Source organism: Capra hircus, chromosome 11 (assembly GCF_001704415.2).
Source record: "Capra hircus breed San Clemente chromosome 11, ASM170441v1, whole genome shotgun sequence".
Lineage (NCBI taxonomy): Eukaryota > Metazoa > Chordata > Mammalia > Artiodactyla > Bovidae > Capra > Capra hircus.
In genome coordinates, this window is record NC_030818.1 from 35154900 (window position 1) to 35299078 (window position 144179).

At 37.8% G+C, this 144179-nt stretch overlaps 1 pseudogene; it reads left to right on the top strand.

Moving 5' to 3' along the window:
* LOC102174752 lies at window positions 4171-105532 on the top strand (annotated as a pseudogene).

Genomic DNA, 144179 nt, shown 5'->3' on the forward strand with positions numbered 1-144179 from the left:
TAACATTCAACTTTAATTATAGCACAGATCCCACCTTGTGCTGAAACTATGGTTAGTCTCAAGATGATACCAGCAAGTCCTTGTAGCAGCAGCTGATTGTAGAGCTTCATCTCTTCTTCTTTAAGATGCTCTTGGTTTCACGGGGACCCTTCTGTGTAGTCCACTCAGAGTCCTCTGGGTCTGCATGGTATGCTCCCTTCACCCTCGTGTGGTGGATCTAAGGAGTGACACCTGCATCTTTAACTGCCATAGGGGTGGTTAGAACAACAGCATATGGACCCTTCCAATGTGTGGCCAAGGAGTCGTGTTTCCAGTCTTTGACCCACACCTAATCACCAGGCACAAATTCGTGAATCTGCTCCCCAAGGGGGAACAGCATCCTTTTTTGTACAAACTTAGTTAACCGATTTATTACCTTACCCAGTTGTTCCATCTGCTGTGAAATCTCATCCCCCAATACCTGAGACAAATGTGTTGGTAAATACTATGACCAGTAAATAATGATAGTGTCGGCCGGGTTTTATCTCAGTAAAGTCCACTTCTAAATGTTTAAAGGGTAGAGTGCCTTTTAACTGTATTCCTGGAGGTTTCTGTTTATGTCCAGGGGCAGCATTGACCTGTGAGCAAGCAGAACATTTCCAGGATTCCATTCGACATAAGCAGGAAAGTCATGAATTAAGAAATATTCTCAAATTAATTTTTTCATTTTGTCATGTCCCAAGTGAGTTGCCTGGTGAACCTGAGATACCAGTGTGGGGGCTAATGCCTTGGGTACAAGTATAACCTGCCATCTGGCAGTTCCCACCAACCTTGTTCATTTTTGGTGGCCCTTTCTGCTTCAGCCAGCTGGTCTTGGGCCAGGGTATACTGTAGGAGAGTCAAAGTTAACTCAGGCATTTTTGAGAGTACAAGGGTTCTGATAGATCTCCCACCAGCAGCCCCAAATTTCTCAGCCACGTGTTTTGCAGCTTTATCTGCTAATCAGTTTCCCCGTGCTTGTGGGGTGTCTTCCTTTTGGTCACCCCTTTTGGTGATCCTTTCAGTGATGCAGCACTGCTACCTTTTCAGGTTCCCATACAGTATCTAATAGAGCCAAGATTTCTTTGTTTTTAATGTCCTTTCCATTGGCTGTCAGAGGACATCTCTTTACATAAAGCCCAATGTACATGGTGTTGGAGAAGACTCTTGAGAGTCCCTTGGACTGCAAGGAGATCCAACCAGTCCATCCTAAAGGAGATCAGTCCTGGGTGTTCATTGGAAGGACTGATGCTGAAGCTGAAACTCCAATACTTTGGCTACCTCATGTGAAGAGTTGACTCTTTGGAAAAGACCCTGATGCTGGGAGGGATTGGGGGCAGGAGAAGAAGGGGACGACAGGGGATGAGATGGCTGGATGGCATCACTGACTTGATGGACGTGAGTTTGAGTGAACTCCTGGAGTTGGTGATGGAGAGGGAGGCCTGGAGTGCTATGATTCATGGGGTCGCAAAGAGTTGGACACAACTGAGCGACTGAACTAAACTGAACATGTACAGTAGCAAACACATACCTGGAGTCCGTGTAAATGTTTGTCTTTTTACCTTTTGACAGCTGGAGGGCCCGGATTAGAGCATATAGTTTGGCCCATTGAGCAGACGAGTGTGATGGCAGAGAGCTAGCCTCAACGATTTTTTTTTCTGTGACTACTGCATATCCCAACAGTCATTATCCTTATCTCATCAGGCTGGTGCCATTGGTGTACAGGACCCAATCTGGGTCTGGGACTGGCTGGTCTTCAAGTCAGGTCTGCTGGCATAAACTTCTTCTAGGATTTCCTTGCAATCATGTGAGGACCCACCTTCCCCCACAGGAAGGAGAATGGCTGGATTCAGGGCCTGACAAGGCTCAATAGTAACATGGGGGTTCTCATGTAACAGTCCCTGGTATTGAGTAATCTGGGATGTCGACAGCCATTTATGGGGGTCCCCTTGCAGGAAAGTGTTGAGCTCATACGGGGCTTTTATGATCAAACCTTGTTCCAAAGTCAGGTTGGTTACCTCCTGGACCAGTAAGGCAACTGCAGCAACTGCCCATAAGCATCCTAGCCACCCAGTGGCAACATTGTCCCGCTCTTTTGAGAGATAAACCACGGGTCTGTCCCATGTCCCCATAGCCTGGGACAACACTCCCATAGCCACCTTGTCCTTTTCAGTCATGTAAAGATTAAACAGCTTAGCGGGGTCTGACAGGCCCAAGGTGAGTGTTGACATAATTATACCGGGTTTAAGTTCTATTACCACTAGGACTTGTTGCTTTGCAAGCCCTGCTGGGGTGGATTACTCTCCTTCCTGGGGTGGGGGTGGGGGTGGGGGTTGTCTTCTGCCCAGACCTCAGGGAATTGTTGAGTTAACTCACTCTCTCAACTTTTAACCTGTCCGGTTTCCTTCTGGGAGATCGTGCAACCTCCATTCATCTTGAGGGATTATCAAGAGGGAGAGTAAATAGGTGGTTGGGCCAACTCAAAGGGTAGGTCTTTCATGGGGGGGAAAGGTCACTTGTGGCCCCAGTTTAGACAGTAAGTCTCTTCCCAACAAAGTACTGGACATTCAGAGGTGTATAAAAATTCATGAGTCACTTGGCATCACCTCATTTGACATTTTCAGGGTAGGCTTGAGACACAAATGCTGCATTTATCACCATCTGAGATCCAATGGCCTCTGGATCTAGTGGCCTCTGGATTATTGGTATAAAGTCTATAGGCCTCACACAGTCTCATAGAACTCAGAGGGTGATTCAATTTCTCTTTGAATCACTTCGGAGGGTTTTGCCATATTCATAGCTTTTCAGGCCCCCCTCTTGAGGCCTTGTAAAATAGCCACCGAATGTCTCTCCAGGTGGCCCCTTTCTTCCTCTGTGTTATAGCCCCAAATTGGGCCTCTCATCGGGGAGGGGGGGGCTAGTTCTGCCCACTGATGTCGGTTTGTGGTACCCTCAGGTACCATTTCATTCAACCATTTTCTGGCCTCAGTTAGGATCCTGTGTCTTTCCTCAGTGCTGAAAAGGGAGACTAGTAGTTGGATTATGTCATCCCAGGTAGTGCAATGGGCTCAAAAAATAGTCTCCATTAGCCTAATCATGGCTTGTGGCTCTCCCGTGCTATGGTGGACTGTGTCTCTGCCAGTTTAATATATCTGTGGAGGAAAATGGCTGGTAATAATAGGCTACAGGGGACTGATGATAGTGCCCACATGTGTCCTGAACCGGAGGCTGTAGTAGCTCTCTGAGGGGCATCTGTAGTGGGGTTCTTTCCCCCTGTTCCTTGGCAGAGCACAGCCTCTGTCTACCTGTGTTTTCTTAATGGAGCAGAGCGCAGCCTCTGTCTACCAGTGTGTTCTTAATGGTGGATACAATCTAGGAGGTCTGGCTGAGGTGGAATCCTGGTGGCACTGACCAGAGGTCTCCACCGCTGGGATCGGAGCTGCCCAGATGGTGGCTCTATGATCCCTGGGAGAGCTGGCAGAAGAGGAGCGGCTTCTGCAGGAATTCCACCTGGCCCTGGATAGGGCATTAAGGTGGCTCAAGTGGAGCACTGGGTAGTGGGTGCATCATCATCCAGTATGGGGCAGGGGGCAGGTCATCCCCATCCAAATCCTGTAGAATTTCTTTTTTATCATCAGTCAATTTTTGTGCCATTAATGTTTTTCCCTTTCCCTTCTGGATACAGAGCCTCATCCAAGGAGGAGTGTCTTGAGCTAACCCTTGCCATGAGTCAATATATGGATATTGATCTGGGTGTCCTGGCTCTCCTGTGATTACTGCATTGACTGCTTCCACTATTTTTAAGTTTGTGGTGTCCTCTGGTGGCCATCTTACTCCCTCAGGGGGCTATTCGACCTTACAGGGTATGTGGAGGTGGTTAGGCGTCATCTTCACCCCATAGTCTCCTCGAAATCCCTTTTTAAAATTTTTCATCAAGCACTCCAATAGTTGCCTTAGATTCATTTCCTCCCCTTAGACCTTCTACTTTTTGTTCCGTCTATGAAGTTCTTGGTAGCTTATGTACTTCTGATATTTCCACTCAGTGAAACACTTAAGTTCTCATTCTGCCTCCTTCCTACTTGGGGTGAGAAGAACCTTACCTGACAAATCCCAGGAGAAGGGGGATGGGTGTGTCTTTACCTACCAGTCGGCATGGCCAAACCAGAACACAACGTGGTCCAAGACTATTTCTTCTTAACTTTTAAAGTCCATTCTGCCTTGGTGTGCTTGATTGGGTGTGGATGAAAACACAGATGGATTAAATATCCCATGTCCCAGGCCGTCTCTGGAAAAGCCAGTTCGTACTCACTTACGTAACCCTCTCCTTCTAGGCTGACATTTTTGAGGGGGTCAAGAATTTCACAGCAAATGGGACACCTCCTCGGGAGGGCAGAATACAAGCACATAAAGACCAAGTTTCTCCCCTCAAACCCCTCTCACAATCACCTCTCACAATTTACCTCAGGAGGACGCAGACATCACCTCCTTTGTAACATAATGGTCAGTGTGTTCTCCATTCCCTCCCAGGGGGTTGATCAGGCTCCCTCTTCCACCCTGCTGGGAGCTCATGAATGCTCCTTACCTGAGCACTCAACTCCCCTGCTGCCATCCACTACCCACTAACATGAAAGATCCAGGCATCAAGGAAAGGAATCTTTCCAGAAGGGCGAGGCGCCTTCTCCCATCTAGAAGATCTGAGCCATGAGGCCTTGGAGTAGCCCCAAATGGGACTTGTCTCCCAAAGTGAGGCGTTTCCTGGCCATTGCACCAAATGTTGTAGCCAAAGGCTCCAGGAAACAAACTCACTCAGAAGGACAGTGTGGATAGTAAAGTGCAGTTTATTACACTGGTGGGTCCAAGACAGAGTTTCCTCTTTAGTCAGGGACCCCGACCGACTTTTTGTGAAAATCTTATATACTTTAAGTGCACTGCTCAAGCCCACATCCCCAAATTCCTTAAACCTAGCCTGGAAAGTGTTAAAGGGAGATACAATCAGGTTACAGCCATGATTCATAATCAGAAGGGTCAGCTAACCAGCTGTTGTACATTATACATTATAGCCTACATCAATGAGTGCCATAAGGATTACCAAAGTGATTGACTACATAGAGGATTATTACATTCTTCTTGGTGACAGGAAATCTTGTTATGGAATCTGGTGTTTATCAGTCTGGGAGGCCAATTTGGCCATAGGTATGTTATCCCCACGGCTACCAGACACATAGTCCAAAGCTCACTGAAAGCACAAGATGGAGTTTCCTTCCCTTTCCAGATGGAGTCAGCTCAGCCTGTTCCTTTTCTCCCTCCTGGGGACTTGTTTTCTTCTGTAATATGGTTGTAGTAGGACTACAGGTCCAGGGGTAGCTATGTAACTCTTAGGTAGGCAACCCTAGTCAAACTTTTGTTTATGTGAAGTCTCATTTCATCTCTAGTAAAATAAAAAAGGGCAGCTGGTTCTCAAATGTATTCTAATATTCTGTAATATGTAATATGCATGTCTGTCTAGATGAATTGATTTCAGTACTAAAAACATTGCAGAGTTTAGGGCAACTGCCTTCACCTAACAAACTGACTCTGTACTGAGTACAAAACTTTGTTCTAGGCATTGCAGATATGGTGGTACATAAAAGGATGAGATCGCTAATCTCACGGAGGTGACATTCTGGTGGGGGTGGTGGGAGGGGAGAGATAAGGACAAAAATATGAATACATATTGTATAAGTTAGTTATTGACTGTAGAAGCTAACAGCAGCAAGCAGAGCAGAAAACTTTAGTTAAGGTCAGTGAAAAGGCCTGGCAGAGGAAGAGCCATTTAACATGAGATCAAAAGGATAAGAATTAGCTAAAGGAGGTGGTTTTCAAGCAGAAGCAGTTAAGTGCATAGTCTTAAAGGTTTAAATGTGCCTGGCATGTCTGGGAAACAGAAAGAATCCGTGCCCTCAGCTGCAGTGATCCAGGGAGGTGGGGTATGAAAAGCAAATGAGGAGGCAGGCAGAAAATGCATCACAGGCAAGGAGGCACATCTGGGCTGCAGTAAGGACTTAGGCTGTTATTCTAAGAGCAGTGGGAGGCAATAGTCTGGAGATTTTCAGCATGGCAGGAATATGCTTAGGTTTAGCTTTTGTAAAGATCACTCTGGCTTTTCTGTAGAGAATGCCTTCCTTGAGTTTTTCTGTTAAACAACTTTGGGCCCAATCACCTACAGAGATCTTAGGAAAATACCTCTTATAGTTATTGCTTCAAACCTTGACTTGACACAGAAAGAGAGGATTGAGTAAATTCTGCAAAAACCTAACATAGGAAGAAGAGTCAGTAAAAAGCCAATTGTATGGTATTTTGTGTGTGTGTCTGTGTTTAAGCAATTTTCTCTCTCAGAATATCTTTCTTTTTTTTTTCCCCCTAAAGAGAGGAAAGAGAGAGACTCAATAATTTTAGCAAAATCAAGGAGTATCTTCAGCTCAGTTTTGGTTTCTGAAATGGGTTGAGAAGTACCAAACTCTATCAGTGTCTTTCAGTGCAATAGGTCAGCATGAGACTTTCTGCAATTTAAAAGCACCCTGGGTCCCATACCCTGAGCTTCAGTTTCGTAATTGAAGCTTCCCCAGGGCCTGAATTGTTAAGGGACTCCTTCACCTGTGGCAGTGGCCCCAGTGCAATTAGGGTCACTCAGCAGAAGAGAATGTACACACACACACACACAGACACACACACACACACAGACACACACACACACATGCATACATACACAGCTAGTTGGTTTTTATCTACCAGATTTTTCATATCAAGCCAAATTTTGACTCAGCCAAGCTAGCCCACCACTTCCACTTTCCTGGATTCTACTAATTTCCACTACAATTTCTTCTAGGCACCCTGCAGAGATGGAGTTTTATTCCCTCATCTAGCCTGAAGATAGATAGTTTCTGCTATATTTTAGATATATTCAGATCCCTTTTGCTTCTAAGTGTTACACAAATATGAAAAGTGCTAGAAACAGCTGTTCATTGGATACTTCTAAACTTATGAAAAGACTCAGTAGACATGACATCTGATCAGCAAAATTTCTCCTCGCCGTTTCATTGCATCTGGCAATTGATAATCACTCCTATTTTAATATTATTTAATCTCAAGCTTACAACATTGTATCACAGGTGAATTGGTAAAGTTTCAAATCTTCACATTTCACAGATTTTAGAACTTGGAGATTTAAATGAATTTCCAAGGCTACAGATAAGTATTTTAGAGCCCAGGCCCCCTGTGGTTAGAACTGGGCTCTCGTGACTACATTCTGCAAAAACAAACCTGCTTCTAAATTGGTTTTTATTCTCATCTAGAGGTTGAAAGTGCCGGAGACTTAGGAAAATGATTATTTATCTTACATTCTGACAGCATGTTTCTGCCATTCTTGTGATTTACTATGGAATGGAGAAAACATTGCCAACCGAGCATGTCAAAGCCATATCTCATTATACATTCCATTTGCTCTTCAGAGCATGGCTGTTAGTGTATATGTACATATGCAGTTTCTATTGTAGCAATAAAATAAAATAAGACAACTTGGCTCTTTAACCTAGTGAAGGCCTTTAAATGTATGCAGCTTCTGGGGTAAATCAAACGCTTCCCTGGATATTTGGATTATAGACATTCTTTGGACGGCAGGATCCTCAGACTTCTACAAGGAAATAAACACAAAATAAGGAATGGTTTCTTACTGATGCTTTATTCTCACTGTCTCTCTAGAGCCCCAGATTCATCTGATGTCTGTCTTCACAACTGGATTATATCTCGATTTCTAGAGAGGCTTTCTCCATTCAGATGCCAAAAAGAATACCACTAGGAGTATTTTGTCCAACCTGTGCGTTTTGCAAGTGCAGTGAGAGGGTGAGTTTTCTCTTTATCTTTTAAAATTTTACTTCATCAATCATTCTTGTTTGGCAAAGCATTCTCCTCTTAATACAGGAGGCTTCTTGAGATCAATATTTCAGATTAGAAAATGATAGAAATTAAGGTGGTTGAGTCAAAAAATAATCTGTTCTGGAGTCAGATGTCAGCTACTGATTATGAAGATAAAAGCATATTGGATCTATTTATGGGCAGTTCTTCTGGATATTTGGTGTGTTCAGAGGTAAAGGGATGGAGAGCAAAATCTGCTGTCACTGTGGCTTCACTTTATTCTCAGTACCTGCTACAGTTGCTTCTAGGCACCCTGCAGAGACGGAGTTTTATTTCCTTACCTAGCCTGAAGATAGATCATTTCTATTATATTTCAGATGTATTCAGATTCCTTTTAATTCTAACTGTTTCACAAATATTAAAAATGTTAAAAAAACATTTGTTCATTGGATGCTTCTAAACTTATGAAATGAATCAGTAGACATAACATCTGATCAGCCAAATTTCTACTCACAATTTTATTGCATCTGGCAATTGATAATTACTATTTTAATATTATTTGATACATATTAAATAATATTTATTATTTAATGTATTACTACTATTTAACATTAAATACTATTTAATACTATTTTGATATTATAAACAAACAATTCAGCATACAATGTTGCTTTGTGATTCAGCATACAATGTTGCTTTGCCTTTCACTGTTTTATTGCTTTGCTATTTGAGCATATTATGCATTAGCTCTTCAGCAGGGAAATTTAGAGTGTTATTCTATTTATTTGAAGAGTCATATAATTATGAATTGATTTACTAGCCATTGTAATGCTACAAATGATAATTAATTTATTTGCATAATATGTAGTTCCATAGAAGTTCAATTGTAATAAAGCATTTGCTAAATGTACCATGACAATAGTGTTTCCAGAGAGAGTGAGAGTCTGAGGCTGAAATCTCTTTAGTCTGTCAGTATGTGGTCGTCATCATGGGCAATCCCTTCATTTCAAGATGGAAGGGAGGTTTCATTAGTCCATGGTTTACTCATCTGCATTTTTTTTTATTCTAAAATGTGATAATCAGTATCTTTCAAGCATGCTAAAAAATCATATGAAATTGATAATATTGATTCAGTTAATAGTCAAAATCCTTTGAGTCAAGTCTGGGATAGAGATACATAATTACTTTCAATTTTGCCTGAACAATGAGCTAGCAGGGTCCAGGTCTGGACCTTGTACCCATGTCAGCTTCCATAGTTTGATGGGCTCCTTCCCTCAGTTAGTATATGGAGGAATGGAAAATGGAAGACTGCAAGTCCTTATTGTTTGAAAATACAGATTAGCACTGGGAGAAGGTCCCAGCTGCCAGTTCCAGCTTCCCAGACAGTAGCTCTAAGCAGGTGACATAAAAAGACAGACTGTCTTGGACCAAAGTGTTCTGAGTATTCCTCCACTAAAAATAATGCTTTTTCGCACTTGCCTATGAAAAAGGAAGAATCCCTCTTCTGGTTTATAGGTGCATCTAGCATATCCAGCTGAGTACCTTGGCCCCAGTTTGCCTCTCTGGGAAGGAGGAAACATGCAGAACCAGTGTGCTTCTGCTTTACTAACAGAATCTTGTTAGTTTTTCCTTTCCAAAAAAAGTCTATTTCTCCAAACATACCATGTAACAGAGTGGACTGTGTGCTGAACTGTGATGAAAAACAGACTGTGACACAGATAGGAATTATTTTACACAATAGTTGTCAACTCTACTTATAGGAAAATTTATTGTATTTATTGTTTGTCTCTACCTAAAAGCTCCATGTGGGCAGGAATCATTTCACTGTGCTTCATAAGTATGGTATGTTGTCTATTTTCATTCATCTCAAAATATTTTCTAATTTTCCTAGTGATTTTCTCTTTGATCCATCAGTTATTTAGGAGTGTAATGTTTAATTTTCACATATGTGTGACCTGTCCACATTTCCCTTTGCTATTGATTTCTAATTATTTTTTACATTTTGGTCAGAGAGCATACTTTGTACCTCAGTTCTTTCAAATATTTTAAGATTTGTTTCATGAGATTGTATAGGGTCTTCTTTGAAAATGTTTCACGTGCATTTGAGAATATATGTTCTGCTACTGTATGGAGTATTGTGTAGACATCTATTGAGTCTAGCCAGCTTATAGTGTTGTTCAAGTTATTGTTCCTCTGGATAGGTGTTCCGATCACTATTGGAAATGAAATGCTAACATTACCAACTACCAATGCTGTATTATCTTTTCTTTAAAATGCTGCCATATATTGCCCCATGTATTTTGAAGCTCTGGTGTTAGGTCCATATATGTTTACTACTGTTATGTCTTCTTGATGGAGTGACACTTTTATTATTAGGAAATATTTTTCTTTTTCTCTATAAGCAGTGTTTTCCTTAAACCCTATGTTGTCTGAAATGAACACAGCCACTCCAGATCTCTGTGTTTATTGTTTATTTGGCATATAAGTTCCATTCATTTACAGTTAGATCATTTTTAATTCATTCTTCTAATCTCCGCCTCTTAATTGGAGCATTTTAATTTGTTTCAATTTAAATTACTTATTGATAATTATGATTTAACATCTTTCATTTTGCTATTTGTTGTTTGCAGGTGTTATGGATTGTTGTCTCCACACTCCTCTATTAATGCCTTGATTTGTACTAAAGAGGTGATTTTAGTGCATCATTTTAACTGCTCTGTTTTGCATTACTATAGTATTTTTAAAAAATTTGTGATTACTCAAAAGATTATGATTAATATTTAATGTATGATAAAGTACACTAAAAAAGACAATATATCTATTTTTTGTTTATAATCTTTCCTCCTGTCTGATTTAGAAGGCAACTACATAAAGCAATAACATTTGGTAACAATCTCTGTTGATAAACACACAATTTATATAAATGCAATTTATGACAGTAGCAGTATAAAGGAAAGAGAGATCAGAGCTGTTTAGGAGCTTGGTATGATTGCACAATTACACCTTCAGAACTCCAGCAGGAAGGTTATAGCTTCCTTACCTTTTACTTCCTATTTGCACACAGCCTCAAGGTTAGTCTATTTGAGAGTTTAGGCCCTTCCTTGGTCTTTCCAGGGCATATACACAGCCCATATATGCAAGGACTTCTAGATTCCTAAGCATGTATCAAAGTTTTTTAATGCACCTTATGGACATCTAAATTTCTAGGTAATTCTGTTATTTTCATTGATTTTATGGGAAACAGGTTTTCAGAGATCTTTACCCCACCATTCCTGCTGATATTCTCTGACATTCACTGCTTTAACCTTTTACTAAATGATTGTGCCACGTAATTGCTTAGGCAAATAGCAAATTTCTCTTCCCTCCCCGACCCCCCACTGAATGACAAAATTACTGGAATGACTATTTCTTATAATTCAACTAAGATATGCTACATCTTGACATCTAAGCTCAAAATAAATGATGGTTTAGTATACACAGGCTTTTATAGACATATTCCTGTAACTGGAAAGTAGAAACTACCTTCTGGTTAAAGTTCCTTCATATGCCCATTTATTCCAGTAGATTGCTTAAAGCTCAGAGTCTTTAATCCCATTTATTATAAGAACAAATTTGTGCACATAATGACCCTGCATTTGACTTATGGCTGCTTCATATCTTTCCCTTAAAGAAAATTTCTCATGTGTAGGAAATGCTCTGACTCTGAGTAGTTGAATTCCAGGGGCATCTGCTCAGATTTAGTTACTCTCTGCAAATGAGATTTTTCCAGTTAAATCCTCATTGTCCTTAGGAAAGACTCCATCAGTCTCTTAGCACATAACTCCCCTATTCAATGAGTTGGAAATGAATTTAAAATGTACTTTCATTCTGTATTTTCATTAAACACAGTGTTATGATGTTACCTTAATGATAATTTAGCCTGATCTGTATTCTAGAAATAATATTGTTATAGCAGAAAACTGACAAAACTGATGTTGCTTAATTTGCTTTGACTTGTCACCGTTAGTTTTATTTTGTGATGAGTGACTATGCCATGGGAATTTTAAAGTTGGACTTTATTCTCATAGCAGTAAATCTTTGTAAAGTATGTGGGATGTAGGTAATTTCCTCTGACAGAGAAGCTGGGGGACACTTGAAAATATGTAATTAAAGCGGCACCCTTAATACTAGCATATGTTCTATATTGTAGTAGAAACTGAGAAATGGATTCGTTACTGATGAAAGACCTCATCATCCTTCTGAAGGAGGAAACAGAACAGGCTCTGTCTTGAAAGCAGGACTCCATCTTGGGCTGGACTAGGGACTTTGAGCTATATGTCCGGCATCTATGGAAATGACATACCAACTGGAAAACCAGGCCCCCAGAAGGAAGAGCCTCAGGGCTCTCCTTCCCTAAAAGAATACCCTAAACATCTGTGTAACTGAATAGAATCATACATTCTATTATGCTTATTGGGGTATGACCACAGGCCTATTGATAGTTGTCCACTGTTAACTACCTAGGCTTAAGGCATATGAATCAAGGGTTAACTTTGATTGTGTCTTTCCTTTACTTTGTTCAGACTCATTTCAGGGAATTTGGGGAAGTGGGTTTGGGCACATATACTTAGGGTATATAAGGTTTTCACAAAAACTGGTTGAGGTCCTTGGCTTAGAGGAGACTCTGCCTTGGGCCTTCTGGTGTAATAAACTGCACTCCACTATCTGCATTGTTTCGCTAAGCGAGTTTGTTTCCCGGAACAACACTTCTATAGATGGTAAAAGGCCTATATTTACTATATGGCTACAATTACCCTACTTCTGTTTGATAACATAGTAAGCATAGGAATAAACTTGGAGCAGCATAGAATGGAGATTAACAGTAGGGTGACCATATATCATTGTTTGCTTTGTGTGTTGTGTGTTAGTCACTTGTTCAAGTTCGACTCTTTGCAACCCCATGGACTATAGCTCACCAGGCTCCTCTGTCCATGGAAGTCTCCAGGTGAGAATACTGGAGTGGGTTGCCATTTCCTTCTCCATTGTTTGCTTTGGATCATCTTAATTTACATCTATGTTCCCATTTTAATTATTAGCAGGGTCCCTTTCAACTCTCAAAATTATCTCAATTTGGATGTTAAATGATTACATAGCTAGCCTAGTTAAAAACACAGTCTCCAAAACTGGTTTTTGTAGATACAAATCCACGTTCTTTTATTTCCCGCCTGTGTGAAATGTAATCTAGGTTTTCTATCCCTCAGTTTTCTAATCAATAAAATGGGAATGGCAATAGCATCTGCCTAGCAGGGTTGTGAAAATTAAATGTCTGTAAGGCTCTTGGAACAGTACCTGGCACTCAGCATATGCCCTGTATCAAATATAGATCTCTTGTACCACATGCAATAAATGTAATATGTAAACCACATTCACTAAAAAGGTTTCTATTGCCCCATGGTACAAGTTAACTTCAAATTAATCCTTTAAGGGAGAATAAAGACAGAGAAGAAAACAGCACCAGCAAAATGTTATAAAATATAATGAATTAAGTTAGTAAGAAAAGCAGGATGTACTATCATGAGCAGTATTGAACTCTATCTCCCCCTCCAGGACAGAAACACTTTATATTACAAATCAAAGCAATATTCCATTATCTTTGTCATTAATTCACAAGTTTACATCTTTCTTGATCTGGGGCTATCACAGGCCACTCCAAATTTGCTGTAGTACTATCTGAAAACCTTAGGAAATGAACAGCACTGTTTCTTTACTTGAAAACCTCTGAAGTTGAGAATTGTGCCTTCTGGTCCCTAAAGTATGCAATTTGCATCTCTAATGATTATAGTAACACCACTGTACTTAAAGCTTCCCCCTTGGGGTAAATGTAAATCTCTATCTATTTCACCCCTTGCTTGGAGCTGTTCATTTCAATAGAAAATACAAAAACAGCCTTTTACCTAAAGACCACCACCTAAAACACACACACTTAGAATAGCAAACACAGGATCTGGAGGAAGGTAATACAAGTCTTATTGCCTTGCCCAAACATGGGTGAAAACAGTACTAAATTGAACTTTTTATTATCCTGTGTTGAAGAGATTTTTCCTTACTCATATATTCTGTTCACATTCTAAGGATGCAGAAGTGCCTGCAACAAGGCTTCAGTAACTTCTCTCTCTAATACATCAGTGCCAGTCAAGAATATGGCAGCAGACAACAGCAAAACCGGTTCTGAATTGCAAACTGACAATATGATTTTGCCCTGTAGAAGTAAAAAGGGAACTCGATATTCTCATTAAAGATATATCTTACAGACTCACGGAGTGAGAGGAAATTTTTAGGTAGATAGAGCTATAATTCAATAATTTACCTTAATTAAAAATTCATACAAGATACAGACATTAGTGCTAGCTAAAGAGAAACAGAGGTAGAATTGTAACAGCAAATGGTTTGATTTTATTCCCTTATCTGTTCTACTTAAGCATTCCTTAATTCCTTTTGTCAATAAGATTTAAATGTGGTGCAAAATGTAGAAGTTTCTCTTCTTTTTCTTCTTCAAGAGTTCAGAGGAACCTAGCTACCCAACAGTAGTGATGTCTGTGTGCTTAGTTGCTCAGTCATGTCCAACTCTTTGTGACCCCATGTACTGTAGCCCGCTAGGCTCCTCTGTTCATGGGGATTCCCAAGGCAAGACTACTGGAGTGGGTTGCCATGCCCTCATCCAGGGAATCTTCCCAACCCAGGTCTCCCGCAGTTCAGGCGAATTCTTTACCAACTAAGGCACCAGGGAAGCCCAAGAATACTGGAGTGGGTACCCTATCCCTTCTCCAGGGGAACTTTCTGATCCAGCAATCAAAACAGGATCTCCACCATTGCGGGCAGATTCTTTACCAACTGAGCTACCACGGAAGTCCCAACAGTAGTGAAGAAGGCTACAAATGGCCTCACCATCCACTGTGTATGGTGGATGGGATGTGAGTCTTACCCTTTGGGTAAATGGTGTCACAGAAACTTTGTTTTGAGATTTTGTCATTTTTTAGGCTGCATAGAGTCCTGGGTTCCACTCTGTACTTTGTAGTGAAAGCAACAGTGACCAGAGCAAGTGAGCCAAGGAATCTGTGTACTAAGGAGTGTTGTGTAATAAAGGTGTCTAGCATACTGCTTCCTAAACTAACTGCTATTTGAAGAGAAGGACACTATTTCAAACAGAAGCAATTATCTTGCATGGCTCTGAGAGTTCCTGTGGAAGGCATTAAGAGAACAGTCTGTGAATTAAAGATATCTGCTAGATGTCTTGTGATAGCTATGGGCACTGGGCAAATAGGGAGCTCTATAAATATGAACAACTTTAATTATCCCTTATCAGATAATAGTGTCTTTATTTTTTCCACCAATGAACTGGTTGCTTGAGCTATTTACATTATGCAATAGGCCATGGCATTAATTTTACTTTGGAAAAGCAGATCTAATAGAGACAGTGAGGAAAAGAATTTGGAAAAAAAATGAGTGTGTGTGTATATGTGTACATATGTGTACATATGTGCATATGTATACATATACACACATATATACATATACACACATACATATATGTATATATATACACACAATTGTATAGACAATGTTGTAATCTTATAGAAATAGTTCTCGTTTCTATTCTCACTTTGAGACTGTCAAAGAAGTAATGTATTATAAATGACCCTTAGATTTAGGATGTCCAGTTTCATATCCCATACCTACCTTTAACAGCTGTGTGATCTCAGGCAAGTTACTTAACATCTCTGTATTTCAGTGTCCTTACCTATAAAATGTGAACAACCCCAACTACACAGAAGTGTGAGTGCTAATAATTGTACGTATTACAATATATTATACATGTTAAACACTTAGAAAAGTACCAGGAACATTATAAAATCTCCAGAATTTTAGCTTTTAATATTGTGACCAAGCTGTTTATAGAATATACATGAATATGCCTTGACTAAGACCTGTTGGTATGTACAAGTAGGTCACAATACTCCAATGTCAACGTTTCAAGTTCCCTACTCCATATATCAGCAAGGTCAATATTTCCCAGTGATTTTTGCACTAGAGAATACAGAGTCAGTGGCATGTGTGAATGTGAAGTCATTCTTTCAGGGTGAAGGATAGTAGTCAGACTCTTTGTGGGGTTCTACTCTCTGAGCCCAAGCCTATTGCCTCAGCCCATCCCTGCCTCCTTTCTTAAACTCCTAACCCCAGTCTCTTTACCCAGTTTCCTAAGAGTGAGCATCTCTTGACCAGTTCTGTCTAAGAGCATTCTGAGAGCTTAGCTGTTGAATCCTAGTGACACAGTTCTCTATTACAGGGCTCTTCTTCCCAGAGACCACATACTAATAGCAAGTTGATTTTAGTCCATAATGTTCCGAAACGTCCCCTCTTCCCTCTGAGTAGCTGTGCACTGATGATCTGTCTGGGCCACTCTACCACATTTTTTCCCCTTCACTTCAGTCCAAGGAAGTCTTGTATATTTTCTTTTAGCCCAGTGTCCTCGGGCATCTTTTAGTCCAAACTAGTCAGTGCATCTTTGAAAAACACTTAGGAACCATGTTCAGACTCTTTCCAACTGATCTCCTAGGATCCTTGATGTCAGCTTCAGTATCCCTTAATATTTCACGTTATTAGGAAATAGCCTGAAGAGCCTAGCGATTAGGGAAGTAGTCTGCCCATACTACACAATATGTTTTTAAGTAGTTGCCTAACTCCACTTAATAATCCCACCTTTGGTCCAACTCAAATATTTTGTATAAATGAAGTAAAAGTAATGTGTTCGATGTACAAATAAAGAAACAATAGCATGCTCCATGAGTTGCTTACGTAGCAAACTCATAGCTTACATCTGTATATTTTCTGTGGTATCCAACATGGCCAAACAGAAAGGCTAGAGCCAGTGGTCCCATGGCCAAACATAGTTGGTGCATTCATGCAGCATAGAGAGAAGGAAGGAAGCCAGCAGTAAGCACCCCACTCCAATGGACAGTCAGAGCAAAACTGGAAGGGAAGACCTTGAGGAGGACTAATGAGGAAGAAATGATAAATCTGAGAAGCAGCAGCTACCAGAAACTGTGGAAAATCGGTTCCTATCCCTTTCTATCAGTAGAGACACCTGTGTGTAGTCCTGTAACAGAAACACTAAATGTACAATGCAAGACAAAGGCATGTTTGTGTGCCACGAAAGTATGTGCTTATACAGTTCACTGAAATTAATAGCCCCTTAAGCTAGAATGATATGTTAATTATTATTTTTGTCTTTCTCCCTCTCAAAAATAGAATTTACTCATTTTAATGGCTATAATAAATGATAAGCTGGCTACCCTATAGGAAAACTTTAATTTACATCTGGGAAAACCCTGAAGAAATTGAATGTTTGTGTTAATGCAGTTTACATAGTGACATTAAAAAAACAATAATGACAAATGCTGAACTTCCACACTTTAAAAAAAAGTGATGATAATAATAACATCCTTTCCCTTTTTTTCCAATAATAAATAATAAATATTAATTCATAAAAAGGAAAGTGTTGGATAATAATTTTAATATATATTATCCTATTATCCTTCTTTCTGGGCTTTTTATGAACCTCTCACATTTCTTTAATGCTAATTTAGATAGTACATTTGGTAATTTAAGAACATCAACCATTCAGCTGATACTGCAGAAGCTGCTTAGAACCAGAAAAGCTTCAGAGACTATTTAGTCCAATTCCCTGTCTTTCAAAGTTTAGAGATAAGTAGAGGGAGAAAAGGAGACTTGCTTGAAGTAATCCACTGAGATTGTTAGTACATCCCTTCTTCATTCCAAAAAGTAGTTCACTCATTAAGAGTTAATAAAAAAAGACTGACTGTCCTGACTCACGGTCATGCACTAGAAATTGATTTTTCTCTTTATCTTCATTGCTTCCAGACTGACCCATTTTAAGGATTAACACAAATGAAAGCTGCCTTTAGAGAGAAAATAATTCCCCCAAAATTCATGCTAGGTACAATTTTTACTTGATAATGTCAAAATATTTCCGCTTTCTTGAGCTATGCATCTAGGGAAATTAAACGTGATCAATTCCTCCCTGATTATATGCTTTTTTTCCCCTATGTAGTTGATTTGCCAGGATAATTGAATTACAAGCCAACTCAGGGGAGGTTAGGTGTTTGGTATTCTGCTCTAATTTTGCTCTTTCCCACTTTCTCTGTATGTTTAAGGATTAACAGTTTGTGTTCCTTCAATTCTTCCTTCAATTATTCTTATGAAATCTAACCTTAAAATGTTAATGGTATTGAATCAGTTAATAAGATTTGGTATATACCTATTAGGTGACAATTTCAGAATCATCTTTGATACAAAGTATCTCTTTCTCTTGCCTTTCATGTCTGGAATCCAAAGACTACTGAGCCTCCTCTTGTGAAACTCTCTTTAATAAATTTCTTCTCCATTTCTACCATTATTATCTTAGACTAGCATTTATTTTCTCTCACAGCTAGTGATTGCCGAACTTGCTTATATGATTTCCGGGTACTCTACTAGACTTACCAAATCTTAATATCCAGAGGTTTAAGCTGGTGATCTGTTTTTCTGAAAACATCTTTGGGCCATTTCAATATTTGATTGTTAAGGTGTTCTCTAAATTTTTCTTCTCCAAGATTTACCAAACACAAACTCATTCTTTAATATCTATTAGACATAGTGAGAAAATATCTAATGACCATAAACTCTTACTCATCCTTCATTTTCTTGTCCAGAAAATTTAGAAGGGCCCCATAGTAGATGACAATTAATGATTCCCAGAGCTAACAATCTTAGATCCTTAGTAACATCAAAACATTTTATCCAGGCCTTTGTTCCACCTGCTCCAGCAGAAGCTTTTACTATATTCATGCTTCATGTATTTTTCCCAATATGTTTTCCCTCCTGTGGCTCCCTACCTCTGCCACCTCTCACCTCTTCTCACTTTATTTCTTGTTCTTCCAACAATATGAAAAACATTGTATCTTTTAAAGACAAGGATCATATTTTATACTTTTATTCATTCCTGGCATTCTGAGCAAAAGTTATGGTCCAGTAAATCTTTATTAAATGGTATCAAGTACGCTTTCAGGTTAAAAATGTATGGATTTGACTAATTAATGAATCCTTTTCTATTACTCTTAAAACTTCTCAAACACTGAATTCTTCCTTTTGGTTTGGTACGCATACAATTTGGGGCTCATCAACAAATAACTGATGATAGCACTGTTAATTACATAATGTCATATGTAAGTCTCTGTAAATATGAACAGTTCCTAAATGAAATTTTTAAAAGACATATTATCATTAGAACAAAGATGGAGGTAGCAACCCTATGTTTACTGCTTCATTTAACCAATACAGTATTGTAAAGTAAAACAAAGTAAAACTAAAAATTAAAAAAAAAACATTAATTTTATGGTACATAAACTGTATCTCAGTAAAGGTTTTTTAAAAAAAGAATTACTTGTTAAGGCCTTAATTATTGTTGAAATAAAATGTTAACTAGCAAAAAAAAAAAAAAAAAAAGGAAAAAAAAATCAAGCAATAGACCTGGGAAAGCATTGATTAATCAAAGACTTAGTAAGTTGGTAGACAAAAAAATAAAACGTTTTTTTAAAACCATGCCAGTGGGAATTAAGTTCACTGATATGAGATGGACTCCTGATGAAATGGCTAAAATTTTGGTGAGATAAGCAAATGAAAATAAACTTCTAGTGTTCTTGTGTTCCAGGGACTGGCAGAGCCAAAAACTGGTGTTTGCTAGGTTGACCATAAAAATGACTCTTTGGTATCAAAATTTCTGTGATTAATAGTAACTCTCCTTTAGCCTAATTTGTAAGAAATATGTTGATGAGAAGCGAGGAAAACATCTGAACAGTACAACTGAGATAGAAATCAGATCATCTTAATCCAGAGTCAGTGCCGCTAGGAACAAGGGAATGGCCTGGTACATGTAGTCACACTGGTGATTTTTATCTGTTAACCTATAGTATTAGTATTTCTTCAGTGTGTTTTAAAGACCACATGACCTCTATCTCCTTTCTCCTTAAAGTGGCTACCTCTCCTTAGATGTCTAGTTTGGAGGGGTTACTGGAGTTTCCTGGGAGCAGTACAGCTGGAAAAGGGCCAAGACACTGAAATATTTGATAGGTGTCTGCTACTTCAGATTGCAAAGCCAAGAGCTGGATTCTCACCATGATTTCTAATAAGTTGCTTGGGGTGGGTGTTAGTCCCAGTAATTGATGTTTATTTAAGGAATATTTGATATCAGTCCAAGGGAAGGACAATTTTGAACTTCAAAATAAATATAACAATTGATAATAGTATGGAGCTGAAACATCTGCTTCTACTAATTGCAGGCTAGGAAATTTAGAGCAACTGTTCTATTCGGGACAAACTTAAAATGCACCAAAGAGGTGTTTTGTTGTTGTTTTTTAAAAGCAAGGAATTACCAGGCCAAAATGCTGGAATAAATGGGAAATCATAAATGTAGGGTCAAATCTTAAATGTGAACTTTTTCCTAAGGACATTTTCTTACTTGAAAACAAAAGGCTAAGAAAATGACCTTTCATTATGGTGGTCTTATGAGACTAACAGGACAAAACTTAAAACACAGTGTCTCACCCAGGTGGAGAGTTCATCTGATATACTACGGTTCTGAATATTTCTACTGTCAGGGAAAACTTGAACCAGAAATAAATGTCCTCTTAGGAACTTGCAGCCAAGATGCTTGTACTTTGGATGATCTGGAAAATGTTCTCAGACTGGTAGGGAGCCCCAGAGAGATTACAGAAGTAAACAACAATCTTCTCAGTTAGAATGAAGCTTTTATTTTAGCCTCAGTTGTTTCTACAAATAATTTTTTGAATACAAATATTACTGAGTATGTACAGAAATAAGCAAACAAAAAAGTGAAGCAGCCGATAAAAGATAAACAGATTGGAATAACTGAATAAATATTAAAAACAAATTTATTATCTTTTAAGAAATGTAAGACATGCATTTATTAAATATCTGTTGGAAATTATAAAAAGTAAAATAGTAGGCTTGAAAAATAACCAACTAGAAATTCTAAAACTAAAACAAAAAACTAACCCACATTAGGAACTCAATAGGTATGTTTAACACCAAATTAAAAACTGCAGAAAAATGAATTAGTGTACAAAAAGGTAGATCAGAATTTACCTAGAAATTTGCTGCTCAGGGGTATAGGATAGAGGTATTACTTAAGGTCATCATGGCTGAAAATTTTCTAGAAAAAAAAAGTGAAAAACACCAACCCATGGCTTAATGAGGTCCAAAGATTTCTAATCAAAATTAAAAAAAAAATAAGTTCATACCTTATTATATCATCATTTAGAACTACAGAAAATTAAGCACAAAGAATATTATCTTAAAGTTAGACTGAAAACTAAAGATAAACAAGAGGTAACAATAATTGATTCAATGGTAAGTAATTATCATTCTAACACACAGTTTTAGTTATTTATCCGATTTGTTTTAAAGGTACCATATGGCCTCTGAAGAGTGAATCACTTATTTGTATATAAGAATTAGAGTCAGAATGCCTGGGTTCAAAGCCTTATCTATAGCTAACTGATTACATAATCTTGAGCTATTCATGTAGCTTTTTAATTTAATTTAATTCACATACCTTCCTCAGAGGTTTCTGTGATGCTTAGATGTGGCAATGCAAATAGAGCACTTACCATGTTGTATATATATAGACACTATGCAATAAATGTTACATATTATTATGATTGGGCTTCCCTGGTGGCTCAGATGGTAAAGAATCTGTCTGCAATGCAGGAGATGTGGGTTTGATCCCTGGGTTGGGAAGATCCCCTGGAAGACAGCATGGCAGCCCACTCCAGTATTCCTGCCTGGAGAAGCCCATGGACAGAGGAGCCTGATTATTTTGCAATATATTTTAAACAATATCATTTATCTTCATTTTCCTAATACATTATTTTTAAAATATTCTTTCCCATTATGATTTATCATAGGATATTGAATATATTAATAGTTCCTTGTGCTATATATTAGGACCTTGTTGTTTATCCATTCTAAATGTAATAGTTCACATCTACCAATCCAATCTTGATTCCAGCCTATGCTTCATCCACCCTGGTTTTCCCGTGATGTACTCTACATATAAGTCAAACAAGCAGGGTGACAACATACAGCCTTGATGTACTCCTTTCAGACCAAGGGACTCTCAAGAGTCTTCTCCAACACCACAGTTCAAAAGCATTGATTCTTCGCACTCAGCTTTCTTTATAGTACAACTCTTGCATCCATATATGACTACTGGAAAAACCATAGCTTTGACTAGACAGACCTTTCCAAATTGGGAAAGGAGTATGTCACATATGTATGTTGTCACCCTGCTTGTTTGACCTATGTGCAGAGTGCATCATACGAAGTGCCAGGCTGGATGAAGCACAGGCTGGAATCAAGACTGCCAGGAAAAATATCAATAACCTCAGATACACAGATGACACCGCCCTTACGGCAGAAAACAAAGAAGAACTAAAGAGCCACTTGAAAGTGAAAGAGGAGAGTGAAAAAGCTGGCTTAAAAATCAACATTCAGAAAACTAAGATCATAGCATCCAGTCCCATCACTTCATGGCAAATAGATGGGGAAACAATGGAAACAGTGAGAGACTTTATTTGCGGGGGGGGGGGGGGGGGGCTCCAAAATCACTGTAGATGGTGACTGCAGCCATGAAATTTAAAGACGCTAGCTCCTCGGAATAAAAACTATGACCAACCTAGACAGTGCATTAAAAAGCAAAGACATTACTTTGCTGACAAAGGTCCATATAGTCAAAGCTATGGTTTTTCCAGTAGTCATGTATGGATGTGAGAGCTGGACTATAAAGAAAGCTGAGTGCCAAAGAATTGATGCTTTTGAACTGTGGTGTTGGAGAAGACTCTTGAGAGTCCTTTGGACTGCAAGGAAATCCAACCAGTCAATCATAAAGGAAATCAGTCCTGAATATTCATTGGAAGGACTGATGCTGAAGCTGAAACTCCAATACTCTGGCCACCTGATGTGAAGAACTGACTCACTGGAAAAGACCTTGATGCTGGGAAAGACTGGAGGCAGGAGGAGAAGGGGATGACAGAGAATGAGATGGCTGGATGGCATCATCAACTTGATGGACATGAGTTTGAGCAAGCTCTGGGTGTTGGTGATGGACAGGGAAGCCTGGTGTGCTGCAGTCCATGGTGTTGCAAAGAGTCAGACACGACTGAGCAACTGAGCTGAACTGAACTGACCAACCCCAAACTCCCAGTCCATCCCTCTCCCTCCCTGCCCTCCCCTTCGGTAACCACAAGTCTGTTCTCTATGTCTGTGAGTTTGTTTCTATTTTATAGATAGGCTCATTTGTGTCATATTTTAGATCCCATATATAAGTGATATAAGTGATATAAGTGGTATTTGTCTTTCTCTTTCTGGCTTACTTCACTCAGCATAATAATCTCTAGTTGCATCCATGTTGCTGCAAATGGCATTATTTCATTCTTTTTATAGCTGAGCAGTATTCCATAGTATATATGCACCCTACCTTTTTTTTTAGTTGGAGTATAGTTGTGTTCCACTGCTGTGTCAGTTTCTCATGTACAGCAAAGTGAGTCAGCCATATGTATACATATGTCCTCTCTTTTTTGGATTTCTTCCCATTTAGGTCACCACAGAGCACTGATTCGGGTTCCATGTGCTATACAGTAGGTTCTCATTAGTGATCTATTTGATACATAGAGGTGTATATATGTCAATTCCAATTTTCCAATTCATTCCATCCTAGCTTCCTGGCTTGGTATACATATGTTTGTTCTCTAAGTCTGTGTTTTATTTCTGCTTTGCAAATAAAATCATCTTTACCATTTTTCTATATTCTACATATATGCATTAATATAACGATATGTTTTTCTCTTCCTGACTTACTTTACTCTGTATGAGTCTCTAGGTCTATCCACATCTCTGCAAATGACCCAATTTCATCCCTTTTATGACTGAGTAATATTCCATTATATGTGTGTACCATATCTTCTTTATCTATTCTTCTGTTCATGGACGTTTACATTGCTTCCATGTCCTGGCTATTGAAAATAGGGCTTCAGTGAACTTTGGGGGTGCATGTGTCTTTTCACTAATGGTTTTCTCTGGATATATGCCCAGTAGTGGGATTGCTGGGTCATATAGTAGTTCTATCTTTTGCTTTTTAAGAAACCTCCATACTGTTCTCCATAATGGCTGTATCAATTTTTGGGGATGTTGGAAAGTTCATTTGGGATTTTCTGTAAGCTGTTATTGCAAAACTGGAATGAACTTTTTAGCCAACCCAATACATTCCCACCAGCAAGTTTCCCTTTTCTCCATACTGTCTCCAGGATTTATTTAAATAATATCATTTATTTTCTTTTAATAGTGTGGTTTTTATAGATGATTCTTTATAAAGGCTGAAACAGCTATTTTTAATGCATATATTAGCACAAAACTTTATTTGTGAAGGATATGAACATATTAAATATATCTCTGGACATCTGAAAAATACTCTATAAACTGCAAATCATCACAAAAATAGTAGTAATTTAATTTATGCCATATGACAATTGCATGTGATAATAAGTAATCTTTATACAGATATTAATAGTGTGATTAGCATGATGAGCTTATAACATGTTCATCATGCACAAAGCCCTAAGTCCTAGAAATGTATGATCTCATTTCACAACAACCTTATGACATAGATACAGTTAAAATCTCCATTGTATAGCATATGAACTTGAAGTATAGAAAGAAGTCAGTACACGTTATGGCTATGAGTTAATCCCTGACCCTGTGTTGAAACTTTGCACTTTCAGTTCAATTCAGTCGCTCAGTCGTGTCTGACTCTGTGACCCCATGAATCACAGCACACCAGGCCTCCCTGTCCATCACCAACTCCCAGAGTTCACTCAGACTCACATCCATCATGTCAGTGATACCATCCAGCCATCTCATCCTCTGTCGTCCCCTTTTCCTCCTGCCCCCAATCCCTCCCAGCATCAGAGTCTTTTCCAATAAGTCAACACTTCGCATGAGGTGGCCAAAGTACTGGACTTTCAGCTTTAGCATCATTCCTTCCAAAGAACACCCAGGGCTGATCTCCTTTAGAATGGACTTGTTGGATCTCCTTGCAGTCTCCAAGGGACTCTCAAGAGTCTTCTCCAACACCATAGTTCAAAAGCATCAATTCTTTGGTGCTCAGCTCTCTTCATAGACAAACTCTCACATCCATACATGACCACTGGAAAAACCATAGTCTTGACTAGACGGACCTTTGTTGGCAAAGTAATGTCTCTGCTTTTGAATATGCTATCTAGGTTGGTCATAACTTTCCTTCCAAGGAGTATTTTGATAAATAAACCAAACCCTAGCGAGTCTTCTAAGGAAATAGTGAATGGAGATTCAATCTCAGTTCTGTTGGTATTCCAGAAGCACTCCACTACATTGCTCATCTAGAGCTTTAAAAATGGTCCCAGTGAACCTTTCTGGATCATGTGGAAAAAAAAAAAAAAGACATAATATAGTACCAAAAGTTAGCAATTTGAAGCATTTAAGCTCTTATGTACCCATTTCTTCTTTTTTGTTTCCTTATGTAACTACTTTTTCATTTTCCTTACCCCCCACCCCCACCAGATTATGTTTTTGTTTAAAATTGAAGCGAGAGGCCTTGATAAACTGTGTCAGTACTCTTAAAATGAAATCTGAATAGTTATAAATTAGATAGGAAAGGATTTCATTATAATATCTAAATATTGTAGCTATACTGATTTTTTTAGTTTGAAGCAAGATCTGTGTAGAACAATTTTAAAATACTATTTTCAACATAGTTTTAAGATCACTGGATAGAAAACCCAGAGAAGGGAGACTAAAATATTCCTTAGTCAAATGTTTAGAACACCCTGTGTGTTACAACGGACTTTACAAGGTTTGGGAAAGTTGGATTTAAAAGAATTTAAACAAAATGAGAAACAGCATGATGATGGTAATCAAAAGAAACTCTTACTGAATTAAGCATCAGGAAAGAGTCCTAGAAAAATAGCAAGAATGTAGCAAAAGAACAAAAATGAAGCAAGTTGGGTATGTTTTAATGGTGTGAAATGTTAGTAAGCAGTTTTTCTTGCTTAAGATTGCTAGTTTTACTATCATTAAGTAAATTCTTACTTGTGACAAAGGATGATGGTTCATTATCTTTAAATGGCAGGAATAGCATCAAGCCTGATGTGTCCTGGGCACTGAGAACGTTGTGGATTCCAAAAAGCTCATTAGTCCCTCCCAGGCAATCATCAGTCCATTAGAGAAGGAGAAAAGCAATAGTTTCTACTCCACTTGGCATCTATTTTGCTTATTCTGAAAAGAAAAAATGTTAGCTAAATTATAATCTGACTTGGCCTTTATTTAACATTTTCAGGGGGAAAGTGACAATAGCTTTAGTGGTAAGCACAATTGATAGATCTGATAACTTTCTTTTTGCAGTCCCCCCCTCCCCCCCCCCCCCCCCCCCCCCGCCGCAAGTCATTAGTGAGTGAGAGCCCTTAGGACAAAATACGAGGGTAGAAATTTAAGATGGCAATGATTCATAAAATGTCTTTCTTGCGGAGCCCTCATTTTGCTTTCATTTATGCCTAGTTAGCAATGGCAACCCACTCCAGTACGCTTGCCTGGAAAGTCCCATGGATGGAGGAGCCTGGTGGGCTGTAGTCCATGGGGTCGCTGAAGAGCCGGACACGACTGAGCAACTTCACTTTCACTTTTCACTTTCATGGATTGGAGAAGGAAATGGCAACCCACTCCAGTGTTTTTGCCTGGAGAATCCCAGGGACGGGGGAGCCTGGTGGGCTGCTGTCTATGGGGTCACACAGAGTCGGACACGGCTGAAGCGACTTAGCAGCAGCAATCTAATATTGAAACCTTTTTTGAAGGCAAACACTCATAGTACCAAAACAGTTAAGTATGGCAAGCTGAGAAGAGTGATACGTTGTCTCTAAGAGGTTAGTTAAGACTTTTCCATCCACGTAGGTATAGTCTTGGAATGAAGTTTGGTTTTCTTGCTGGCCATTAATTTTTTTTTTTTTTAATTTCATTGAACATGAACATATGGTGCTTTCTTGATAAAGAGCTTTTATTCTAAAGAGTTAATCCTCAAACATGGATGGATGTTTAAAAAATAAAAATTCTCTATGTGAGTCATGGGGTCTCATTTTTCAAGGCAAGAAAGAGGGAGATGAGTAACAGTCACCTCGAGTTCACTTAACTTACCCAGCATTTTCACTGGTGAGTGTGTGTTTACCTCAGTGAACATCTACTATATACTACCTATTTTGTTAGCTACTGAGGTGACAATGCCAAATGAGACATAGCGCACCTAAGAGAACTCACAGGGAAGCCATTGCATAAGCAAGCAACCAAGGAGCAGCATAACCCAGTATTCACTGTGTGCACCAAAGGTGATAGCCAAAAAAAGAAGTCATCGGTTTCTCAAAGGAGGTCGGGCAGGAAGGAGAAGACTTCATAGAAGAGGAGGTGTGCTCTGCTGGGCCCTTGAGGATGATTTGAAAGGTGTTTGCCAGAGAAGTGGGGTGAAGTAGAGAGTCATGTGGAGTGAAGAGTAAGAGCTCATGAATGCAAGGGAGAACCTTGGGAGTGAGCACTGCAGAATGGCAGGAGCAGGGGAAGTCAGGGAAATAGTGGGCAGGAGGCTAGAGAAACTTCACAGAGGGAAGCTGATGACCTATCTGGTTTTGAAAAATAGATACTAGATATTTGCTGTTGTTCAGTCACTCAGTGGTGTCTCAGTCTTTGCAATGCCATGGACTGCAGCACACCAGGCTCCTCTGTCCTCCCCTATCTCCTAGTTGGCTCAAACTCATGTACATTGAGTCAGTGATGCTATACAACCATCTCATCCTCTACTGCCCTTTTCCTCTTTTGTGTTTAGTCCTCCCCAGCATCAGGGTGTGTTCTGATGGTAAATATATGCTTATTTTTAAAAGGGTATTGAAAAGAAAATTTGCATCAAGGTAGATATAGGATATCTAATAAGCTATTGCAATTTTCCTTTAGAAGAAGAAAAATTATTTTCCCGCATTCTCATGAAAGCTTTTCTGTCTTCCTGATTTTCCCCAATTTTGCTCTACCTATTCTTAAGGACTCTAACCCTTAAAGCTGTGTCTAACTATCCCAGCCCACACTTTCCTTTCTTCTCTGAACCCCTACTTATCTGAGAACTCCTTTGATACTAGAATTCTAGGACTTTTAAATAAACCTCTAAATTTATAGATCAAGAAAATAAAGCCTAGAGAGATGAAATCACATCTGTTGCCAATGATACTGTTGCCAATTGGCCCAGTATCATTTTCTGAATCTCCCAAACCAGCTTTCTTGATTGAACTTTCTTTAAAAACCTTGACTCTACATCTGTGTTCTTCTCGAGAAATGCCTTTTATTGAAAGTAGTTCCCCAGCCTATATTTCATCATAGATTTGGAAGTATCTCTGCCCTAAGAGTTTTGCATGTGTTGTCTTATTTCTCTAGATTTGACTCTTTAGAAGAAGAACAAGCAATTATCAAGTCCAGTTAAACCACCACATACTGGTATTCAGGGAATGATTCTCTTTGCATCTTAACTTCTGTCATTATGGTGTTTACTACTAAGTCTATTTTCCTAATTAAGCTTGCTCCTCAGAGGTTAGTTAAGACTTTTCCATCCACATAGGTATAGACTTGGAATGAACTTTGTTTTTCTTGCTGGCCATTAATATTTTTTTTTAATTTCATTGAACATGAACATATGGTGCTTTCTTGATAAAGAGCTTTTATTCTAAAGAGTTAATCCTCAAACATGGATGGATGTTAAAAAAATAAAAATTTAATTAAAAAGTTGTCTCCAGGAGGAACTAGATGACACTTTTGCAAAAGGTTTCCTTTTGTTTGCATTTGGTTACATTGACCCAACTCTGGGTTTTAGATTGACAGACCTGGAGACCTGATATTGTCATTTACTGAGAGTACCTCATATCTCAGGGGCAGACTCAAATTAAACAAGCTCACAGACCAATGCATAAAGCCAGAATGCTTATTTATTGATTTACAATGAGAAAAATAGCTGTTACAGGACTGGAATGCTAATGTCAACTTTCTCTTCCAGGAAACCATGTAACAACTCCTACATGGGAAGCTAAATTATAACACTGAGATTGCTTGGTGGGCACAGGATCAGAATAGAGCAAGATTAAGATCTTTTGAGGCCATAAATATTTTAGTGTGCCTCCCCACTTCCGTTATGTTATTCAAAAAATAAACACTATAAAACCGCAAAAAAATGTGGAAAGTCTAACAAAGTTTTGACTTTCCCCATGATGAATACTTCTATTGTTTCATTGAAATATCAAATATTATACTTTTGAACCTAATTTTTAAAAAAACATTATTTTTTTAATGACTTTGCTGTGTTGGTGTCTTAAACTCATGATTTGTCTGCTGGGCTCAAAACAAGAGGCTCTGGCTGCAGCACTTGCACCACTCCAGGGTTCTTGCCTGGAGAATCCCAGGGACAGAGGAGCCTGGTAGGAGGTCATCTATGGGGTCACACAGAGTGAGACATGACTGAAGTGACTTAGCAGCATCAGCAGCAGCAGCAGCAGGCCTGGATGCAGTTGTTCTGAAGGGGATGGAAACTCTCCTCTGCACCCTGCATGAGGAGATGCTGCTTATGTTTGCAAATTGACTCTCCTGTGTTTCATTGCCTGACTCATCCCATTTGGGTGGAACACATTCTTTAAGTTTGTTAATGCATTCAATCAATTTACAGTCAAGGAAGGCTAATCTGAGAATGTTCTGTCTAAAGAGACTTTGCGTATCTCTGATCTGCTCCATTGTGCATAGATTTCATAATGTGGAACTCACTCAGAAGGCAGCAACCCCTGCCCCACGTCCCTGCACTGCGCTGCCCAATGCCAACAACCCCACCCCACAACAGTCACTGCTAAGAAGGGAGAAACTCCACTATAGCCCCATGTCATAGGCAATGCCAAAAGACCTGTTCAGGATAACAATTCCTGTTTATAGACATTATACAGGGTAGAGTCAAATTTGTATTAGTCTGAATAAGATTATAGTCAACAACATAAATAACCACCAGCCTGAACATAGGGTTTTATGGAGCATGTCCTAAATTATTAGAAAGATGCTTATTGAATGCAGAAATGAATATGTTTTAAGGAAAAATTTTAAAGCTCCAAATAATAACAGTTAAATAGCATTTTGTATGTATTGAACATTTAATGACTTAGATAAAATGTTAGTTAGAAAGGCTGAGGACCCATCTCTGTGAATTACATAAAGAATGAATTACATAAAGGATGTAATTGCATAAAGAATAGGAAGAATTACATAAAGAATAAGCATTCCATTTTACTGTGAAAAGTCTAGCAGACACCATTCTAACCAAGTAAGGAAATCCTTGGACATCATATTCCTTCCAATATGATAAAGTGACAAGGGTACATATAACTTTTGTAATATTCTTGCCAAAAATGCATCACCTTAATCTAGTTGTGAGAATACATCAGACAAATCCAATTTGAAGGGCATTCTGCAGAGTAGCTGGCTCTTCAATAGCATTAGGATCATAAAACACAAAGGAAGATTGAGGAACTGCCAGAGAGTAGCGAAGACCACGGCGCTATGACAACTGAACACAATGTGGGAAATTGGGTGCATCCTGAAACAGGAAAAGAGGTACTAGTGGAAGAACTGGTGAGATTCAAATAAGATTTATAGGTTAGATTTAGTGAATCAATCTTATTGTCCTTGTGTTGATGGTTACATAATATGCTAACAATAAGAGAAGCTGAGTGAAGTGTATTTTGGAACTCTGTACTATTTTTGTGACTTTTCTGTAAATCTGAAATTCTTTCTAAATGTAAGTTAAATGGGAAAGAGTAAGATAAAGCTTCATGGAAAAACACAAGTTTTTGTATCACATAACTGAAGCAAACATATCTAATTTTTTTTTGGAAATGATATCTGAATAATGCTTAAAATCTGTCATAACTTAGTATCAAGGAGCTATTCCTCCCTCCAATGCCTGCAGGAGCTTTTGGAAGCCTTTACCACCTCCACTCTTTCAGAGTTGTCATAAGCACTTAATATTTTCAGAGTGTTCTTTTCAAACTGCGATTAAAATTCCCATGGTTAAAATAAACTAATAATTATTAAAGTTTTTATGAAAAGTAATTTCCCTTTTCTAAGCTTTTCTAGATTTCCTCTCCAGATGCAATTATTTAAAATTCTTCAGCATTTACTATAGGGAGTCCCTTCTTACCCCTCAATACAGTGTGTTTCTTTTTACAGTATTTCTTAGTGGTTTTAGACAAGATCTCTCGGTTTCTTACCATGATACACACATTAGTTTCAGCTTTAAGCTCTTATGTATTCTCCTTTGTGTTCTGGCAAAATTATATCCTTGTTTAATTAAACTGATAGACAATAATTAGAATACTATTTATTCTACATTACAATTATTATGTAACTGTGGTTCACTTTAGAGGTAAGTCTTATGCCATGAATTTCTTTTCTTCTTCTTTTTTTTTTTTTTTTTTTACAATGTTTTGTTTTCTTTCTCTGTATTTTCCACATTTTTCTTTCGTCCTCAGTTGTTTCCCTCATGCGCTCTATTATATCTGGTATTTTGTTGAGTCTTCTCTCTCTCTTTATTCTGGAGCCTCTGTCCCAGGACCATCAAGCTTCCTGCTTCAGTCTGGCTTTGTTCCTCTCTAGCCCTGCTGCACAACTTTGTTCCTGGGCCTTCCCTCCCTCATCTTCTGCACTGAGTCCATTGACTCTGGAGTCTCATAACACTACACCTGAGTAAGGATCTCACTGACTTTAGAATTCTAGCTTGAAAAAAACTTACCCTTGATACTTTGAAGAAATAGTCCCATTGTTTTCTAGCATGCAGTATTACTGCCTCCATTTTAATTTTCTATTTTTGAGAAATTACCTCCCAACCTTTATACTTCTCTGCCTCCAAGAGTATGAGAATCAACTCTTGGATATCCTGAAATTTTATAATAGTAGCACATATAAGTATATTTATTATTTTGATACTTGGTGTAACCTAACCTGGAGAAGAATGCTCTCCTTCATTATATCTGTGATGTAATTCTCCCTATTTCTCCGAACTCCTTTTCTGGAATGCCTACTAAAAGTTGTAACTCTTAGAATGCTTCTCTATGCCTTTATTGAAATCTCCTTCCACATACTCTTTAGCTAATTATCTTGACTTTATTTTCAGTTCTGATGGATTTCTCTGCTAGCACTGGTCTTTACTTTCTCAGAAACAATTTGTGTTTTCCTCACAAACTGTTTCTCAAAAACAGTTTGTTGTTTATTTCACATGGCACCATGATCTTAATATATGGATAAAATATATCCTTGGCTCACTCTGCTTTGTACTGAATATTTTAATGCTTAAGTCCTCTATATTCCTTGATCTATCTCCATTTTATGCATCATGTTTTCCAGTTTATTCATCTTAAATCTTTTATAATGTGTAGGCTTTGATCATATATTGTGGGATACTTGTCATCTGTTTGCATTTAGGAAGGAGACAAAAAAGAAGCTGACTGGAAGATCTGTATGCATTTGCAGGGCTTATACATTGATGGGTTTGCCTCACAGTGTATAGGCAAAAGGCTTTCCAGGTGGCACTAGTGATAAAGAATTCACCTGCTGACACAGGAGACATAAGAGATACGGGCTTGATCCCTGGGTAGAGAAGACCCTCTGGAGAGGCCATGGCAACTCACTTCAGTGTTCTTGCCTGGAGAATCCCATGGACAGAGGAGCCTGGTAGGCTGCAGGCTACAGGTTTACACAGAGTAGGACACACTGATGTGGCTTAGCATGCACACACACACACACCTATAGGCAAAAGGCTATTTATTCACGATTGGGTGGAATCTTATAATGCTAGGTTATGGTCTGTCTTATCTCTCTAGGACTGCTTTACATTTCTTATAGGGTTTTTTGTGTTTCACTTTTTGTTGTGGCTATTGTTTTTGCCTTGGGAGAAAACAGCTGTGAGAAATCATATCTGGAGGATTGAACAATTTAACTATGTTTAAATGAATAGCAGTCCTATCTTCATTTTTAATTCTCACTCCAGCCTACCTTAGTACCTTACACTTATGAATGTCTCTGTGGTCTTAGCAGCCTGGCTGTCTCTCTGAGTGAATCTTGCTCTTGATATTGTCTAGGCTCCATTTTCCTCTACCTCCCTTTGATTTTTAGTGTCAAATATGTTGAAATCTCTATCATCAAAAGCTCTTTTCTCATTCTCTACACCATTGTTATAACATGTATGTCCCTTTGCTATTGTCTGTTCTCATTTAATACAGTTTAAAAGGGCAGAAGAAATGTGGCCTATTTCAACTCTGCAAAAACTTGCTCTTTTAGTTCATAAAGAGAAGCAGTGAAGAGTTTGTTGTAAAGCATCTGAATCACAGGGAGAAGTAGACTTGGCTATAAAAATGAAACAAAATAAACAGTGGTAGCTAACCCAAAGCAAGGATTCTTAAACTTTTATGTTCATTAGGATCATATAGAGGACTTAGGGGAAAAAAAGAAAAAAAACACAGATGCCCAGCAAAATTCCAGACCTACCAAGGAAAAATGTTCAAGATCCTAGCCTTTACTTTGTCCACCTTAAAAGGTCAAATACAATATATTTTCAAAACAAGTTTTGGTGACTGTAATCTGTTGGCTCCCTACATACATGATTAGTTTGTTGGGCTCAGCACAAATAGAGTTACTTGAAGATGCTAGAGCAAGGTGACTTATGTGGTGTTTTACTGCCAAATAAAACATGAGCGGATAAAGTCAGTATTATTTTATAAGTTACCAAATTTAATTGTTCAGTAAGGAGTCTAGAGGTCTTCATTTTTTTAATTTCTCCTTAACGCACTGTTAGTATTGACCCAAGAGGAAACCCTGTCTCTTTAATTCACTTGCAGTTTTGCCCTTAAGGTACCATAATGCATACTGATCTCCAAGTCCAGCCACACCACACTAGGGTGCTACTGTGAACACAGATTGGTAAATGACATTGGTTAGGACAGGTGATAGAAGGGATTCAAATTTTGATAATATAAAACTAATGATTTTCAGATGTATCAACAGTTCTTGTCTAGGATCAGTTTAGTTTTCTCTCTTTTTCTTTAAGGAAAGACAAATCACATGGAGGCATATGATAGTAAAGGCTTAAATTAAAAATAATATATATTTGCATGGTACTTCATACTGGAAGTTTTTAATAGAAGCATTTGATTTAAACATTACCAATCGCTTTGCAATAATAAGGACAAAAATTTTAATTATTTTTATTTTATAGATCTGGAAACTGAGACTCACACATTTCCACTGCCACCCCCCCCACCCCCCCACACCCCCCAACCAAGATCACATACATTTTGAAGAGTATATATTATAACTCAATGTCTATCTTTAAATTCTATTTTTTCTCATTATATAACATTGACTCAAATTCATCATTCAGAAACATTGACTCCTCCTGTAACTTCCCCGCCAGTTTTGTAATCTTTCCATTACCCTATTGGCAGTAATCCAGGCTATCATCTATCACGGAGGCACCACACTGTCAAACAGGCATTTGATTCCAAAATATCCTAATATGATAGAGCTTAAAGGATCAAATTCATAATTAAGTATCCAACTTGTGGAGTGTCAGCTCATCTGTTTAAAATGCCTGGTTAATTCTCTGCAGATTCAATTTCTATGAAGATCTTAGTGGTATTCAAAATCCCAAGTTTCAAAGCATCAAATTAGGTAATTATGGATAAGTTAGACCACCATAGCACAGTTGGGCTCAAGACTTTGTCACTCAGTGAAGTTGCAGAATATCTTTGCCATTACTCAGAATTTTTTAAAGTTAGTTGCAAGTCACTATATAATTTTAGAATGATAATATTATCAGTCATGGTTACAATAGAAAACATCTATGAAACAGTACCATTGAGGAGAAAGGAGGAATAGTATTTTCATTATAAAAATAGAGCTAAATTTCCTAACTCTATAATTTGCAGCTGATGATTAAAATAGAAAAAAGATTTTTCCTATATAAAGGAGAGTTGTCAAATAAGAGAAGGCAAACTGTATTTCTAAATAGAGGGTAAAATAAGAGCCAACAGGTAGAGAGAGTCAGAATTTAGCTCAATATAAGAAGCAGCCACTCAGCAAGGAAATGGGTTGTTTTAGTGAAACGGTAAAACAGTCATCACTATAGATGTTCTCTGAGGGAGCTTTGGAAAGGTTAGGTCCTCCTGTGGAAAGTTTGGTTAGATCTTTTCCACTCTAATACTGTGTTTCAATATTGTTACCTTCATGGCCAAGTAATCTTTAATGACCCAGAAAACTGTTCAGTTCAGTTCAGTTCAGTCGCTCTGTTGTGTCCGACTCTTTGCGACCCCATGAATCGCAGCACTCCAGGCCTCCCTGTCCATCACCATCTCCCGGAGTTCACTTAGAATCACATCCATCGAGTCCGTGATGCCATCCAGCCATCTCATCCTCGGTCGTCACCTTCTCCTCCTGCCCCCAATCCCTCCCAGCATCTATCCCTTCTATCTTATAGAGAATTACTGATGCATAATTACTTATGATAATTATTTATACATAAGAACAATTCTTCATGATATTAAATTATTTTAACATCAGTGGGATAGGATTGATTTTAAAGCTTTTCTTCAATGAGGTTAAATATGTTTGAAAATAATGGGACAGTTGTCATTCTCATTTTTGTTTTATTACTTCCTAATCTTTTTTATTTCAGCTCTTGTTAGAATGCGCTATATAACTAAAGCTTCCCTTGTAATTCATTCCAGCAACCTTCCCTCTAATATCTATATACCCTTATGAGAAGGAGAAATGTCAAATAAGTGCACTGCAGTCCCATGGACCCTGTTACATTTTCTCTTGGGGACCATCAAACTAGTAGGATGCTTAAAAATCTGCCTGGGATCTTTTCTAATTACTAACTTCTATTTGGTGTAATGCTCATTGTATTAGTCGCTTCCGGAACATGATTTTTGAACTTAGTTTACAATATCAGTCTCCTGAAGACTTGTTTTGCATACTTTATCAGTGGAGTGCTACAATCTAGGCTCATCATTTGATATGGAGGGTGGTTGACTTACCTTGGGTTTTCCCAGTAGCACATATTGTGACAAGCATTCTAATACAATAGTTCACTTGGAAGGTGATCACAGGGTCCCAGTAAGGGGGGATAAGTGAAACAACCTAAGATGACATCTTTCTTTATCCACAAAGTTCCTGCTGAGGACAACTCAAGTTTAATCCTACTGGGGTATTCTGGGAGTCAGTGTGGAACATAGTTATCTCACCTGAGGATGATGAAACTGGAACATTTATCCACTAAATTATTTCTGTCATTTGTCCTGAGCTGATTCCAGGGGTATTAACTTTGCCACTTCTGGCTTGCTCTGTGCCAGTGGGTCTGCTCCTATTGTTGAAAAATTCCTTCAGCCTGAACCTTCAGAGATGGTTCCAAACAAGGAGCTTTCGAGCAGGTATAAAGGAATGCCAGAGCACCAACTGTGCCTGCCTCTGTGGCCTGTCTTTTTGCCTGGAGATTAGTTTAAATCAGAAATCTCATAAAGAAGAGACTAACTTGGAGTCATGATGGGATGATACTCTATAGATGACTACGTCTCTCACAGAATTATCTATGGGTACCCAGTATGAGGAACTTAACAATAGCACATAGGAGGAAAAACAAATGGAAACAGTGGTCAAGCAGGTTAGAAACACGCTGGCTGAAACAAGCTTAAACATCTTAAAAAACTGTGCCCTAATAAACACGGCAGATATCCCAAAACAGCTTTTCCAAACTTGCTTGATATGTAGCATTTCCCAAACTAACTTAATCACAGAGCTCTCTTTTTATGGCCCATCCCTTGGGGCTGATATTCCATGAAACACACTGTGAAAAATGCTGATCTCGTCCAGTTCTCTCATGTTACAGCTAAATGATTGGAAGGTTGGAGGCCTTATGACTGGTCAAGGTCAGGCAGGTGATTAATGGTAAAGCTGAGCCATGGCCCAGTGTTTTTCACTCCGTCCTGCTGTCTCTCATTTAGGTTCAAGAAGCCCCTGGTGACCTATAGCTCCTGTTTCTTGAGCTGTTTTCAGATGGGATCTTAGCAGGTAATGATCGCCTCTGGATGTCAAGGGAATATATAGGCCTCAGTGCAAATGAGTTCATGAAGCCCAGCCAGCACACTTTGCTAGATATAGAATCCTATGTGTCTGGGTTTGATCAAGAGGTTAGGCATGCCTACTCCTAGAGTTATTAAAATGCTGAATTTTCCTGCTATTCTGCTGAAAGAAAGGCAATGATATAAACTGTTAGAATGATTTGATAAGATTAGAACATACTGGGGAGGTGTTTCTTTTCTTGACAAAAACTAGGAGAGGACACCTACTTGCAGCTCCCATGATCAACTCCTTGATTCACAGTGCAGGCCTGGAGGGACACAGGCCTTGATTAGCCTTTGCTAATAAAGGATACATAGGCCAGTACAGGCTGGAGGCTGTCAGTATTTCCCCAGAGGAATAATCCACCCCAGCTAGAGATTTTAAGGGAATCAGGAGATGCCCACTGGTCCTCTCTTTCTCCTTAGCAAGAGCTATCACATATTTGGGGCACATACTTGTGGTAGGGATTATACTTAACACTTTATTTAATTTAGTTCATTTAATCCTCATGACAACAATGTGAAGAAAGTACTGTTATTCTCTTTCATGTGAGCCAGCTGAGGCTCAGACAAGCTATTCAACTTGCACATGGCCCCCAGCAGAGAGTAGGAGATTCCATTCCAGAAGTGGAAGCCCAGGCAACTTTAGCTTATGTGCCCTTCTGTCTAAGAGACTACGTTGATCTGTACTCATTAGTGTCATTTCTCAATGAGAAGACAATAAATCAAGAGCAAAGGAAGCAAATCCAGTTGGTAAACTCGGTAAAATTAAAAGTGGTAGAGATGGAAGCAGAACATCCCTTGCAAGAGAGCCAAACTTCTCCTCCCAAATTATACACTGCCCCTAAGAAAGACATTGCAGTTTGATTTGCCAAATAAAAATGATAACAACATTGTAGTCTCCTTTACAGAGGTAAATTGAACCCTTTAACATAAGAAAAGTACATATCCTCTGCTTATGGTCCTGGGGAATAGCAATGCTGGGCTGCAGCTTTTAAAAAAAAATGTACCCACACAAGCTTTAACCTGAACAGATACCGTCAACATTATTAAAATATGAAGCTACATGTTTGGAGACCAGAGAAATAAAGCTGACTTTCAAGCTTGTACCGGTAACTGAAGGAAAAAGCATTTGGTATTGACTGGGTACTTTAGATGCCCTGATTGTGCGGGATATGGTTTCAATCAGTGAATAGTAGGTAGAAAGTAGACAAAGGAATAAAAAGATGAGATAGAGAATAATTTTTAGAGGGTAACAATTCCACAAAACTCAAGCAGAAGCAATGACAGTTTTTAGAGAAAGGGTAAGATAAATGGCAACTTTGGGGTATTCTTAGCCATAAATGATATTCTTCTACAAACCAAGAACAGAATCAGGCTCAATAAATGCCATGACAATATATAACTTCGTCCTGGTTCTCTGGCTGCCTGGGGAGCAAATGAGTTGATGTGAGGTGTTCTCTCAAGACTCCCACAGTGCCTTATGCCTAGTAGATTCAATAGATGAAGCTGAGGTTTTTAATGACTGGGAACTGGGCCCCCAGCAGGCTAAGTAGAATGAAGAGGTTTTGCCCTCTCCCCAGGATATTCACATCTTCCAGATAAAAAGAAGGTGTCTGACAATCAGGGAGTTGTTGATGCTGTGGTGGAGTGTTGAGGGGAGGGACAGTAATGGAAATGTATTTAAAACTCTGACTTTGTGGGCAACTGAAAATCCTTGCTTATGCTGAGTGTGTTGTGCAAGCAGACTGAGGTCAGCCAGTAATAGCTGAAGAAGGAGGTTTTTGACTCAAGAAGACTGGGTGAAATGGAACAGATGGAAGGCTGTATTAGGCACTGAGGTCACATCAGCCCCAAGGAGAGAAGTTGGCATGGATTATGTTGCCACACTGTACGTACAAATATGTGAATGCTTAGCAAATTAAAGAGGTAATGAATGAAGGGTGGATTGGAAGGTGGCAAGTTGAAGTTGCCAGAGTTATCATATGTCATTTAATCACACTGACGTTTCACAGGCAAGAAGAAAACATGATCAAAACACAGCACATAACAGTGCAAACAGCAAGTGAATTAAAGTGAGGCACAGCTGTTTGCTTCATAATAACTGTATGAAAATGGGCAAATGATTTATCCCCTCTGTGTCATTTCCCCCTCATTTGTAACTGATGACTTTTATAACACCTAATATAACACAAAAGGTCAGAAATAGAGGCTTACTCTAAGCTCAGTGCAGTTATCACTACCATTAAAGTTAATTATAAGCACGAGACATTATTATCAAAGTGAAATTGTTTTTATTACAGAGAAGTAAGTCCTATTTGCCAGTATGTAAGATGTAATAACAACATATAAAATTATATCAAGGATACAGGGGAAGGAAGCAGAGCTTATAGATCTGAGTTCTTCATTTCAGTAGATGTGTGATTGAATCCAAGTTTTTCACTCATTAGCTACATGATGTTGACATATACCTAACCTTATTTTGTTTGAACTATTAACTTTTTGTTTTGTATTGGGGTATACCCAATAAACAATGTTGTGGTAGTTTCAGATGAAGAGCAAAGGAACTCAGTCATACATATGCATGTATCCATTCTTCTCCAAACCCCACTCCCACCCAGGCTGATATATAACATTGAGTAGAGTTCCATGTGCTATACAATAGGTCCTCGTTGGTTGTCCATTTTGAATATAGCAGTGTGTACATGACATTCTCAAATTCCCTAACTATCCCTCATTAGCTTCATGATGTTGATATATACCTTTTATAAGCCTTCGTTTTCTTACTTATAAAATTGAAATGATCCCGATCCCATCAGTGGTTGTAGGTACTGTTGTTGTTCAGTCACTCAGTGTGTCCGATGCTTTGACACCCTATGGATTGTAGCAAGCCAGGCCTCCCTGTCTTTCACCATCACCCAGAGCTTGCTCAAACTCATGTCCATTGAGTAAAGGAGGCATCCAACCTTCTCCTACACTGTCATCCCCTTCTCCTCCTGCCTTCAATCTTTCCCAGCATCAGAGTCTTTTCTAATGAGTTGGTTCTTTGCATCAGGTAGACAAAGTATTGGAGCTTCAGCTTCAGCATCAGCCTTTCCAATGAAGATTCAAGATTGTTGTCCTTTGGGATTGACTGGCTTGATTTCCAAGGGACTCTCAAGAGTTTTCTCCAACGCCACAGTTCAAAAGCATGTTCTTTGGCTCTTAGCCTTCTTTATGGTCCAACTCTCACATCCAAACATGACTCAAACATGACTACTGGAAAAACCATAGCTTTGACTACCTGGACCTTTGTTGGCAAAGTAATGTCTCTGCTTTTTAATATGCTGTCTAAGTTTGTCATAGCTTTTCTTCTAAGGAGCAAGTGTCTTTTAATTTCATGACTGCAGTCACCATCTGCAGTGATTTTGGAGCTCAAGAAAATAAAGTCTATCACTGTTACATCATTTCCCCATCTATTTGCCATGAAGTGATTAGACCTGATGCCATGATCTTGGTTTACTGAATGTTGAGTTTTAAGCCAGCTTTTCCACTCTTCTCTTTCAGTTTCACCAAGAGACTCTTTAGTTCCTCTTCGCTTACCACCATAAGAGTGGTGCCATCTGTATATCTGACATTATGGATATTTTTCTCGGCAGTCTTAATTCCGGCTTGTGTTTCATCCAGCCTGGCATTTCTCATGATGTACTCTGCATTTAAGTTAAATAAGCAGGGTGACAATATACTGCCTTGAAATACTCATTTCCCAATTTGAAACTAGTTTGTTGTTCCATGTCTTGTTCTAACTCTTGCTTTTTGACCTGCATACAGGTTTCTCAGGAGGCAGGTAATATGGTCTGGTATTCCCATCTTTTGAAGAATTTTCCACCATTTGTTACAATCCACACAGTCAAAGGCTTAGCGTAGTCAATGAAGAAGTAGGTTTTTCTGGAACTCTCTTGCTTTTTCTATGATCCAATAGTTGTTGGCAATTTGATTTCTGGTTCCTCTGCCTTTTCTAAATCCAACATCTTGGAAGTTTTTGGTTCACATACTGTTGAAGTCTAGATTGGAGAATTTTGAGCATTACTTTGCTAGTGTGTGAGATGAATGCAATTGTGCAGTAGCTTGAAAATTCTTTGGCATTGCCTTTTTTGGGGATTGGGTTAAAAACTGACCTTTTCCAGTCCTGTGGCCACTACTGAGTTTTTCAAATTTGCTGGCATATTGAGTGCAGCACTTTAAAATAGCATCATCTTTTAGGATTTGAAATAGCTCATCTGGAATCCCATCACCTCTACTAGCTTTGTTTATACTGATGCTTTTAAGGCTCACTTGACTTTGCACTCCAGGATATCTGGCTTTAAGTGAGTGTTCACAATCATGGTTATCTGGGTCATTAAGATCTCTTTTGTATAGTTCTCCTGTGTATTCATGCCACCTTTTATTAATATCTTCTGCTTCTGTTAGGTCCATAATGTTTCTGTTCTTTATTGTGTCCATCTTTGCATGAAATGTTCTCTTGGTATCTCTAATTTTCTAGAAGAGATCTCTAGTCTTTCCCATTCTATTGTTTTCCTCTATTTCTTTGCACTGATCACTTAGGAAGCTTTTCTTATCTTTCCTTGTTATTCTTTGGTACTCTGCGTTCAGATGGGTATATCGTTCCTTTTCTCTTTGCCTTTTGCTTCTCTGCTTTTCTCAGATATTTGTAAGGCCACCTCGGACAACCGTTTTGCCTTTTTGCATCTTTTTCTTGGGGAGGGATTTGATCACCACCTCCTGTACAATGTTACAAACCTCCATCCAGAGTTCGTCAGGCACTTTGTCTATAAGATTTAATCCCTTGAATCTATTTATCACTTCCACTGTATAATCATAAGGGATTTCATTTAAGTCATACCAAAATGGTCTAGAGATTTTCCCTACTTTCTTCAATTTAAGACTGAATTTTGCAATAAGGAGTTCATGATCTGAGCCACAGTCAACTCTAGATCTTGTTTTTGCTGACTGCATAGAGCTTCTCCATCTTAGGCTGCAAATAATAGAATCAGTCTGATTTTGGTATTGACCATTTGGTGTTGTCCATGTGTAGAGTAGTCTACAAGAGGGTGTTTCTATGACCAGTTCATTCTCTTGGCAAAACTCTGTTAGCCTTTGCCCTGCTTCATTTTGTACTCCAAGGCCAAATTTGCCTGTTATTCCAGGTATCGCTTGACTTCCCACATTTGCATTCCATTCCCTATGATGGAAAGGGCATCTTTTTTGTGTGTTAGTTCTAGAAAGTCTTGTAGGTCTTCATAGAACCATTCAACTTCAGCTCCTTCAGCATAGTGGTTGTGGCATATACTTGGATTGCTGTGATATTAAATATTTTTCTTGGAAATGAACAGAGATCATTCTGTTGTTTTTGAGATTGCACCCAAGTACTGCATTTCGGACTATTTTGTTGACATGAGGGCTACTCCATTCATTCTAAGGGATTATTGCCCATGGTAGTTGATATAATGGTCATCTGAATTAAATTTGCCCATTCTGCTCCATTTTAGTTCACAGATCCCAAAATGTCAATGTTCACTCTTGCCAGCTCCTGTTTGATCACTTCCAATTCGCCTTGATTCATGAGTCTAACATTGCAGGTTCCTATGCAATATTGTTCTTTACAACCTCAGATGTTACTTTACTGCCAGACACATCCACACCTGGGTGTTGTTTCCCCTTTGCCTCAGACTCTTCATTTCTTCTGGAGCTATTTCTCTGCTCTTCTCCAGTAGCATATTGGGCATCTACCAACTTAGGGAGTCATCTTTCAGTGTCATATCTTTTTGTCTTTTCATACTGTTCATGAGGTTGTAGGTATTTAATTGAATAATACCTCCTAAGCACATGGCATACAAAAAACACTCGGTGAATGGTAGAGCATGTACCTATGTTGTGACTGGAAGATGAGAAGAAGTGACCTGAGGCAGATAGAGTGGAGTACAAAAAAGTCAATCTACTCACAATAACTATAAAGTGAGGAAGATGTGTAGCAACCAGAACCAGAGTAAATATGAGCAACAGGTCATATTGGTGCCATATCATGAAGATCTAATAGGACCTGTGATGGGACGTTTCAAGTTTGTGATCACCTCTTAAATCATCCCTTGAGAGGAAGAAAGTTGAGGCAGGTCTGTGAAAATAGAAACCCAAATCTGAAATACTACTTGACAAGTCTCTCCAAGACCCAATAACTCCGATCTCTTGGTATTCATACTGTGTACTCTTGAGAGTCCCTTGGACTGCAAGGAGATTCAACTACTCCATTCTGAAAGAGATCAGCCCTGGTGTTTCTTTGGAAGGAATGATGCTAAAGCTGAAACTCCAGTACTTTGGCCACCTCATGCGAAGAGTTGACTCATTGGAAAAGACTCTGATGCTGGGAGGGATTGGGGCAGGAGAAGAAGGGGACAGCAGAGGATGAGATGGCTGGATGGCATCACTGACTCGATGGATGTGAGTCTGAGTGAACTCCGGGAGTTGGTGATGGACAGGGAGGCCTGGCGTGCTGCAATTCATGGGGTCACAAAGAGTCAGACACGACTGAGCAACTGAACTGAACTGAACTGAACTGAACTGAATCTTCTCTTGATTGTGGGCTAGGCTTCATGATTGCATCTAATGTATAAAATATTGTAAAAATGATAGAATGTCACAAAATGAGGTTGCAAACATCTGAAATTTGTCTTGCTAGGATTCTCTCTGGCCCTTTTCCTTTGCTTGCCCTGATGAAGCCAGCTGCCATTTTGAGAACATCCCTGTGGACTTACTTTATGATCACAAGTCCAACCTGTTTTATATGATAAAGGTGCTTCAAATTTTGAGTGAATAAAATATCATATTGCTATTAGAATCTTATTTTGCAGAGTATATGTTAAAAAGCAATGTAAAAGTAAATGGTAGAGTACCATTTGTATCTCTAAAAGTCTGACTTATACCCATTCTGGTGGGTTGTTGTAAGCACTTAATAAGCTAATGCATATACAGGTGCATGATATTGGATACTAACTTTTTTTAAGCTTATGGTGTTCAGATTTTTTTAAGTAATATTTTACCAGAAGTTGGAAGAATTTCTGTGCTAAAAATCAAATCTAGTTCTCTTGTCTCTGCCACATTTTGCCTTGATAGGCTGCAAAATAAACCAATCTGTATTTATAGTACATCAAACTAGATAGAAAAACAGCTACACTAGGCAGGAAAAAGTTTCTAATTTTAACTTCCATTAAAAAGATAAAATATCCCAAAATTCTTGTCAATTAAGGATATTTATTTCCTTTTTTATTATGTTGTTCCCAGGTTAGATTGAATTATATTTTGGGGGATATGAGAAAAAAATAAAAAAAATATTTTAAAAGATGGTTCATATTAACTACCATTTTGACCCTTTAGGAAGTCAAAGTTTATTTGGTAAGAAAAGGAGAAAACTCAGCATTGTCCCTGAAATGTATACCAGAGATCAGAGATGAATAAGACTCATCATATGGAGAATTATGAACTGGAAGTAAGTCACAGAGAGAGTATCTCTCCCTTTATTTGTAGGCTAACTGTAGCCAACTTGTTTCATTAGGCAATTATTAATTCAAAGTTATACCAACACTGTTCTAGGGGCTTAGGTTATATCACTAAATAAAATGAAGACTCTTGCCCTTGTAGCACTTACACGTGTGCTCGCTAAGCCACTTCAGTCATGTCCAACTCTTTGTAACCCTATGGACTGTAGCTGCCAGCCTTCTCTGTCCATGGGATTCTTCAGGCAAGAATACTGGAATGGGTTGCCATACCCTCTCCAGTACTTGCATAGCAGACAATAAACATTCAACATAATAAATAGCAATTCATAGAGTATTAGAAGCAGTGTGACAGTATAGCAGGTAATCTGGGCATGTCTGGTGTCTCCCCAAAGATTTTTTTTTTTCCTTTTAAGCATTTAGGGCTACTGATAGGACTATCACTCGTGATACTCCCAATCTCCTTTGGTGGTAGGGTGGTGTTAGAAATTAAATCCTCAGGAACTACTCTCATAGACTTAGGATATAGGGACTTTCGAGGTATAGTAAAATCACTATGAATTCTTTGAAAATCTTTGAACATAAAATAATAGTAGTCAGATTATCTAGAGGTAGTACACCTCTGGGGAAACTGAGTTAGTCTATGCAAAACCACATAATTTTTAAACATATTTATGTTAATATATTATTTTATGATGAGGAAATGCCTCCTTAAAATTGGGAATTCAAACAGACGTCAAAATAAGATTGACAATAGCAAAACTACTTGTCAAACTCATAGGTTCTGAAATAGTAAATGGCCTCTATAGGCAGAGCTACTTCCATTAGCCACATACAGCTAAAGGTTAGTTTGGGCTTTTCATCCAGGAATCCTAGATACACATTAACCTTTTCTAAACCAAACAATTTATCAGTCAGCCTTTTGTTTCTGACAAGATAATTTATTCTAGATAAAGTATAAAATAGATACATTATAAGGAATTTGATATTTTACAGAATATCTGTGAGAGCCAGGTACCAAGCTTAGATGCTATATAGCTTAAAGCAGGAGAAATGCCTATCCTACCACAAAACTGTTTTGATAGAAATATCCTTGCTTTTTTCCACTAGTTAGTTGAATCTGTAAACACAGGAATCAGAAACTAACCTTTCCCTATAGCTGGTTCAGCGAACCCAACAATTTCATGAGGCCATGTTTGCCAGAACTCCTCCGTCACAAACTGTTTACTTTTGTCTTTATTTTCCTGAAAATGAGTCTGCTTAATGAAAGCTGATCAAATGTCCACGCGTCATGTTAAGGAAGCCTTGGAATGTTCATTTAGTGTTTCTACCAAGGGAAGGCTAGCTTTGTGATATTGGAAAACCACCAGAATGGAGCAAGAATATTTAAAAGATTTGGGGCTGCCATAAATGCAGATGTGTCCTGAGAACCACATTCACATTTTTGTCTGCAGTGATTTTGTTTCTGTTAGCCCTTACTCAAAAGACCCAATCTGTGTCTGTGAAAGAGCTTAACTGTGTTGTTTTAAAAGGTAGCTGTTTCAGCTCTCCTCAGGGGAATGACATGAAAAGAGAAGTATGTTGGCTTTATCACTTATTTTCTCTATATATATATACACACAGGCCAATATTTGTTGGTTATATTTACAATTAGAGAAGTTGCATGAAGGTCTCTATTCGAGGTGTTTCTTAACTTTTTTTGTCTTTCAAGAAATCTTTTCAAGTAGAGCACATTACTGCTGTTGGATGTCCTAATTGGTCTTGAGTAGTACTTAGACAGATGCTGCTAATGAGGTCTTCATGCTCATTTTGTCACATGTATACAGGTTGTGTTGAAAGTCTCAAATGCCTTAGGAAGATGCTTAATTTAGCTCTACTTAAGTACCTGGAGGTTCTTTGATTGTGAAATATAGAAAGGCATAAGATAAATGAGTACCATGGGATAGTTCAGTCCAGGAAGTGAAGCATATCTTTTCTGGAGGAGCAATGGGATCACATTTGGATATTTTGTTATAATGATTATTCCCACTCCAGCAACAGAGGGCTGTAACTCTAGTTTTGATAACAGTAAATGGCTAAGATGAAGCTGGAATCTTCCTCCTTAGTCTAATAGCTAACTGAAGGTGGGAAAATGAAAGAAAATCTCTCTCTCTCTTTTTCCCTTAAAGCTATTTTCAGCAAACCATCCTATAGCACACTAAAAAGATAGCATTATGTGGGCAATGTAAAGGACCATACCTTTCAAGTAAATGGACATTTATCCTATGCAGATGTGAAGAGGTAATTGGAGTCCAAGGTTATTGAGGCATTTTGAAGAGGTTGGGCTGGATTTTGTATTACGTGTATGATAGCGTTCTCTATAGCCTCGAATCTTCTGTGTAGTTTGCTTTTAGAATTTAACATGCTAGAGTTAGAAAATTTGGAAGTTATTTATTCAGATATCCAAAGGTGGTATTTCTGTGACTCCCAGGGAAATTGATATTGATAAACAGGAACTGTGTTAGTGTCATTTTTATTATTTTCAGTTTCAGGGTAAAAAAAAAAAAAATAGCAATCTCTGCTGTTGGTATTTTTTCTCAAATGTTAGGATTTGGGCTTTTAAACCTAAGGCTGGACAGCTCTGATGGAAAAGACAGGGTTTCACCCATGAATCCAAATCTTCTAACCCCTTAATTTATGAACTGAATTGTACATTCACAAGACCCAAATCATTGGCATTTCTGTAATAGCTACTTCATAGGTATAGAGGATTCCCTTTCTTAAGGAGAATAAAAAATGTATTAATTTGCTATATTTTTTAAGTATAAGCAGTATTCTGAGGGAGAGAAAGATCATAGTTAGTGAATTTCTTCAAGTTTCCTTCTATTTCTAAATGTATCTGAGTCAGGTTCCTTCCCTATATTGTTCCCTTTTATTTCAGTGAAAAAGGGAAAAGGAACAATGTGAATGCATGGACTGTGCACATGGATAATCTCTACTTGATTCCAAGTTTGACATGAAATGAAACCAACAATATTTTTTCTATCATAATTGGGATATTCTCTCATTGGAGAGAATTTAAGGAACACAGAAATTAGGGAGGGAGGTAGGAGGGGGTTCAGGATGGGGAACACATGTATACCCGTGGTGGATTCGTGTTGATGTATGGCAAAACCAATACAATATTGTAAAGCAATTAGCCTCCAATTAAAATAAACAAATTTAAATTAAAAAATATTAAAAAGCAAAACAAAACAGTTTTCTCTGAAACCCAGAACCTACCTGTGTTCTTGACACAAATGCTCACCATTATTCTGGGACATTAATTATTCTCTTTACTATTGTCTGTTGTTTTCTTCACCCTCCTTTCCCCATAGTTTATGTTTGTTCTTAAATCTCCCCAATACTAGCAGCATGTTTTTGTTTTTTACTTATTTTCATTTCTTTTAACTTTGGATTTCTCCTCCTTTCTCTTTATTACCAATCTTTTGGAAATTGTTATGCATGCTTGTCTTTATTCAAGGCTCCTGACCCATGTCTCAGTATGTTTTCAACCTTAATGAAAAAGCCTGCATCTCTGAAGATCTCCCTGAGTAGCAGATCAACTCCAATACCTATCAATATCTGAACTTTATTTATGAAAGAAAAAAATCCTATTTGTTACTATTAGTGAAAAGTGTACAGTTTGCAGAAAAATGCATTCCCATGTGATACATTTATGTTCCTTTGTTCATCATTTCCTTTCACCACTGAATACGCACCTCATATTTACTCTACTTTTCTTATAATGATAACTTCATCATCCAAAGCCTAGCCCAAACATTTTAGCCACTAGGATTTAATTCTTACCCTTCAACCTGAGCAACAACTTGATCCTCAGATATATTTAGTCTTCCTCTGCTTTCACTCCTGTTGTCACCTGTAAACTTGCAAGTGACTTGTACAATTTCACTCATGTTCTGGCTGGTGTTTTACCTTCAGGGTTCTCCCTACACCCAAACCATGTTCTTTTCCAGGGATTCTCAAATTTTTTGTCAAGACACAAATGGATTATGCTCAGATGAGAAATGAGTCTCATATTTTTTGTTACTACTAACAAAGCTGAAAATTTTTTGAATGATTTATATGCTTTATATAATAAAGAAGATGCTAGAATAGTTCTTTAATATTGTTTTCCTTAAGCAATATTCATTCTAACTTTTTTGAGAGCTAGAGAAAAGAGTTACATTTAGCAAGCATAGTGGTAACTGTTTTAGATATTCCCAAGGTATTCCCCGCCCCCCCCCACCCCACCGCCCTTTCAGGTAAATGTTTCCCTTGTGTATCAGAGCAGAGAGAAGAAGGTTGAAGACCATTATATAGAAGTTCATTTTCTTAGCATCACAACAGCAACAAAACCTTTGAATGATCCCTTTCCTCTGTACACGTTTACTTTCCCTTACTCTGTAACCCTGCTTATACCCCTTCTCCAGTCTCTTAACATCTGGAACTACCCATCTTTCCACCAAAACAAGCATTCTTTCCTACTTCCATGCTTTCCTGGTGGCTGAGAGGATAAAGAATCGGCCTACAATGCAGGAGACCTGGGTTCAATCCCTGGGTTGGGAAGATCCCCTGGAGAAGGAAATGGCAACCCACTCCAGTACTCTTGCCTAAAGAATTCCATGGACAGAGGAGCCTGGAGGGCTACAGCCCATGAGGTCACAAAGAGTTGGACACGACCGAGTGACTAACACTTTCACTTTCATGCTTTGAACACCATGTTCTATTGAGGTATTTATCATCACATGCTGTAACCAATAATCCCTCTGCAGACGAGTTCACTTAAAGCAGAGTATTTCAAGTAACATTTTTGTCAATTAAGAGACCCTTGGGTCCAGTAGAAATTGTTCTGATTCTTTTATGTGATGATCAGTCAGACATGGCTCCAAGAGAAGATAGAGGAGAAGTTCAGTAAGAAAATAAAGTATGATACTCACAGATCATCCTAGCGACTGGAGGCACATAAGAAAGACACCAAGGTGGTCAAGAGGCAAAAGGGGCAGGATTGAGGCGAAGCTAAGGCCACAGCCTTTATTTGGGTTTATGCAGAAAAGATGAGACAAGCAGGAGTAAACAGTGGGGTAGTCCATGTTTGCCAGGCCTTCCCTGGTGGCACAGCAGTAAATAACCCACCTGCCAATGCAGCAGACGCAGTTTGATCTCTGGGTAAGAAAGATCTCTTGGAGAAGAAGATGGCAACCTACTCCAGTATTCTTGCCTGGGAAATGCCATGGACAAAGGATCCTGGTGGGCTACCATCCATGTGGTTGCAAAAGAGTCTGATACGATGGAGTGACCAAACCACCACCACCACCAGCTGGCTCTGTGATGATTAAGGTAGAGGGAGGAATATTACCTCCTGGGTGTATCAGCCAGTTAAAAGAGGCAGGGCTCTGCAGTGATTAGTTTGCTTAAGTAAGGCATGTTCTAGACTGAGTCCTTTCCTCTAAGAACTGGCTACTCCAAGGAGGGGCAGTTTCTTCTCAAGCAGAAAAGTCAAAATATCATAATCTACAAAAATCTAAACAATACCTAAATGAATTATCCTATGCAAATAATTACAAAAATGAAATTGAAAGTTGGCACTAGTAGTGAAGGAGGGTCAACAGAATGTAGAATTTATACAATGAAGTTTAGGAGAAGAATATAAAGACAGCTCAGGAAAAATAAATGCTAGCATAGAACTGTATTTTTGTCAGTAAAATGAAAGCTAAGATGCTGGTAAAAGATGCTGATGCTTTGATGCTACATTTCTAGAATCATGTGGTATTTTGTAGGAGGTGGTTTCAGTTAATAATTCTGCATATGATGGCTACAATGAAAATTGAACATTTAGATAGGAGAATAAGACCAAAAAGTCTCTTGGCACTATTTTACATTTTTATTTCCTTTCAAGCATAATAATGGATAGCAGTCCTGGTTTCTTCCATGGAGAGAGTAATCGTGGGGAGAAAAAAAAAATCAGTCCTATCATTGTTTGACTTACTCTGTACTTTGGGGCTTACCCAAGGGCCAGAAAGTTTGACCTCAATGAAAGGGGTAGGTGAGACACAGAATAAGAAGCCTTATGGAATAAAAGGATCAAAGGAAGCAACAAATTTGGGCTATTCAGGATGGACATACTACTTTGCACTATGACTATACAATCTGAGTTTTAGAACCAATTTCAAGAAAAGAAGCAACTTTATTTTATAGACTCTGATGGGTCATATATACTTATAGAGTGTTCTCTCTTAACCCCACACATCAAAGTGAGAGCTCTATTATTTGTGTCCAGAGAGCGTATGAGGAGCACAAAGTCTGGTACCAGCAAATACACCACTCTCTATAGCTGCTGAAACATTTTAGGATTAGCCTATTGATTTATCGTCAGGGTGAATGTAGGAGCTAGGAGAAGGACAGGACTGATGGCCTAAGGGACAGAGGCTTTTAATTTATTGACAGAACAAGGATAGTCCTCTGGCTACTCTCAAAGCAGTGCTTTAGAAATTAGATTTTTATCTCTATCTTGGAGAACCTTGAATCCAAGTGAGGATGCTCATTCCTCAAATCCTAGATCCAGGAAAGGCTGGAGTCAGGGATGAATCTTCCATTAAATAGTGCAGACACCTATGCTGCTTTCCTAGCATTGAGATACATATTTTCTAATCAGCTGAGAGAAACTAATTTCTATTAGAATTCCAGTAAAATGAAATGGTCCTTTTTTGGTACATTTCTAGTAAAAAGTTCATATGATATATATATATATATATGTGAAATGATTTCAAGAAGGGAGTGCAACATTTTAAATATTTGAAAACTTCACAAGTATGAGTATATCTGTAATTATAAGGATTTTATCATAATGAGCATTATGATATTTTTACATCTTTGGCAATGAATGCAACTCTCTAGACCAATAAGAACTGACCATGTTAATATTCTCTGTGGAACTTTCCTGTAACCATGTGTGTTTTTTCCAATATGAAGGCCCCAAAGGTGAGATATAGGTTACAGGCCCTAGTGTTAGAATGCCAGGGTTTTAGTTTTGATTTGAATATTCTACTTAATAAACAAGTTGTGTGAGTTCTCTGTTTCAGTTTCCTTATTTGTAAAATGTGGCTAATAGTGTTATTTCTCTCAGAATTACTGAGAAAATTAAATGATCCAATATATACAATATGCTTAGAATAGTCCTTGGTACATAATAGTCAACAAATATCCATTACAATGATTATTTCTTAAGAGTTATTTCAGAAAATCCTTAAGTAAACTCAACTGGATCAGAGTTCCATAGCAGAACGACTCAATAGCAGTAAAGGTAACTCGATAAGATGGAAACTTGAATATGAACCACATCCATCCTGGGGCCAAAAAGGGTTAGTGAGAAGGTCAATTTCCCCAACAACGGTGGGGATGAAATTCCCAAAAGAATGTACGGAGGTAGCTAAAGACTAATTTCTCCTGTATTTGGAATGCCAAAATTGCTATCTAACTTCTTGCTTCTATTTTAAGCATCAGCTTCTGTTTTATAATATTTTAAAATTGTCTGGTCATCTAGTCCATTCTTATTACATGTCCTGTTTTTGAGATGAGTATTGTGTATGAACATTGACTCAGACAACTGGATCTTTCTTTTGACTCAAATAGTTTTTGTCTTATACATGTAAAATCAATCTTCCACAGACCAGACAATCTGTTCATTCTAGCCTTCCAAGCTAGCCCTGTGCTACTATAATTGGTGTTTTGAAATAGCTCTGAGCAAGTGGACTTATAACATTGCAGTATAGTATATTAATCAGGTATAAAAGTAGTTTTGTATTTCTGTGGAAGGAAGAGGAAAAATATCCTGGCTAATCTTTAATGTACTGAATTTTCACTTTGTCATCTACGTGTGGCATTTCTATTATTTGGAAAATGTTTCAGAAGGCGAAAGTAGCCAGAGAGGGAGAAAAAGAGGAGGAGGAGGGAGAGGAAAAACTTAACTTTCTCAGAACATAGAAAGAATTGTCTTCTGCAACAAAGTATATCAATCTTTGAGGCAGAAAACAACCAGGTCCATTAAACCAACGTGGATACTCACAACTCTTGAATTTATTTTGTTATGCTATGGACACGTGTTTACTCTATTAGTTTCTACCTCACATTGAAATGGAAACACTCTAGCAGAACATCAGTTTCCTTAGTACTATGTTTTTGACTTGTGCATAGAGGTAGATATTTTTTCATGAACTCATTTAAATTTATTGAAAATTTCTATAAAGTTATGATTGCTTCAGTAACAATTTCCTGGGCCTATAATGTATCTCTATATTTTTATGCTAGACTTTTGAAGATAGTATGGCTGTTTTATATTTTTCTGAATACTGCTGCTGCTGCTACTGCTGCTGCTGCTGCTAAGTCACTTCAGTCGTGTCCAACTCTGTGCAACCCTATAGACAGCCTCCTACCAGGCTCCCCTGTCCCTGGGATTCTCCAGGCAAGAACACTGGAGTGGGTTGCCATTTCCTTCTCCAAGGCATGAAAGTGAAAAGTGAAAGTGAAGTCGCTCAGTTGTGTCCGACTCTTAGCAACCTCATGGACTGCAGCCTACCAGGCTCCTCTGTCCATGGGATTTTCCAGGCAAGAGTACTGGTATGCCAGGAAATATTATTTAAGCCTTCTCAATGACTATTGTATTAGTAGATCTTAGTGTCATTATGCATGCATTTAAAGAAAGACATGCATTTAAAGAATTCATTTGAATCAGTTCTAATGAGGTGGATGAAACTGGAGCCTATTATACAGAGTGAAGTAAGCCAGAAAGAAAAACACCAATACAGTATACTAATGCATATATATGGAATTTAGAAAGATGGTAATGATAACCCTATATGCGAGACAGCAAAAGAGACACAGATGTATAGAACAGGCTTTTGGACTATGTGGGAGAGGGAAAGGGTGGGATGATTTGGGAGAATGGCATTGAAACATGTATAATATCATTTATGAAACAAGTCGCCAGTCCAGGTTCCATGCATGATACTGGATCCTTGGGGCTGGTGCACTGGGACGACCCAGAGGGATCGTACAGGGAGGGAGGTGGGAGGGGGGGTTCAGGATGGGGAACACGTGTATACCTGTGGCGGATTCATGTTGATGTGGCAAAACCAATACAATATTGTAAAGTAATTAACTTCCAATTAAAATAAATAAATTTATATTTTAAAAAAAGAAAGACAGCAAAAACTCATTTCTCAGAAGCATGATCATTTTGAAAGATTTTATTCCCTAAATATGGTTATAATAATATCTCCCATCTGCAGGCTCATCTGCAATATTACCTTGTCCCTCCACCATCAAAAAATGGAGTTGATTTCTCTACCCCATTGAATCCAGTGGGCCCTGTAGTTGCTTTGATCAATAGAAAAGGAAGTCAGAGCTAACCTACTCATCAGATATGTCTAGGGCCATGACACTTTGGTGTTAGTCACCCAGTCATATCTGACTCTTTGTGACCCCATGGACAGGAGCCCACCAGGCTCCTCTGTCTAAGGGATTCTCCAGGCAAGAATAATGGAGTGGGTTGCCATTCCCTTCTCCACCTGACATTTTTAGGGACCCATGATAATGTTTTCATTTCTCTTAAATTCAGAATTTAAAAAATGAACATGTAGGTTTAAGAAAATATTTTAACATATATTTATCTTGTCAACACTGTCATAAAGTATAATTATAAATATTTAAATTTATTTGTCTAATGGAAGCAGGTATCCATGAAAGCAAGAGTGCCTAGGGCTCACAAATGTCATATTTTAATATTTTAGCCCTAGAGTAAGTGATACAATGCTAATGCTTAATAGACCAGGCAGCTTCTTCTTCTTCACTTTTGGGATATTTGTCCTTGGGACATTCCTGCTCAAAAGCCAGCCACAAGGCTCTGATAAATTCAAACTAAATGAAAGGGTTATCTAACAACTATAGCTGAGCTCTCAGACGTCAGTCAGTATTAATGGTCAACTAGGTTTTCCAGCCTAGTAGAACCTTCAGATGATTTCAACCTAGCTTTTAACTGATTGCACTTGCATGAGGGATACCCAGAGAGATCTGCCCAGGATAGCCCAGTAAACCCAAAACAGTGCATAAGACAATAAAAAAGGACTGTTTTAAGCCAGCCAATTTCAGAGTGGTTCATTAGGTGATAATAGATAACTGAAACCTTGTTTGAGTCACTCATTCACAATTTATTGAGCATTTTTAGTGTATAATCTGGGATACTATGATATAGTACTGATATTAATGTAATGAGGAGTCAGCTGCTTCTTTAAAATCTTAGAGGGTGGGGGAAGCATGAATCAAGGTGAAAGTTAACTAAACTCAAAAAGATGTTGCAAGATTACTTTTTAAGTATAAAAAATGTTACCAATGACAAGTGTTGGCATCCAGTAAAAGGAAAAGACATTGAAAATCCACATTTATAGGATAAATTTTTGTGTGTTTCTTCTAGCTGTGTGGTCACGGTCACATATTTTAAGGGTTCTTTGCCTCATTCATACCTAGCTCATTTGGTTGTTGTGAGAATTAAATGAATCAATATGTGCAAAACTCTTACAACAGTGCCTGGGTGTGTTTGTGTATGTGCATGCCCTTGCATCCATACATGCGTGTACATGTGCATATTAGCCATTTAACAAATGTTAACTATTTGTACATATGTTTATACTCATGATTGTTATTAGTATCTGGAACAAACTGACTCGACCTGATGGAAGGAAAGCATGAACCTACTCCATTACCTTCCTGCCATAGATTTCAAACACGACATGCTAAATCTTCCTTTAAGAGGAATTTTTTTTTTCAGAGATTAGAGATTGCTTGTTGTTGTTGTTGTTGTTGTTCTCTGGCTCAGTCAAATCTGACTCTTTGTGACCCCATTTACTACAGCATGTCAGGCTTACCTGTCCTTCACCATCTCCTGGAGCTTGCTCAAACTCAGGTCCATTGAGTTGGTGATGCCATCCGTACATCTCATCCTCTGTCATCCCCTTCTCCTCCTGCCTTCAATCTTCCCTAGATCAGGGTCTTTTCTAATGAGTTAGCTCTTCACATAAGTTGGCCAAAGTTTTGGAGCTTCACCTTCAGCATCCATTCTTCCAGGGAATATTCAGGATTGATTTCCTTTAGGATTGACAGGCTTCATCTCTTTGCAGTCATAGGGACTATCAAGTGTCTTCTCCAAGACCACAGTTCAAAAACATCAGTTCTTTGGTGCTCAGCCTTCTTTATGGTCCAACTCTCACATCCATATGTGACTACTGGAAAAGGCATACCTTTGACTCTATGGAACTTCGTTGGCAAAGTAATGTCTCCACTTTTTAATATGCTGTCTAGGTTGGTCGTAGCTTTTCTTCCAAGGAGCAAGCATCTTTTAGTTTCAATGGCTACAGTTACCATCTGCATTGATTTTGGAGCCCATGTAAATAGAATCTGTCACTGTTTCCATTATTTCTCCATCTATTTGCCATGTAGTGATGGACCAGATGCCATGATCTTAGTTTTCTGAATGTTGAATTTTAAGCCAGCTTTTTCACTCTTCTTTCACCTTCATCAAGAGGCTCTTTAGTTCCACTTCACTTTCTGCCATAAGGGTGGTGTCATCTGCATATCTGAGGTTATTGATATTTCTCCCAGCAATCTTAATACCAATTTCCCTGGTGGCTCAGATGGTAAAATGTCTGCCTAAGACTTCCCTGATGGCTCAGACGGTAAAGCATCTATCTACAATGTGAGAGACCTGGGTTAGATCCCTGGGTTGGGAAGATTCCCTGGAGAAGGAAATGTCAACCCACTCCAATACTCTTGCCTTGAAAATCCCATGGATGGAGGAACTTGGTGCAGGCTACTATCCATGGGATCACAAAGAGTAGGGCATGACTGAGCAACTTCACTTTTTAATCTTGATACCAGCTTGTGATTCATCCAGCCTGGCATTTTGCATGATGTACTCTGCATATAAGTTAAATAAGCAGGGTGACAATATACAGCCTTGATGTACTCCTTTTCCTATTTGGAACCAGTCTGCTGTTCCATGTCTAGTTCTAACTGTTGATTCTTGACCTGCATACAGGTTTCTAAGGAGGCAGGTAAGGTGATCTGGTAGTCCTATCTCTTTAAGAATTTTCCACAGTTTGTTGTGATCCACACAGTCAAAGGCTTTAGCATAGTCAATGAAGCAGAATTTGATGTTTTTATGGAATTCTCTTGCTTTTTCTATGATCTAACGGATGTGGGCAATTTGATCTCTGGTTCGTCTGCCTTTTTTAAATCCAGCTCAAACATTTGGAAGTTCTTGGTTCACATACTCTTGAAGCCTAGCGTGGAGAATTTTGAGCATACTTTGTTTGTGTGTGAATTGAATGCAATTGCGCGGTAGTTTGAACATTCTTTGGCCTTGCCTTTCTTTATTACATATAGAACAAAAACTATCAGGATCTTCACATTTGTGTTGGTTCCCCTTAAGCCTGATTCCCAGGGGAGTGAAGTAGAGTGGTGTAGGTAGCTGCTGCTCATGGAGTGAGCTTGTGTGGAGCTAAGGAATCTCAAGCTTACTGAATTTCAGTCTTTTATCACAGGTTACAACAAACCTGCCTGACCTTTGTTCTGCAGGAAAAGTTGGTCTAATGTGTATTGAGTACTTCCTATGTACTACGTACCACAAGACCCATGTGAGTCATTTTATAGAGAGTAAATCATTTAATCTTCGACACAAACAAAACTATGAAATATTTATTAGAGATATTCAAGAAGGAAGAATACATACCTTCCCCAAAGTCACATAGCTATGGAAGACAAATCTGGAATTTGGTCCAATCGGTCTGATATTTTTCCCTAACTTGCTGTCTGGGGAAAATAAGCAACCAAGAAACCTCCCCAAAACCCACCACTTAAAAAAAGATAAATCCAGTTACTGTGGCCTCACATGTTTAAAGAAAGTTGATAAGTTATTTTGGATTTATGTAGCTCTGAGGTAGAGGAAACTCTGGGAGTTGGTGACGGACAGGGAGGCCTGGTATGTTGCAGTTCATGGGCTTGCAAAGAGTCGGACACGACTGAGCAAATGAACTAAACTGAACTGAGGTAGAGGAGGTGGAGTGTCAGGTCATTGAATGTGGTTGCTGTCCTTGGTGCTGCCTCAGTGCCGGGATTCAGCAAGTGGACTCAGCTCCATCCCTGCATCCCTGATCTTGTCTTTTTGTTTCATTCTTTCACCCTTGATGCATAGTTAGAAAGCTCTCAGGCAGGTGAAGCTTTCAGGCTTATCCAGTGTACCTTGCACTTGCCAGACACTTGGTCATTCCATCCTTTATTCTCAGACTTAGACTCTTTGAGCTAATGAAGTAATAAGAGCAAACACTCAAAGAACTAGTGCTATATGTTAGGCATGGTTCTATACACTTTACGTGTTTTACCTCATTTAATACTCACAAGAATTTCCAAAATAGGTACTATTATTTTCCTCATGTTTTAGATGAGAAAACTGAGCTTGGAGACACCAAGTAACTTTCTTGAGGTCACACAATTAGCTAAGAGGTAAGGATGGGAATTAAACCTGGGCAGTCTGGCTCATCGGAGAAGGCAATGGCAACCCACTCCAGTACTCTTACCTGGAAAATCCCATGGACAAAGGAGCCTGGTGGACTGCAGTCCATGGGGTCGCGAAGAGTTAGACCCGACTGAGCAACTTCACTTTCACTTTTCACTTTCATGCCTTGGAGAAGGAAATGGCAACCCACTCCAGTGTTCTTGCCTGGAGAATCCCAGGGACGGCGGAGCCTGGTGGGCTGCCATCTATGGGGTCGCACAGAGTCAAACACGACTGAAGCGACTTAGCAGCAGCAGCAGCAGTCTGGCTCATAGGCTGTGCACCTCAGCATTGCAATGCTGCTGTCAAGAAGCATATTCAGGGTTTCTTCCATATTCTCTCATTTTTGCTGTTTTTTCTTTTATCTATTTTGTTCTTTTCAAACTTTAAAATTTTTATTTTGTGTTGGGGTATAGCCGATTAACAATGTTGTTGTAGTTTCAGGTGAACAGTGAAGGGACTCAGCCACACACATATAAGTATCCATTCTCCCCCAAAACCCCCTCCCATCCAGGCTGGCACATAACATTGAGTACAGTTATGTGCTGCACAATAGTTCCTTGTTGGTTATGCTTTTGAATATAGCAGTCTGTACATGACCTTTCCAAACTCCCTAGCTATCCCTCCCAGTCAGCAACCATGTTTGTTTTCTAAGTCTGTGAATCTCTTTCTTTTTTGTAAATAAGTTCATTTGTATCATTCCTCTTTAAATACCACATATAAGGGATATCATATGGTATTTCTCCTTCTCTGTCTGACATATTTCACTCAGTATGACATTCTCTAGGTCCATCCATGTTGCTGCTAATAAAATAAATACAAATGGTATTATTTCATTCTTTTTAATGGATGAGTAATATTCCACTGTATATATGTACCACTTCTTTTTTATCTATTCCTCTATTGATGGACATTTGGGTTGTGTTGTGGCTATTATAAACAGTGTGGCAATGTACATTTTGGTGTGTGTATCCTTTCATATCTTGTTTTTCTCTGGATATATGCTCAGGAGTGGGATTGCAGGGTCATATGGTAGCTCTACTTTTGGTTTTTTAAAGATGCTCCATACTATTCTCCATAATGGCTGTACTTTTCCTCAGTTTTTTGATTGCTTGACTTAGAATTTACCAAGCACTTATCCCAGTATCCTTCTTTAGTGAATCAATCATAAAGGCTGAGCTTAACATCACAAACCTTAGAGATGAAATAGACATGAAGTTTACACAATTAATTAAGTCAAAAGGAGTGTGTTTGGTTTTATTTTCCACTTGCAAGGCTCACAAGTTTTTAGGATGATTGGCATTTCAATGGGAATGGAAACTAATAAAGAAGATTTTCAAAGTTATGTGAAACAAAAATGGTAAAATAAGATAACTTGACTGGAATATGTCAGTTTTTTCATTCCAATCCCAAAGAAAGGCAATGCCAAAGAATGTTCAAACTACAGCATAATTGCACTCATCTCACACACTAGCAAAGTAATGCTCAAACTTCACCAGGCTAGGCTTCGATAGTACATGAACTGTATTGAGCTTCCAGATGTTCAAGCTGGATTTAGAAAAGGCAGAGGAACCAAAGATCAAATTGCCAACATCCTTTGTTGCCGGGGGCCAGCGTGAGGAATCCCACCCATGACAACGTCATGCGGAAGGAAGCCTGACAAAACGCAGGGACGTGATCGGCTTCAGGGGTTCCCTCTGGAATTTCCTGAGCATCCACCCCCCAAGACCAGAATAAGCCTGCTTTACTGTGTTATGCTTTCCACCTACTCTTCTGTCATTAACAGGGGGCTGTCCCCCCACCACCTTTTTCTGGAAAAAATTAGAGCTTTTAGATAATAAATTTACTGGGCATAATAAGAGTGTTTCAATCCAAAAACCCCTCTGATGGCTTTTTAGCCTGCCTGCAGAACTCATACGGCTGTGCATGTGATTGTTTGAGGCCTCCTGACTGCAGGAGGCACAGGAAGCTTAAAACATCCTAGGAATGCAGGGGCTTCCGAGGAGTCAAAATCATTAGAATAGGACTGATTAAAGGTTTCATTTGTTGAGCCAATACTTGCTGCCAAATTTTCATATCTTTTATTTTCAGATATAGTTGGTATATAGGAAAACAGGTAGTAGACCTGGTATTAGCAACATTAGATCTTTAAGTACTTTCTTTGTTATAACCCACTGTACCTTTGTTCTACAGGAATGTAACTTGATTTAGTACTTTGAGGATGATACAGAGTAAAGAAAAAACACTTCTAGGGAAAAGGAGTTTTCTGGTTGATAGACAATTATCCAGGAAGAGAGCCATAAAAATGTTAACAGGCCTCTTGGCCAGAAGATAATGTAAACCACCTGAGACCTTTTGTATATAGGAGGGTATGCAAAAAGAAAGCCTGGTCTCAATGAGGGTCACAACTGCTGCCCCTGCATAACTCTGCATATTCCATTATTTCTTTATGTACAACTTGGGGTATATAAGCTGATTTTGAAAAATAGTTTTTGGAGTCTTGTACCGATGCTGGGCTTCCCCATGTTGTTCTTTTCTTTTTCCGGCTGAATTCCTATCTGGGGCGTGGAGGCTCACCATGTATACTTACTTGTCCTGGCTTCTAAGATCCATAAGAGAGCCCAAGGCGGGGCATTCTCCAATATTCAAACAGGTGCCGGTGGCCTAACATAGATGGTGCAAGTTTCTTGTCTGGAACTTTATTGGCTTTCCACGTATACCAAGTTATTCAGCCTATTTTCTCCACTTAATTTTCCTACTACACTATTTCTCCCCAATCTAATCTTATATTAATAAATAAATAAGTCTTTCCTCGCCAACGCCGTCCCTGCTTTGAATTCCCTGGATCCGCCGGGGCTGGACCCCGGCACGTTGTATCACTGGAAAGCAAGAGAGTTGCATAAAAACATCTACATCTGCTTCATTGACTACACCAAAGCCTTTGACTATGTGGATCACAACAAACTGTGGGAAATTCTTAAAGAGATGGGAATACCAGACCACCTGACCTGCCTCCTGTATGCAGGTCAAGAAGCAGCAGTTATAACCAGACATGGAAAAACAGATTCGTTCCAAATTGGGAAAGGAGTATGTCAAGGCTGTATATTGTCACCCTGCTTATTTAACTTATATGCAGAGTACATTATGCGCAATGCCAGGCTGGATGAAGGACAGGCTGGAATCAAGATTGCTAGGAGAAATATCAATAACCTCAGATATGTAGATGACACTATCCTTATGACAGGAAATGAGGAACTAAAGAGGCTCTTGATGAAAATGAAAGACGAGAGTGAAAAAGTTGGGTTAAAACTCAATATTCAAAAAACTAAGATCATGGCACCTGGTCCATCACTTCATGGAAAAAAGATGGAGAAACAATGCAAACAATGATAGGCTTTATTTTCTTGGGCTCCAAAATCACTGCAGATGTTGACTGCAGCCAAGAAATTAGAAGATGCTTGCTCCTCGAAAGTAAACCTATAACAAAACTAGGCACCATTTTAAAAAGCAGAGACATTACTTTGCTGACAAAGGTGCATCTAGTCAAAGCTATGGTTTTTCCAGCAGTCATGTATGGATGTGAGAGTTGGACTAAAAAGAACGCTGAGTGCCAAAAAATTGATACTCTTGACCTGCGGTGTTGGAGAAGACTCTTGAGAGTCCGTTGGACTGCGAGGAGATCCAACCAGTCAATCCTAAAGGATATCAGTCCTGAATATTCATTGAAAGCACTGATGAAGCTGAAACTCCAATATTTTGGCTTCCTGGTGGGAAGAACTGACTCACTGGAAAAGACCCCGACACTAGTAACGATTGAAGGCAGGGGGAGAAGGGAATGACAGAGGATGAACTGTTTGGATGGACATGAATTTGAGCAAGCTCCAGGAGTTGGTGATGGACAGGAAAGCCTGGCATGCTGCAGTCCATGGGACTGCAAAGAGTTGGACACAACTAAGCACCTAAACTGAAGGTAACTTGCTATTCCAGGATGACTCCAAACCATCCTAAGTATATAGGAGGAACTCTTGGAATTACAGTTTCATTGATTTTATGGAAAGTTTTAACTGAGCCTTATTGAAATATGTATGATATTTGAGGGAAATGTTCATGTTCACTTAAGTACAAAAAGTTCTTAAGAAAAGCATGAAATATAAAAGGTCCCAGGAAATTCATTTCCTTTCAAAGAATTAGCTAAAATTTTGAAGTGATTAATTATTTAAGTATTTTTGAACTGAAATGCAAATACTCACAAATCTACTTTCTTGTTTCTGCTGCATCTGGCAACTCTTAGTTTAACTTGAAGAATAATAATAGGCTTTGCCTAAGTATCCATTGTGTAATTTTAAATATCTCTTCTGTGGGGAAAAAATTGATTACTTATCTTCTAATTGAAAAGAGCATGCATAATGGTAGTAGTGTATTCAGAAGAAAAAGATAAAGATTTAGACAAGATAGTAGAAGGTAATTTCATGTTCATTTTCACATGTTCATTTCATTTCTCCATGTTAGAAAATGGGCCAAAATGTGAATGACATAATTACAGAAGTATTTACCTTAATTGAGATCTTGTTGCAAAAAAGTGACCATATAGCTTTCAAAATTGCTAGTTGTACTGTGCAAACTGGTCAATATTATGAGCCTGTATTTTGAAACCCAAAAGCAATAGGACAACATAGACAAAGTTATGAATTTTCTATACTTGGTTCCTGTTTCTTTTTTATGGAAATAATAATCCTCCCTTGCCAACACACATGTGATAAAGACCCACTGCCCAAAGCTCATAGTAGGAAAGACTTAGACATCCTTAAAGATGCAGGTGAAATAAGGGGAGGGTTGGTCAGAACACAGCAATGAAGAGACACTTATGTAGAAATGATAATATCATTTGATTTCACAGAAAAATAAAAACCTTTTCTTTTTCCACATTAAAATCAAAGATAATGCAGAACATGACTTCTCACTCTAAAATGATCAACTCTGCTGGAGAAAAAGAATTGAGCTATGAATTTTTCATTATATTTGAAAGCAGTGGTACAATTTTATGGAAGATGATTTCTCTTACAGTATCTTTGGTCTCTGGTATAACAAATCCCTCACACAATAAATCTTTTATGACTCAAGGAAACTATGTTTTTTCCTAAATAAACTTTTCCTCATGAGATGTTCTTCAAAAAGCCTAACAACTTTAGAAATCTTCAGTTGTGGGATCTAGTTTACATTTCTGGCACAATGATAACAATTCTTTAATTCACAAAGGTAACCTGGGCGTTACCTTTGTGACATGGCTCCCATGACGAGCCAGCTTTCTCCGAGGGAGAGGTTGCTTCCTCCTGTGTTTGTGAGCTGAAGTGTGAACAGTGCCTCTACCACACTTTCTGACCAGTTTTCTTAAGGCTGGGGCAGGTTATCTTGGATTGTCTTCATAAACCGTTATTGCTACTGTTATAGCTGAACTGTAGTTAAGGAGAGCAGTCTTCCACTCCATTCTAACAAAAGCAGACAATGAAAAGTAAACAGGAAAATTCTCCCTTCTTTGGGTCAAAATATCCTGTAGAGTAGCAGGCTTATCGCAATGCAATGGAAGCTCCCTTTTGGTAAAATCAAAGAGAACCAAGGCACAAGAATCAGAGTAGCTAAATCAGCCCTGGTACAAGAAACCAATTTTTTATCATTTAAATCAGTTATTATTTTCACAAGACTATTCCAGAGTGTCTCAACCTTAGTGCTACCAACATTTGGGACTAGATAACTCTGTTGTAGGGGACTGTCCTATGCATTATATAATGTTTTGCAGCATTTCTATAACATCTATGCCTACTGGATGTTTGCCCATAGCACCATCCCCCCGCCTCCTGCAGTTGTGACAACCGAAATGTCTCCAAACATTGCCAAATGCCTCCCGAGGGTCACATCTCCTTTGACTGAAACAATTGCTTATTGGAATCTATGCACAAAATCTATAAAAACCTGGTACATAAATATTTATCAAATGAGCAAATTAGCAAGTAAAGGTGATTCAAGTGTTTATCCCATTGCCTAGTATATAGCGGAATTTTTAGCAAATTATAATTCTCCCAAATCCCAGGTGTGATATCTTATGACTAAATTTACCAAGACTAGTTGCCATTCTTCCCTTAGGAGGGTAGTTCATCTAAAATAGATGTTTTTGAATGAAAAATACATAACAAATCCCCAGTTCACACAAACTCTTGAAAATAAAATTTGTCTCTGCTCTCTACTAATACCCCCATTGAAATTGTAAAGGGGTTTTTAAAAAAGCATAAATTTCCCCAAATGGGAAAAGAGATGATAACAAAATTTCAGGGATTGAAAACCAATTTTAGCCATCTAAAATTAATTCTAAGTTGGCAATGATGACAACTGTGAAGCAACATGATTTACACACCTACTCACACACAAATGTACCTCAAAGCTCATGTATCTATGGCACCAGTTTCTACTGGAAGTGAGAACAGCATACAGGTAATAAAAAAAGTCTTGGCCAAAAGTCTGCTTAAAAAGGCTTTGAAAGTGAAAATATTGGTCGATCAGTCATGCCAGCTGTTTGGGACTCCATAAACTGTAGCTTGCCAGGCTCCTCTGTCCATGGAATTCTCCAGGCAAGAATACTAGAGTGGGTTGCCATTCCCTTCTCCAGGGGATCTTCCCAACTTAGGGACCAAACCCAGGTCTCCTGCATTGCAGGCAGATTCTTTACTGTCTGAGCCACCAGGGAAGACTTTAAAATGCATATTTTCCTTTCTTGCCAAAAAGTAGGACAGTTTTCCTTGTAGGATCCTGCATTCTCTAGAAAGGGTAAAACAAAGTCTCTGAACCAGATGAGTACAAGAGGAGGCATCTGGCAGTGCTGAAATCAGGGATACTTTATAGAAAAACAGAATTCAATTGAATATCTATCTACACACAGAATGATGATATCCTGGCCCTTTTAACCCAAGCAACTGAAGTTACACTCTCCCATTGTGAACTTAGCATGTAGAGGACACTGGAACCAGGCTGTTTCTATATACTAGTTAGGTATGTGACCTTGGGCAAGTAGCTTTAATTCTTTTTATCTCAGTGTCCTCATATACAACACTGGAATAAAAATAGTACTAATACCTTTCTTATATAGAGTTGTAGAGATTAAAAAGAGTTTTACAAGTACTTAGAACTCTGTCTGGCCTATAATAAGCACTGCTGCTGCTGTTGCTGCTGCTGCGTCACGTCAGTCGGGTTGGACTCTGTGCGACCCCATAGACAGCAACCCACCAGGCTCCGCCGTCCCTGGGATTCTCCAGGCAAGAATACTGGAGTGGGTTGCCATTTCCTTCTCCAATGCATGAAAGTGAAGTCGCTCAGTCGTGTCCAACTCCTAGCAACCCCATGGACTGCAGCCCACCAGGCTCCTCTGTCCATGGGATTCTCCAGGCAAGAGTACTGGAGTGGGGCGCCATTGCCTTCTCCAGCCTTCTCCGATAGTGTTCGTTTATTATTATTCCTGTGTCCATGAAATTCTCCAGGCAAGAATCCTAGAGTGGGTAGCCTTTCCCTTCTCTAAGACAGCCTCCTGACCCAGGGGTTGAGCCCACATCTGCTGCATCTCTTGCACTGCTAGCAGACTCTTTACCTTTTGAGACATGAGAGGAGCCCTTGCTATTATTATACCTTGGGAAATCAGAAAAGCTCGGGAGAAAAGACCTAAGATATCTATGTTGGTGTTTTTCCACAGTGAAATTTCAATCACCTCTCAGAAGACCCATGGTTGACAAACTTCATGGGGTTCTCTTGGTTTCCAGTCAACTCTTCAGTTCCCATTGTTTAGTATTAGTATTCAGTCGAGGACCAGCAGATGTTAAGGAAAATCTCTAGTAACAAAGTCAGACACCAGAGCAAACAAGCAGAAAAGTATACAATTTGTAGGAAAAGCAGATAATTAATTTATAAGAAACTTAGAAAAAAATATTAATCTCCTCAGAGAGATAAGAAAAGGTGCCCATGAATCAAGAACAGGTTGTCATGCTGCTATTAAGGATTAATAAGAGGAAAAGCAAGAGCTGTAGGCATTAAAAATACAACATATGATAAATTCAGTAAAGTATGAAAAATAAATTTGGGATGTCCCAGAAACTACTGGTTAGATACAAAAAAACAGAAGAAAGAAATTAGTCAAGCCATAAAGACTGCTGTCTAAGGAGATTTTGATGTCGTGGAACACTTGAACATGGACATGGGCTTCCTGGCAGCTCAGATGGTAAAGAATCCACCTGCAATGCAGGAGACTAGGGTTTTGTCCTTGGGTCAGGAAGACCCCTTGGAGAAAGGAATGGCTATCCACTCCAGTATTCTTGACTGGAGGATTCCATGGTCAGAGGAACCTGGTGGGCTACAGTCCTTGGGGTCGCAGAGAGTCAGACATGATGAAGTGACTAACACATTCACTTTTTTAAACACACTAACATACCAAGCCTATCATAACTGACAGCAATAATTAGTATAAATTAGAATCTAGGTATTTTTTATATGAAATGTCTAAAATGATTACCTTCCATGAATATTTTCTGAGGGAGTTATTGGACTAAAGTAGGAGAGTAACCAAGAAAAAAATACCTAGGATCCAATACCAGTGAAGTGAAGTGAAGTCGCTCAGTCATGTCAGACTCTTTGCAACACCATAGACTGTAGCCTATCAGGCTCCTCCGTCCATGGGATTTTCCAGGCAAGAGTACTGGAGTGGATTGCCATTTTCTTCTCCAGGGATCTTCCTTACCCAGGGATAGAATCCGAGTCTCCCGCATTGTAGGCAGACACTTTTACCATCTGAGCCACCCGGGAAGCCAAAGGCAATCTTCAAATTGATGATGAAGGAAGGTCTAAGTTAACAGTTTTACAGCAGAACTAGAGAAAAACTAACCCATACTTGGCAGTGCTCGCTTAGTATGGTTCAAGGAAGTTTCATCATGCCACAGATTGATGAAATATTTCAGAATTTCTGGTATCTGTAGAATTCATGTTCATAGAGCAGGCTCACATAACTTGATCATTCTCCCCAAACTAAATTCACTTTTTTTTAATCCATTCATGTATTTAAAAGACAGAATATCATAAAATAATTCATCTGCCAAAAGTCTATATTTCTGCTTTCAAAAGTAATGAAAAATTCATACTTGATGTCTATTTTTTAAAACTCTACCTTTTTTTGTCTTCTTTTCTAGACCTGTAGCTTAGCATTTTGTTTTGATTTCTAAGGTTTCTCATCATCAGTTCACAGTAGTTACTTGTGATTCCTGGGCAGTGTTCTGTATCAATACAGTCACATCTCTGTGAAGAGAAGACTTTATTCTCTTTTCAATAACAAATCCTATTCTCTCCCTGCCTTTGGGAAGCAAGCATTGGTTGAAAGTTGGGAATATGTTCCCAGATCTAAAGCTGACTGCCTTGGGCTGAAGGCCACCACCCAGGAGATTTAGATGGTTAACTCATTCTAGAAAGTGCAGCGAACAGTGAAATGGGTATTATATAGGCAGTAGAGTGATGGGAATTTCTGAGAGCACATTTTATCTCTCTGCCCACAGAGCCCTTTCTCCTCAATACCTCCCACACTTTGCACATTTTTTCCCCCAAATTCAGGCATTTTCAAATATACTATACATCTACTAACAGTCTTTGAAATCTTTCTTAAGTTGACACGTCTGTGATGGGTGTGATTAAGGAGTATGGCATCACATATAGGTAAATGAACTTTTAGCCAGGACTCCTGACTTTTAGTTCCACTTCTTCCGAGTTGTTGTTGGACCTTGGACAAAGCACTTAAACATCCCATTCTGCTTCATTTGACAAGTGGATAATAATTATATAACAAGTGATATAATTTGCCTTCTTATATGATTGTAAGCAGCAAATAAGGTAGAAATTTGTGTGTGTGTGTGTGTGTGTGTGTGTGTAGTATGTGACGCAAATATGTGTACGAGTATTTACATAATACAATGGGTTATAAATATAAGACATGTTCATTCACATTTTAACCCTGTGAAAAGATTGCTTCTAAACAACTATAAATTTGATGGTGTAGGGATTTGGGTTCAAGTCTTAGTTCTTTTGATATAGTTCTACCAGTCTCTAAAGTATAGTCATCTGACTTCAGATTAGAGGGAAATAAAGAAGATAAAAGCAACTTTCATAACCTGAAAGATCAACTCTTAATTTGTAGGTAAGATAATTTGAGGTTCGATATTATTAGACATTTTGAGGTTTTGATTATTTTGTTTTTAAATTTAACTGAATAAAAGGCAGTAAGAGTCTTGGAAAAGCTACTAATCGTTATCTAGATCTCTTATGAATATATTATCTAACTTCAGAGGTAAAGAATATGGATCTCATTGCCACATTTCCATTGTGCCAAGATAAGCTTTTTTTCAGTTGGAAAGAATGCAGATACTGCCTCAATTTATGGAGATTATTGACTGATCCTCATCAAGGAAAAGCAGCAATGAAAAACAAGGAGTTGGCTCAATAGTCAGTTAGTCAGATTTAACTGGCTATGGTTTATAAAATGCTTCAGTTCTTTGAATTAAGTTATCTTTCTGGCCCCTCAGCACCAAGAATCTATAACTCTACTCTGATGCACAGGAATAAGAACTTTCTATCTCTGCTTTCATTATTTTTCTAATGTCAGTTATACTCACCTCATTGTTCATACTTCCTCAACTAACGAACTCTCCACTCCTTTCTCAGTCTTCGGCTTTGCTTATTCAAGACTTCAATTTTCTTACGCCTGGTGCTTTCTCCTGCCTGTGATCTCTGTTTATGGACACCACTTACCAGTTCCTATGCTCCTATGTCGTTACTCTGTGATCTGTCCTTCATGACTAATTTCAAACTCTGCAAGATTGAATTGATGATTCTGTCAGTGTCTACCTAATATAGAGAAACTTCAATTGGAAAGATTTCCAATGTTGAGCTGTCTCATGTGCTTTGGCAACTCAATGATTACTTCCATTACTAAGGGGTCCATCCTTTATCTAATTAATTATGACTTGAACAGTAGGGTGAAGTTTGTGTTCAGAATGTAGCTGAGGCATCTACATTATTCACAGAATCCTTTCTTGTATAATATATAAATACGAAGGCTGTACATTTTTCATTATTGATTATAGTCATCCAGTGAACTCTAGCATGAAGTATTTTCCAGCTATAAAATGGGGAATAAGATTACTTGTTTTATCCTTTTTGTTTTCATCAAAAGAATACTGTCTTTATTAAATGATTGCTATGGTACCATTTTAACTAATACTTATATTAGTAATTTTAAAATATGTTTTGAAATTTATACCATTTACTTCCCACAATAACTTTGGTGTTATTTTTCTCATTATTCAAATGATGCATTTGAGGCCTAAGGACATTCTATGGTTTTGTTTGACACCACCCAATTAGAGAATGCAGATTTAACTTCTAACTTTATACCTTTCAATCAGGCCAAAGTATCTTTTAGATAACAAAGTTATCCATGTGTCAAATGGAACCATGTTCTAAGGCAAGACAGTTTTTCTATGTGAATTATAAGGAAGAACAGGTAATAGAAGAAAAATGACTAAAGGTAAAGAAAATGTGTTTTCATCCCCAAAATCTTTTTTTTAATGATTTAATAAGAAATATTACTTATTTTCTGTCAAGTTGACTTTCTAATATAGTTCAAAGTATGTCAGTATACACCAAAAATTGTATGTAAGATTTTATTATAGGCAGAGATGATTAATTCTTCGGGGCCTATTTTAATAATTCCCTTTCTGAAGTGCAGTGGCAGTCTATATATTACTCTAAAGCTTCTGTTTTACATAAAGTTATAACATGGAGTTGAATAACAAATTGGCAAAAATCACAAGATGTGAATGAAAAAGGCTTCTTTCACAGGCAGAATTATAGTTTCAAATGGATATATTAATTCAACCACAGAATACCTGATATTCATTTCTGATATCATATTGAGACCTTGCCACAAGCAAAATAATAAATTTTTCACCCTGCAGAAAAAAAGCATGTTAGCTAAACTTTCATCATAGGGCTTATGTAATTACCCTGTAGATTAATGCTTAGATACAATAGGGAGGCTGGAGTTTTCTTCTAATTGGCAGCTATTAGAGCGGCCAGAAGAAAGGATAAATGTGATCCAGTTATCAAAATTTTAAGATGGGAGTTTTTTTGTTTGGTTTTGATTTATTTTCAAGAGCCTCCACACTTTGAATTTGGAATTGTTCTTCAGTCATATGTAAGAAGAATATCTTATTCACCTGCCAACCATAATCAGCACCCATTTCACATCTGGGCTTCTCTGCTGAAATGACTGAATCCTGCAGTAACTGCAATTGCCAATAATACCTGCTAGAAAAGAGCAAGGTGTAGGGAGTAATTGGTTATTGTGAGTAAGAGGATCTGTTCCAGGTCATCTCACCCGAAATATCCTCAGAGGAGCCTTCTCTTCCATTGCCTTTTAATCCTCTGCTGGTGATTTAACCTTTTAGACCAATATATTATTTGACTTTTCCCTTGCTCTGATTCCTTAATAAAATAAACTGAAAATATTCGATGTAACTGAAGACAAACTTTTAATCCATTGGAGCTGAAGGTTGAGAACTAAGTCTATGCTATGCAATGACCAGACTGCAAAGTAGATACCAGAAGCTGCTAAACACTACATTGTGTTCTCAACCGAAATGGCTTGAATGACTCACCCTTATGAGCACACTGCCTTTGAATTGTTGTTCCTATACTGTTTTATCCATCCACATTACTTCCTATGTAGGGTAATTCCTTGCCCAGGCTGTGACATCTACTAAGTTCATCTTCAAAATCAAAACCAATGCTGTTCTCTAACTGTTATGGTTTTTTTCTCAATTTTCCATTAGGGTAATCTCACAATTCCATGACTGCCTTCAGTCTATGATATGCTGCCTTCATGGAGGATTTATAAGTGATAACTTAAGCAATTGTTAAAATGAATTTTGAACTTTCTCAGGAATATTTCGACTTGGAGTGTTATTTTTAACTGTTTCCCGAAAGATTTGTCACTATTAAAGAAGTCAAGGAATCTTTGAACTTAGTGAGCTGAGAGGGAGGCAGGAAGGGACAGAGGAAGGGGCAAGAGAAAGGGAGAATAGGAGAATATAACCCTGCCCACAACTGAAAGGCTGTTTAGTTGTTTATATGATTGCTTATAATGGTCATCTGAGTTAAATTCACCCATTCCATTCCATTTTAGTTCGCTGATTTCCTAGAATATCTACGTTCACTCTTGCCATCTCTTGCTTGACCACTTCCAATTTGCCTTGATTCATGGACCTGACATTCCAGGTTCCTGTGCAATATTGCTCTTTACAGCATCAGGCCTTGCTTCTATCACCAGTCACATCCACAGCTGGGTATTGTTTTTGCTTTGACTCCATCCCTTCATTCCTTCTGGAATTATTTCTCCACTGATATCCAGTAGCATATTGGGCACCTACTGACCTGGGGTGTTCCTCTTTCAGTATCCTATCATTTTGCCTTTTCATACTATTCATGGGGTTCTCAAGGCAAGAATACTGAAGTGGTTTGCCATTCCCTTCTCCAGCGGACCACATTCTGTCAGACCTCTCCACCATGACCTGCCCGTCGTGGGTTGCCCCGCAGGCATGGTTTAGTCTCATTGAGTTAGACAAAGCTGTGGTCCTAGTGTGGTTAGATTGACTAGTTTTCTGTGAATATGGCTTCAGGGTGAATTTAACTCAGATGACCATTATATCTACTACTGCAGGCAGGAATTCCTCAGAAGAAATGGAGTAGCCATCATGGTCAACAAAAGAGTCCGAAATGCAGTACTTGGATGCAGTCTCAAAAACGACAGAATGATCTCTGTTTGCTTCCAAGGCAAACCATTCAATATCACAGTAATCCAAGTCTATGCCCCAACCAGTAACGCTGAAGAAGCTGAAGCTGAACAGTTCTATGAAGACCTACAAGACCTTTTAGAACTAACACCCAAAAAAGATGTCTTTTTCATTATAGGGGACTGGAATGCAAAAGTAGGAAGTCAAGAAACACCTGGAGTAACAGGCAAATTTGGCCTTGGAATGCGGAATGAAGCAGGGCAAAGACTAATAGAATTTTGCCAAGAAAATGCACTGGTCATAGCAAACACCCTCTTCCAACAACACAAGAGATGATTCTACACATGGACATCACCAGATGGTCAACACCGAAATCAGATTGATTATAGTCTTTGCAGCCAAAGATGGAGAAGCTCTATACAGTCACCAAAAACAAGACCAGGAGCTGACTGTGGCTCAGATCATGAACTCCTTATTGCCAAATTCAGACTCAAATTGGAGAAAGTAGGGAAAACCGCTAGACCATTCAGGTATGACCTAAATCAAATCCCTTATGATTATACAGTGGAAGTGAAAAATAGATTTAAGGGCCTAGATCTGATAGATAGAGTGCCTGATGAACTATGGAATGAGGTTCGTGACATTGTACAGGAGACAGGGATCAAGACCATCCCCATGGAAAAGAAATGCAAAAAAGCAAAATGGCTGTCTGGGGAGGCCTTACAAATAGCTGTGTAAAGAAGAGAAGTGAAAAGCAAAGGAGGAAAGGAAAGATATAAGCATGCAGAGTTCCAAAGAATAGAAAGGAGAGATAAGGAAGCCTTCTTCAGTGATCACTGCAAAGAAATAGAGGAAAAGAACAGAATGGGAAAGACTAAAGACCTCTTCAAGAAAATCTGAGATACCAAGGGAACGTTTCATGCAAAGATAGGCTCAATAAAGGACAGATATGGTCTGGACCTAACAGAAGCAGAAGATATTAAGAAGAGGTGGCAAGAATACACAGAAGAACTATACAAAAAAGATCTTTACAACCTGGATAATCACGATGGTGTGATCACTCATCTAGAGCCAGACATCTGGGAATGGGACGTCAAGTGGGCCTTAGAAAGCATCACTATGAACAAAGCTAGTGGAGGCGATGGAATTCCAGTTGAGCTATTTCAAATCCTGAAAGATGATGCTCTGAAGGTGCTGCACTCAATATGCCAGCAAAATTGGAAAACTCAGCAGTGGCCACAGGACTGGAAAAGGTCAGTTTTCATTCCAATCCCAAAGAAAAGCAATGCCAAAGAATGCTCAAACTACCACACAATTGCACTCATCTCACATGCTAGTAAAGTAATGCTCAAAATTCTCCAAGCCAGCCTTCAGCAATATGTGAACTGTGAACTTCCTGATGTTCAAGCTGGTTTTAGAAAAGGCAGAGGAACCAGAGATCAAATTACCAACATCCGCTGGATCATCAAAAAAGCAAGAGAGTTCCAGAAAAACATCTATTTCTGCCTTATTGACTATGCCAAAGCCTTTGACTGTGTGGATCACAATAAACTGTGGAAAATTCTGAGAGAGGTGAGAATACCAGACCACCTGACCTGCCTCTTGAGAAATCTATATGCAGGCCAGGAAGCAACAGTTAGAACTGGACATGGAAGAACAGACTGGTTCCAAATAGGAAAAGGAGTACATCAAGGCTGTATATTGTCACCCTGCTTATTTAACTTCTATGCAGAGTACATCATGAGAAACGCTGGACTGGAAGAAACACAAGCTGGAATCAAGATTGCCGGGAGAAATATCAACAACCTCAGATATGCAGATGACACCACCCTCACGGTAGAAAGTGAAGAGGAACTAAAAAGCCTCTTGAAGAAAGTGAAAGAGGAGAGTGAAAAAGTTGGCTTAAAGCTCAATATTCAGAAAATGAAGATTATGGCATCTGGTCCCATCACTTCATGGGAAATAGATGGGGAAACAGTGGAAACACTGTCAGACTTTATATTTTTGGGCTCCAAAATCACTGCAGATGGTGACTGCAGCCATGAAATTAAAAGATGCTTACTCCTTGGAAGAAAAGTACCTAGATAGTATATTCAAAAGCAGAGACATTACTTTGCCGACTAAGGTCTGTCTAGTCAAGGCTATAGTTTTTACAGTAATCATGTATTGGATGTGACAGTTGGACTATGAAGAAGGCTGAGCGCAGAAGAATTGATGCTTTTGAATTGTGGTATTGGAGAAGAGTCTTGAGAGTCCCTTGGACTGCAAGGAGATCCAACCAGCCCATTCTGAAGGAGATAAGCCCTGGGATTTCTTTGGATGGAATGATGCTACAGCTGAAACTCCACTACTTTGGCCATCTCATGTGAAGTGTTGACTCATTGGAAAAGACTTCTTTGATGCTGGGAGGGATTGGGGACGGGAGGAGAAGTGGACGACAGAGGATGAACTGGCTGGATGGCATCACGGACTCGATGGACGTGAGTCTGAGTGAACTCTGGGAGTTGGTGATGGACAGGGAGGCCTGGCATGCTGCGATTCATGGGGTTGCAAAGAGTTGGACACGACTGAGCGGCTGAACTGAACTGAACTGATGATTACTTATTCCACTATAGTCCCGTGAAAGTGAAGTGAAGTCGCTCAGTCGTGTCCGACTCTTTGCGACCCCATGGACTGTAGCCTACCAGGCTCCTCTGTCCATCAGATTTTCCAAGCAATAGTACTGGAGTGGATTGCCATTTCCTTCTCCAGAGGATCTTCCCAACCCAGGGATTGAATCCAGGTCTCCCGCATTGTAGACAGACGCTTTACCGTCTAAGCCACCAGGGAAGTCCGTAGGGACCCATAACACATACTCTTAGTAGACTTGGCTGGGGATAGGGACTCAACTCAACATCAGTTGATTGGACATGAGTTTGCATAAACCCCGGACAGGGAGGCCTGGCGTTCTGCAGTCCATGGGGTCACAAAGAGTCAGATTCTACTGAGTGGCGGAACTGAACTGAGTGCTTTATGTCTTGTGAAGTATTTTCAGATGAACCATTTCACTTCATCTTGATAGACACCCTTAAGACTAGGTGGTCAGAGGACATTTTTATTCATTGGTAGAACAACAGAGGGAAAATGAATTGACTAATATTTCATAGTTTGTTAGGACTAGAAGTTGCTATTTATTCCAACATTTTCTCAACGATCTACTACTTGTTTAGGAGGAGTTATCTTAAAGACTTTTGTCATTTGCTATAAGTAAAAACATAACATCTTTGAAATAAAAAATACTGGACCTGCATTTTTATACAATTTGTAAGTAAGTATTTTCTTTATAGGTTACTAAAATAGGAGCAATAATGATTGTTACTATGAGATGAAAAGTGTTTTTACTGGAAATTGCACTGTGTAAATAAGAAATCAGAAAAATATAATTCAGTAACTGTGTGTTTACTTACCAAGATTCTTCTCGTTTTCTTGGTTTTAGTAAGATCTGATGGGTATCATTATAATGTTGCTGTATTTGCTACTAATTTATAAATTTGGAAGTTAAAGCCATATTATTTTAAAAAATTCTATTCTGTGGTTCATCTCATTCATTTCCTGTAGCAGTTAGCTATCACTGTGTAACAAACTATTCCAAAATTTGAGTGGTTAAAACATCCATTTAGATAATATACAGTTTTGTAGGTTGGCAATTTGAGCTGGATTCAGCTCTGGAATTTTCGTTCTCAACTGGGTTCACTGAAATATCAGCAACCAGCAGATAACATGGATGAGGAATGTCTGATCCATATCAGTCTTAATTCCATATGGTATCTTATCCTCTAGAAGCCAGTCAGAGATTGTTCACATGTTTATGGCAGCTGTGGAGGGTTGGTAGGAGGTATGCAAAGTTAACAGAATCCTTGACTCACAACTAGCACATTTCTATCCTACTGCATTCTTAGAGCCAAAGCAAGTTTCAACATCACACCAGATTTAAGGGGTGGAAAATAGACTCCCCCTCATGTTGAGAAGAATATCATAGGTATAGTGCAAATGGAGGGAAGAAAGACTGTGTTCACTTTTGTAATTTGTCATATTACCTATTTGCTTATTTTTCATTTTCAACAGATTATTATTTGATATTAATGAGGTCATTGTTACAGATATTTCAAATCTCTTCAAGGAGTTAGCAGATATTCTATATAGGAAATAATATTTCAATTTAACAGATTGTTGAAAAATTCTGATAATTAAAATAATTGCATTTACATTAGATCTATTTAAAAATTTTAGAATATAATATAAACGAAATGTTAAATTTTAAATAAGCTGAAGCAGCATATTGACAATTAATCTCTGTACATAGAGTCATCATAATTACTTATGGTTCCAATTCATCTGAATTATGAAAATATTCCTCAGGAGATTACTTTTCATGTGTGTTGCAGATGAATGGGTATTCTAGTAGATCTTGAGTACTTTTTATCATCTCATTTATTTCCTTAAAATATTCTTTCAACTGGAGCTTTGGAGATCTATAAAAAAATTATTGGAGTATAATTGCTTTACAATGTTCTTTCTATCAAAGTCAATCGGCTAGATGTATACATATATCCACTCTCTCGGAACTCTCTCCCATCCATCCCCTATTCCACCTCTCTAGGTCATCACAGAGCACCAAGCTGAGCTCCTTGTGCTACGCAGCAGCTCCCTGCTAACTATTTTACACATGGTAGTGTACATATGTCAATGCTACCTTCCCAGTTCATCCCACCTTTCCTTCCCTGTGTCTGCATGTCCATTCTCTATTTCTGCATCTCTATTCCTGCCCTGCAAATTGCTTCATCACTATCATTTTTCTAGATATATATATATATAATACGATATTTGTTTTTCTCATCAACTTTCTTCACGCTGTATGACAGACTCTATAGACAGGTCCATCCACATCACTACAAATGACCCAATTTTGTTCCAGTTTATGGCTGAATAATATTCTATTTTATATATGTACCATATCTTTTTTTATCCATTCCTCTCTTGATAGACATTTAGATTGCTTCCATGCCCTGGCTATTGTGAATAGAGAGTGCTGCAGTGAACACTGGGGTGCATGTGTCTTTTTGAATTATGTTTTTTTCTGGGTACATGCCCAGGAGTGGGATTTGCTGAGTCTTATGGTAGCCTTTGACTGTGTAAATCACAAGAAACTGTGGAAAGTTCTTCAAGAGATGGGAATACCAGACCACCTTACTTTCCTCCTGAGAAATCTGTATGTAGGTCAAGAAGCAACAGGTAGAACTGGACATGGAAGAACAGAGTGGTTCCAAATTGGGAAAAGAGTACATTAAGTCTCTTTATTGTCATCCTGCTTGTTTAACTTAAATGCAGAGTACATCATGTGAAATGCCAGGCTGGATTAAGCACAAGCTGGAATCAAGATTGCTGGAAGAAATATCAATAACCTCAGATATGTAGATGATGCCACCCTTATGACAGAAAAAGAAGAGGCGCTAAAGAGCCTCTTGATGAAAGTAAAAGAGGAGAGTGAAAAAGCTAGCTTAAAGTTCAACATTCAAAAAACTAATATCATGACAGGTTCCATCACTGCATGGCAAATAGATGGGGAACCAATGGAGACAGTGAGAGACTTTATTTTGGGGGGCCTCCAAAATCACTGTACATGGTAACTGCAGTCATGAAATTAAAAGACCCTTGCTCCTTAGAAGAAAAGCTATGACCAACCTAGACAGCGTAGTCATGTATGGATGAGAGAGTTGGACTATAAAGAAAACTGAACACTGAAGAATTGAAGCTTTTGAACTGTGGTGTTGGAAAAGACTCTTGAGAGTCCCTTAGACCACAACGAGATCAAACCAGTAAATCCTAAAGGAAATCAGTCCTGAATATTCACTGGAAGGACTGATGTTGAAGCTGAAACTCCAATACTTTGACCACCTAATGGGAAGAACTGACTCACTGGAAAAGACCCTGATCCTGGGAAAGATTGAAGGCAGGGAGAGAAGGAGATGACAGAGGATGAGATGTTTGATTTGCATCACTGACTCGATGGACATGAGTTTGAGCCAGCTCCAGGTGTTGTTGATGGACAGGCAAGCCTGGCGTGCTGCAGTCCATGGGGTTGCAAAGAGTCAGACATGGCTGAGCGACTGGACTGAACTGATGGTAGTTCTATTTTTAGTGTTTTAAGGAACCTTCATACTAATTGTCCATAGTGGTTTTATCAGTTTACATCCCCACCAACAGTGTAAAAGGGTTTCCTTTTTTACCACACCCTCTCCAGCATTTATTGTTTATAGATTTTTTTGATGATGGGAATTCTGAACACTGCTGCTGTAGTTTTGATTTTGCATTTCTCTAGTATGTTGAGCATCTTTGCAGGTGTGTTTTGTCCACATGTATGTCTTCTTTGGAGAAATGTCTATTTAGGTCTTCTGTCCACTTTTTGATTGGGTTATTTTTTTTTAATGTATACAGCTACATGAAATGCTTGTGTATTTTGTAGATTAATTCTTTGTCAGTTGCTTCATTTGCAAATATTTTCTCCCCTTCTGAGGGTTGTCTTTTAATCTTGCTTATGGTCTCCTTTGCTGTGCAAAAGCTTTTAAGTTTAATCAGGTCTCATTTTTTATTTTTATTTTCTTTAGGAGGTGGGTCAAAAAATATCTAGCTGTGATTTATTTCAAAGAGGGTTCTGCCTCAAAGAGTTTTATACTATCTGACCTTACATTTCGGTCTTTATTCCATTTTGAGTTTATTTTTGTGTGTGGTGTTAGAAAGTGTTCTAATTTCATTCTTTTGCATTTAGCTGTCCTGTTTCCCCAACACCACTTGTTGTATATTCTTGCCTCCTATGTCAAAGATTAGGAGACCATAGGCGTGTGGGTTTATCTCTGGACTTTCTATCCTATTCCACTGATCTATATTTCTTTTTTTGTGCCAGAACCATACTATCTTAATGCATCAAGAATACATCTACAGATGGAGATGTCTACATGTGGATATAAAGTACAAGTCCATATTTATGCTCATGTATGTTAAAGAACAGGGTACATGGACATATCTTTAATGTCTCATTTTTATTCATAAAATTTCATATGTAATTTATGAAAACTTCAAAATATAAATGTTTTAAAGTTTGGTAATGTCAACTGAAAAAAATGTACTACATGAGAGCTGTCAGTTAAGTTTAATGTGGGGCAAAATGAGAACTGTAGGCTGGGGGACAGCATCTCAGAAAGCCTTAGGGAATTGCTCTGCAGGGGTAGAGGGGAAGGTCAACATTATATTGATATATGATTTTAGTGGAGAGGGATCTGTGCAGTCAAGCATGCATTTTGGCAGGGGCTGGCTAGTCACAAGGAGCAGACAAGTAGTGATTTTAGTGCTTTTCTAAATATGAGAAAATACAAGCATTTGGGGTCACAGAAACCGCTTCTGAAAATCTCTGTCTTGAAGGCCTGTTCTGTCTGTTTTTCTGAGCATAGTGTCTCATTCCTGATCTGCACCCTGAACTCCTTTCATGGTGTGCTGAAGGTTGGCCACTGCAGTGGCTAGTAAGTAGTAGATTGCAAATACTAATTTTCATTTGGCAGCTTCATTATATTCTGTATTTTCTATTGATTTGGATCCTATTTAAACATAATTATCAGTTTCTACATTTATATCTTTATATTCTTCCAGAAAGTAGCCCTCATGTATTCTTTTAAGTAGCCTCTGGATCTAGCATAAGACTTGATACATAGTGCTTTTTGAAGAGAAGAAAATGGATGACTCTGCCAGGCAACAATGCTACAACCAATCTGCCTTTGCATACACACTTCTCAGGTCCTGCCCAGATGCAAAATTCTTATTCCTGAATGTCTTCCGAGCCCATGTCACCTTTTAAGTTTTTTAATCTGATCACCTCCCCAAACCTTTGGTCTGCATTCCATCAGTACTTGGCCTTCACAACATCTCTCTATATATAGCCACTTAGTTTTCCCTCATGCCTCTAGCTATGCTATTTTCCTATGTTGAATAGAAAAACTTCATTATCTTCAGCTTTATTATGGGAAAAAAAAAAAGTTACACAGGTTTAAAAAAAAAAAAAAAAAACCTCCAAAGATCATTTCTCTGAGTATGCATGAGATCCTCTTCTGGATGGCTGGAAATCTCACATGCTTCCTTATTGTCTTAGGGCACAGTGTTTCTCCCTATCTAAGTGTGTTACAGAGCCCCTGCTATCCACTCCTAAAAACAAAAGGCTCTATCTGAGAGAGCTCTTTAAGCTGTAGTCTCTCAGCGCACCTTTAATTGTTCCCACACAGAGAGGGGTTTTCCAAACCAGTATAAATGCAAACAAAGGAGAGCATTAAAACAAAAAGGCAATTTAACCTACTTATGATTTCCTGCACTTCCCCCACTGATAACTAAGTATGGAAGGGGTGTGTGTGTGTGTGTGTGTACGTACGTAGAAGCGAACTCTAGCAGCCTCACTTCCTGCTGGTTCTCCATCTAGAAGTCAAGGTCTAGTGTATCATTTCTGTTGACTCAGGTCTTCATCGTTAAGGCCCCCATTCCATGCCAGGTTTCTCTTGTCCATGCAGGTAGGAAGCTGTGGCAGGGAAAATCCACGTTCAAATCCAAATGCTTCTATCTGTAGTAGCAGATAAGAAATGGGGAATAGAATAGGAAAGCACAGATTGAAAAGCCCCAGGCTAGTAGGTTGTTTAGTTACATTTTCCTCACTTGATCATCTGCCTCTTTTCATTCATGGTTTTTCATGTTGTGGGGGAACTGCTTTCTTTTCACCAAGGAGAAGGGAAGTGGATGCGTAGTCTTTCTCAGGAAAAGGTTTGCTTTAGAGAAGATGGTGTTATTGGGAGGAAATGGGTTAATTTTAGAGACACTAGAAAGGCCTTCTTGCTTCTAGAATTACTTTCTCCTCCTCCTCAATGGTGTAAAACGTTGGACCCATGGTGGAAAGCTTCCTAAAGTGGAAATATGAGAAAGAAAAACTGATATAATGAATTCATACTTTCTATTTTAAATAATTGCTGACAGAGAACCTTCCTTCAGAATTGATTTTAAAGACATCGAAGTTAATTACAGGGATAAAGGGATCAAGAGACAGATGTTCCAGAAAAAAAGGGGCCTCTAAAAATTAAAGAATCATTGTGCTGAAAGTCATTGACCCATGGGAATTTTCTAGGATCTGGTTTAGAACATCATTTTCTTTATTCTACAAATAAGAGAATATATTTTTTTACATGTAATTTTTTGCTTAGAAAAAGGAAAGTAAAAGGAAAGAGCTTTTCTCCTGTAACTATCCCTAGTTTTCCATAATCCTAATGGCTTCAATAAGAAGAAATTTCAATTGCAGTGAGAAATTCAGCATGATTTACACAGAAGCAATGCCAAACATAATCAAGTACATTCTGATGAACAAATGAAAAAAATTCTGGAATTTTCTCCAATAGAAAATGTTAGGAGGACAATACATTGTCAATTGATGATGTCTTTTATGGGGGAAAATAACACAGGAAGAAAAATCACGTGATTTAAGATTTCTACCACAGTACAATATAGATTGAAAACTTCTATCTCTTTGCTTTTATCATTATAAAAACAAAATTAAAATTCTCCTTTCCATTGTTTGGAATTCTTTTTCATGACTTTTTACTTCTTTTTTTTTTTTTATGAAGCTTACTGTAATCACTTGCTCTACAGAAGTTATACTCAGATTTTCATATATAAAAGAAAGAACCTTAGATTGAAACTTAGATTGAAACCCAGCTGGCCTATTTAAGATATTCTGAGGCTCATGCCCAGATAATTTGACTTTCTGCTATACTCCAGATATGTGCATTTCATTAATTTTTTGAGTAATTCTCATGTAAGTGGTCAATAGGATCCACTTTGAAAGACTGAAGTCCTCATTGATTTTTCTCAACTGATTAGGCCATCTTTCTTGATGATTATAGTTCAAAGGGAAGACTCCCAGGTTCTTGAGAAAGACAGTCCTGGGTTATACATGATTTACATCTCAAAAGGAATGGAGAAAGAATTTACAGTTGCAGGTTTCTCTAAGAAAGAAAAGTCAGGGGCCTCTAGTCAGGAAGACATCCACCAAAAGTTTAGCCAAGCTGGCAAGATTAGTAAAGCTGGCTCTCTAGGTCACTCCAGCCTCCCTCCTTGTCTCTGTTCTCTGCCTGTCTACCCTGACAAGGACCCAACTCTGCCACTTGACTGAGATTCTTAGGTTCTTCTCGATTTTTAAGTCTCAGCCTTTAGAGTTGTGACCTGGAGCTTGACTGTGATTTCACAGCTCTCATTAATTCTCCTTAGCATGAAAATCTCCAAAAGTAGAATTTGCCTACTCAAATGTGACGATGAATAATCACTGTTAATGATGAGTGCTTTACCAGCAGATCTTTAACCTCCATATAGTTGAGTAAATTAAACTTGGAGAGTTTCTAATGAAGAAAATTTGAAAGCTAATGTATTATATGCTGCCTAAAACTGCTGATTCTGTGACAATAGCAGACAATCATTCTCTGCTGGCACAACTCAGTGTCTGCAGGAAGATATAGACTATGCTCTTCATATAATCACTATAATGATTAGAATAAATGGAAGATATTTTAATGATGACTAATTTTATTGCAGCTCCTTCAAAGATAAAAATTTTGAGATTATTGCAAAATTATATATAAATAGTTATGTCACGGTCTCGGTAGGGTGACAGGTTGGAGGCAGTAGGTTCAAATGCCAATTGACTGCTAAAGGAATAAAACAAAAATAAATAAATAAAATTATTATAAGCCATCTAGGCAACCATGACTATCAAGAAATCCTAAGTGAGCCAAGAACAGTCCAATTTTTCAAAATATCATAGTGCTTTTCTCTTTCCACTGGAGGTTTCTTTCTTGCAGAAAGGTAATAAAATGATTATAATTTGGGATTGAAATGAATTATCAATTCATCAGAGTGTATGTTTAATGTGATATACTTGCACTAATGGTATGAGCTTTCTAATTAGGGAGCTATTCTCAAGGCAGGAAAAAAATCATTTTCTCAATAAAAATATTTTACTCCAAAGATACAGTGCCTTCAAAACATAATGAGCTTTGAGGCTGACATTACAGCAATTAAAATATGAGTGAAAGAATAAGTCTGTCTTGTTGAGCAATCTGGATGATTGGAGGTATTTCACTTATCATATGGAACATAGGTCACATTCTATATTATTTGCAAGAATCTTCAATTTACCTCAAGGAAAAGAAAGCTAATTTTGATAAAGTGACAATGGGGCTCTCTAGCTTTGGCTGTTATATGAATAAAGTATTCACTTAGGAAGTGAATATTTCTTGCAGTGGGTTAATAAAGGTTTTGCAGAAATCTGGCGAATTTGGAGGTGGCAAATTTTACAATTTAGAGTACAAGTGATTACGCCTATTTAGTGATTTAAATGGAGCAAAATTGACCTGTTCCAAAACTGGACAACAGGATTCCAGAATCAGTAAGCTTTTCACAGTAGAGGATTTTGCCTGAATTTAAGAGACCGACCTGTTCCAAAACTGGACAACAGGATTCCAGAATCAGTAAGCTTTTCACAGTAGAGGATTTTGCCTGAATTTAAGAGAAACTAGGTAAGTGAGTTGATTTTTCCACGTGTTAACCCAATGAACAGATATTAAATACTACTGTATAAATAGCACCTAATTAGACATAGGTACATATAGATGGAAACCAGGCTAAAGACTTTTTATTTAATCTTAAAATGAAGCTCTTGATTACCCCAACTCTATCACTTGCTTCTTACTTGGTTGTCTATGTCTCAATAAATGTCATATTTATCTCCCTGGTCATTCAAGTTCAAAACTACAGAATTGACATTAATCTGGGATTGTCCTTAATTCCTCCCTACACCTGACACTTCTATAGCCAATCTAGTAGCACGGTCTATTGATAGTACTGGATGTGATAGTATGAATGTGAGAGTTGGACTATAAAGATAGCTGAGCACTGAAGAATTGATACTTTTGAACTGTGGTATTGGAGAAGACTCTTGAGAGTCCCTTGGACAGCAAGAAGACCCCACCAGTCCATCCTAAAGGAAATCAGTCCTGAATATTCATTGGAAGGACTGATGTTGAAGCTGAAATTCTAATCCTTTGGCCACCTGATGTGAAGAACTGACTCATTGGAAAAGACCCTCATGTTGGGAATAATTGAAGGTGGGAGGAGAAGGGGATGACAGAGGATGAGATGTTTGAATGGCATCATTGACTCAATTTACATGAGTTTGAGTAAGCTCCAGGAGTTGATGAGGGACAGGGAAGCCTGGTGTACTGCTGTCCATGGGGTCACAAAGAGTCAGACATGGCTGAGCGACTGAACTGAACTGATTGATAATACTCTCAAAATGTGTCCTGATTCTGCCCAGTTCTCTCCAGTTCCACTGTCACCAGCTAATCCAAACCACCCTCCTTTTAACCCAGATTACGCTAATAATTTCTTTACAGATCTCCTTTCTTCTATAATCCATTGTCTACCCAACAGTCACAGGGATTGTTTTAAAGACACAAAGCAGATCATGTTATCACCCTGCTTAGTGTTTTCTAAAATTTCTCCTTTGCATTTAGAATAAAATTTAATCGTTTTATCACAATTTGTATTATTCTGCATGATTTGATCCCTGTCCACTCTACTAATTTTACACTTTATCCTCCTTTTTTTTTTCCATTTCTCACTTTCCCTGATTCACACTGACCTTCTTTGAATTTCTGAAACATGCTAAGTATATTCCTCCCTCAGAACTTCTGCCTAGACAACTTTGTACTCTAATCCATGACAGAATGTCCCTTTCCCACTATCCAAGTCTTGGAGGAAATGTTCCCTTCATAAATAGTTATTCCCTAATGATTTCATGTTCTTAAATTACTCTACCATTATACACAGAAACTTCAAGACATTCCATTACTGCTCCCCCCTCTCAGAGCATGAATCACTACCTCTAATAATCTTGTTTGCTTATCTTTTTGTTTGACTTTTGTGCCCCCGCCCTTAAATTGTAGGATCCAAAAGTCAGAGTGTTAACCTGTCATGTTCATAACTAATCCAACTGCCTAAAATATCATCTGGTACACATGTAACAAATGACTAAACAGGAACCTCAGTTAAATGATCTTCTTTGATGGCTCAGACGATAAAGAATCCAATGCAGTGCGGGAGACCTGGGTTCAATCCCTGTGTTGGGAAGATCCCCTGGAGAAGGGCATGGCAACCCACTCCAGTATTCTTGCCTGGAGAATTTCATGGACAGAGGAGCCTAGCAAGCTACAGTCCATGGGGTCGCAAAGACTCAGACACAACTGAGTGACTTTCACTTTCACTTTTCCAATTAAGTAGAATCAGGAGAAAGAGGGGGAACTCTCACACCTGTTATGAGAGCAGAGCTCAAGTGAAGACTCCTCTTCTTTCCTGGCAATCACAATGACCTTTCACTTTCTTCCTTTTTAAATGACTTGAAAGAAACACTTCTCCAGATTGCGGACAAATCTCTTTTAGTCCAAACTGACAGTGGAGCCACACGCTCATTGCTCACCCTCATGACTATAAGACAACCCCTGCATTGGAAAAAATGCCATTCTCAAGTAGTGGGAATCTCCATGAATCTCAGGAGGTTCCTGTCTCTGAACCTATTTCCTTTTGTGTAAGGCCCTTTGACAGATAGAGATCCTTTTCTCCTTAGTTCTTTACTCTTATCCATTAATTAGGCCAAGAATTCTCAGAGAAGTAACTTGTCAGAATTTCTTTCTCCCAAAGGGGGAAATAATTTTAGGAAGTGACAATAAGTAATGAAATAACCAACCAGATGAATTAAATGACCCTTTGAGATTTTTCATTTGTTCTATCCCTGACAGCACTAGAGCTGTTTCTGGAAACACTGATCATTTGCTCCTAATGAATCAGCTATCACTTTCATCTCCAACTGATGTTGGCAAAATTCTCAGTGAACCTCCCATCAACATTTAAACAGACCTCTCAAAACCTTTTCCCATAATTATCCAATGCCCTATAAATAAAGAAACCCTTCAAGGCATAAAGCTTATGATAGAAGATTACAAGGCTTAAGGCCTCATTACCCCTTGTACTAGTCTCTGTAACACTTCCATTTTACCAGTGAGAAAATCTACATGTTGAGGGTGGAAATTTTCCAGGAACTTTGAGCAATAAATTAATGCTGTTAGCCATAGACACCTTATTGTTTCTAATCATTATACCATATTAACATCTATTACCACTGAAAGTAAATTCTTTAGTGTAATTGATTCACACAGGGTATTCCCTAGTATGCCAGTTGATGAAGCTAGCCAAAATCATTTTGACTTCACTTGGGGAAAAAAATTCACCTGGACAGTAATGCCTGAAGATTATGCAGAGAGCCCTCACTATTTCTCTCAAATCCTAAAGGCTGATCTGGATGACCTAAAGCTCCCTAGAGGTTGCACTTTGTTTCAATACATGGATGATTTGCTTCTCGTCCCTCCTTCTCAAGCCTCCTCACAGGAAAAAAGCATCCACTTGCTGAAGATTTAGCTTTAAAGGAAAATAAGGGTACCAAAGAAAAACTGCCGTTTGCCCAAACCAAGGCTTAATATTTAGGGCATCTTATATCAGAACCAGGGCTATGCTTAGATCCAGAAAGACTTCATTGTGTCTTCAGTTTCCCAAAACCCCAGACAAAGTGCCAGATACAAGGTTTTCTCAGGCAGGTTGGTTATTGCACAAAATGGATGTCTCTTATTGCCAACCTCAATATGTTTTACTCAACAGCAGCAAACTTGACCCAATTTTATGGGAAGAATGGGAAAATATAGCCTTTTAAAGTCTCAAAGGAAAGTTTGATATGAACCCCTCTGTCCTTGACATCCTAATTAGCAGATGTTCAAAAATTGAAGCAGACAACATCTGATGTTTTCACAAGATATCCAGATCAGGCCTATTGGAAGTTTGTTGCCAACCATTGATAATGATTTAATGCTTTAGGTAATCTCCAATATCTACGATTTGATAACATATGAACTTAAACTTTAAAAAAGTATCTGAGAGATGTCTCTCCTACCCCTCTTTGTTACTCAAATGAGGCCTTAATAGGGTTCCAAATTGGGCACTTTCGCTACTACATGAGATACTACATAGAGGAAAGATACGTCCTTAACATGAGTGACTAACAAACCCTCTAAAACTAGTAGACCTGATTCTCAATCAGTGATGCTTTCACAGGAAGATCTTAATCAAGAATGAAATGCTAAAAATTAATAAATAGAAACTTAAATTAAGTAGAGTTGGGAGGCAAGACTGGGGAGTTCTCGCACTGATGGTAGCAGAGTCCAACACGAAGAAGAAAGATTCCTCTGCTTTCCTGGTGAGGGCTTGGTCAATGAAAGGTCATGTATTCGCTGTTTTCTACAGCCCTCCCAATTTCCTCTTCCTCTCTATAGAAGCATTCTCTTTTCTTTGCCACATGGGAACTTGCACCTAGATCAACACAGTTGCAGATTCTGACTTGCAGTTCTCTGCTTATCTGGAATAAACCCATTTTTGCTGAGAAATATTTGAAAAATATCTAAAGTCTATTTCAAGTCAACACACAGTAGGCATATGATATGAATTTTGCCTAATAAGAATAGAAAGCCAAAAGTAATTATTCAGAAGAAAATTATCATGTTAACATCAATATTAAAGCCTTATAATGATTTTGGGAGGCAATAGAGCAGTTAAGAACACCAGACTTTGGAGCCAGAAAAGTCTGTTTTCAGGTTCTAGTTCTGACACAGGCTAGTTGTTGACCTTGTTACAAGTTGTTAACCTTTCTAAGATTCATTTCCTTATTTATAATATGGAGATGAAAATATCACTTCATTGGATTGCCAAGATTTAAAAGAACTAGTAGTATATAAAGTGTTTAGCACAGTCTCACATTAGAGACTTGGAAATTATTATTATATTATTATTATTCCACTTTTAAAATGTTTCCAAAATTCTTACCTATGTAAACTGTCACTAAGCAATATTAGAAGCAATCCGCAAGAGTTCACTGTAAACTTATTGTTGGGATAATGGTGATATGGGTGAATAGTAAGGGATAAGGAGGAGGAGGAAGGATTTAGAAAAGTTTTAACAAAAATTCTGTTTCAGAAACCACTGCCAGCTCCTTAAAAGAGCTTTTCAAGAGCTGTAGATCGAATCTTTACTTAAAGGTGTTTCTGGTAAACCTTCTGATAGAGATTGTGTGTCCCCTCAGTCTCTTCCCTACATTGAGAAAATCATTATGCCATCAATTCTCTCTTAACATGTTGACAGCTTACTATATGGGGCTGTTAAGGGAGTAACCAAGGCAGGGATAGAGAGAGGTAGATAACAGGCATTTCTTATAGTAAGTCCAGAACTAATTGTTCCTCAAGGTAAACAGAAGCCCATGTGGAAATGTGGTGAATTGAGAAAATTCTCAGCAAAATATTTTTTAAAGGCAGATGAAGACCCTGAAAGCTCCTGGTTTTCTCTTGGAAGCACTTCCAATTTGTAACCTGATGGGCGGTAGGATAGAATCATAACTATGAGTTAATTATAGTTAGCTGTACACATGTGCACAAAAAGACAGATTTAGTAAATGGTTAAATGGGGTAAGTGGTTCAGTTGGTGATTTCTCACCATCAGTTCACCAGCACCATTCCTCCAGATAGGGGATCTCTAACGTGATAGTGCTGGAGGACAAGGGCACTCTAAGCTTAGCTCCCTCCAGTGCTGGTTGCCATGACGACAACCTCAGAGAACCCTTCATTTCACTACTAGGCAGAGTCTGCAGCTTTTGAATCAAAATTAGCTTATCTCATTTTCATTTGAGTCTTCAGATCTAACCAAATTCTTACATGCCTTGTCTGAAACAATTCCTTTGTTCTTTGTATAACATAATGATTTTTTAAAAATAGAAACAACTACCCCCCAACCCGGCTTCACCTCCCAGAGTCTGTTATAGTGCCAGATCCCAGAAACCGAGGAAATACATCACTGTATGACCTGTAAATTCTAAATTGTTCAAAATCAGCAGCAATTTCAGACCAACCTGGATGTAGGTTACTATATCAAAAGCACACATTTTATACAGATTATTGAAAAAAAGTTTCACTTTGACATTTAAATTGAAAAAATGACAACTAATTGTTTTTCTTCTAAAAAGAAAAGTTTCTTTTAAAAATGTAACCAGAGAAAGATTTCTTAACGTCATTACCTTTGCTTCTATCTGAGCATTCAAGACACTAACCAGAAAAGAAAAAATAAGTTTTAATTATCCAAAAAAATACACAAGGGCACAAAAAATCCAGCATTGTTAGCCTTCAGCCCTCACCCAGTACTACTGCTGTCTTACAGGCTTAAAGTGTTATAACTTTGTTAATCTCATGAGCAAATAAAACTAGTAAGTGGTTAAGGTCAAATTATTGTCCCCAGGGCAGCAGGAAGAGGGAATATACTGTATTCTTTTAAAAGCAAAAAAGATATGTACATTTATTTGTTCATTGGTATATTTAACATTTGTTATTGATCACTTACTATGTGCCAGCCACTGAACTGAGCTGTGAGTGTATGAAGATAGAGGTGTTTTGTTTTGTTTTGTTTTGTTTTCCCTTAAAGGAGCATGCAGTCTATTATAAAACTTGACCAGTAAACAAAGGGCTATGTTTGATAATACTGATATGAGGCTTTGAGAAGGAAGGTACAGCCTGATATACAAGCACTTTTCACCCAGTGCTTTGCACAGGGAGTGCTTAGACTAATTCCTGAATGGGGAGTAGGAGTTTGCCCAACATTTGACCAGGAGACAAGCAGTAGAGGGCTATTTCAGATTGAGGAGTATATGTACAGCTAAGTGGCATGAAGGAACACAATCAGGTCACTTCTAGGGACACGAGGTGATATAAGTGGGAATAGAAAAGTGGAAAAGATTCTAGGTAACAAAAGGTCTTGTGTGTACACAAAGATGAATGTTATGGATTAGGCAATGGAGAAACACTGGAACGTTTGAGAAATGGAGTAATGGGATCTAATTTGTGTTTTAGAAACATAATTCTCAGTGTAGATGGTAAGACGTCATGGTGGGTAAATTGGATGAAGAGAAGGCGAGAGCCAAGGGGACTTTCTGAAGTGTTATTACAATAGTTTGTGTAAGAGGTGACAACATTCAATTAAGCTGGAGATGAAGAGAAGGAGACAAATTAAGGAAAAGTCAAGGAATTTGACTGATGGGACTTAAGACTAAAAAGATTCAGAGAATAAAAGAAAAGGAAATTATGGGCTTCACCTAAGCTATTGAGTTTGTGTTTCACTAAATGATGGTACCATTCGTTGTGCATTAGAAGTACAATTAGAAACTCATTTAGGACCATTTAGAATTGAGGTATCAGGGAAACAAGATATAATTCTAGATCTCAGTGGTAAAATTTTGATTCAGAGACACAGATGTAGGTAGTATCAAGTATCTAACACTGAACTCTGGAAGGAACAACCAAAAAGATTATGCAGAGAAAGAAATGAGAGCTAAGACAGAAATGTGGAGTCCATAGATATTATAGAAATCAGAAGAGAAAGAGGATTCAGCCAAGGTTAGATATGGGATTTAAGAGAAGAAAGGAGGTTAAAATAGTGTGAAAGGAAACCAGGGAAGCAGTTGAACTCACATTGAGGATATCGCAAAGTTGACAAGCCACAATGGATAATTGTGACCTGCTCATGTCCTCACAGTGTTCCCACAGTGAACACACTGCAGAATAGCAGGTCATTTACCATCCAAAGAAGCAAACACAAGTTTATGGCTCAGTCTCCTGCCATGGGTCTGAAATCTCTGCACAAAAATAGCAACTCCTAGCTTTTCAACTGCTGAGCCAGTGTACTTTATTAGGTCCTACAGTAGACTAGAATTGTGTGCACCTGCATGCCAGTCTTGTTTATGATACAAGAAGCTTTATATTAACCCATAACTTCTATGCTACCTGCAGTTTCTGTGGATTTCTTTCCATTCTTTAGACACCCTAGAAAATGGACAGTTGACAAGATGGATTATTAGGATTCTCCTGGTAAAAACTCTAGTTTAAGGGTCTTAGGAGTTTTATGATAATATAACTGAAGCAGAGATAGAATGGGACATTTATTCACTGATAATTTTGCATGCTGCTCCTCCATCCTATTTCTTTTCCCATAGAAATACTTTAGGCAAAGTAATAGTTACTAAAAATCATAAGAAAAGGAAGAAAAACATAATTATCTTCAAACTGAAGCTCTGTGTCACTCAAATCCTCAACTAAATATAAACTTCTTGTCCAGACATTTGACCATCTACCTTCTATTATCTTTTCCCTTTACACTACATTTATATCCCATCACTTTCTACCTAAATCTCTTCACTCATGACAAGTAAATCTATTAACATTACTTTCCCACTAAACCTTCTCTTCTTTATATACTTTCTTGGGTAGATAATCTCTTTTGTTTGGCATTTCTTCCAAACAATTTTCCCACAGGAGGGCAAAAAATAAAGTTGACCAGATGTACCAGACAAGATATACTAGGTTATGCTGAAATAACAAATAATCCTATGATTTCAGTGGCTTACAACAGCAAAGGTCTCTTTTACCCCAGACAAAATTTCCATTGTGGTTTGGGGCATGAGTCGGGGTGGGGGGGTGGGGGGGGGTGGGGGAGTGGGGGGAGTGGGGGGGCTGGGGGGGGTGGGAGCGGTGGGGGGGGTGGGGGGTGGTGGGGGGCGGCGTGCAGGTTGCCTGCTGTGTGCGCTTTTCCCTCTGGATCCAGGTGAGCAGTATCTATACGCATATTCTCCATTATGTTAGCCAATAAAATAAAATCTTGTAAAAAACAAAGTAGTTCTTAAAAACTCTTGCCTGAAAGAGACATCTCTTTAGCCAAAGAAAATTATAAAGCCCAACTTAACTTTATTGTGGCAGGGAAGTGCATTTCACCAAGGGAGTGAAACATTGATAATAAAAAGTAATTCAACTAGGCACACATCTTGCTCATTTTCCTTGCTCCTCTTTTTGGGTTTTGTCTAAGTTATCCTGCTCACTCTTTCAAGAGGCCTAATCCTTGTCTCTTGTATTTCCCTTCTTACTACTGAGAAAAAAATCTTGTCCTATACCTCTTTGTGAATTGAATTCGGTATTTTACAAATTAGCAGGTCATGTGCTTTTCTTACGGGCTTCCCTGGTGGCTCAGATGGAAAAGAATCTTTCTGCTGTACATAAGTGTACAGGCCCGCTTCATAATGAATTTGTAAATTGAGCTTATATATTAGCTATATTTAGCCATTGACCATCAAGTTTTTAAGAATTATTGATTTTATTTTAAATTCATAAATATCATTTTACTGTATTTTAAATATTTTGGTTTGTTAAATATTTTTTGTAATTTTTGTTTTATTTTGGAGTATAGTTGATTAGCAATGTTGTGTTCATTTCAGGTGTACAGCAAAGTGATTCAGTTGTACATATACATATCTATTCTTTTTAAAAAATTTTCCCATGTTATTACAGAGTATTGAGCACAGTTCCCTGTACTATACAGTAGGTCCTTGTTGGTTATCTATTTTAAACATAGCAGTGTGTACATGTCAATCCCAAACTTCCCATCTGTCCCTCCCCCACACCCTTCTCTGATATCCATAAGTTTGTTCTCTAAGTCTAGTCGGTGAGTTTGCTTCTGTTTTGTAAATTAGTTCATTTATATTATATGTTTTTAAAATTTTTCTGCATATAAACAATATCATATGATGTTTCTCTTTGCCTTACTTAACTTAGTATGATAATCTACAAGTCCATCCATGTTGCTGCAGATGGCATTATTTCATTCTTCTTATGGCTGAGGAATATTCTATTGTATATATGTATCATATCTTCTTTATCCATTCATCTGTTGATGGGCATTTAGTTTGCTTCCACATCTTGGCTATTGTAAACAGGGTTGCAAAGAACATTGTGGTAAATATCCTTTCTGACCATATTTTTTTTCTGGATATAAGCCCAGGAGTGGGGTTGTTTGATCATATGGTAGCTCTATTTTCAGTTTAAGGAAACTCCATATGCTCTCCATAATGGCTGTAGCAATTTACATTCCTACCAGCACTACAGGAGGGTCCCTTTTTTGCCACACTATCGCCAGCATTTATGTTTGTAGACTTTTTGATAATAGTCTTTCAGAATAACGTGAGGTGATATCTCATTGTAGTTCTATTTAGCTTTTTTAAACTGTTTTGTATTGGAATATCACCAATTAACAATGTTGTGATAGTTTTAGGTGGTCAGCAAAGGGGCTCAGCCATAAGAGCTTTATAGTATCCAGTCTTACATTAGGTCTTGAATCCATTTTGCATTTATTTATGTGTATGGTGTTAAAGAATATTTTAATTTCATTTTTTATATGTAGCTGTCCAGTTAGCCAAGCACCATTTATTGAAGAGACTATCTTTTCTCCATTGTATAGTTTTGCCTCCCTTGTCATAGATTAATTGACCAATGGCAATTTGATAAGAATTGCACTGAATCTGTAGATTGCCTTGGGTAATATAGTAATTTTGACAATATTGATTTTTCCAATCCAAGAACTTGGTATATCCTTTCATCTCTTTGTGTCATCTTTGATTTATTTGCTGATATATCTTATAGTTTTCAGAGTACAGATCTTTTGCCTCCTTAGGTAGGACTATCTCTGGGTATTTTATTCATTTTGATGTGATGGTAAATGAGATTGTTTATTCGATGTCTCTTTCTGATCTTTTATTGTTAGTATATAGAAAAACAACAGATTTCTGTGCATTAATATTGTCTCCTGCAACTTTACTGAATTATTTGATGAGCTCTTAGTAGTTTTCTGGTAGCATCTTTAAATAGTGACAGTTGTATTTCTTCTTTTACAGTTTGGTTTCCTTTTACATCTTTTTCTTCTCTGATTGTCATGGATAGGAATTCCAAAACTATTTTGAATAAAAATGATGTGAGTGGATGTCTTTGTCTTGTTTCTGATCTTAGTGAAAATGCTTTTAGTTTTTCACTACTGAGTATAATGTTAGGTATAAGTTTTATCGTATAAGTCCTTTATTATGTTGAGGTAAGTTCCTTCTTTTCCCACTATCTAAAAGGTTTTTTTATCATAATGGGTGTAGAGTTTTCTCAAAAGTATTTTCTGCATCTATTGTGGTGATCATAGTTTTTATTCTTCAACTTGATAGAGTGTTTCACAATGATTGATTTGCAGATACTGAAAAATCCTCATCCCTGGAATAAGTACCACTTGATCATGGTGGGTAATCTTTTTAATATGTTATTGCTTTCAGTTTGCTAATACTTTATTGAGTGTTTTGCATCTGTGTTCATCATTATTTTCATCTTCTTTTCTGGTATTTTGTCTAGTTTTATCAGGGTGGTGTTGTCCTGATACAATTCATCTGTGTAGCCATCTTGTCCTGGACTTCTGTATATAGAAAGGTTTTTAATCACACTTGCAATTTCAGTGCTTGTGATTGGTCTTTTCCTATTTATTTTCTCCTGGTTCAGTCATGGGAGATTGTATCTTTATAAGAATGTGTCCGTTTCTTCCAGGTTGTCCATTTTTTTGGCTTGTGCTTTCTGTGGTGTCAGTTGTAGCATCTCCTTTTTCATCTCTAATTTTGCTGATCTGACTCCTCCTCCTTTTTCTTGATGAGTCTGAGTAAAGGTTTATCTATTTTGTTTATCTTCCGAAGAGCTAGTTTTTATTTTCATTGTTTGTTATTGTTTTCTTTATTTCTATTTCATTTATTTCTGCCTATTCCCCTTCTACTAACTTTAGGGTTTTTTTTGTTGTTGTTGTTGTTCTTCTTCTTCTTTCTTTAGTAGCTTTAAGTGTAAGGTTAATGTTTGAGATTTTTCTTGTTTCTTGAAATAAGATTGCATCACAATAAACTTCCCTTTTAAACCTGCTTTTATTGCATCCTCTAGGTTTTGTATCATTATACTTTAATTTTCATTTGTCTCTAGGTACTTTTTAACTTTGATTTCTTCAGTGATCCATGCATTATTTAGTAGCATACTGTTTATCCTCCACGTTGTTTGTGTTTTTTATCATCAATTTCTAATCTCATGCACTGTGGTTGGAAAAGATTTTATTGTGATTGTGCCTCTCCTACTGTCTCATTGTGGCTTCTTTTTCATTAGATGTAGGGTATCTTTTATGGTAGGTTCCAGAATTTTGTTGTTGTTGTTGATGGTCGTTCAGCAGTAAGTTGAGATTTTGGTGTATTTTGTATGAAGTTGTGAGCTCATGTCCTTCTAATCTATTAGCCTGGCATTTCACATGATGTACTCTGAATATAAGTTGAAAAAGCAAGGTGACAATATACAGCCTTGTCATACTCCTTTCTCAAATCAACCAGTTGTTCCACGTTCCGTTCTAACTGTTGCTTCTTGAATTGCATACAAGTTTCTCAGGAGACAGGTAAGATGGTCTGGTAGTCCCATCTCTTGAAGAATTTTCCAGTTTGTTGTGTTCCATACAGTCAAAGGCTTTAGCATCGTGAATGAAGCAGTAGTAGATGGTTTTCTGGAACTCTTTTGTTTTCTCCATGAACCAATGAATGTTGGCAATTTGATCTCTGAATCTTCTGCCTCTCTGTAACCCAGCTTGCACATCTAAAAGTTCTCAGTTCATGTACTACTGAAACCTAGATTGAAGGATTTTGAGCATAACCTTGTTAGTGTGTGAAATGACTGCATTTGCACAGTAGTTTGAACACTCTTTTGCATTGCCCTTCTTTGGGATTGGAATGAAAACTGCCTTTTCCAGTTCTACAGCCACTGCTGAGTCTTCCCAATGTGCTGACATATTGAGTGCAGCACCTTAATATCATCATCCTTTAGGATTTTAAATACCTCAGCTGGAATTCCATCATCTCCACTAGCTTTGCTTGCTTCCTAAGGCCCACTTGACTTCACACTCCAGGATGTCTGGCTTAGATGAGTGACCACACCATCATAGTTATCTAAGTCATTAAGACCTTTTTTGTATTGTTATTCTGTATATTCTTGCCAACTCTTCTTAATCTCTTTGGCTTAGGTCCTTATTGTTTCTATCCTTTATCAAGCCATCCTGGCATTAAATGTTCCCTTAATATCTCCAGTTTTCTTAAAGAGATCACTAGTCTTTCCCATTCTATTGTTTCCCTATATTTCTTTGCATTGTTCATTTAAGGCCTTCTTATCTCTCCTTGCTACTCTCTAGAAATCTGCATTCAGTTGAGTATACCTTTCACCTTCTCTGTCTTTCACTTCTCTTCTTTCCTCAGCTAATTGTAAAGTTCCTCAGACAACCACTTTGTTTTCTTGCATTCTTTTTCTTTGGTATGGTTTTGGTCACTGTCTCCTGTACAGTGTTAAAAACCTTTGTCCACAGTTTTTCAGGCACTCTGTCTACCAGAGCTAATCCCTTGAATTCATCACCTCCACTGTATAATCATAAGGGATTTGATTAAGGTCATACCTGAATGGCCTCGTGGTTTTCTCTACTTTCTCCAATTTAAGCCTGGGTTTTGCAATAAGGAGCCCAGACCTGTTGTTGCTCAGTCACTAATTCATGTCCAACTCTTTGTGAACCCATGGACTTCAGGACACCAGTTTCCCTGTCCTCCACTATCTCCCAGAGTGTGCTCAAGCATGTGTCCATTGAGTCAGTGACTCATTCAACCATCTCATCCTCTTGTCAACCCTTTCTAAGCATGACCTCAATCTTTCCCAGCATCAGGGTCTTTTCCAATGAGTTGGCTCTTTGCATCAGGTAGCCAAAGTATTAGAGCTTCAGCATCAGTCCTTCCAATGGATATTCAGGGTTGATTTCCTCTATGACTGACGGATTTGATTTCCCTGCTGTCCAAGGAACTCTCAAGAGTCCAGCACCACAGTTCAAAAGTATCAATTCTTCACTGCTCAGCCTTCTTTATAGTCCAACTCTCATATCCACACTGAACTACTAGAAAAATCATGGCTTAGACTAAATGGACCTTAGTTGGCAAAGTGATGTCTCTGCTTTTTAATAACTGTCTAGGTTTGTCATGGAATTCCCTGGTGGCTCAGATGGTAAACAATCTGCCTGTTAATGCGGGAGACCTGGGTTCTATCCCTAGGTTGGGAAGATCCCCTGGAGGAGGGCATGACAACCCACTCCAGTATTTTTGCCTGGAGAATCCCCATGGACAGAGGAGCCTGACAGGCTACAGTCCATGGGGTCACAAAGAGTTGGACATGACTCAGCGACCTCAGCACAGCACACTAGGTTTGTCATACCTTTTCTTCCAGGGAGCAAGTGTCTTTTAATTTCATGACTGCATTCACTGTCCGCAGTGGTTCTGAACCTGATCCAGTCAGCTCCAGGTCTTGTTTTTACTGACTATATAGAGCTTCTCCATCTTTGGCCACAAAGATCATAATCAATGTCTGTGCTGTGCTGTGCTAAGTCACTTCAGTCGTGTCTGACTCTCTATGACCCCATAGACTGTAGCCCACCAGGATCCTCTATCCATGGGATTTTCCAGGTACCTATTCCTATACTAGCAATATTATGACTTTATAACATGTTACTATTTGATAAGACATGGCTCCTCCTTGGCATTTAACACAATGTTTCTTTATATCATGTTCTTATTCATTCAAGATAAACATTTATAATAAAATTCATTCACTTGAATTTTTGTTATGCATGAATTGTAATCATAGATTGATTTGGAGAGAATGGACATACTAAGCCTCAGATTTCAAGATGTATATTTTTAGTTATGAATTTTTCCTTCAAGTCCTTTAGAGTTAGGATTAGCTCTTCACGTTCCTTATTTGTAGATCCTTAGCCAGGTCTTTCAAATGTTTTTTCTACTTTCATCAAATATATGTTGTTGTTATTGCTGCTGTTGTTACTATTATTTTTTAATAGATTGTTTCTTATACATAGAAAGCTATTAATGTTATATACTTCTTTGGGTTTAGGTGTAGTGATTTTTCATTAGATTCTGGGTTTTCCAGGTAGAATATTACTATCTGTAAATAATACACTTGGATAAATCTTTCCCATATTAATTATTTTATTCTTAGTGCATTGAGTATGTTTTAGGGGCATTTTACAGTGTATCACTTTATTCCCAGACCATCCAATAAATTGTTAAACCTTGCCAACTTTTATTCTAATAATATCCTTCCCCTATATGTTATGTCTACTGAAGTATCAGTCATTTATCAAAACTAAGTGATTTTTATGACTCATAATGATTTCCCTGTTGGGGGTGAATTCATTGATAGCAGGCCACACTCCAGGAAATATTAAAGGAAGTTCTTCAAGTAGAAGCACATGACAACTGAAGAAGAATTGTATCTTCATACTGGAAATGGTAAATATCGGGTAGTCCAAAAAGTTTTTTCAAGTTTTTCCATTATTCCTATAGAAAAATCAGAATGAACTTTTTGGCCAACCCAATATGTAGGTAAAAGACTGTTTAAACAGAAAACATTAATTGTGTTTTGTGGAGGTTATAACATCTGTAGAATAAAACATATCAAAGCAATAGAAGATGAGAAAATACCATTGCAGAGCTCTTATACTACAGGTAATACGGTATTATCCGCAGGTAGACTGTGATCAGTTAGAGATGCACATCACAAAGTCAGGGCAGTAGTTTTCCAACTTTTGATTTTAGAAAAACTTAAGAGTCTTAAAGTTACTGGGTACCCTAATCTAGAGAGCTTATTTATGTTAATTCTATCTATCAGTGTTTATCACACTGAATATTAATTTTTAAATGTTTAAAAACAGTAAGAAACTCATTGTATGTTAATATACATGTCATATTTTAATGACAAATACTGTGTGTAACAAAAGAGTAGTGAAAAGTATCACTAGTTCACATCTTGAAAATTATTTTATCATTGGTCTAAGAAAAGATGGCTAGATTCTCACATCTGCTGCATCTTTAATCTGTTTAACCAGAAATGATATTTAGTTTCTGGAAAACCCCATGGTACATTTGGAAAATAAAGAGCTGAACATGCAAATCATACTTAGCATCATTGTGAAAAGGTTTGGCCTTACAGATTTCTTAAGAGGCTCAAGGACCTACAAGAATCTCTGCCCAAGAGAAAAAAACTAAAGAAATCAAATAGGTACAGCAACAGGAAACTAGTGAATAAGTTGTAATCCTAAAAGTCGCTTAATGCAAAAATAGTGAGAAAAAAAAAAATGGCTAGAGTACAGACAAGAAAAATAAGAAACAGAAACACAGCAGATTTAAATCATAATGGTAATAACATCACATATAAATGGATAAAACATCAGCAGGATCGAGATGTCAGGCTTTATAAAAATTCAACACCCAACTTATAATTAAAAGCAATTCACTCTAATTATAGAATATATAAGCTACAGGTTAAAAAAGATGGAAAAAGAATACCATGCAAACACATTCATTATAAGAAAAGTGGCTATTTTAATGTCAGATAAAATAGACTTCAGAATAAGGAATATTCCTTATCCATATCAGTTGAGGTACAGTTGATCCTCATTATTTGTGGATTCCATATTTGTGAATTCACCTCCTGGCTAACATTTTTAATTCCCAAATCAACCCCATATTTTCATGGTTATTCTTGGACATGTGCAGAGTGGGGAGGGACAAATTTTAGCCTTCCAATATGCACATTTCCAGCTGAGGTTGAACTAAGCATTGCTCTGCCTTCTTTTTTCAGTTCTCACACCAAGATGACCAGAGGGCAGAGACAGTAGAGGGCAGTGTGATGTAGTGCAGTAATACACATCTCTGGAAACAGATGGACAGGGCTTACATCCTAGTTATGGCAGATGTTAGTGGGGCAGCCTCAGGCAAGTCACACTTTTGAACCTCATTATGTTTTTCTGTAAAATGAAGAATCTAGCAGGACAGGACACCTTGTTTTCAGGATTTTAGATTAAAATATATGCCATACATGTACATATGTGGAGCAATATACCAGTAGTCACTAATTCAGTATTCAGTGACATTGTTAGAACATAACTACTTTGAATGAAAAGAATCTACTGTACATTTAAAAGGTGCAATTCTTTAAAGAAATGCAAATCCTAAATAATATGTACCTAAAACTAGAGCTTCAAAACACAAGAAACAAAAACAGATGTAGGAAATCCAAATAAATCCATAATAAGAGCAAGAAATTTCAAAGTCCTCTTTTAGTAATTCATAAAACAAGCAGGCACAAAATAAATATGAATCTAGTTGACATTTTAGTACATTCCACTCAACAACAGAGAATACATTTTCTTTTCAAATGCACATGAAACACTCTCCAAGACAGACCTCTGCTGGTCCATAAATAATTTTCAATACATTTAAAAGGATTATAATCATACTAAATGTGTTTTTTGATCACAAATGAATTAAATTAATAATCAGTAACAAACATATTTGGATACACCTTATATGGATATTAATCGACATACTTCTAAAAGCCACAGGGGTAAAGTAAAGAAATCTCACATATGATTAGAAATTATTTCCAACTGAATTAAAATAAAAATATACCATATTAAAATTTATAGGATGAATTTAAAATAGTGCTCACAGAATATATATAGTTTCAGTTCTTATGTTAGAAAAGACAGACATAAAATCAATTTTCTTGTACTTTATAAACTAGAAAAAGAAAATTAAACCCATAGTAAATAAAAGGAATAAAATAAGAGTACAAATCAGTGGAAGAGAAAAGATATAAACACTATAGAAAAATAACATGTTCATAAAAATATTAAGCTAGACTAATCAAGAAAAAAAAAGAGAAGACAAAATCTGTCTACAAAGAAGCATAGAATAGGGAAAATCACTACCAATCCTACACACATTAAAATGATAAGATAATGAAAAACTTATGTCAATAAAAGTAAAAAGTATAAATGAACTGGCCAACTTTTGAAATATGCAAATGACCAAAGTTAACTCAAGGAGATAAAGTGTAACTATATAGCTAAAGAAACCAAATTCATAAATAAGAACCTTCCCACTCCCTCCTCTACACACACACACATATACAAAACCTGTTCAGTTCAGTTCAGTTCAGTCGCTCAGTCGTGTCCGACTCTTTGCGACCCCATGAATCACAGCACGCCAGGCCTCTCTGCCCATTACTAACTCCCGGAGTTCACTCAGACTCACGTCCATCGAGTCCGTGATGCCATCCAGCCATCTCATCCTCAGTCGTCCCCTTCTCCTCCTGCCCCCAATCACTCCCAGCATCAAAGTCTTTTCCAATGAGTCAACTCTTTACATGAGGTGGACAAAGTACTAGAGTTTCAGCTTTAGTAGCATTCCTTCCAAAGAAATCCCAGGGCTGATCTCCTTCAGAATGGACTGGTTGGATCTCCCTGCAGTCCAAGGGACTCTCAAGAGTTCTCCAACACCAGAGTTCAAAAGCATCAATTCTTCGGCACTCAGCCTTCTTCACAGTCCAACTCTCACATCCATACATGACTACTGGAAAAACCATAGCCTTGACTAGATGGACCTTAGTGAGCAAAGTAATGTCTCTGCTTTTGAATATGCTATCTAGGTTGGTCATAACTTTTCTTCCAAGGAGTAAGCGTCTTTTAATTTCATGGCTGCAATCACCATCTGCAATGATTTTGGAGCCCCCAAAAATAGAGACAGATGATTCATTGAAGAATTCTATTATACTCTTAGAAATGAAAAAATGCTATTTATATGCAAAAAAAATTCTCATTGGAAAAGACCCTGATGCTGGAAAAGATTGAGGGCAGGAGGAGAAAGGGACCACAGAGGATGAGATGGTTGGATGGCATCACCAACTCAATGAACATGAGTTAGAGCAATTCTGGGAGACAGTGAAGGACAGGGAAGCCTGTCATGCTGCAGTCTGTGAGGCCACAAAGAGTTGGACATGACTGAGTGACTAAATAAGAAGAAATTTTATGCAAGCCTTTTCAGAATATGGAGGAGAAACAAACCCCTGCCAATTTATTCCATGAGGCCAGTGCTACTCTGTTATTGTAGTTTAGTCTCTTAGTTGTGATACTCAAAATCAAAAAAGATATTGCAAAAAAGAAATTACAGGCCAATATACTTAGCAGCAGCAGCATACTCCATGAATATAGATACAAAAATCTTTAGCAATTTTAGCAAACTGTATGTATGTTTGCTCAGTCACTCAGTCCTATCTGACTCTTTGCAACCCTATGCACTGTAGCCCGCCAGGCTCTTCTGTCCATGGGGTTTTCCTGGCAAGAATACTGGAGTGGGCTGCCATTGCCTCCTCCAAGTGATCTTCCTGACCCAGGGATTGAACCTGTGTCTCCTGCACTGCAGGTGGATTCTTTACCACTGAGCCACTGGGGAAGCCAAAAATTTACAAAAAGGTTAATACATCATGAACAAGTGGGATTTATTGAAGCAGTATAAATTTGGTTTAATACATGAAAATCAAACAATATGATTCTCTGTATTAACTAAGTAAAGAGAAAAACCACATGACTGTTTCAATATACAGCATATATAATCTTTTTTTTTTTTTAATTCAACACCCATTTATAAACACCCTCAACATCTAGCTCATTTAGCTCAGATTGTAAAAGAATCTCCCTACAATCCAGGAGACCAGTGTTTGATCGTTGGGTTGGGAAGATCCCCTAGAGAAAGACATGGCAATCCACTCTAGTATTCCTGCCAGTATTCTTGCCTGGAAAGTCCATGGACAGTGGAACCTGGTGGGCTACTGTCCATGGGGTTACAGAGTGGGACACAACTGAGCAACTAACACATGTTTAACATCCAGGAATAGAAAACAATACCCTCAACTCAATAAAAGGCATCTGTAAAATACCTACAGCTAACAAAAGTTGTTAAAGGGAAAAGACAACTTTTCTCCCTAAGTGTGGGAACAGGACTTTTCTGTCCACTCTCAGCACTTCTATTCAACATAGTTTTGGAGGTCCTACCAAGTGCAACTGAAGTAGAAAAGTCATACAGGTTGGAAATTAAGGAGCTAAACTCCTTTTATTCATAGACAACATGATCAAGTATATCAAAATAAGCAATCTTCAAAAAAGATAAAGGAACTAATGGCAAAAGTCATGAATAAAATGAGTTAAAACTTATTTCCAGAAATTGACAAGGTGACCTTAAATTTATATAGATATGTGAAAGGTATAATACAGCCAACATAATTTTGAAGAAAAAAACAAAGTTGGAGGACATAATCTCACTTCAGGAGTTAGTCTAAAGCTACTATAATTAAGAAAAAGACAGGCACTAAAATAAATATTAAAGGACATGTAATATTTAGATAATGAAACTAGATAGAATCATGGCAGCTCATGAAGGAATGAGAATTATAGAAATAAATATGTGGCTAAATTTAAATGGCCATTAACTGTGTAAAATAATATGAATGTTGCCTTGTGATATTTAGACACATGTATAATAAAATATATGAAAAAACAGCAAAAGTCTAATTAGAAATAGAAGAAGTTGTAAAAATACTAATTTTTTAGAATAAGTCAGATGATGTGTTGTAAAATTTAGGGCAACCAATACAAATAGTAAACAAATGTCTGCCTAGCAAGACAATAGATAAAGTGTAAAATATTTGCAAAAACCTATAAAATGAGAGAATTACCATGGCAAAAAAGGAACACAGAACGCATTGGACAAGTATAAATCAAATCGCAGGATAGTTGATTTAAAAGTAAATACATCAGAACTTCACTAAATGTAACTGAACTAAAAACTCCTTTAAATTACAAAGTTTGTCACATTGGATAAAAACAACTGCATATAGAATCAGTTCAGTTCAGTCGCTCAGTCGTGTCCGACTCTTTGCGACCCTATGAATCACAGCACACCAGGCCTCTCTGTCCATCATCAACACCCAGAGTTCACTCAAACTCATGTCCAAAGAATTGTTGATGCCATCCAGCCAGCTCATCCTCTGTCATCCCCTTCTCCTCCTGCTCCTAATCCCTCCCAGCATCAGGGTCTTTTCCAGTGAGTCAACTCTTCTCATGAGGTGGCCAAAGTATTGGAGTTTCAGCTTCAATATCAGTCTTTCCAATGAACACCCAGGACTGATCTCATTTAGGATGGACTGGTTGGACCTCCTTGCAGTCCAAGGGACTCTCAAGAGTCTTCTCCACAACCACAGTTCAAAAGCATCAATTCTTTGGTGCTTAGCCTTCTTCACAGTCCAACACTCACATCCATATATGACCACTTGAAAAACAATAGCCTTGACTAGATGAACCTTTGTTGGCAAAGTAATATCTCTGCTTTTCAAAGTGCTATCTAGGTTGGTCATAACTTTCCTTTCAGGAGTAAGCATTCTTTAATTTCATGGCTGCAGTCACCATCTGCAGTGATTTTGGAGCCCCAGAAAATAAAGTCTGACACTGTTTCCACTGTTTCCCCATCTATTTCCCATGAAGTGATGGGACCAGATGCCATGATCTCAGTTTTCTGAATGTTGAGCTTTAAACCAACTTCTTCGCTCTCCTCTTTCACTTTCACCAAGAGGCTTCTTAGCTCCTCTTCGCTTTCTGCCATAAAAGTAGTGTCATCTGCAGTGAACTAAAAAAAACTGCCAATATTGATGTGTTGTGTGTTGCAGCAAGACATGCTGATTGAAGTGACTTTTTCACCTCATTCGATGATAAGTTGAAATTACAGGGAGAAGTAAAGATTTAAGAATTGTTAAAGAGGCATTTATTTGTACCAGTTATCAAACTGTTTGATGGGATAGAGATTGATATTTTGTTTGCAAGATTAGCACTGCAGACTATTCCAGGAAACTTGGACTTAAAATATGATAGTCTGCTTAAAAATTTAGATATGTATAAGAAGTCTTAATGATTGCAGGGTTTTGATTTTGTTGCAAATCAATGAAGTGGTTTTACGAGATGTTCTACATCTAGCATCAAACATTGACAACTTCAGGTTAACCCTGAGGGCTATCACACTGGGCCAAATGCCACAACATCTACTCCAATATATCAGGTTTCCTCAGTGGTATCTCCTGGGATACACTCGTAGCAAGAACTTGCCAGCTTTTTTCAAATGCAATAGCATCAGCTCTTGTGCATAAATTTTTCTTGGTACTTTCTAAATGATATGTGTTTAGATTATATTAAAATAAAGTTGATTACAGACACTGAAAAAAAAATAAAAATAAAATAAAATAAAATGGACTGGAATGGGTGAATTTAAGTCAAGTGACCATTATAAACTACTGTGGGCAATCCCTTAGAAGAAATGGAGTAGCCATCATGGTCAACAAGAGTCCTAAATGCAGTACTTGGATGCAATCTCAAAAATGACAGAATGATCTCTGTTCATTTCCAAGGAAAACCATTCAATATCACTGGATTCCAAGTCTATGCCCCAACCAGTAATACTGAAGAAGCTGAAGTTGAATGGTTCTATGAAGACCTACAAGACCTTTTAGAACTAATACCTAAAAAAGGTGTCCTTTTCATTATAGGGGACTGGAATGCAAAAGTAGGAAGTCAAGAAACACCTGGAGTAACAGGCAAATTTGGCTTTGGAGTACAGAATGAAGCAGGGCAAAGTCTAATAGAGTTTTGCCAAGAGAACACACTGGTCATAACAAACACTATCTTCCACACAAGAGAAGACTCTATACATGGACATCACCAGATGGTCAACACCGAAATCAGACTGATTATATTCTTTCCAGCCAAAGATGGAGAACCTCTATACAGTCATCAAAAACAAGACCAGGAGCTGACTGTGGCTCAAATCATGAACTCCTTATTGCCAAATTCAGACTTAAATTGAAGAAAGTGGGGAAAACCACTAGACCATTCAGGTATGACCTAAATCAAATCCCTTATGATTATACAGTGGAAGTGAGAAATAGATTTAAGGGCCTAGATCTGATAGATAGAGTGCCTGATGAACTATGGACAGAGGTTCATGATGTTGCACAGGAGACAAGGATTAAGACCATCCCCATGGAAAAGAGATGCAAAAAAGCAAAATGGCTGTCTGAGGAGGGCTTACAATTAGCTGTGAAAAGAAGAGAAGTGAAAAGCAAAGGAGGAAAGGAAAGATATAAGCATTTGAATGCAGATTTCCAAAGAATAACAAGGAGAGATAAGAAAGCCTTCCTCAGCAATCAATGGAAAGAAATAGAGGAAAACAACAGAATGAGAAAGACTAGAGATCTCTTCAAGAAAATCTGAGATACCAAAGGAACATTCATGCAAAGGTGGGCTCAATAAAGGACAGAAATGGTCTGGACCTAACAGAAGCAGAAGATATTAAGAAGAGGTGGCAAGAATACACAGACGTATTTAAAAAGTGCTTCACAACCCGGATAATCAAGGTGGTGTGATCACCTAGAGCCGGACATGCTGGAATGTAAAGTCAAGTGGGCCTTAGAAAGCATCACTATGAACAAAGCTAGTGGAGGTGATGGAATTCCAGTTGAGCTGTTTCAAATCCTGAAAGATGATGCTGTGAAAGTGCTGCACTCAATATGCCAGCAAATTTGGAAACCTCAGCAGTGGCCACAGGACTGGAAAAGGTCAGTTTTCATTCCAATCCCAAAGAAAGGCAATGCCAAAGAATGCTCAAACCACAGCACAATTGCACTTATCTCACGTGCTAGTAAAGTAATGCTCAAAATTCTCCAAGCCAGGCTTCAGCAGTACATGAACCGTGAACTTCCAGATGTTCAAGCTGGTTTTAGAAAAGGCAGAGGAACCAGAGATCAAATTGCCAGCATCCGCTGGATCATCAAAAAAGCAAGAGAGTTCCAGAAAAACATCTATTTCTGCTTAATTGACTATGCCAAAGCCTTTGACTGTGTGGATCACAATAAACTGTGGAAAATTCTGAAAGAGATGGGAATACCAGACCACCTGACCTACCTCTTGAGAAACCTATCTGCAGGTCAGGAAGAGACAGTTAGAACTGGACATGGAACAACAGACTGGTTCCAAATAGGAAAAGGAGTACGTCAAGGCTGTATATTGTATTGTCACCCTGCTTATTTAACTTACATGCAAAGTACATCATAAGAAAGGCTGCGCTGGAAGAAGCATATAGAATAGACTCACTTTAAAAATAAAGATAAAAATATATTGAAAATAAAGGAAGGGAAAGTGTACAATATGAATACTAAATAAAAGATAACTATTATAAGCATACCAGAGAAGGCAATGGCACTCCACTCCAGTACTCTTGCCTGGAAAATCCCATGGATGGAGGAGCCTGGAAGGCTGCAGTCCATGGGATCGCTAAGAGTTGGACACGAATGAGCAACTTCACTTTCACTTTTCACTTTATGCATTGGAGAAGGCAACGGCAACCCACTCCGGTGTTCTTGCCTGGACAGTCTTGGGGATGAGGGAGCCTGGTGGACTGCCATCTATGTGGTCACACAAAGTTGGAAGCAACTGAAGTGACTTAGCAGCATTATAAGCATACAAATATCAGAAAATATAGACTCTGAGACAAGAACCATTACTGAAGATAAAGGGAATATCAATCCACCAGGAACACATTATAATTCTAAATTTCTTTGCAGTGAATAATATTCAAATTATATAAAGCAAAACTTGAGAGAAGTAAAAGATATAGGAAAATCCTCCATCATAGTGATAGACATTTTTCAGTAAACAAAAACAATAATGCTCTTAGAAAAAAACACAGAGTATTCCTAATGTTTTGTGGGAGGAAAAGATTTCATAAATCTTATACAGAATGTATGGAGAAGGGAATGGCTACCCACTCCAGTATTCAGGCCTGGAGAATTCCATGGCCTGTATAGTCCATGGGGTCACAAAGAGTCGGACACGACTGAGCGACTTGCACTTTACTCACAAATAGAATAGAATGTAAAATTAAATTTCTTTGAAATCATGAACTTGACTTCATTAAAAGGTAACTTTAAATGAGTGAAACCCAAAATGAGAGAAAATATTTGCATTGCATATATCCCTCAAAGAATTCATATTCACAATATAAAAGAACTGCTATAAGACATTAAAAATAGATAACCCAATTTTTAATGCACAAACACTACACAAAAGAAAATCTCACTATCAAAAGGGCCATAACTTGTTTGAAAATATACTAAAGATAACTGGTTATCAGGGCAATTCACACCCACCAGAATGGTGAATTTTAAGTCTCGCAATACCCTCATTTGACAGGAATGTAGAACTGGAGCTCCCATACACTGCTCTTTGGACCATACACTTTTACCACCAGTCAGAAAAACTCTTTGTCACTATCTACTAGAGTTGAACACATGAACACCCTATGATGTCACAATGCCAATCACAGGTATATACCCAATGCAATGTAACTTATTTGCACTAATAGGCATGTACAAGTGTTTACAGCAGAAATATTGATAGGAGCTTCAAATTGTAAACAACAATAGTATAGATAAGTGCATTGTGGTAAGTTCAAACAACGAAATGCACAGATTGCTGCATGCAACAACACAGATGAACCTCTCAAACACAGTAGTAAACGATAGAAACAAGACAAGAAAGAAAGAAAATGTACATGCTAGCAGAGTTAGATTTACTGTGAAGATAATGTGGATAATCTTTAATCTGCTCAGATTCAATCAAAGGCCCTGAAACAAATATTGTACTTATAATTTAAGTATTTATTTCAAAAGAGCCCACAAATCATTCAAGCTTCACATCTTCCATGAATCAGTTCTTTCCTCAAGCTATACAATCCCAAAATGGTAAATTAACCTGATAGTACTAGATGTCACGTTGGTGGCTACCCCTAAAATGAAATGGCTGGTGACTGGAAGTGGTCCTAGGAATGGTTTCAGATTTATTAATGGTTTATAAATGGTTTCCTATTTATTAATCAACTGATTAATTTGTGATGTTAAATGTTTACCAACTTGTTTTCTGAAACAAAGTTCCTCATAGTTACATACTGTCATGCTGCCTGATTTCAAGTTACCAGAATTTGAACAACTAGTGGCAAAATTCCTGCATGTTTAACATTTGGATCGCACAAGCTGGTACAAGTCATCTCTAGCACACCATTTTGTGGTGCAGTTTCATGGCCATATTTACTTTAGATATTTCCCTGAAATATAAATGTAGGATGTATCATGCCCTTTGTACATTTTGTACTTCAATAAAAATAGTACTTTAACAATTCTATAGGATATCCTCTCCCCAAAATGAAACTAAAGTAATAAACACTGAATATCTTCCAAATAAATTCAAGTTATTATGGAAATGGCCACTGGGAAAAATTCCTTTTTACAAATTAGTTCAAAAAATAGGGTATATATTACCAATACATTTGAGCTTTCAAAGCACTATCCACAAATCTCTGTTAGCACTCTTTTTATAAACAATTATAATTGTATATTTATTTTTATGCAATCTTAGTAGGCTGTGAGTAGTTTAAGGGAAGGAACTGTGTTTTATTTATCATCTCAGCCACCAAAGAGCTTCTCTGGCGGCTCAGATGGTAAAGTGTCTGCCTGCAATGTAGGAGACCTAGGTTCAATCCCTGGATGGGGAAGTTCCCCTGGAGAAGGAAATGGCAACCCACTCCAGTACTCTTGCCTGGAAAATTCCACTGACGGAGGAGCCTGGTGGGCTACAGTCCATGGGGTTGCAAAGAGTCAGACACCACTGAGTGACTTCATTTTCACTTTTCACTTTCAGCAACCAAAAAATGGCTGACATGTAGTATGTTAAGTAAATATACTAAATAATCATGAATAACAATATTTAAAGGAATTATGACCAGACCAGATACATGATATTGGAGCTCGCAACAGGGAGAAACCACTTCAAGCTGCTATGATCAGGGAATCATGGAAACTATCACACATATTTCTATGTGGTTTTGCCTATATAATGCTTAGTGCAATAAAATGCTTCACCTAGCCTCCACAAGAGGTCATAATCTTCTTTGGTCTAATGAGACTAAGGGATTTTACTTAACAAAACAGGCATACAACAGCATATAGAAAAGAGCTCATTTTTTCCTTTGATATTGCTGAGTGCAAATATTATGCAAAACAAGCAGGAAGAAATCCTATGTGTATTTCAAAATATTACACATATGCTTACAATAAATTTTTATTCCCCATTTAGCTATCTTGAGGATAACCCAAAGTGTCAATAGCTTTCTATAGGTTATTCTCCCTGAAAATTTCCTTTAAGAGTGAAATGAAAGGTGAGCAGAAAAAATCATCTATTTTTTGGGGGAGGCTATCCCCAATTGAACCTTCAGATTTCACAGTTGCCAGTGATACTTCAATCAGACTCTCAGGAAATCTGACCTCAAAGGACATTTTTTTATGTCCAAAAGCAGAATTGGCAAATGATTAAATTGGGTATTCCTTGATATCCTGCTTTTTTTTCACCCAGTGAACCAAATGCCTGATGAAATGCAAGTGTGTATGTTTATGTTTCCTTTTCTGTCTGGGTTGGGCCAGAAAAAGTATTATCCTCATGTTATAGAGAGGCGGCCTTCCCTTGCAGAGACTCTGTTCTAGGCAAGCAGTAGAGGCAGAGATGAACAAGAAAGGAAGAATTCACAAATCTATGTTTCCTGGAATATCTTAATCCATATTAAGGTTAACCAAAGCCTATGTTTCCACGCTGCTCAGAATATTGTCAATAAATGCATTTCAGGGTCAGGGAAAATGTTGGAGTCCAAGTTCATGTTGGCAAGTACTAGAAGGAGTGTTGGGAAGAAGGGATTTGAGCTAAACCCCAAGGACTAAGAGGCACCGTCAACCTTTAGAGTCTAAGGTCTCATCAGATTCCATAGCAACAGTGGTAACCAGGCCTCTGAGAAAGCTATAGAATCACAGGGAGTTGCTGCTGATTACTAACAAGAGAAGGAGAGCCATTCTCAACATGTCCTGAGACCTCCAAAAGAAAAGATGGAGCAGTAGAGAGAAAATGCTACTTCATTCTTTCCTAAACTAGGTAGACTGGAAATGACACACAATGCATTTTACATGGTTTTGAATTATTCAGATTTGAAATAATATGATTCAAAAATAATAGCAAAGCATCAATTTATGCAAATAATTGAAAATGAAAACTCCCCACATTTTCTAATGTATCAAAATCATATTTTAAAGCTGCTGGGACAAAGTAAATTGCACAGTGTAGCACTTCTTTGGTTGACAGACAGAAATACCTCTCAACCTTTGTCAGAATCAGCATTTCTTGTGGGGTCTTTCTGTGCCTGGGAGGGTATCTAGTAGCATCTCCAGTCTCTACCCACTGCATGACAGCAAATAACATCTCAGGACATTGCCAAATGCCTTTTGCAGGGTGGGCAAAATTTCTCCCATTGAGAACTACTACTCTAGGGCCTGTGTGAAGAGCAGTGTGTCTTGAGTGTAATGAGTTAGGGTAAAATGATTTGACATAAGGTTAGAGACTTAAGCAGGGGATAGATCAGGATAGGCCCTGTAAAGGAATTTGGATTTTCTTAGTGTAAAGGAAGCCAGGGAGTAGGTAGTTTAATCAGAAGTAATGGGATCACACTGACTTCTAGGTGGAGAATACCATCATAGGAAGGCAAGAAAGACAACTGTGAAAGAAATCAAGGTGCCTCTGCAAAGAAGAGATGGTGACAATTTGGACTATGGTAATGTCAGAAGAAGTAGATTCAGGGTAAGTTGTGGAGCTGAGACCAAGATTTACGGGAGACCACAGAAAGAAGGAATTAAGGATTAATCACAAATATCAGGCTTGAGCAACTGATGTGATGGTGTCTGTGGTAAATTAAAGTTGGCTACAAATTCTCTGCTAGTCCCTTCATTGAGAGATAGATTATAAACTCCACTCTCACCACTACTGTACCACATACCCTTTGATTCTAGATTGAACTTGTCTGAGGCAGAAATACAGCAGAAAGGATGTTCTAGGATGTCTGAGGTGTGGCTAGAAGAAGCTTTGCCCTTGTTTCTGGGGACAATTGTTTTTAGTGCCTTGGAATTTCAGATAGAAGTTTGACTACCATGAGTCAGTCATGCTATGAGAAAGCCAGGCGGAGGTTCCAGCAGGGCAGGAGTGACAAGGAGGTGTAGAGAGGAAGACTTGCCTATCCAGCCCCCAGCTCTTCCAACTTCCAGCCAGTAGTGTTGTCTCAGCTGAAGTGAAGTAAAGTGGAAGTCGCTCAACTGTGTTCCGTTCTCTGCGACCCCATTGACTATATAGTCCTTGGAATTCTCCAGGCCAGAATACTGGAGTGGGTAGCCTTTCCCTTCTTCAGGGGATCTTCCCAACCCAGGGATCAAACCCAGGTCTCCCACACTGCAGGTAGATTCTTTACTAGCTGAGCCACCAAGGAAACCCAATCTCAGCTGAGGCCCCAGACATTATGGCATGTCTGCGGAATGGTGGATGATTCCTGCTCAAATTCCTGATGTACAGAATCATGGGATGTAATAATAAAAATAAACTACCACTCTAAGCCATTAAGTTCTGGGATCCTTTGTTATGCAACAATACGTAACAGGACCAGTGTCATCTATGAAGACTCGAAAGTTTTGAAGAATTAGTTTGGGAGAGAAATCAAGAGTTTCTGATGGGTTAAGTTTTCAAAGCTTGTGAACTATCACAATATTTCAGTGACCAATTCCTATAAGAGCCTTGATCTTAGGGGATACTCAGGGCTGAACAGACAAATTTGGAAGTCACTAATATAGAAGTAGGACTTCCCAGATGGTGCTAGTGGTAAAGAACACCCCTGCCAATGCAGGAGACGTAAGAGATGTGGGTTCAATCCCTGCCTGGGTCAGGAAGATCCCCTGGAGAAGGGCAAGGCAGCCCACTCCAGTATTCTGGCCTGGAGAATCCCATGGACAGAGGAGCCTGGCGAGCTACAGTCCATAGGGTCACAAAGAGTCAGACATGGCTGAAGCGACTCAACATGCACTTAACAATATAGAGGTAGTATTTAGACCTATGGCAATAATTGAGATCACTTTGGGAGAAAATGTAGAGAAAGAAGGGAAATTAAGTCCTAAGAAACCCCAACATTTTGAGGTTAAATGGACTAAATATTCTTTTTTCTGTTTGCTTATCTTACGTCATGGATTTTCTTTTACCCATTTTTTTAACCAAATTGTTTCCCCCTCCTCTTTCAACTACAAACTCGCCTTATAATTTCAGAAGCAGAATTAACTGCTCCCATATACATTCTATTGGACTTTTCAAATAATCTCTCTTTTCTCTCATCATGTTACAATTTTTAAGTGCCTATATTACTCCTAACAGTGGTTCCCAAATCTGTTTGGCAACTAGACTAAGCAAAACCTTAGCATAGAGCTTCTGACTCTGTGAGTCTAGGAAGGGCTCATGAAATACCTATTTTTTGTAAATGTTTCTCAGCTAATTCTAACATACCCAATCCATGGCTTAGAATTTTAGAATTCATTCCAGAGATTCTGGACTTCCCTGGCTGGGGTAGATGCCGCTGAATAAGGGAAAAATATAACAGAGTGGTTGAAAATCTAAATTCTAGTGCCTTAGAATTCTAATTTTACCACCCATTGGTTCTATGTTTTTGGTAGAGTAATTAATCTCTCTGGGATCAGTTCCCTCATTTGTAAAATGGAGTTGACTATGAAACTCATAGTTTCGTTGTGAGGCACACTACACCTGGAATAAAGCAATTGGATACATACTCACTATTATTATTTTACCTTTGTGGTCTCAACTCCCAGCGCATGGCACTTGGTCCATGCTGAAACAGTACTTTCTGAACCACTCTGAAAGGAAGCTAAGTAAATTTAACTTTATGGAGCATTCCCAGTGCTAGATAGAAATACTTTAACTAGGCTCTACTTTAACACATATTCTTAGAAACAAGATAACTAGGGTGTGGAAACTCCCATTAGCCTGGTGGTGGTAGTAATAATCAGGATAGGCTAGGTTACGCAGACTTAACAATTAACCCTGAAAAGTACATTTTTTTCATCATGACACATGACTGATGTTAGCCAAGATGAGACAGAAGGTGAAACTACTTCATTCAGACTGGCAGTGTCCCTACCATATGGAACATTTCCTTGCTGGGCAGAGGGAAAGACAATGGGAGAATCACTGGCTAGTCACGTGTTTTCCCAGAAGGAATCTGCATCACTTCTGCTCATAGCCCATGACCAGAGTGATCCCGTGACCCCAGCTAACTACAAGGAGTATGAGGAACATGAGGGAGTTGATGGAATCTGTAGTGAGTCTAGCCTACTAGCATTCAACATAACACTTATCGCCACCAAAAATTCAGTTTCTACTGTGTTCTAAGCAGTTATACACAGTTGCTAATGGTATTTTCACAAAACCTTTGTATCAAACATATTATTAACTGTTGATAAAGAAGTAAACTAGGAATAAAGAAGCTTGTTGACTAATTGTCTTGAAATGTCTCCACACTTCACCATCCGTTAATTGGCATGGCTCACCAAGGAAGAGCGGTGGCTACTCTTCTGGAGAGCTGACCCCTCCACCTGTGCCATTTCTCTCAGAACTTTGCATTTAAACATTTCTTTCTCCTCCTCCCCTTCACCTCTGGTGAAGCACTTCAAGGTTTCTACATCCATTTAAAACCATAAGAACATACCCAAACCCATACTCTGTTCTGAAATTTTTTTCCCTTTATTTTTAAACTTCTCAAAATATAAGTCTACATGTCTTACTTCTGCTTCCTTACTACTCACCTAAAATCGTGACTTCTGTTCTCTGTCCTCACAATAACTGTAGTTACCCTCCATAGCTGCCGATGCACAAGTATTGGAAATCACAGTGAGGCTGAATGAGCAACAGAACTAAAGTTTTATAAGCTGAATTTGAGTCCCTGTGCCTTAATAGCTTGGAACCCCAGGCAAACTTAATCATGATCAATATTGAGTCGTTTCCCCAAAACTGTACTCCATGAACCCTTAATTCCAGGAAAATCCATCCACCCATTGCTCCTCAAACATACCTGACATCTCTACATCTGTGCCATTTCTATTGCTCTATCTGTAATTATTCCATGCCTCCATCCTCTTGCACTAATATAAATATTCCTGATTTTTTTATGTTCTACCAGTACCCAAGGCCTTCCAGCAAACATCTCAGCCCATAATTTTTTTCTGCATTAGTTTCTCTTATAAATATTATAAGATTTTCTACTAAGATATGACAGATTTTTAATAGAACTTCCTTCTTCCCCCAAATGCTTGCCCACATTTGTTTTGTATGTATGGCTCTCCAACTCTGCCACAGCTGACTGAATGAGGAAGTAGTGACTTGCCCCAAGATGAACCACTCAGAACCTCGGTCCTAATAACTAGAACTGGGACTCAGAGATAGGTAGCTAATAACCCCGGCTTGATTACTTAAATGAAAAATATAAAATTCAGAATAACATGGGAGTTGTGGTTAGCCATGTGCATAATAAGCAGGAAAATCTTGATCTACAGAAAATAAAGAAGGAATGTGGTAGGTATGCAGAAGGGAAGAGAGACGAAGTTTGAAGGCAGTTGCTGACCAGGGTTCTAACAGCATTCTTGTGATGTTTGCTGCATTTCCTGCCTTGGGCAAAGATATCCAGGTATCCAATCTAACTCCTTTTATGCTTTGTGGCTTGGAATAACTTTAGGATATTTTGTTTTTAGCAAAAACAAACAAACTGTAGCCAAGAATCACTCATTTTTACACTTATTCACATTATTACCTTGTACAGTTACTTGTTTCAAATGTGTATATTTCTCTAATTAGGTTGCAAAACTTCTCTAATGTGGGAATTTTGTCTCATTTTTTTACCTTAAATCCTCCCACTAGTGCCCTCTACAGTAGCACTGTGGGAACTCAATGAAACCCACTGAGGCATTTTGGGGGTTTTTTTGTTGCTGTTTTGTTTTTTATTTTTTATTTTTTTTTAATTTTTATTTTGACTTTATTTTGCTTTACAGTACTGTATTGGTTTTGCCATACATTGACATGAATCAGCCACGGGTGTACATGAGTTCCCAATCCTGAATCCCCCTCCCACCTCCCACCCCATATCATCTCTCTGGGTCATCCCCGTGCACCAGCCCCAAGCATCCTGTATCCTGTATCAGACATAGACTGGCGATTCATTTCTTACATGATAGTATACATGTTTCAATGACATTCTCCCAAATCATCCCATCCTCTCCGTCTCCCACAGAGTCCAAGAGTCTGCTCTACACATCTGCGTCTCTTTTGCTGTCTCGCATACAGGGTCATCACTTTCTCCTCTTCATAGCCTACTACAATGCTGTGACAGTATCTGATACTTTCATATTTGAGTTAAACAAATGAGTTTTCGAGATTCCCATATCTGTTCCTTCCAATCTATTTTCACTTCTTAAAGAAGTAAATAGGAAAACAATAAGGAACTTGTGTTTAGACAGAGAAAAAAACACAAAACCTCCAAGACAGGACACTGATAAAAAATTTCCTCACAAAATCAAATTTTGTCATATTCTAATATTTTCTTATCTTTGTTAGTATTTGCTCCAGTTTCAAAAAGGTGATGGGGTGAGGAATAATGTTCAAATCAAACCCCAAACTATGGACCAAGTAACTTTAGACCTTAATGATTACATCTAAATCTGTTTTGATTACCACTGAGTGGAAAAAAGCTGAGTGAGGAAGTTGAACTGGAATCTTTTCCTTGTTATTTTTTAATTAATTATATGACCTTGGATAAGTTATTTAATGTTTTTGTTCATTTCCCTCAGCTGCCAACTGACAATAATAGACCATGCAGCTCAACAAAAAAAGATGAGAAGTAATACATTAGAAAAACATTTATAAAACTATATTAAATTTGATTTTAGGAAGACTAACAATCAAATGATACTACTTTGCAATTTTAGTAGAATTTAGCTGAATGTGAAAAGAAATCTCCAAGGATTTAAAGTATCCCTAAACTTATAATGAAATTCTCCATTTTCCACGTCCCTTTCTTAGCCTATGTTCGACCTACCTGTCATTTATCCTCCCCAGTCTTTTTCTGGTTTCTCTTGAGGCCAGAGTGCCAGCTGTGTTCAATTGTGTGATAATTCTGTGCTATGAGCAAGTCTCCTGAGGAAGTAATCAAACACAGACTCTGTGACTAGTCTTGGGAAGAGAAATCTCCAACCTGCAGACTCATAATATCAGTCCCTTGAAGCTGTGCTTGTCACTATACTATTCACAAAGACTTTGAAGCAGGAAATAAGGGCATTGTGATGGACACCAGAGCATCTTACAATCCAAATATTGTGAATAATCACTGTTATGAGTTGGGGACCCCTAAGCTATGAGCTTAGTGTCAGACAGGCTGAAATGTGCCTGGTCATCATTAACCAAGAATGGCCCTAAAAGGTGGGAGATAATTGGTCAAGCCACGGTAAATCACTTTGATAAGCTTTTATATGGATTCATGTTTATTTCAAATAAGACAATAAGGGAAGGACAATTTTGAACTCCTTTGACTTATATTTTAAAACAAATCCAGATAGAATGGTAATTGCTGTTTTAGTTACAGAAGGTGTGTGTGCCTAGAGATATATGGGAAAAATTATTATAAAAATAATTCTTAAATCTGAGAAGTAAACACCATGCATGAGTAAACATGGTTGCTCTCTCATTTTTATTTGTCTTCACTATGTTTTTTCTAAGTCACAAAACAAGAGCTCAAATCGTGCCTTTAAAATTTTTGAGTCTATGAAGAGAAGTCTTGCCTGTGAAAATGCTGCCTGACCAATTTTAATACCTTAATGAATAATAGATAAATTTAATTTCCTCCTGATCCTCTCTCTACATGGCAGCGAAAGCAATCTTTTAAAAATCTAAATCTAATCATGTCACTTCTAGATTAAAATCCTTCAACAGGTCCCCATTGTCCTCAGGATAATGTCCAAATTATTATATTTTTAAAAGAGATTACTGATTGTCTCTCAGACGTTCTCTACCTATGCCTTCTCATGCACTCCTCTCTTGCACTACTCCCCTGTCCACACACAACCAAGTTCTCTGGGTTCTACTCACACTGATTCTCTTGACTCCCTGACAAACCCTTAAAACCATCATGTCCTCCCTACTCCATCTGAAAAGAGTTGTACTGATTCCTAATTCTGAGATCTGGGATTCTAATCCCTTCTACATTCCCCACAAGCAACCTTCAATTATCCTCTCATACCTTTATCAGAGATATCAAATAACTCCTCAAGGTCAGCGTCACCTTATCTCCTTAGCACTGAGCCCCAAGTCTGGCAACAAGGAATTGCTCATTAAATACCAGATGGAGGTTCTATGGAAGATGGCTGGAAGAGACAGAGGAAGGAGCGAAGAAGATACTAGGGAGATCAAGAGCCTTGGAATAATCTGGCATGTTGCTGAGCCAGCTATCACCACTCCTCTCTGCTTTCTTTAGTTCCTACTTGTTCTCAGGTCCAGAGGGAGTAATTGACTTCTGTCTTCCTCTCTTGTTTTAGGACATCCTCATCTCTGCTCCTTCCCTTTTTCTGAGTGGTGTACTGTGTGCTAAGTCACTTCAGTCGTGTCCGATTTGTGACCCTAGGGACTGTAGCCTGCCAGGCTTCTCTGTCCATGGGATTCTCCAGGCAAGAATAGTGGAGTGGGTTGCCATGCCCTCCTCCAGGGGATGTTCCCTAACCAGGGACTGAACCTGTGTCTCCTATGGCTCCTGAATTGCTGGTGGATTCTTTACCTCTGAGCTACCAGGGAAGCCTGTACTCTCCAAATCAGTATTTGCTTTTCACTGCCATGTTCTTCTCAAGTTTTCTCAGATATGATTCCCACTAAAACAAACATCTTTGGCCTCAAGACCCCTAGACATTGTAAGTTATCCATTTTTTCATTAAAGACTGGGGGTCACTATGGTATCCCATCACAAAAATGCATCACATAATGAAGGCAGAACCTTCTAGTACAATCTAAGAAAGGCTGTATAGCTAACAATGAGACCAGAATTTAACTGTAACCAAATAACACACAGAGAGTGCTGATCTCCTTAATTCAATCTGCCTCTTATCTCTTTACACCCATTTAATTAGACATTTTCAGTGATAAATACATGGCAGTATTAAATATAATAGGGTGCCCTATAAATATGAGACTTTTCTTATTGCATTTTTCTTTGTTAATAATAGAAATTACATCACAGTATAGGCAATGACAGTGATTCATCATAGAAAGTGGCCTTTCTTGCAAGAGTAGATGCTGAGAGAGGAGTCTTTAAAGGAAAGAGGAATTATCCTCTAAGGAAAAGAAAGGAAATAAAAAGGAGGGACTTTCTAGGAGTATACATGCAGCAACAGACATCAGAATCAATACCGCCTCCAATAGATCTATTTCGTGCCTACCTACTGCTGCCTGGAATATTGACTAAAACCTGCCTACCTAGATTTGTAGACTCGAAGAATGTGACCTTGAAGAACTGCACTGGCAAGTTTCTGATTATGCCACTGTCTTCTGAACACAACCCCTAGCACATGAAAGTAAAAATCTAACAACATCATGCTTTTAACCTTGCATATCTGGAAATTAACTCAATATACACTTATACACAATGGCAAATCAGAGATTTCCCTAAAATACTGTGAGTTCATTTGTGACCATGTCCAAACTCTATACGAATTACGTGTATTTTTAATGCAGTTTCTTCACTTATGGTTTTCAAAGGAAATTTTAAAAAACAAAAAATCACTTCAAACATCCATTCATATTGAACTACCAGGGTGATTAAATATTAATTAATACCATATACATATGGGCTTTCCAGGTGGTGCTCTGCTAAGTCGCTTTAGTGGTGTCCAACTCTGTGACTCTATGGACTGTAGCCTGCCAGGCTCCTCTGTCCATGGGATTCTCCAGGCAAAGATACTGGAGTGGGTTGTCATTTCCTCCTTTGGGGATCTTCCTGATAGAGAGCTCGAACCAGCGTCTCTATGTCTCCTGAACTGGCAGGAGGTTCTTCATCACTAGCGCCCTTGAGAAGCCTACCAGGACGCACAAGTGGTAAAGAATCTGCCTGCCAATGCACAAGAGGAAACGAGGGTTCAGTCCCTGCATGGGGAAGATCCCCTGGAGAAAGAAATGGCAACCCACTCCAGTATTCTTGACTGGAAAATTCCATGGACAGAGGAGCCTGGAGGACTATAGTCCATGGGGTTGCAAAGAGTTGGAAATGACTGAGCATGCACATGCTCGCTGCCCCCCCACACACACACACCATAGACATGTAATTAGCTATGTGCCTTAAAATTATTCCTATAACTTTAAAAGGGCTTCCCTTGTGGCTCAGCTGGTAAAGAATCCACCTGCAATGAGGGAGACCTAGGTTTGATCCCTGGGTTGGGAAGATCCCCTGGAGAAGGGAAAGGCTACCCACTCCGGTTTTCTTTAAAAGAATAAGTATTCTTTATTGAGGATTTTTGCCAGTCTATGTCCGATGCAGGATACAGCATGCTTGGGGCTGGTGCACGGGGATGACCCAGAGGGATGTTGTGGGGAGGGAGGTGGGAGGGGGGTTCATGTTTTGTATCGCATGTACACCCGTGGTGGATTCATGTCAATGTATGGCAAAACCAATACAGTATTGTAAAGTAAAATAAAGTAAAAATAAAAATTAAAAAAATAATAATAAAATAAAATTTCAAGGTTAAAAAAAAAAAAGAATAAGTATTCTTTAAAAGGCAACAAATGAAAATATTTCAGTGACAGCCTGATAAGTTTTTTCATGTAGATATGATCTGAATCATTCTGGTCAAACATTTCTATAAAAAGCATGCATGTTCCTATAGTTAGAATTATCAAGATAATCCTTCATTACACAGCCTCTCTCTTTTTTTAAGTATATAACTCTTGTGACCATTGTCTAACAATCACTATCTACCATTCCCATAAGCATTACACTAAGATTTTATTTTAAAATACTGTTATTTTTCCAAGTAAAATGAGGCCAGCTACCAAATACTTTGGGAGTTTAGATGTTATAGTTTTGTTTTGTTTTGTTTTTTTGAAAGAGCCATAAATTATTTATAGATTTTGCTTTCTTTGAAAGGAGCAAATTCCAAAGATAAAATTTTCAGGATGATTACTTCGTATTTTGTCCTAAAAGAAACAAGTACATGTAGCTTAAAGGACTAAACCCTCACTTGGGTCATCAATATGTAACATTTCCTGTCCCTTCACAGTACAATTAATCAATAAATAGCACACAGCATATTGTACAATTGCACTTAGGTGGAAAAGAAGAGGCATAAAATAGGCCACTCACAAAACAACCTCAGTCACCAGAGAAATGATATAATTCTCTACAAATGAGAAGAGTCTTCATATTAAGAAATAGAAATTGTTAGAGAAAAATGAGACAGGTTTTACAGAAAATTACTAAAAGAAGCAGTGTGTCTTTGACATTTACCCAGAAATTTCTATTGTGTTTTGATTTCTATAGCCATTCTTAATATCATAGAGACACTTCCTCCTTCTCTACAGTCCATCAATACGTCTTAATTGAAATCCAGCATAATCCAATAAATTGCCTCTTGGCAGGATTGTATAAAAACCTCATTCTTACTAGAACACAAGCTCCACTAATAAGGGATATGCTTTTGTTCTGCTCACTGATGTATCACGGACTCCAAAAATGAGGGTTTAATGCACACATAGTGGTGTTTAACAAATGTTTGTTGAGGAATTTGTTCCAACTACCTGTTGGCTGATTAGGCATGAATTCAGTCTGCATTATGCTTCCTGTGTCTGAGATTTGATTTTTTTTCGTACATCTGAGGATCCCATTCTCTATTTACTCACCTCGGATTTCAGGTTTTGAAGGATTTGTTCTACCAATTTGCATATATTAGTAATGGTTTTTCATCTGTATAGGTATGTGAGTATTTTAAGTCATTAATCAAAAATAAGTATGAGAAAATGAATGTTACCATATTGAGTTGATAGATAATTCTAGTCAAAAAGAAATGTGGAGAAGGGTACAGGATGGCAGTATAGGAAGACCTTGAGTTTACTCCTCCCATGGACACACCAAATCTATATCTACATATAGAGCAACTCCTGAAGAGGACCTGCAGACTGGTTGAATAGCTACTGTGCATACAAGGACCACATAGAAATGAGTAGCAGATACAAGTGTCTATGGGAAACCCAGCTCCAATGCAGTGACTTTCAATGGGGAGGGATATTGCTGAGGGGCCTAAGTACAGACCCACCCACCTTGGGACACAGCGAAAAAAAAAAAAAAACCTAGCAGGGCACCTAGATGATATGGGAAAGAAATCCACTTACTAATTTTATGGTTTCTGCAAAATGAGCATGGAAATGCTAGAGCCCTCTCTAGGGCTAGAGGTACCAGCAAGCAACATTGCTTGAGTCTTCCTAGGATTTCCCCTTGTCTGTGCCTGCTCCAACTGCAGCTGCCCCACCAAGGCAGCCTCAGGCACAATGCTCCCCATGAACTGCCCCCAGATCACATTCACTCTAGACCCCGCTACCTTGCTAAAGTGGCCTTGGTCACATCATTCCCCAGGGAATGCACCCAGGTCACACCACTTGAGCTTAAGATGGCCAAGCCACCAGGCACAAGTAGTCCACACAGGGCATGCTCCCATGGAAGACCACTCCTTCAAGGCCAGGAGAAGTAGCTGTTTTGCCTAATTCATAGAAACAAAAAGCAAAAGTCAAAAACAATGAGAAGAGAGAGAAAGATATTCTAAACAAAAGAACAAATAAAGCCCCAGGGAAAACCGGATCATAGAATGTTTGCCAAACTCAGAAAAATTAAAAAGCTGAGAGAGAACTTCAACAAAGACTTGGAATTAAATAAAACTTGATCATAACTGAACAATGCACTAACTAAAATTTAAAAATACACCAGAGTGAATCAAGAGCAGATTAAAGAATACAGAAGAATAGATATGTAATCTGGAAGATAGAGAAGAGGAAATCACCCAATCATAACAGAAAAAAAAAAAAATTTAAGTGAGGAGAGTTTAAGGGACCTCTGGAACAACATCAAGCACAGTATCAGTAACATTTGCAATATACGTATACAAAAATAGGAGAAAGGGATAGAAAAACTATTTGAAGAGATAATGGCTGAAAATTTCCCTAACCTGGGAAAGAAAATAGAATCCAGGTAGAGAAAGCACAGAAAAAAAAAAAAATCCCAAACAAGATGAACCTAAAGAGACTCACTCTAGACATTATAATTAAAATGGCAAAAGTTACAGATAACCTTAAAGGCAGCAACAGATGACAACACATCACATACAAGGGAATCCCCATAAGGCTATCAAATGATTTTTTCAGCAGACATTTTACAGGCAATAAGGGAATAGCAGGATATACTACTATACAAAGTAGTATGTATACTATATAAAGTATTGAGGGGGAAAAATACAAAATAGTGTACTGTATCTGGCAAGGTTATCATTCAGAATTGAAGGAAAAAGGAGGCAATTCACAGACAATCAAAATTTAAAGCAGTCCATAAGCATTAAAAGGGCTTAACAAGAAATGTCAAAGGGTCTTCTGTAAGTGGAAAAGAAAAGGCCACAACTAGAAATAAGGAAGGAAGGCAATGGCACCCCACTCCAGTACTCCTGCCTGGAAAATCCCACGGACATAGGAGCCTGGTAGGCTGCAGTCTGTGGGATCGCTAAGAGTGGAACACGACTGAGCGACTTCACTTTCACTTTTCACTCTCATGAATTGGAGAAGGAAATGGCAACCCACTCCAGTGTTCTTGCCTGGAGAACCCCAGGGACGGTAGAGCCTAGTGGGCTGCCGTCTATGGGGTTGCACAGAGTCGGACACGACTGAAGCAACTTAGCAGCAGCAGCAGAAATAAGAAAATATATGAAAGGAAAAATCTCACTGGTAAAGGCAAATATATAGTAGAAACAGTGGATCAGCCATTTGAAAAGCAAGTATACATTAAAAGACAAAAGTTACACAATTAACTATAACTGCAGCATGTTTTTAAGGGATACACAAAATAAAAAGATGTAAGATAGGACATCAAAACAAAATTTGGGACAGCATAAAATGCAGTGTTTTTAGAATGCCTTCAAACTTCAGTGTCGTTGGTTAGTTGCTCAGTCATGTCTCACTCTGCAATCCCACAGGCTGTAGCCCACCATGCTCCTCTGTCCATGGAATTCTCCAGGCAAGAATACTAGAGTGGGTAGCCATTCCCTTCTCCAGGGGATCTTCCCAACCCAGGGAATGCAAGCAGATTCCTTATCAGCTGAGCCACCAGGGAAGCCCAGCGACTTAACAGCTTAAAATAGATGGCTATATATTACAAATCAATATATAAGCACCTCACAATAACTGGACACACAGAAAGTAAAGAGAAAGAAATCCAAACACAACACTAAAGGAAGCCATTAGTCTGTAAGTGAAGAGAAGAAAAAATAGAGAAAAAATACAAAAACAATAAGTAAATACTATCACTTTTATTTTAAATATAAGTGATCTAAATGCTCCAGTCAGAAAATTAAGGTAGCTAAATGGATAAAGGAAAGCAAGACTAATCTACATGCTACTTACAAGAGATTCACTTAATATCTAAAGACAAAAACAGACTGAAAGTAAAAGATGGGAAGAAAGGATACTCCATGCAAAATGAAAGCATTCACAACACTCGTATCAGGCAAAATAGACTTTATAATGGATTATAACAAAAAACAAGGAAGGGCACTATATAATGATAAAGCAGTCAATCCAACAAGAGAATATAACAATTATAAGCATTTATGAACCCAACATAGTAGCACCTAAATATATAAAGCAAATGTTAACCAATAAAGAGAGACATAGACATCCATATAATTATGGTGAAAGTCACTCAGTCATATCTGACTCTTTGTGACAGTCCATGGAATTCTCCAGGCCAGAATACTGGAGTGGGTAGCCTTTCCCTTCTCCAGGGGATCTTCCCAACCCAAGGATTGAACCTAGGTCTCCTGTGTTGTGGGCAGATTCTTTACCAGTAGGGCACTTTAATACCCCACTTACATTAATGAATAGATCATCCAGACAGAATTTCAACAAGGCAATGCTAGCATTAAATAACATGTTAAATCAAATGGACTTAATAGATATTTTTAGAACATAACATCCAAACACAGCAGAATACATATACTTTTCAAGTGCATGTTGAACATTCTCCAAAACCGATCACATATTAGGCCACAAGATAAATCTCAATAAATACAGGAAGATTAAAACTGCATCAAGTATCTTTTTTGGCCATAATAGTATGAAACTAGAAATCAAATTCAAGGAAACTGGAAAAACACAAACATTTGGATACTAAACAACTTGCTTGTTTATTATAAGCATGAGTTACTGAGCAAATCAAAGAGGAAATTTAAAAAATATCTTGAGACAAGTGAAAATAGAAACACAATGGTCCAAACTCTATGGGACAAAGTAAAAGCAGTTCTAAGAGGGAATTTCAGAGAGAAACAACCCTAGCTGAAAAAGCAAAAATCCCAAATAAGCTACCTATCTGTCATTTAAAGTAAAGAAGAATAAACAAAATCCAAAGTTATTAGAAAGAAGGATATAAGATCAGAGCAGAAATAAATAAAATAGAGGCTAAAAAATAAACAGTAGAAAAGATTACTGAAACTGAGTCAATTGTTTTAAAAGATAAAATCAACAAACCATTAACCAGGCTCATCAAGAATAAAAGAGCCCAAATAAATAAATCAGATAAGAAAAGTTATTGACACCACAGAAATACAAAGGATCATAAAAGAGTACTATGATCAATTATACATCAATAAAATAGACAACAGAGAAAAAAGGATAAATTCCTAGAAACACATCCTCTACAACTGAATCATGATGAAATAGAAAATTTTAATAGATTGATTACTGGTAACAACATTGAATCAGTAATCAAACCCCCTCCCACACACACACAAAGAAGTTCAGAACCAAACGGCTACACAAGTTAATTCTACCGAACATTTAGAGTTAACACCTGTTATTCTCACATTATTACAAAAAAATGAAAGAGGAAGGAATACTTCTAAATTTATTTCACAAGGCCAACATAACCCTGATATCAAAACCATTCAAAGATACTACAACACAAGAAAATTGCAAGCCAATGCTCACTGATGAACATAGATGCCAAATCCTCAACAAAATAGTAACAAAGCGAATCAACAATACATTAAAAGTGTGATAGTCCTTGATCAAATGAGATTCATTCCAGTGATGCAAGCATGGTTTAGTATCTGTAAATCAACCAATGGGATGCATCACATTGCAAAGATAAATAAAGGGTAGAAATCATATGATCATGACAAAACAAAGGATAAAAATCATTTGATCATGTCAATAGATAAAGAAAGGGCATTTGATGAAATTCAGCATCCATTTATGCTAAATAATAAAGGCCATATAAAACAAACTCACAGCTAACGTTATACTCAATGGTGAAAAGCTGAAAACTTTTCCTCTAAGATTAGGAAAAAAAGAAGCATGCCCACCCACCCTTGGCACTTTCATTCAACATAGTATTGGATATCCTAGACATAGCAATCAAACAAACAAAAAAAGAAATTAAAGGTATTGAAATTGGAAAAGAAAATGGGCACTATTTGCAAATGGCATGATACTATGTAGAGAAACCCAAGACTCCACCAAAAAACTATTAGAACAATAAACTTAGTAAAGTTGCAAGATTCAAAACTGATATACAGAAATCTCTGGCATTTCTATAAGCTAGTACAAACTATGTAAAATAGAAATGAAGGAAATGATCTAATTTACTATCGTATCAAAATAATAATACTTAGGACTATATTTAAACAAAGAATACAGTTCTTAAACCTGTACTCTGAAAACTGTAAGACCTTGTGGAAAGAAACTGAAAATGACACAAATAAATGGAAAGATTTACCATACTCACTGAATGCAAGAATTAATATTAAAGTGTCCATACTACACAAAGCAAACTACAGATTCAATACAATCTCTCAGAATACCAATGTCATTTTTCATAGGACTCTAATAAATAATTCTAAAATTTGTATGGAACCACAAAAGACTGCAAATAGTTACAGACTCTTAAAAAAGAACAAAGCTAGAAGTATCACTCTTCCAGGCTTGAAATCATACCACAAAGCTACAGTAATTAAAACCATGTCGAACTTGCACAAAGAGACACATATGAATGGAAGAGAATAGAGTCCAAAACTAAACCCACGCTCATATGATTAATCTACAATGGACAGAAGAATCAAGAATGTACAATGGAGAAAAGACTGTCTCTTAAATAAATGGTATTAGGAAAAGTGGACAGCTATATGCAAAAGAATGAAATTAAATCACTTTTCATATACCATATATAAAAATAGACTCAAAACTGAATTAAAATCTTAAATGTAATTCCTGAAACCATAAAATTTCTAAAATAAAACGTAGGCAGTAACCTCTTTGACATCAGTCTTAGCAATATTTTTTTAGATGTATCCCCTCAGGCAAGAGCAACTAAAGCAAAAATAAACAAATGAAACTATATCAAGCCAAAAGAGCTTTTATACTGTAAAGAAAATGACCAAAAATGAAAGGCAATCTACTAACTGGGAGAAGATATTTATAAATGATATATTCAATAAGGGTTTGATATTCAAAACATATGAAGAACTCACAGAATTCAATACCAAAAAACAGAAACAACCAACCCAATTTAAAAATGGGTGGAGAACCTGAATAGACATATAGTGTGTATAGTCAATAATATTGTCACAACTTTGTATGGTAACAGATGGTAGCTGCTCCTATCGTGAAAACTGAACAACGTATAAAGCTATTGAATCACTGTTATATACTTGAAACTAACATGGTATGTAAACTATAATATCATATGTAAACTATAATACTATAATTTTAATATAAACTATAATATTGCTCTAGAGTAGGCAATGGCAAGCCACTCTAGTATACTTGTCTGGAAAATCCCGTGGACAGAGGAGCCTGGAGGGCTCCAGTCCATGGGGTCACAGAGTCGGACATGACTGAAACAACTTAACATGCATGCGTGCATAATATTGCTAATTATAATTCAATTAAAAAGCAAGAAATGTAGTCAATAGGCTCTGCTGCCTTGTCATGAGTAAATATATGATTCCTATTAAATAGATTTTTTGAAGTAATGAGACTCTTTCATGGATTTTGCTACTCGGATGACTTTGTGAGCTTTTCAGTCTATGTCAGTGAATCAGAAACACTATACATATGAAAATATATATTATACATACATATATATATATACACCCAGGTATTTATATGTACATATATTATTTTTTCATATATGTATACATATATGTGCTTATACATACTAGATTTGACTAGGTTTTTTTACACAGAGAGAGAGAACAGGGAAGGTACATGCAGTGTTTTCTTTGCCATCATGGAGAATAGGAGTTCATAAAATATCAATAATAAAATAAGCCATAAATGTGGTCTAGTATTAAAATTAATTAGCATCCCAATGACATAATGACAGTGGTAAAACACTTAAATTTTATTTACATCAATAGCTATTATCAAGTCAGGTTTATTGAAGATAAAATAAACAGGGCTGAGTTTCACAAAATTCCCAGTAATTGATAATAGCATGTCAGAAAGCCTCTAGAATAGATTGACTGCACACAAGCATACAAAACACAATCAGGTTAAAATATCAGATCGCAGAGATCTTATTCTAGTATTATTGGTCAAAATAAATAAAATATGTTTACTGAGCAAAAATTATGAGCCAGATCTCTGTTAGAGCTTGTGGGGAATAAATAATGAATAGATACCGTCATCTCGGTCTAAAGATGGGTATAATCTGATTGAGGAGATAGAAGGTCATGCATGAAGAATGTAGTGCAGTCTTGCCCCCTGTAGTTTCTCTTGACACTCTCTTTGTCAGCGATTTATATCTATATCTACATGAGGTTCCCTCTCTCCACTCACTGCTGAGTTAAAACCTATCCCTTCCCTATTCTGTCTAACTGGTGTAGCCTTTTCAGTTCTACTCTTAATGACATCAGTATGGGGGACCTAAAACTCACATCTGACCATGCCACTTCCTTGCCTAAAACATTTCAATGCCTATCTCTTCACTAATTCCTTAGGATTGACATACGACCTTTGAAAACTTAGTTCCTCTCTTATCTACAAAATAATTGCCTAAGGGTCCTCATTTTCCTTTTTGTGAATATTATTTTACCCATTACTGTTTATTTAGCTATGGCATATATATCCTCTTGCTTCCCGGATGGCCCCAGTGGTAAAGAATCTGACTGCAAATGCAGGAGACGCAAGAGAAACAGGTTCAATTCCTGTGTCAGGAAGATCCCCTAGAGAAGGAAATGGCAGCTCTCTCCAATATTCTTGCCCAGAAAATTCCAGCGACAGAGGAGCCTGGAGGGCTACAGTCCATGGGACTACAAAGAGTCAGACATGACTGAGAGACTAAGCACAGAACAACATGCATGAAATGGATAACTAATGAGAACCTGCTGTATAACACAGGGAAAAAAAGTATAGGACATATGGTAACCTTAAAAACACATTCCAATATACTTTAAGTGCTGACAAGTGCAGTGTTTGATTCCACTTATACAAGATACCTAGAACAGTCAAGCTCATAGATGCCAGGAGCTAGGGGCTGGGAGTGGAATGGGGAGTTAGTGGGGGGGGGGGGAGGGGTAGAATGGGGAGTTAGTGTTTAACGGGGACAGAGTTTCAGTTTAGGAAGGTGATAAATTCAAGAGGTAGATGATGGTGGGAGTTATGCAACAATGTGAATGTACTTGGTGTCACTGAACTGTACAGGTAAATATGGTTAAAATAATGTTTTATATTTTGTGACTTTTATCACAATAAAAAAATTAAAAGAAATCATTCTGGTCAATTAACATTAAAATCTTTGAATAGAAACCTTGACAGTCCTAATACAAGAAAAACTCTTATCAATCATGAGCTGTAATCTCAACTTTACCTCCAGCAGGGGGCCTGACATGTCCTTCCTCAGAGAATTTTCCGCCTATTAAAAACTTGAGGGACTACTGGACAGAGAATCACCCGACAGTATTTCAGAGATGTGAACAGGGCAAATGACATAAAAATCAGATGAATGATGCCCACCATGCCCTGTTATTGAGAGAAAAATATCAGGAACAAAGGGATGCAGGGTTAGAAGCTTCATCCTGACAAGGGGGCAGGGCATTGCACAGCTGTGGGACACCCATTGTACAGCACGGTTCACACGCATGGCTTGCCTGGAGTTGTGCACTGCACAGGAGCTGGCAAGGACTCTGGGAAAGGTTCTCAAATACATGCTCCTTTCGATAACAGAAAAGAAGCTTTCAGAAATCCCATTTCTGGCATTTACCTGAGACCACTGAAATCAGGATCTCAAAAAGATACTATATTACTCCCATGTTCACCACAGCACTAGTCACAACTGCCAAGATGCAGAAACAACTTTGATGTCCTTACAGATGAATGGACAATTGTGTGCATGTACAAGAGAATATCATTCAGCCTTTGAAAAAAAGGTAATTCTTTAACATGTGACAGTACATATGAACTTTGTGGACATTACGCTAAGTAAAATAAGCCCATCACAGAAAAATACATGCCGCATGATTCCACTTACATCAAGTATCTAAAATAATCAAATGCATAGAATCAGAGTGCGAATGGTGGTTGCAGAGGCTGGGGGAAGGGGAAAATGAGAAGTTACTAATCAATAGGCATAGAGTTTTAGTTAAGTAAGATGAATACATTCTAGAGATTGGCTCTACAACACTGTGCCTAGAGTTAACTATACTGTATTGTCCCTGGTGGCTTAGAGGGTAAAGCGTCTGCCTGCAATGCGGGAGACCCGGATTCGATCCCTGGGTCGGGAAGATCTCCTTGAGGAAATGGTAACCCACTCCAGTACTCTTGTCTGGAAAATCCCGTGGACGGAGGAGCCTGGCAGGCTCTTGGACACAATAAGAGCACAGTATCAAAAATAAGTAGACATAGCTTAAGTGTGTTTCCAAACACAATATTGGACCCATCACCACTGGAAGGAAACAATGGTACTGATTTTTTCCATCAGCTCCAAGAAACTGACACACTATGTTGGTTTGCTGTGACCAAGGCGCTGCTGCTGCTGCTGCTGCTGCTGTTTAGTTGCTAAGTCATGTCTGACTCTGTGACCCCAGGGACTGTAGCCCAGGCACTTCTGTCCATGAAATGCTTCAGGCAAGAATACTAGAGTGGATTGCCATTTCCTGCTCCAGGGGATCTTCCCCACCCAGGGATCCAACCCATGTCTCCTCCTTGGCAGGCAGATTATTTACCACTGAGCTACCTGGAAGGCCTTATGACCCAGGGAAAAGATATTCAAAACACCCATGTTTATTTGAACTGAGTCTGCAACTCCGTTTCTAGTCATTTAGCAAGTCTAGCTCAGCAGTCTGCCATGGAGCATCAGTACTGGGTTGTTCCTCAATCTGGTCACGCCTCCCTGTGACTTGTCCTCCTAGTGCGCTCTGCAGAGGCTGCTGGATCTGTTACTTTAAACAGAATGAGAAACAGCTGATTTGCTATCTTTCTCTTTTTAAAGGCACTTCAAAGTCATTACTTTATGGAAGCTACCATATAAATCTCCTCTCCTGTTATTCTTCTGAATATCTTCTCCTTTAACTTTCTGTATGTCCTTTCCTAATCTTCCATACTACGTTGAAAAGTAGCCTCTCTGATAATGTGCTATTGATGGATCTGCACTAGTCTATTCCCAGCCCCCTATAAATCTTACTTGGAACAATAGAAGTATTCATAAGATCATTTCCTGAATATATTACATTTAATCTAAAATTTAACTCATTTCTCCATTTGCATCAATCTATGTCTTCAAGTTTAAAAACATTTCAATTTAACTGCCTCCACAAAATGGCAATAAGAAATATTTCATTATCCCTAGATGGATGTGATGTCTCAATATTTTTGTTTTGTTTTGTTTTACATTAATAAACTCTTCCAAGTTATGGTTTAAGGCTAAATAATCTTTTCTAAATTTCAATTATTTTGGACCTCAAATTTTCTATTATATGTCTTTACTCTTATTATGTTTTAATGCTGTGTTCAGCATTCTGTTTTCTCACAGCTATATGTTCATATACATTCTTAATTGTATTTTTCTCTTTTAAAACACTGAAAGCATTATTTTTGCACAAGTACAATAGAAAGGGTGATACAGAGCTTTCTCATTAGCTTGATTTTTTTATCCTTGTGCTTTTACAAATTAGCTTGAACTTAAAATTCCATTTTTAATAAATTAACCAAAAAAAAAATTTAAATCTTATTGGCATAAGACACTCAGAGGTATTTGTTTTGAATGGATAATAGCATGTAAGTAATTCCTAGTTCTTTAAGAGGAGAAAAAAGCTAACCAACCAATTAAATTATATGATACCCTATAACTTTTCCTTCAACTACTAAGTAAAGCCACTGATATTGATATATATTTTAAGGCTTACTGCTGAAATGGTCATTTAAGAGGAACAAAATTCTATAAGTTCTATTTTTCCTTCACTATACATTAATTATTAACCAGAGTCATACAGTGTTAAAGAACATAAGCTTGAAGCTAGATGTGCCTGAATCTAAGTGTCAGCTCTCTCTCTTACTAGCTATTTGAAACTATAAGTATAAATCAACCTTAACTTTAGTTTTTTATCTATGAAATGAGAAAATGGTAGTACCTACCTTCTTAGATTACTGAAAGGATTACATGAAATGATTTATGCAATGAAATATTATGTATACTAAGCAATACATACTAGTTAAAATTTTTATATTCCTAAATTAATTTCAAAGCATGGCTTCCAAAATATTTTAAATACATACTGAAAATTAGTAATGGAGGGCTAACTTTTACAGTGATAATTTTAGCAACATTAGGGTTTCACTTTTTAAAAATCCACCACATTAAGGACAGTATGACTTTCATTTAAGTATTATTTTGCCTTTCACTACTTCTAATGTCAAATATGCTATTCAGTTTTACATCTTTCAGCAAATTTTGCTGCAAGCCACCATAGCCAGAAACATAAACCTTTCACTCTTACCAACCACATATTAGTGGCTCAGCATAAATTAGACACAGATTTAATAAGATAATTTTTAGTTGAATTACTATGATATCCTTTTAAAATCCAAAGCTGATCTCAGAGTGAATCATTTTATAGTTTCCAGGACATTTTATTCCATATTTACAAACTTCACTGCTATGTAATTGAAGTCATTTTAATAATAAATATTACTGGACAGGTTTTAAACTAGTTTTCTATCAGTATTTTCACTTGGTGCTATCACTGAGAAATAACTGATGTTTTAGGGCCATCCACTATCTCAATTTCAGATTTTGTAAAATGTTAACACATAGCACTATATGAAGTGCTATACAAAGGTAATAATGTTTCTATGACTACAATTTTAAAGTCTCTTCTTCATTAATGAATACCAACTTGGAAGTTCCTTCTGTTCTACATATTACTAATTTGATCTTACTCATCTTATTACTTCAAATTGTTGCTGCTACTGCTACTGCTAAGTCATGTGTCTGACTCTGTGCAACCCATAGACGGCAGCCCACCAGGCTCCCCCATCCCAGGGATTCTCCAGGCAAATACACTGGACTGGGTTGCCATTTCCTTCTCCAATGCATGAAAGTGAAAAGTGAAAGGGAAGTTGCTCAGTCGTGTCCGACTCTTCACAACCCCATGGGCTGCAGCCTACCAGGCTCCTCCATCCATGGGATTTTCCAGGCAAGAGTACTAGAGTGGGGTGCCATCGTCTTCTCTGCAAATTATTGCTACCTGACTGTAATCAATTGTTGCTGCCTGTTATCAACTTGACATATCAATGATGCTCTGTCATAAAAGTTCATAACTAAAGCTCCAGAAGTACAAGAATTTTGTCTTAGTTCACTGCTATGTCCCTAGCATCTAATACAATGCCTAACATATAGTAAGTACTCAGTAAATGTTCATTAAATAAAAATTGTTCCTCTAGTTTATATGAGTTCAACTACCATGTCTTCCTCCAAGTAGAAATTCATCACTACCAGTATTTAGAAATATGTTTAGTATTCAGTCCCTCAGGCTTAGAAGTTCATAGTGATTTTTCCAGTTAAAAGAAAATAAATATAATTATTTAATTTTTGGCCACCAAAGAAGTAATATTAATAGTTTATGGGTTTATCTTAAAGACTTACTGGATATCAGACACTTTAAAAAGAGCATGGGTGCGTTGAAAATGGTAAAGCTTGAGTAAAATACATTAAAGAACTCCTAAGTAAAGAGACACATACCATACTTAACTATTGGGAGACTCAATATTGTTAAAGTTTTCACCAACCTGACTTATAGAGTTAATGCAATTCCACCAATCTCCCCTCAAAATTTCTGCAGACACTTTTAATAAATTTTACAAGTTGATTCTAGTATTTGTATGGAAATGAAAAGAATGAGGAATAGTAAAATAATTATAAAATTGAACAAAATGGGAGGACTTATGTTACTTGATTTCAAGACATACCCATAAAGCTATAATGATCAAGACAGTGTGGTATTGGCATAAAGATATATATAGAGAGCAAAAGAATAGAATAAAGCATTCAGAAATAGACTCACACATATATGATAACTGATTTTCAAGAAAGGTAGAAAATTGTTCAGTAAAGAAAGGATAGTATTTTCAACATTAGCAATGAAGTAATTTTGAATAAAATGAATCTTGATCATCACCCATATCCAAATATTAACTCAGTGTTCACTATAGTCCTAAGTCTATGGACTGAAAGTATAAATTGTCTAGAAGAAAACATAAAAGAAAACTTTCATGATGCTGGGATAGGCTAGATTTCCTATGCAGTCCTGGAGAAGGACAGATCATAAAAGAAAAGAATTGATAAATTAGACCTCATTCAAAAAGAAAGAAGAAAAAATAGAAACACATTAGGAAATGAAAACCTATAAAGTAAAAGAAAATGATCACATTACATGTGACAGATACTTGTATCCAAACTATAAAAAGAGCTCTTACTATTTGATAAGAATACAACTAACCAATTAAAAATAGGCAAAATTTGAGTAAACATTTATCAAAGAAAATACATAAAAAGATACTCAACATCATTAATCATCAGGTGAGTGTGTATTAACACTACCATGAGACACTACTAAACACACATCAGAGTTACTAAAAATAAACTTTCTGACAACACCAAGGACTGATGCCTTATGCATTGCCAGTGGGAATGCAAAATGGCATCACCACTTTAGAAAGCAGTTTGGCAGTTACTTAAATAATTAAAAATGTGGTTACCATATACAACTCAGCAATCTTTTTCCTAAGCGTTGACCAAATAAATGATACCTATGCTCAAATAAGATTTATACCTAAATTTTTACAGCAACTCTTTTTTGTAATGGCCCCAAACTGGAAACATCCTAAATGTCCATCATTAGGAGAATGAGGTTTTTTGTTTTTGTTTTTGTTTTTCATATTTATACAATAGAATACTACTTAGAAACTTGAAGCACCTATTGAACAAAATCAAAGCACAAATAAGCCTAAAATGTTCTGCTAAGTGGTGACCCAGACTGTAAAGAATCTGCCTGCAATGGGAGAGGTGCAGTTTCTATCTCTGGGTTGGGAAGATCCCCTGCAGAAAAGAATGGCAACCCACTCCAGTATTCTTGCCTGGAAAATTCCATGGACAGAAAATCCTGGCGGGCTACAGTCCCTGGGGTCACAAAGAGTCGAATACGACTGAGCAACTAACACTTTCACAAGTGAAAGAAGCCAGATACCAAAGACTGCAATATAAATTGCTTAGATGAATCTCTAGAGAAAACAAATACGACTAAAAGAAATAACGTAGGCACAGAGGGATTGTTGCAAAGAGCTGACTCATTGGAAAAGACTCTGATGATGGGAAAGACTGAGGGCAAGAGGAGAATGGGGCGACAGAGGATGGGATGGTTGGATGGCATCACCGACTCAATGGACATGGATTTGAGCAAACTCAGGGAGATACTGAACAACAGGGAAGTCTGGCATGCTGTAGTCCATGAGGTCATAAAAAGTTGGACATGATTTAGCTGAATAACAAAGAGGGCTTGAATCAGAAGGGACACAAACTCTTTGAAGTGATGGATATATTCCACACAGTGCTGATGATTTCCTTCCTGTGCAAATTTTCCCAAATTTATCTAAATGTGTACTTTAAATGGGTACATTGTATTTCATGTAAATTATATCTCAATAAATTGATTTTTAGATGGAGTTAGTTCGAGCATTATTGCTTATCAGTGTACCATAGTCATTAAGAAAAAGGGCTTTAGCTTTAAATTGGATCAGATTTGAGTTAGAGTGACATCTTTAAAAGTTCTGTGGCCTTGAGCATGTTAGTTAATGTTTTTAAATATAGATAATAGTAGATATCACATACATCTGTGGCAAATATAGAATGATATCACCATAAATGTACCTGGCATTATCATTTACAGTTCATAAATATATCAATACTAATGCTATTATTACCCTCCTCATCAACTAAAAGCCTTCAGGAAATCTAAAATGAAACAGTATTTTAAAAAATGAAACCAAACCTTCATACCTTCTATATTATCACTCTTCTCATGACAGGAGTAATAGTATTTCTACTCAGTGAATGTATGAGTGTCAGACACTTTTGGGATTAAAATATTGTATTCTGGAGCTATTTTCTAAAGTCACACAATCTGATTTCTACTCTATGGAAATCACTCCTGAATCACATGATAATAGTTCCACTTTTTAACTTAAACTCCTCATACTAGAATTTTCTAATTTCCTGAGAACAAATGTTTTGCAATTATATTTATGATCAAATGCCACCCACTTTGAGAAAAGCCAAACTTAAATTTATATTATCATGAACTGTCAAATTGGGGAACTCATAAAAGATGGCAAATGCACAAATAAGTGCATTTTTATTTCTGCCTCCATATTTTCTTTGGTGAAAATTAAGAGCAAGATAAGTTTGCAGTTAAAGCTCTATGTTCTTTAACGATTGTGGAATACAAATCCTCTTCTAATCTAGTCTCCATAATTATTCATAAATTATGAAAAGCTGACTCAAGATTTACCTGATTAAAGAAGTCTCCCCTGATTCAATTCTCATACTGTCCCAAATGACACAGGAATTTATTTCTCCATTTGTTTCTGTGATTTCAAATATTCAGTGTGCTGCTCAGCCTCTCTACTACAGGATGACTCTTGAGAAAGACCACAGGGAGTCCCATGTCTTAATGGAAATTATGTCTGTGGGCATCTGTGGGCTAGAGATAGGTGGCAGTACTGATTTTAAAAGTGGCTGAAGCATTTAAGTAAATTGAAGCCAATTTTGAGTCTAAATAACTTTTGCAGCTGTATTAAATACAGTAAATCCCCTATAATGTAAACCTTCAAGTTGCAAATTTTCAAAGATGCAAATGTGCCCCTATATGCCAGCTGTTGTATTGTGCTACTAGACTTTTCAAGGTACTGTACTACAAGATTAAAATGTTTTCTGGATTTTTTTGTGTTTTATGTATTATTTGTGTGAAATGTATTATAAACCTATTACAGTACAGTTCTATATAGCCAATTGTGTCAGTTGGGTACTTAGGCTAACTATTGGACTTACAAATTGAACTTATGGATGCACTCTCAGAAAAGAATTCATTCATACGTAGAGAATTACTGCACTTGACTTTCTCAGCTAAGCTGCCCTTCAGCAGATGAAAATATATACACACTGTGGCAAATTTGTCTCAGTTCAGTTCAGTTCAGTTGCTCAGTCATGTACGACTCTTTGTCTAATGGAATGCTATTCAGCAATGATCAGGAATGAGTAATCAAGCCATACAAAAAATGAATGGATCTTAAATGCAATTGTTAAGTGAAAAAAGCCAGCCACTTTCTCCACTTCTTTGAAAAGGTGACACAGTACATGATTCCATTTATATGATATTCTAGAAAAGGAGAAACCATAGAGTTGTGAATGGATCAGTGGTAACAAAGAATTTGGGAAGAAGAGATTTGAAAAGATGAAGCCCAGGGGGATATTTTTAGGTAAATAAATGGCTGAATACATACATGGGAGAAACAAACAAGTTTCCCATGCAGGAGAATTCCAACTAATTTATGTACAAACTTCATCCATCCTCAAAAAGGTAGAACATAGCTGCTCATTTCTTAAGTATGGGCTGAAGTAATGACTTCCTTCCAAAGAGTATACTATGAAAATGAGTGAGAAGAGCAACTATGAATGAAAATAACAAACACTACCCGAGCAAGTTAGTCAAATTAACAATAACAGTGATGAGTCATGGTGATAGCATACATTCTTGATGTAATGTGATAAAAATGACATTTGATTACTATGATCTTACTTCCAAAAACTCATTAGCCACTAGAAGATTAAGAAAAGGAATGAATCAAATTATGACATTAAAAACTATTTCCTATTACTATAACAATATTTTCTTACTTGACAGTGCCACAGATCTTAGATATTAAATAGTCATAGGTTTTTGGTCACAAAATAAATGAGAAAAAAATTTCTGAAAACTTAATAAAGTTTTTAGAATTTTCTAGTTCTCTCTCCTTTCTCCTTTACATATCATCTCCATTATACTAGCATCCTTTTTCTGAAGCAAAATTTTAATATTTATTCTCTTGCTTAAAAGCTTTCATGCTTCTCCATTGCCATTATACAAAACAGTACTTTGAAAAGGGATTCAAAGTACTCTATAATCTGGCTTGGTTGTGAGTTCAATTATATCCTCCAAGAAGGTATGTTCAAGTCCTAAACACAGATTCCTGTGAATGTGGTGCCATTTAGAAGTGGGACATTTGCACATGTAATCAAGTTGAGATGAGGTCATACTCAATTATTACACGCTCTAATTCAATCAATGGCGTTCTTGTAAGAAAAGAGAAATTTGGACACAGATGCAGATGTAGGGAGAACTCCATGTTTATGGAGACAGAGATTGCAGTGATACATCTACAAGGCAAGAAACATCAACAACAGCAACCGGCAGAAGCAAGGAAGAGGCAAGGATGGATTCTTCCCTAGAGCTTTCAGAGAAATCAAGGTCCTTACTAACACTTGGACTTCCCTGGTGGCTCAGACGGTAAAGTGTCTGTCTACAATGCGGGAGACCTGGATTTGATCCCTGGGTCCGGAAGATTCCCTGGAGAAGGAAATGGCAACCCACTCTAGTACTCTTGCCTAGAAAATCCCACAAACGGAGGAGCCTGGTGTCCATGGGGTTGCAAAGAGTTGGACACGACTGAGCAATTTCACTTTCATTTTCACTAACACTTTGATTTCAGTCTTCTAGCATCTAAAACTGTGAAATAATACATTTCTACTATTCTATCCAGTACTTTGGCCACCTCATGCGAAGAGTTGACTCACTGGAAAAGACTCTGATGCTGGGAGGGATTGGGGGCAGGAGGAGAAGGGGACGACAGATGATGAGATGGCTGGATGGCATCACCGACTCGATGGATGTGAGTCTGAGTGAACTCCGGGAGTTGGTGATGGACAGGGAGGCTGTGTGCTTTGATTCATGGGGTTGCAAAGAGTCAGACACGACTGAACAACTGAACTGAACTGAATTGAACTGAAGACTTCCAAGTTTATGGCAGTCCTAGGAAATTAATGTATGTTCCAAATCAACTCTCCACTCACATCTCACAAATGGCATAATTTCCTGGTATTTTAAGACTGAGCAACATTCCATTGTATGTATACACTACATTTACTTTATCTCTTCTTATGTCAGTGGACATTTAGTGTTTTTTTTTCCATATAAGAGTATTTCTAATGACTATAACAAGTTACAACTCTGTTTATGCATTTTTAAGTGGTATTTTTCTCAGAGCGTGTCTTCAGAGTGGCTTCTTTATCATGTACTTATAACACTTTCTGTTATTGCACATTTTTCAAAATTATGAGTGTTGCCTGACTCCTATATTTTCCAATTAATATTTATAACATAGGATGTCTATTTCTTTCAGACCCAGAGCCCAGCATCTGTTTAATGTCTGATTCATGTCTTTGCTCATTTATCTCTAAAAGGTTTGCTGGGCTATACATGGGAATGCAACAGTGTCATCAGAGTCCTATAGTTTCAAGAAAAAGAGAATACAAGGTGATGCAGATAGAAATTGAACAAAGAGTGAGGGACCAGGTCACATGCCAGGATGATATGAACAGCTCTTCATATCTAAGACACTATGACTTTAATTCTTGAAGGTACTGCACTCAATTCATTGACTCCAGATAAAGGCATTGATCAGTGTCAATAAATATTTATTGGACAGCAATTGTATACAAAGTGCTAAAGATTATTTGTTTTAAAATAGTTTGTTCCTCCTGTATTAGTCAAGGTTCTCAAGAGAACATAAAACTGGTAGGATATCTATCTATATAGATAAATATTATATAGATGTTAGATATATATATCTATTATATAGAAATATATATTATACCAATATATAATCCTATATGTAATGAATCTATGCAAATAAATATATTTCTTTTATAGGGATTTATTGTAAGGAATTATCTCATGCAGTTTGGAGGGTAAATTCTGTGATCTCCCATCTGCAGGCTGGAGACTGAGGAAAGCGAATGGTAAAATTCAGTGTAAGTTTGAAATCTTATAAACCAGAAGAGCTGTATAAATCCTTATACGAAGACTAGAAAAGATGAGATGTCCCAGCTCAGTCAGTGAAGCAGAAATAAAGACTGAATTCCTCTTTCCTTCTGCATTCTGATCTGTTCAGGCTCTCTACAGATGGATGATACCCACTCACATGGAGGAGAACAAACCACTGAGTCCACAGGTTTAAATGCCAGTTGCATTTAGAAATACCCTTACATACACACCCAGAAATAATGTTTTATCCAACAATCCTATGGTCAATCAAGATGATACATATAATTAATCATTATAATATTTTCAATTTATAAACCATGCAGATTTTATGATTATGGATAATCACATTATTTGAAATAAGAAGCATTATCTTTAACATGGTACTCCATTTCTAGGTGCACAAAATTTATTTTCAGGTTGATTCGTACCTTTCATCTTCTAGTAAGGATCATTCTTTTGAAAGTGTAGTGTATGCTATGAAATCCCTTTTGTATTCCTATATTTTTTCTATGCAGCCAGCTTTGCTATTTCTTCACCATTCACATCATCCAAACTCATTGGGAAATCTTCCTGAGACATATTCTTCAAGACAAAGCCAAGGGCAATCACCTGGACACCTCTTTGCCAACTAATGCTGACTGATTGAAAATAGAGCTACTAACGCTGCATCTAAAAGAAAGCTCTTTCAGGTTATATCTTTCTCAGTCAAAAAAAAAAAAAAAGAAAGAACGGAAACGCTTTTAACAATGTACTGTAAAGAAGACTAGAAGCCATATTCTACCAATCATAAGTCAGTTTCTTTTTTTTTTTTCACATAAGTCAGTTTCTAATAATATCAAGTAACCATAAACACAATAACGGAGACTTTAATGTCCTTTCTATTTCTATCCCTGTGAAACAGCCCTATCAAACTGCATTTCAAGAAAATGGATATGTTCCAACTTCGACTCCAAGCCAGTAACTGCAACAATGAAATAAATTTGAAAAAAAGACCAAAGGATTTAGTAAAAGAAAATGTGTTAGAAAGCAAAGAAAATAAAATACAGATAAAAATTATTAGTATCTCAATTAATATGGAATAATTTGGTTGAACATGGTTCTTGTAACATAATACAAAGGAAAAAATTATGGGGTTTCCAATCAGAATCCTTATAGTTTTCACTGGAGACATGAGACATGAAAAAGATAACTCGCCCCTCTGATTCCATGTTCTCATATGTAAGATGAAAATAATACCCACCACAAAAGTTGTTTTGTGAATGTATTATTCTAATACAGATAAAAGGGTTTTCCCAGGTGGCTCAGTGGTAAAGAATCCACCCACCAATGCCAGAGACCCGGGTTCAATCTCTGGGTCAGGAAGATCCCCCGGAGAAAGAAATGGCAAACCATTCCAGTATTCTTGCCTGGGAAATACCATGGACAGAGGAGCCTGGCAGGCTACAGTCCGTGGGGTCACAGAAGAGTTGGACATCACTTAGCAACTAAACAAAAACAACCATATAGATGAAAATACTATTGGTGTGAATAAGTACTATCTCATATATGTATGAAAACCTAAAATAGACTCAGCTGAATGGTACCAGTTCAATGAAGTTTAGTTTCCTTGATAGCATATAAATCAAAATATGAGATTGATGATTTTAAATAATAAATAAAATATTTTTATTTTGCTTATTTCTCTATTCTTCAAGATAATGCTAACACTGGAAAAACTGGGATAAACTTAAAGACCACTCAACATATGGTCCTTTCCTTAAAAATAAATTCATTCATTATTTAGAATTTGAAGATATACACAGTGAAATGAAGTTTACTAGGATGAATTCCAATAATTGAAAGAGATGAGTACTATAATAGTATTTGTCTTAAATTTCCATATACAATGATTATACTCTAGTAGATATCACATTATAGTTGGCAAAGTCAATGGTGATTTTGAGAATTCTCTGTTAATGCTATTTGAGTGATGTACATATTATTTCAGTTCAGTTCAGTTGCTCAGTCATGTCCGACTCTTTGTGACTCCATGGACTGCAGCACACCAGGGCCCCCTGTCCGTCACCAACTTCCAGAGTTTACCCAAACTCATGTCCATTGAGTCAATGATGCCATCCAACCATCTCATCCTCTGTCATCCCCTTCTCCTCCTGCCCTCAATCTTTCCCAGCATCAGGGTCTTTTCACACGAGTCAGCCCTTCATATCAGGTGGCCAAAGTACTGGCATTTCAACTTCAGCATCATTCCTTCCAATGAATATTCAGGACTGATTTCCTTTAGGATGGACTGGTTGGATCTCCTTGCAGTCCAAGGGACTCTCAAGAGTCTTCTCCAAAAAAAAAAAAAAAAAAGAGTCTTCTCCAAAACCACACTTCAAAAGCATCAATTCTTTAGTGCTCAGCTTTCTTTATAGTCCAAATCTCACATCCATACATGACTAATGGTAAAACCATAGCTTTGACTAGACACACCTTTGTTGTCAAGGTAATGTCTCTGCTTTTTAATATGCTGTTTAGGTTGGTTATAGCTTTTCTTCCAAGGAGCAAGCATCTTTTAATTTCATGGCTACAGTCACCATCTACAGTAATTTTGGAGCCCAATAATATGAAGTCTGTCATTGTTTTCATTGCTTCCCCATCTATTTGTCATGAAGTGAGGGAACCAGATGCCATGATCTTAGTTTTCTGAATGTTGAGCTTTAAGCCAACTTTTTCACTCTCCTCTTTCACTTTCATCAAGAGGCTCTTTAGTTCTTCTTTGCTTTCTGCCATAAGGGTGGTGTCAACTACATATCTAAGGTTATTGATATTTCTCCCAGCAATCTTGATACCAGCTTGTGTTTCATCCAGCTCAGCATTTCTCATGATGTACTCTGCATAGAAGTTAAGTAAGCAGTGTGACAATATACAGCCTTGACGTACCCATTTCCCTATTTTGAACAAGTCTGTTGTTCCATGTCTAGTTC